Genomic DNA, 123,954 nt, shown 5'->3' on the forward strand with positions numbered 1-123,954 from the left:
GCATTGTCCTTTTCCTGCTCTTTTTATCGTGTGTTCAAAAATAAAAGTAAATCCCTTCTGCATCCACAACAGTGAATGCATCATTTCTGTGGAGTGCATTCCTTGGACTTTCTTCCTTTCAGCTCAGGTCTACAGATCAACAGCTGCTCATGACAGGACCCCACTTAGCACATGCTTAGCATATGGATAATTTAATTAAGCCATTAGAAAAATGCATCGTGGGACTAGAAAAACCAATAAAAAATGTATGCTGCAACGTATAGGGAAGCAACTGAATTGTATAAAGGATGATCACCAGCTGCACCTCGTGGCTGATCAGCTTTCTGTTCACACCAGGTAAAGAAATACGCATAACAAATCCAGTGTCAGGCTGAAGTGAGGAAGGCAGAGAGAATTTGGTCCTAGAAAGAGGTGGCTTTAGAGCAGGCTCCAGCTCAGCTGCCCATGTCCATGGGTCACTAGCACTCGCTGTCACCAGTGGCTGATAGGAGAGTCAGCATTGGAAGGGGCATTCTACACTTGAGATGATGAAAGGAGGCTCCTTCCCCTCCTCAGCTGGTACCTGGCAGCCAGGTATGCATTTCCATTGACTCTGAGAAGACAAACTAAACCACCTAAAAGTTGGAGCTCTGGGAAGAGACAGACCATGAAATGTGTGGAGAGTTTGTCCTCTGCCAAGCTGCAGCCAGGCCAAGCAGTCACCAAGCTGGAGCTGCCCTGCTGGCACAAGGAATGCAAATCTCATTATAAAACGCGGCCATTGGGTCAGCATCTGCACGGGGCATTTAGAAAGGGCTGCCTGATGGTGTGCAACCTGCTGGTGGGTGCAGGAGTGCAGGGGCATTGCTCCAGCGTGCCCTGGGAAGCACTGCAGAAGTCCCTGTGCCTGTAGAGATCTGAGCAACCGTTTCCAGCAGCTCAGTCCAGCTTTGGGCCTGGGAGGCTTCATCCCATTCATGTCATGCTCCATTTGAGCAAGGAAACTAATGGGTCTCTTGGCGGAATTTATTGGCTTGGGTGAAGCCTTATGTCTATGTTGAGGGGATGGGGAGCCGGAGTTTTTCATGAAACGCTGCTGTATTGCCCGTCTTAAGGTGCACAGGCTGCATTAAGCTGCTTCCCATTAAGCTGCTTCCCCTATGATTGCTTTGGCCTGGCTGCAGTTGCATGGCGCGGCATGGCCACAGCTCACCAGCTGCCACGTCTGAGTCTGCTGCCTTGCCAAGAGGGCTGCAGCTGCATGTCCCATCTCTGCAGCAGTGCCCACAGGTTCATTGAATTTTGAACAGTCAGACAAACTTAGGCAGCCATGGTCCTTATAGCTGTGGTCCTTGTTGTTGCAGGGAAAAGACGTAGCATATGAATTGGGTGAATCCACAGCTGTGATGTTACTGAAAGATCAGCTCAATGAACTTTCTAAGACTTGTTTTGAAGTTTAGAAAGCAGGCATTCTTTATTACGGTGGTGCTGGGAGCATGGCCAATGGGCAGTATCTCCTCCTAAGGTGTTCACCTTGTCCCAAATACATGTCCTTTATATTCTGTATAATCATACATATGCATTACATTTCCCTGAAACCCCATACATATTTGATTATTTCCCAGAGTTCATTTACATTAGTCCCTCCTTCTTGTACACATGCATAGTTTTCTTCTTATTTGAGTCAAAGGGCTGCTTTTGTGACCACCGAGATGTTGTTGGCTTCTGAACAGTTTATAACCCGGTCATCTTGGTCCTTTTACGATGTTCTGGGCAAAATCTGCTAGGTTTCCATGAGATTCAGTCAGCTCTTTTCTTTCATCCTAGATGTTCCTTTCAAGCTGGTTCATAAATCTTATCCATATAATACTATATAATATCCATATAATACCAGGTCTTCTCAATCACAATTTAATAATTATACTGATACAAGGACTTATCGATTGCAATTTAATAATTATACTAAGGTTATACATATACTGAGGTTATACATTAAACTTTTGGTATTACTTCTATCAGTGAGACAAAAAAACCCCAAACCACAAACATATTACATTGAAAAGCTTGTGATTTTAAGTCAATCTGTTCCTCGGGGGGATCAGGGCCAGTGGTATAAATACAGCTAAATGAAGTCTACCTGTCCTGATTCTGGTCTGTGCAGCATCTACCCCATTTTTCACTGTGTGACCTAAAAGTCCAAGCGGGAGATTTTCCCCAGCCATTAGCACTGGCTGCCTCTCTGGACAACTGCATGTTGCCCTGTTAACGGCACCCCTGCCTTCTCCCAGCCATTGCTCACACAACAGCTTCCTGTGGTTTATACCCATCCTTTTTTTTTTTAACTCTTTCCCAGCCTTTCCTCTCTTGCTCATCCTTCTCAACAGCTCTGTCACACCAGCATTATCTGTCTTCCCATTTTGCTTGATTAGAAACCAGTTTGGTTAGGTTGCATGAAGGGTGTTATACAAAGAAGAGCCACACAGGTAGGTCTTTCCTTCTCCTGGAGCCCACCCACATACCACCCCCAGCACCCAGCTTCCAGGCCTACGCGCAGCTGGGCGTCCGTCAGCTGCTCACAGCCACATTTCCTCAGTTGAAGTGGGGCTACTTTCTGGCAATGTTGGAGCTGATTAAAACTCTTCACAAGATCAGCAGATTAACTGAGACAACAGAAACATTGATCAGCAGGAACCAGCACATCATGAATATTCAGGAGGCCCTGAAGTAAAATTTTAATTTTGTTGTCTTTAATAAACAACACCCCCTCTTTCATGATGCCTGGAAGTGTCTCATTCATGACTAGTGAGCTAGCAGCTTTCCCTCCAGCCTCCTTGCACAGCAGTCTATTCACTAGCGTGCTCAGGAAATACACTGAAAATACTCAAAAAGAGCAGCAGAGATTTGTCATCATGCACTGATTACCTGTCCCAAGAGAAAGCAATAAGCTAACCTTGATGGAAGAAAGACATTTTTTTACAGTGAGAACAGCCATTCACTGGAATAACCTTCCCAAGGATGTAGTAGGAGCCCCATCACTGGAGGTTTTTGAGATGGGCCAGCCCATAGATAACAGTGCTAGATAACAGGGTCCCTTTCCCAAAAAAGTTTGGACCAAATGATCTTTCAAGGTCTCTTCCAACCTGGGATGTCCTATGACTCTGTAATAAAAGTGAATGTGAGCTCCTGAAAATATAAATCAGGTGATCACGCTCCTCAGATTTTTGTTTCTCTGTCGGCTTGACCAAGTGTACCTCTGAACCCACTGCAGCCTGGAGAAGCAGGCAAGGGCAACCTCAGAGTCACCTTGGCCACAGTGTCACTTTTTCCCAGGCGGCAGCAGCAGCCAGGACTTTGCAGGAGCTGAGAGTTCTTGCAGCACACTGGCACCCTCAGGCCCACGCAGGGCAGCTCCAGCCACAGAGACAGGGGCAACATCTCCAAGACTGAACTCCTCTCCCCTTATCATGAGATTAGATACAGGTAGTTTGGCGTATTTCTGTATATAAAGATATCTAATTGGATTCATTATATCAGCCTTTGCATACATTAGCATCACCAGTGACACAGAGCGGAGTTATCATTATGTAAGTGTCCCCGTTTGGAAGGGGCCGTCAGTCAGCCACCTACGGCGCTGGCAGGAGGCATTTTGTTGGCGGAGGAGCTACTGCAACCTGCTCTCCATGCCATTTGCTTGACAAACAGTATTGTATCAGCCAGGAGACTTAGCTACCTGTCACCACGATGACATATATCTGGTATGCCATTAAAAGGGAAATCTCACTAAATTTGTATGTGTGCAAATTAAAATGTATTGTTACAGCAACTTCTTAACCTGAATAAATTCTGAGCAAAGTGAGTATAAATTTTCCATTAGTTTTTTTGTCCCATTATATAAATCATAGCGAAAGCTGAGCCCAGCCATATATGACTTTAACCAGAAGCACATGCTGAAGCAAAATTTCTTATGTCATCAGTTATTCACAACTTTTTGTAATCTGTAGAAAATGATAAGCTCTGTAGCACATTCAATGAATAGTTGGTGTATTCTGACTTAGAAGACTTTCCATAGAATCATAGGATTGTTTAGTTGGAAAAGACCTTTAAGATCATTGAGTCCAACCACTAACCTAGCACTGCCAAGCCCACCACTAAACCGTGCCCCTAAACACCACATCTACATGTCTTTCAAATACCTCCAGGGACGGTGACTGAACCACTTTCCTGGGCAGCCCATTCCAATGCTGGATAAACAGTTTGGTGAAGAAATTTTTCCTAACATCCAATCTAAACCTCCCCTGGCACAGCTTGAGGCCATTTCCTCTGGTCCTATCCCTTGTTACCTGGGAGAAGAGACCAACACCCACCTGCCTACAGCCTCCTGTCAGGGAGTTGCAGAGAGCGATAATGTCCCCCCTGATCCCCCTGTTTTCCAGGCTAAACCACCCCAGTTCCCTCAGCCGCTCCTCATCAGACTTGTGCTCCAGACCCCTCACCAGCTCCGTTCCCCTTCTCTGGACACACTCCAGCACCTCAATGTCTGCCTTGTGAGGGGCTTGATGGGACTGGAGTAAATACTTGGATTTCTAAAGTATTTTAACACATTTTTTTTCTGTTTTTCTTTCATTGGGAAACAAACATACAGGACGACACTGAGGAACCTGATGTTAATCTCAGCCCCTGACAATGACATCATTCCCTCTGTGTGCCCATATGAGGTCAATTCTGTTGATGGAAGAACAAATGGAAAATTTGTGAAACAGAAATTGTAATTCCTTTTTGATACAGAATTTGCCCGGAATGTTTTACAAACAAGACATATTAAATTTAAATTTATTTTTATTTTTGCAAGTAATACTTTGTATTTAGCATGCAAATGCATGCCTCATGAAAAAAACAATGTTATCAGCCTGGGGGGTGCACTCTTTTAGCACACAAGTGTCCTAACAAAGGGGACTGAAGATCACAGATAAGGAGCAAAACCTGAGTCATTAATGCCTGTGTGGATAATACAGCTAATGAAAATAACAGAGCAGCGTTTCAACCTGCAGAAGTCAGGGCTTTGCAGAGAGGCATCTTTCTGCTACACCAGAGGACCTTGCTGATGATTAGAGTCCCATGGTCCTAGAGAGACTGATCAGTGACAGCCATGTAAACTGGGTGCTGATGGGTCCTTCTGAGAAGCTGGGGATAAGTATATTTGTGACAATCTCTGTGATAAGTGCAAAGAGGCCCCTATTTTCAACCTCATTATGGATAAAACTGGTGATAGGGAAATAATGGGAAAGGTGGTGAGATACTGTCAAACACCTGTCAAGGCAAAAGCCAAATGTCATTTCCTAGACAATGCTGCTGTATTAAACAGGCACTGTAACAGAGTGCATTATGCAAAGGAGGCACAAGATAGACAGCTTGGCAGCAGTTCAGTTGCTTTGGACAGGCAGATCACTACCAGTTTTTCTGAAGGAGAAGTATTTTGCTAATTGATAGGAAATGCCAATAAAGAAACCTATGAACCACAGACCGAACTCAACACTTCGATTGAAGAGATCTACCAGTTACACTGAAATGCAAGATGACACTATGTTTTTTTCTAGAAGTTTGGACCAAGGGTATTTTCTTCTTTCTGGAGATATATGAGGTTTAAAGAGAGGAGACATAGTGATGTTCTCACATTCCCATTTAGGACACCTCTTCTGACGAGCCTGGTTTGGTACATAACTAGCCATTTCCCAACAGTGGATTGCACATCTGTGTACCATATAATGTGATCAACATGCTCTCTGGAGACTTCTTCATTACCACAGAAAAGGATCAACAACACCGTCAAGTTTGGAAAGAATATAAGAAACCACATTAAAACCTGAGAGGAAGTGCTTCAGAGGACAAAATGCAGCTGCCAAAGTGACTTTGACAATGATATACTTCAAAATGTGTTCCGGTCTCTACCATGCGCACAAACAGAGAGGACCACACTTTTGCAGAGTGAGAATATCTCCCGCCAGACATTTAGAGTCTGGTGCAAAGCTCTCAAACAGAGCCAGATCATTCATCAGGGGAAACACTGAGCTCCATCTATTTGCCAAAAAAATATAAATAAATCTGTCAGACATCATTAGAAAAATACAAGGGGGTTTATTAGTCACAACTTGTTAAAAATAAATAGCTTTTAAAAACAAAGCCACGATTTGGAGAGCATAGAGCTAGCACTTTAGAAACAAACTGTTCTGCCCTTTGCTCTCCTTGAAGAAAGGTGGATGGCAGCTCCCCGCCGCACAGCATCCCCACAGCCCCCGCTCCGGAGAACATGGTGTTGCAGAGATAAAGAAGCTGTTAGAGCAGCCGCTTCACTCCCAGATAAGGATGACTAATAACTCACTCAGCAGGCCCCTCTTTTTTGGAAGTGCCATTCTTAAAGGCTTACAATTAGTCAAGAGCTGACTGAGGAAGATAATGCTTCCCAGGGAGTGGTAACCAGCTGAGAAAGCTGGTGGCCCAAGATGAATCAATTAATCCTCGTCAGCCCATCCTGAGAGCAGTAGATCGGTGGAGGTCACCAGGGCTCTGCATGAAACCTCACTTCTACCGAAGTGTGAACCACCGTGCACCAGTACCGCAGGCATTTTTAGAGGATGGGTCCCCACCCACCTACCTGCGTAAAATCCTGGCATTACTAACTCGCCTGCAAGAGAGACCACCGAGCTTGCTGAGCCCTAATGTGTGATTGTTTTGATCGATGCCGCAGTCACATTTTCACTAAAAGCTGAACCTGTATTGCATGGGGCTTAACCGGAGGAACACCGGCTGTCAGCAGCCAGAGCCAGCATGCCCTTGGCAGAAGGGAGGGCAAAAGCATCTTCATCCCTTGGCCAGCTAGGGTGAGCCTGGTGCTAAAGAGAGGCAGCATCTCAGCTGCTGGGCACTGATGCTTTGCCAAATGTGTGCCACAGACAGCGACACAGATTTCCAAGGCCCTGGTGCCTCCAGCTGGTGTTCCCCTGTGCTGCTGCTAATGCATGTAACAGAGGAGGTTCAAGCGCCTGGAGAAGTGTCAGCAGCAAAGGCCAGGGCTGGGGATGCCTGTCAGCAGCAAAGCAGCGCTTTTCCTTTCACTGCAGAGAGCTTTCGCTGCAAGCAATTCCACAGGGAAGTGATGCCAAAATCTAAAGGCACAGAAGCAAAGAGGGTTTGCGCAAGCATAAGGCAGCGTCGGATGTGTCTGATAAAGAAAGCAAGATGGTACGGCTGCAGGCATGCTGCTGAGGGGCCTCAGCATTCCCGCGGCACTGATCCTGGCACAGTCACTGCCGAACGAGAAGAGACAGGAGCAAGCACACCATTCCCCGTGTGTCAGCAAAGGGAAGCAATAGTCAGACTAAACCCTGCAGACTTCAGTCAGCAACCGCGGCTTGCACCGAGAATTTCGGGCTGCCGGTAGGGGTTGTGTAGATGTTTACATATAGCATTTCAAATCAGTTCCTGTGACTCATCATAATACAAATATTTTCCTCACTGAATGTAGACATATGAAGATTACCTGCGGAACTGCAGCCACATTTAACTACTGCCGTGTTGTACATATCAATAATTAAATAGTAACCATTCTGAAGATCATAAGACTAAAATTATGATGCTGTGAGAAAAGGATGTTTTCCTATAGTAACTCTGATAATATCTTAAAAAAACATCTTGTGAGACTGCGTGTTTTCCATAATCTATCTAGCTGTTCCTCAGCTTTTGAGTGAAAGCAATATAAAGGATTAAACCAGCTGTAATTTAAAAAATTCAATTAAGATAAAAAACCCTCATGAAACAGCACTTTCATCCTGTATGTACATGCTCTCTCCTGATATACCCAGCCACATTTGCCACCCAAAAAGATTGATTTGCCAGCCCTACAAAGGCAATAGCACAAGAAGAAGCAGCAGAGCCTGTCTGCCCTTTGCTTCATTGGGAAAACTGAATGCTGCCTTCTACCTTTCAGCTACCAGTGTGCCTGCACTGCAGAAAACCAGCCTGGCTTTCCAGCACACAGGTTATTTTTAAAAGGACTGGGATGAAGAAATATAAATTTTAAGCCAAGCAAGTAGTCTATGCTGTTTATTAAAAAGATAATAGGCCACCCCACAAATGATAGCTACACTTATGGCTCTAATACTGCTTGTTTTACAGGACAGAAAGAGGATCAGAGAATGGTCCTGAAACACAAGACTGGGCAGACCACCATTTCAGGTCAGATTAGGTAGCTACATTATGATCTGTATGAAATGAGACGGTAATACCACCCCGCTTTTGGAGGCAGTAGATACTCCCATTAGAAGAGTCATCGTCAAAGCTATCGTCTTTCTTACCGAAGGTAGACAACTCGGTCCCAGGCCTCCGCCTGTTCCCAGAAACGATCCTTCTGTGCAGCATACGGACAGGCAGGGATGAGGATGCCCAGGCTCCACTCTCTGGCTGCTGTCCCTCTGCCACTCAGCAGACGGGAACAGGCTTTTGCCTTCGTGGGGTCTCAGGGCAGTGCTTCTACCCAGGCTGCAGCTCCTGTAGGTGGAAGAGCTTTACCAGCACATGTAAGCCATTACAGCCATGTTGGTAATACTCCTCCAGACATAGGCTTATTCCAGGTCAAGGTCTTTTTTCTTAACTTTACCACTGTGGATTAGAAATAAAAAAATGTCCTGTTATTCCAGAGGCGGCATTTCCCATGGGGATTTATAGCTGTGCATCCATACTGGTTTACATGTACTAGAATAAATATATTGGTGACTGCTGAATATCCCTAAGCTGTTTGGAGGAAAGGGGAGAGAAAGGGTAAGAGGGAGAAGGAGAGGAGGCAAAGGGCTGGTCTGTTTAACTGCTCTCCAAACTAAGAAATCTTAGAACTATATCTTTAAGGTTTTCAGGGGATGCAGACATCCCTTTCACATGTGCTTTATCAATTCCAGGAAAGCTGATGAGACTCTCTTTCTGAGAAAGCAGGTGGCTCTGCTCCATCCAGCTCTTTGAAATCACCTAATGAGATCATTTCATCCAGGAGACAACTGAAGAGCCCACACAGCACAGCAGCCGCTGAACGGCAGATGAGAGTGAAGGGCATTCAAGGTTTCAAAACCACATCCTCCCTCATCTCAACATGATTGAATCAGTGATGAGATGGCATCTGCAACAGCCCTTGTCAGCTATGCAGACAGAGTGACCAGTCCATAGGTCAGCGATCGGCAGGTGAAATGGAGAGCACCCCAGTCCCGGGGAGAAAGTAATGGATCTTCTTTTCCAGTGACGTCTGCTCTGTGACTGATAAAAAATTTCTCTGCTGAGTTTTTCAGGTGATAAATTCAGGTTAGTTTAAGGCAGGAAATCTGGAAAATGCTTATGGTGTTGCCAGCTGTGAGTGCATGGCAGGGACCCTGGCAATGCTCCTCCTGTCCAACAGGAGCAACCTGAGCAATTGCTGTGCCATAGAAGTGTAAAAGCCAAGTGAAGACCTCACACTTAATTATCTTAAAGTTCACATAATGTCATACAGCAAATGTCACCCCTGTAGTGTCAGGAGATCTGTTCTTTCAGCCACTGATTTTTTTATGCCCTTAAAGAAACAGCCTGTCTGTCTCTTCCGTGTGGCAGGATTTCTCCAGTACATCTCCCTGGCTCATGGGAAGCTGGCTGGAGTTCAAACCCTTCTCCTAGTTCATCACTTCCAACTCAGAAAGGAGCAAGTGCCATTGCTGGTAAAACAAACTCAAAATTCAGGTGCTGGATTTACAGCCCTTCCCTGGGGTCAGTCTTTGGCCAGGCAGGAGGGAGGGGAAATGTCCCCCACTGTTATGCCTTAGTAGGTAACTTAGGCCATAAGCAGTGCTCTTGGCATAGCCCTCTTTTCTCTCCTCAGCTCTATAGCTTTGGTGTTTGGAGAGCTGATTTCTGTCCTCAGCTACCACTTTTCCTAGCTGCCCACAGCTGATCATCCAGGGCATGGAGGAGCTTGAGGTGGGAAGTGTGTCCTTGAGGCACCACCGAGTATCCTCAAAGCATGAAATCATCCTGGGTTCAATGGAAGCAGCTTAATACAGGAGCTGTTTCCCAGTGAGCTACAAAACACCAAGATAACACAAATACCAACTGTCTAAGCCAGAGTTTAGGTTGCTGTTCTGCAGTGGGATACTAATTTACTTGTGTTTGATGAGGCTAATGCTTTTCCTTCTTACAAAGATACTGTAGGATTTACACCCAGCTGAGGATAAGCAAGTTTAGAAATGCTGTGCATTTGAAAACGTGTTGTGAGGGTGGGGGGCAGAGAGGGAAGCTCTCCTTGAAGGCAGAGGAGAACAGAGACCTAGAGCAGACAGCCAGGTCGCCAAGTCCCGTCTCCTGCTGTCACACACCCCAGACTGTGCCAACCCCTCCAGATGCCAGCCACTTTTCTTTAGCAAAACAGCAAAGCATTTGCCCTGTGAATACCTTGGAGGGCTTATTGCAAAACCTCAGTGTCTAGGGGGTAGAAACTTTCTGACTTAAGCATACTCTGTGTCCTCTCTGAATGCTGGTTTGTGGGCTGATACCGTCCTTTCAATAGGTGCATCTCTTCTTTCCCGATGTTTCCCCTTAGAGGTACCGGCAGGCAGGGACGTTGGGGTTTGCTGGGCTTGTTCTGCAGCCACACAGGACTCTGACAGCTCCTAGGCAGGCCGGACACGTCTCTGAGATCACTGACAGAGCTCTGCAAGAAGCCCATGCAGTCATCCCTCAAATGGCAGAGCATCCTTGCTCTCCAGTACATGCCAATGGGACAGTCTCCTGGGTGTCCCTGATGAAGTTGCCCTCATGTAAAAGGGGAGAGAGCAGGAGCCAGAAGAAGGTCCAGACAGGGCATGTGAGCCTGCACAGTGGCTGAGGCAGCCTTTCCTGCTGCCCATCACTAAACTTAATGGTGAGAAATGAGTGAGTTTTCTAGTATTCCTTCTTGTTGCCATTGTAATCTACAAAATGTGTCATGTTTAAAAGAGGTTCATACAAATATTCAGTTAACATGCTTTAAACATCACTGTATATTGTCCCAGTATGAAGAAATGATGTCAGGGCTCTGTTTCGGTCAGGCTTTTCCCTTGTGGGACACCTTCTGCTGTTCATTTGGGTCCTATGTGGAATCCATCCCAATTACAACTACACTGCAGAGCATAGTGACTATTCCTTCCCCTTCGAGAACAGCACCTGAGCCATCTTTAAAGGGATGCAGCAACTCCATTCTGTAACCATCCCCATGAGCCCAGGGGGAGGATCCTGTGGCATCAGGCGGGTGCAAACCGGGTAGGGCAGCCTCGCTGGGGAGGCACCAAGGGTTGGCACAAGTTTTTGTTGTTCCTGTTCTGCAAAGCTCTCCAAAGGCTCAAGGACATTCTTTAAATTCCTTTCTTCTAGCCTGTTGTTTGATAGCCCATAAATAGCTCCTTTTCAAACACAATGCTGAAAGCCCTGAGTAATGAGCCAAGAGTGAAAATGTTCAGTATTTAAGCACTTTATTGTATTTGTGGAGGCCAAAAGCTTCAGTGCTCTGCTCAGCTTTAAATAGTAATAAAAAAAAAAACCCCACCCCATAGTCAATAAATGCTATCTTGCTCCCCAGATACCCATAAAACAGGGCTGTTTTCCTTCAGTTGTCACAAATATACATAAGAGCACAAAAGGTTGTGAAAATAGCAAGGGTGAGCAGCTCTGCATGCTTTCACGAAGTCAGTTTGGAGATCATGGCCAGGGTTTTCATATTCAGATACCTAAATATAGAGCTGTGCATACTCACCATGGCTGAATTGCCAGGAGCCTTTATGTTCAGAGCTGGAACATGATCAACAGTTTCTAAAAAATTCTCTGTGATGTCTAATTTTGGGTACCAAAAAGCAAATCTATTCCAGAACACAAGTTACTTATGGAAATATTGAGGTTTATTTTCTTTCATGTGTCATGGGATTAGTTTGTTCTATGACTGTGAAGGCAAGACCAGGGAGCAGCAACCTGAGCTTCCTTAGTATAAATATCATATTACTTAATAAATGTCATACCAATACCTGCCAATAATGACCTGGTTATCCCATCTTGTTCATTCAGCACCTCCTCACAGCAACATGAAGTGAATTTGCTGGCTTTAAGGCAAAGCAGTGCTTTTGGAGAAAGCACTTTCCAAAGAGCAAGAAAAATGTTTTGCCTTCCTAAAGACTTTTCACCTGTGCCAGCACGTGTTGTGTTAACTGCCCCGTTCAGCACAAGTCCTGCACCATCACTGGGGCGCACTTCTGCTGTACATGCAGGCACCATGAAGTGTTCTTGAACCCCGTGCCACTGGTTAGCATTATTAGGAGTAACTTGATGTCATTAGATGATAATCCATGGATTATAACAGAGTAAAATATCTGTTATCAACTCGCCTCTGTAACACAATTAACATTTCACATTAAATGGCCCTTAGTATCAGGGATGTTTATTAGCCCCTAACCCAGCCTCACTCCACCTGGGAGTATTCCTTTTAAATTATATGACCTGTGTGATTAGTTTCAGCACATTCTAAATTGCCGCAGTAGACGAGGGTCTCCAGGACAAACACCCTCCCCTTCCCTGTTTCGCTGCCAAAGACCTCTGCATCCCATCCACCCTGGCACAGACTAAGAGACTGAAGACATATTGCACTCATTTTGGTGATAGCTGCTATAAATGTTAAGTGGACTGTGAGGCTGGGAGTATTCTGCAGAAAGCAGCCATGATAATAAGTCATGGTAACAGTATTAGAAATGCCTCACGGTTTGTCAGGTAATGTATCTTTGCAGAGGCAAAACGCATGAGGAACAGAAATCCCACCTCCAGTCTGGTCACTCTCATGTAACTTACTGGCGGGAGGTGGTTGAAGGTGCAGGTAGGTCTCCTTGTGATCGTTGGCTCCCTGTCCCTGGACATGGTACTAACCTCTGCAGTCCACCGAAACACAGCCCAGGAATTCGGAGGTGGGACGCTCCCATGGCCACTTTGCAGAAAAAATGCCGTCTGTCTGCCCTGCTCAGGGTGCTGCCTTCATTCCTGCTGCCCAGCGGGGAAGAAACTTGTACCTCCCCGAGGTCTCCGCTCCCGCTTGCCCCAGCAGTGCTGTGTGGTCATGGATGGACACACAGAGGAGCTTGGGCTTCTGCTGGCCCGGCTCTTTCTTCTGGTTCTCCCCTAATAAAATGACTCGTTAGTTTAAGATGAAGCTGTCTTTCAAATTTTCTTCCAGTTTTGGGAATTCGAAGATTTGCTTTTCAACTTGATCCGTAACTCTCACAGTTTGATCAGTTAGTTACTCAAACAAATGCAAGACCAAATATTTTGACATTTTTCTTCCTTCTGTAGGTTGTAGATCCAACTTTTCCCAAACTTTTTGCTATTTTTGTCTAATTATTCACTCACACATCATTCAGGAAACAAAAATGGTCAGGAGCTGTGGAAGATGTGGCCCCTAAAGATTGGAGGAAGACCTCAGCTGGCACAAATGGCATTTCTCCAGCGGGGCAGTGGAGTGCTGCAGCTGTAGAGCAGCCAAGCAGCCAAGCCTTGTGGTGCCTATACCACGGGGACCTGACCACAGGGACCTGGCACGGTGTGTACCACAGTGCCCAGGCTGGAGAGGGAGGCAGTGGAGGCATCCCCAACCATGGGAATCCAGGGTTGAGACAAACCCAGGCTCACCCTGCCTTGAAAGAATGCCAAGAACTACTCCTAACATAGAAAAATGGGTGCACCTTAATCACTTCGCAACATTATGCCTATAAACATGAGAAAACCGTGGGTCCCTCTATAAGCAAGAGGACAGACAAGCTCCATACAGACTGCTCGATGCTTCCATGTTGCTGAACTGCGTCACTCAGGAGATGGTCTTTGGCTGCAGTGATAGGATCTGTGAAGTAGCTCATCACAGTTTCACACATTCCTAAGTAATTCCTATAAGAGTGGTTTTGGTTTAGCATGTGTAACTACTTCTGCATCCTGTTCCCAAACTGTATCTGGTGATACCCAAACCTAAAAGCCAAATAGGGATTCAGATTGATTTCTAGAATGATATTAAGGAGTCAGAGATAAAAGAGATATTTTCCCTTCTTTTGGGGTAAAATCTAATATAAAAAAGTCTCAGCTTCAGAAGTCAGATTGCTCTAGTAGAGCAGTCAGAAGCAGATCAGGTTCACAGACATAAAGCCTCAGCTGTATCGAAAGGAGAAAGTGGTGCTGGCAACTATTTGATTATCAGTTCGGGAAAGGGAATCCCCTCCAGGCCAATGTGGAAATGATGGGTGAAGAGAGAGTATCTTTGCCGTGATGATATTAATAGCTCATTTGCAAATTTTTACCCGAATCTATTCACTTCAAAAGCTCAGCTTGGGGACTGAGAGAGATATTTTTCAACAAAACATTAGTCTCAATTAACTAAATGTAACTAAGATAAATGAGGAAGCAGATAAAACTGGTAAGGCCATTAAATCCATAAAGGGAAGATGCTGAAACTTGTAAGGCACCTGAATACAGTCCTGCGAGTATTCCAAGGCAGGGTCAGAAAGGGATAACACAGCCCTCCCAGGCCAGAGATGCTGAGCGGCCAGACGATATTGACACAGACAGTCAAATAATAGCACAGCCCACAGCAAACACTGTGCACTAAGGTGGGAAAGAATTTTAATAAGCAATTTCAGTCTCATACATGCTATGAAAAAAGGACTTGGCATCATTCCCAATGACAGTGCCCTCCAGATTAGAGACTAAGTCACAGCATCCTCAAGGGAGGGTGAAAAGAGACAGTAATAGAGTTTCTTTCTTTCTGTCTTTGATCCTGATCTACTAATATTAACATGTGTTGCATAAGAGCTATGCTGGAGCAAAAAGAGCCAGCTGAAGAATAAAAAAGAATAGAATAGAATAGAATAGAATAGTATAGAACAGAACAGAATAGAATAGAATAGAACAGAACAGAACAGAATAGAATAGAATAGAATAGAATAGAATAGAATAGAATAGAATAGAATAGAATAGAATAGAATAGAATAGAATAGAATAGAATAGAATAGAATAGAATAGAATAGAATAGAATAGAATAGAATAGAATAGAATAGAATAGAATAGAATAGCATAGAATAGAATAGAAAAGTAGAATAGAAAAGAAAAGAACAGGACAGAACAGAACAGAACAGCACAGAACAACAACGTTAACTGATTTTAAGGCATTAATCCAGTTTTACAAACACCTATAGCAGGCCATGCACTCTTAAGTACACAGCAATTTATTTAACCAACAGCACCCCTTTAAAAGACTGTTGTATGATGTCTTCAGAAGGACCAACTCCCAGTTCCCTCAGACAAGGCAGATGTACAAAAGCAAGCAATATCTTATGGGATGACAGGTTCTGCCTTCTAAAACACCATGGAGGAGCCGGCACGTAGGCAAAAGGAACAAAACACCTTCAGGCATCAGGGGGCATCAAAAAGCTCAGCTGTCTTCTGCAAAATATCTGCAATTTGTTATTAGCCCAGGGTAAATGAGTCAGATGCTTCCCCCAGGAGCCATTACACCCAGCCGGGCTGGGGGCGGAGGACTGGCAGATGGCTGCTGGGGATGCCTTTCTGTCCGGAAAACTGGGAATGAAAAGATCATGCCCCCGAGCGCAGCTGATCTCTTAGTGACAGGTTCATGGCTGCTCTGTCCCCCAGCCCAGCGTGCCGTGGGAGCTCTCCCACCCCGGGCGGTGTCAGCACCAGAGCTGGCTTTGCTCCCCCAAGCAGAACGCAGGCTACTGCGGCGCCTCCATGGCCTTGATCCCGCTCTGGGCTACAAAAGATGAGAAGCCAGCAAAACTCCTGAAAAAGCCTCCTCACAACATGTAAGGCTGAAAGAGCAACATGCACATTATTTCCCCAGCTCTGCACCACAATGTGCCATGTGAGCCCTCCAGGAAAGCAGCATTTTCAGTTTTCCAAGCGATTGTGCTGCCACACCATTGTGGGCTCGGCCCCCTCCCGAGAGCAATTCCCCGCCAAGCTGTGCTCCAGGGAAGGCCAGCTCGCTTCATCTGCCACTGACACGGCTCGTGGACACAAGGGATCCTCTCACCGCCGGGCCGTTCACTTCCATTTGATCTTGCTCATTATTTCTCACCAGCTTTTTATAAATCAGTGTCCTGCAAGAAAGCCCAAAATTGAGCATAATGGAGACGTAGGCATGTGCGGTGCTTATATACAGATAAAGAAATGCCTGTTACAGCGCGGGTGGCTCTGGTGACGCCAAACGCGCCACCTCGCTGCTGTTCGTGTGGCTCCAAACACAGGTGCTCGGCCACCCCGAGCCCATGCACGCAGCCAGGTCCACCCTGAGTGTCACCTGGGCATCGGACAGACACGTTCATCCTTTCCAACTTTCCTATCAAAATTATCAGGAACTGGAACACTTGAAAGCAACTAAATGTTTGAAAGGAAAGATATGCAAACTCTTTGTTCCCTCACGAACTTGTGAGTAGCGACATTTTTCTGCCTGTTTGGAGAAGTTATCATTATTTTTGAAAACATAAGGTAAATCTTTTACAGAAAAGGCTTTAAACTGTTGGGTTTTTTCCTTTTCTTTTTTCCCTAGATAGAGCCAAAAACCTTCAGTGTTTTCTAGATCAGTGGCTTCCCTCAGTTGTTTGTGGTTTTTTTTTAAATCAAAAAGGTACAATTTTGCCTTGGTAGATTATTTCTATTATTTATTTGTGCTTTTTCTGTAAACAAGACTGACTGCTTAATGGAAAGTCGTCCTCTGTGTTTCTCAAATAAGAAAGTAGCTGCTGTCCCAGAGGCAGCAATAATTGCCTGAATGGCAATGAATAATTGCTTGGTAACAGCCAGTGCAGGGCTTTGCTTTTCACCGTGAACCTATTCCCTGCGCAGAGACTAATTAGTTACTGCCAAAAGCGAAAGGGAGACTCGCAGAGCTGCTCGGCTGCTCTCGTTCCCAGTAATTTGTGAGGTGTTTCCTTATGCCTCCCAGTCTCAGACCAGCCATGGCCTAACTCCAAACCCCTCCTTAGCATGTCTGGCCATCAGCTCTGTACCCTTCCTCTGCGATAGGATTTGAAACCTCACTGCATTTTTCCTGTCCCTGGAGCAAAATAAAATGCACAACCTTCAGCTCACGAGGATGAGCTCTTCCAGCTGGGCATGGGGCTTTGGTTAATCAGCGAGTGGTGGGGCTGCATTGCTGGGAAGGCACCAGACCATCACTTTGATCACTGGATTTCCAGTGAAATATAAAGGAGAAGTGGATGGGACAAACAGACATGCGGCTTCGCTGTCTCCTCTGTGGGCCCCCCATGGCTATCCTCACTCAGGTCTGTCATGCCAGGTTGCTTTGCCTTTGGAGCTTTAGGAAATCAAGAGTTTAGAGCTAATCTCTCTCTGCTGGGTTCTAATGCAACGTTCTCTGGGAGGCACGAAGACCCAGCTTATAGGGCTACATAGGTACATGTATGCTCAGAGTAGGTATTAGGAGGAAATGTCAGGAGTGAATTATCTATGATGACGTAATTAAATACTATATTATAAAGCATATCTAGAGAGAAGCTGAGCTAAGGCTCCCTTGGAAGTTATGACTTAGTTATTTCCTAGTAGCTGAATGTTTGACCTTGGAATTGTAGCGTTTCTCTACCCAAGTTTTCACATGTCGTACTAGTAGGTAACTTCAGTAGCTTCAGACACAGACTTGACAAGTATCTCCAGTGACCACGTCCCATGTTGTCTTTCAGCTTCATTACACATGGCAAGCGTGAGGGAGATGGAAAGAGTGAATGAGAATTTTAATTGCTTTGGAAAGCATGATGTTCTGCTCATGTTCAAATTTATACGGAGTCACTTGTTGGGGTAGCTCTTTTAGCCTGTGTGAAACAATAATGAAAGAGTTAAGCAGGAATGTCGTGGGTAATTATTTTAAAATTAATACATATATAATTAATTCCCAGTCTGCATTTTGCAATAATCCAGTCTTGCTCCCACTGAACTCTGTGGCAGTTTTGTCATTCACTTGAAATAAAACAGGTTGCAGAGCTATCATAAAGTGAAATCCAGCACTTCAATAAACCCTTTATTCTGATGTTCCAGGGTCTTCTTCAAAGATGCGTAGTAATATTACTCCCATTATACAGATATAGATGCTAACATTACAGAGTCAGCCAGATGGTCAGGTGATGGACAAGAAAATAATAATTCATAGCCTGCTTAAACAAATGAGTTTCAATGAAATTACAGATTCTATTTCCAATGGACGAATTATAATTTTTATTATTCACAAGGGAAGTTCAGCTTGTTCTTGCAACCCATTTTAAAATGCCGTTTGGAAACTGTATTCCAAATGTTTATTCCAAAATAAAATAGCTTTAAACTGAAAGAGCGTAGACTTAGCTTAGGTATTAAGAAAAAAATTCTTCACTGTGTGGGTGGTGAGGCACTGGAACAGGTTCCCCGGAGAAGCTGTAAATGCCCCGTCCCTGGAAGCATCCAAGGCCAGGCAGGATGGGGCTTTGAGCAACCTGGTCTAGTGGAAGGTGTCCCTGCCCATGGCAGGGGGGTTGGAACTAGATGATCTTTAAGGTTCCTTCCCCACCCAAGCCATTCTATGACTCTATGTTTCTGTGAAATTATTACCTTATCTATTAACTGTTAAGATACCTGTTATAGCCTTCCCTAAACACCCAGATTATCCCAGGGGCTCTCAGCGTTGCAGGTAAGACCACTCACTGCGGGGAAGGACAGTGGCACCAGGCAGCTGCAGTACCACAGCAAGGGGAAAGGGCAAAGGGGGCCGGGATGTGGTGGAGCAGCTGGCACTGGCTGTGCTGGGAAGCAGGACGCAGCCCCGCGCTCACCCTGGGCACGATACCCACCCACTCCCCACAGCAGGGCAGTCAGCGATGCTCTGGGGAGGGCAGTTCCACAGCAACGGTCACTACAGGCAGCACATGGCCTCTCCTAGACCTCAAAGTCGGGCTTGGCATCTGAAGATTTGTGAAAGCATTTGATGAATTAGGATCGAATTTTCCCATTTTTTTATTAACGTGCCTGGCAAACACAGAAAGTGCATTCACAGCTGCATTGTCCAACACACCCTCTGTGCTACTGTTTGTCGGGTCTTTTTCCCATCGGGGCATCCATACCAGCAGTTTTGGTTTAGGCATCTTGCCAGCCCTCTAACACACTCCTGTTCCCCTTGGACAGGCTGTATAAAGCAATAGGCATTTGGTTTACATCATTATTCTGGGTCCTGGTTCCCAGTTGAACACTGTTCAGACTTCTTGTGGTATAAAGGCACCCAGGTCCCTCCCAAGAGCAAGATGCAGATTTCTGGTAGTGACTCCACACTCGGGACAGCTGACTGTCTCACAGCGATGAGATATTTCCCCTCTGTCTGATAACACAAAGTGTTTCTGTTGGAAATTATGTATTAAAAGACTTGGCAAACTGAAAATTAGCAGTGATTTTATTTTTTTTAATTATAAAAGCAACCAGCATTTCCAAAAATACTCTTCTCATTTATGTATCAATCACAAGGCAGAAACTGCTCTTGAATTATCATTGCTTGTAGGAAACTGCCTTAACTTTACAGATACCAGAACAAAGTGTTTATTTTTGTTATCATGAAAGAAAAACTCATACATCCTTCAGTCTGCCTATATTTCAAAGCCCATCTGAAGCAGAGCAGCAGGTGTAGCAGTTTCTCGCAGTCAGTTGAAAATACTGATGATTAATTGCATATATGCCCCCAGATCTCTGCCCCTCCTCCAAAAGCCAATCCCTTGGACTCGGCTGCACACAAACAGGGCTGCACAGCACCACCTGCTCTCCCTGTGCTACATAATATGCTCTCCAAGCCCGGGTGCAGCTGGAAATTTAGTGAATCCAAGTTCAGGGGAGGCAACTAAGGACAGTGGGGTATAATAGAGTGGGCTGCAGAAAAGAATAATTTATTTTCCAGTTTCTAGACTGCTGCAAGTCTCTCTCCAAAATGTGCCTTTTGTCTGTTGAGCAAATGCCCCAAAGTAAATGCTATTGTACACTCTGCAACAACGTTTCTGGGGTTAGCTTACACCAAACAGACTGATTTGCTTAGAGGAGCTTGGGCAGCAGCACCTGCTCCAGAGCAGGAGCTCACAGTGCGACTGGGAAGCTTTTCCTGCTGAGCACCTTCATATCTTTCTGCTGTGCAAAGTCCCAGTTCTCCAGGTTCTTGTGTGATTTAATCAAAGTCAGCAACATAAGTTCGAGGGATACTTTTCCCTGCCTTTTGTCAGTATCCGGTTCACACTTAGTAGCTTTGGAGACCTCTTTACCAACATCACGTGTCATCACTACTTTACAGTTAACATCCATGGGGGTTTTGTTATACGGCTGCAGATGGAAAATCATCCGAGAACAAAGTTTATAGGCCAAATTGAGGTCATATCTCTCTCTGTAATAAACACCCTTCCAACAAGAATGCCTGATTTCTTCCCAGATAAAAATGCTCCTTTTTAGAGCTACCTTTTGTTTCCTGCTTTTTGCCCAATTATCAACTTAATGAGCCAACTTTTCACTTATTCCATTACCCCGCATCACAGACATTGCACTGATCTGAAATTTTGCCAAATGCTCTAAAAAGCTATTGCACTCCCCCTGTACACCATAACATTAATATCTTCAAACCATTCCACTACATTGAGCTATGACCTTGTTCCTAACAATACAATCACTTTCCCATCTTATGCTCCTGCCTCTTGGTTGGTTTTCCATCACTTGTTTATTCCTCTCTTTAGTTAAGAATATGTTGAAGGAATTTCTTAACTACTTCAGGTATCAATCCAAATCTCTAATTCCCCTGAATGCTTTTGTTTGCCAGCCTTTAAGGTTTTTCTTTAAATATCAGTTGGCAGATAGCAAGTATTGTTCATACATTTGAAGTTACAGCTGAAATCCACACAATGTTATTATATATCATCATAATGGTCTGATTGAAACTAGTGAATCACATGTCACTTTCACTATATGCCGAAATGGATACTAAACTAAGCAAAATCAGAGGTAAATCCCATTTCAAACCTGCTCCTCAGAACTGACATCAGTTAGGGGCAGCTAAATTGCCAACCACTTTGCGTTTGCATCTTCATTTAAAAAAACAAACAAACAAACAAAAAAACACCAAAAAACCCAAACCCCAAACCCCCCATCCCACCCCACCCCAAATTAAAATGGATGGAACCAATGTATACTCGCGGTCCAGCTTAAATTATCCAGGTATTCCGTTTTAGTCCAATGCCCTTTTGCTTGCTTAATCGCCTGGTTTGATAAGTGAGATGAAGAGACTGGCAACAAGAAACACAGTGCTGGCAGGAATGAACCTGGTATGAAAGACGTGCAGAGACAGGGAGACACGGCATCTCCAGTCAGGTGTGAGGAGCTGCAGAGCACATGCCAGATGGCACACAAATTTCTTCCATGTCTGAAAACCAACACAAGTTCAATAAAGCTTTGCTGTATCTGAATGCCACCTATTTACATGCATAGTACATCCAAACATGAAGCCTATAAAAGCTACTAGACCCGCCCAAACTAAGACTATTTCTTTGATCAGAGGGGTCTGAGGGCAGCTGAGCATCTACTTCTGCCATGTCTGAAATGTGGTGTGCTTCTGGAAACGGCTGCTGGCTTTGGCTGTGGCAGCAAGGGGGGACCTATGCCAGCAGCGCAGGTGGCTGCTGTGATTGGAAAACAAAGTTATTTTCATCTGTGTGCTTGCGTAAGCAATAGTGCAACGTCTCTTTTACCCTTAGTCCCTGCCCCGACCCTGGATACCCACATCAGGTCTGGGAATGTTGTTCTTGTTCCTCCAGCCCTGATGCTAAGCTGGGCACCTGTGTGGGTGGCCAGAGGGCTGGCTGGTCCCTGCAGCGCTCCAGGGCCACCACACCATGCTGGTGTGGACATTGGGGTCAAGAGCAGCGAAAGCACAGTACCACATGCCAAGTCTGCCTCGAGGGTCATATGTTTCAAGTGATTTCACCAAGGGAAATGACAACAAAGTGGTTAAGGGTATCAAAAGGCACTTTTGACCAGAGGCTGATAGAGAAGCATCACTCGGACAGGTCAGGAGGGACCTGACAAGAGGAGATAAGGATCGGTGCAGAAAAAGCATAGAAAAGGGAGAGGGGGAAAGAAGAGAAAATCATGAGGTGGTTTCTGTTGCTTTTTATTGGTGTTGTAGACATCGTATTTCCTATGGGAAGTATTTCAGTCATGTCAAAATACTCCAGTAAATCAGCGTAAGTCCGCACAGTTGCAGAGATGCCATCTTCTAAGTGTCTGCTTTCCCCCCCAGGTTCTATAGAATCCGTGTTAGTATTTTGTCCCCAGTCCCTGAGACACTCTAACCAGCTCAGCACTTCAAGTTCTGCCTGTTTTCACTTTTATTACCTTGCACGGTTTCAGTTTACATACTCGCACAGCTCAGCGACAGTGACAGTGCACCAAGGTCAGGCAACAATGCTGCACAAAACCAGCCAAGGGTCAACGGCAGCTGCAGACCTGGGCCTGAGCCTGACTGCGCGGCTCAGGAAGGTCGTGTGGTCCCTCTGCCACACCTCACACACACTGCACAGCAGGGACAACTGCACGGGCCACATCCCACCTGGACCTGCTGAGGCGGCAGACTGGTACCCACGGGGGTGCACATCTCTTTCCACAGATGATCTGAGATGCATCAGCCAAGCTGACTTTCAGAGTGATCCTACGAGCATGGTATTCTGTGCATACAATAAACTGAAATACATATACAATCGATATGCATACACTTCATATATACATGGGCATATGCATAAACTCTCACATTTTCTGTCTCTCAAAACACACAGTAAACTGAGTAGGATATCCGGGGAACCTTCATAATCAGGAAGAAGTCATACAGCTTCAGTTAAATAGACTGTTAAAGTATAAAAGCTCATCCCATGTTAAACACAATTTTTGAGATTTTAAAATTTTAAATGCTTTCTTCTTCCTTTAGCTCAAATATTGCCAGACAAAAGTAGAACTACCCCCTGAAGCTCCAAAAAAGTTGTTTCCCTGGTATCTAGCCTCTCACTGCAGCAGGAATTTAAAGAAATCTGTCAAGAAAACCACAGCTCTACTTTTATAGTAAGATTTTAAGGCTAGAGGTGGCCTGTTTTAGTCATGTTTAAAAGAATTGTTTAAGGGGTCAGAATTCCAATCTTGGGCATTAATTCACAGGCACTCAGCAGAATTGTGTCCAGTTTCTGACTATTCACTGGATCTGATTTTTCCCGCTGTTTCTCCCCTTTTTACTTTCTACATATTGAAGTCTGCTTCTAAGAATAGCTCTTCATTTTTGTGTCATTCATTTGTGAATTTGGGGAGGAGGAAGGCAGGAAACACTCCCCACCACCCAACCCCCCCCCCCCCCCCCCCCATTCCTCTCCATTGAAAATTGTAGCACACCTACACTTTTTCTCCCCTGCAGAATTCATGGCAATTTGTAAAATCCTGCTGTCTGACAGTTGTCAGAAGTAGAGTTAATGACAACACAGTTCACAGACCTTAAGTATGAACATTTCAAATGGTACCTGATTCCAGAAGGGAAATAAAACTCTTGACTTGCAGTCCAAGCATCAGCCTGAAAGGAACTTAACTACATTGACCACAAAATGCTTACTAAAAGATTATTTTTTTTAATTTTATGATTCCAGTATTTTGAGTTGTAATATAGAGTTAAATTTACTGTACAAAGACTGATTTGAAATTCTCCTCTGAAAAGGATTAGAAGATTTTAAAATATTGTTATGCTAAAATGACTTCATGATAACAGGTGATGGTGAAGAATTTGAGTGCATTACACAGACATCTGCTTCGCAAACCAAAAAAAATTACCAAGGTGGTCTCAATGACACTCCAAATGTGGCTTATTTCTTCTGTCTACCCTGTAAAAACAGATCTACGAACGACATCATCACTAATAACATCTATTGCAGCTGTTAAAACAAAAGAAAAAAAGGAAAGGCAAAGGAAATACAGCACATACAGAGCACAATTTAGGAACGCAGGACTGTGTAGTTGTTTCTGGGGAATTTGAGACAACTGCGTAACAAAATTGCTTTCATAAGCTGATCAAAAAACTTCTTAAATTAAAGTGACAGAAACTCATTGGGGGAAAGTCAAGGGACATCAGAGGTTAAAGAGACCAATTTTTGCCTTTGTGGTCCTTATCCACACAGCCACAGTAGCCATATGGCACAGCAACTTGTCAGCTTCTCAGCTGCACCTTTAAGCTGTTCCATTTATATGTAATATGATTTATGAAGCAGATCACGGAATTAATATAAGGAACAAAATCTCTTCACTAAAGGAGATGATACTTCTTCTGCCCCTGAACTAACCGAACAGCCACCACTGTGGGAGGTGGCAGACCCACTCTTCACCCCACAGACTTAGAACAACAGTGAGCTAAGTGATCACAGAAGGCAAATCTTATTTTGGATGGATTAAAAAAAAAAAAAAAAGTTTATATTTCTTCATTTCCCCCACCAGCTGTCAGCTGTGCCTTGCGGAAATGAGTAACAATTTGGATATTGGGTGCTACAGAGATCTTAGTAGTTTGTGAAATAGTTTTCATCTACCTTTTATACTGACTATACAGCATTGGAAAGTTCACTTTGTACTTGGTATCTTCTGGCTCAGTTTCACCACTCTGCATTTTGAAAAGGGACTGACTGTGTATTAGGTTGGACTTCTCTTTAGTAAAGCAACTCTAGTGTCAGGCAAAAGTAACACAGAGGCTAGCTATGTCTGTTTGATATTCAGATGCCTTTGAGTAGGAAAAGACCTGTACTTACACCTACCACTTTTTCACAGTGATATGAATGAGCAAGAAAGTAAGAGCTTTGCCATCAGTGACCCAGGAGCACAAGGAACAGAGATGTTGGCAATTCAACTGCTGTACACTTCCTGGAATCTGGACTTAAATGCTAATTTTAACAGTTTGAAAATGTAACATCTTTTTGCTTTTTGTAAAGGAAGTGAGGACTGTTTTTCTGTTTCCAGTAATCACCAGTGCATTTTCAGCACCCAACATAAATTCAGAGAATCTGGTGTATTGTTTTGACCACAGATAAAGTAAAATTATACAATTTGGAAGTATATTAAAGTATCTGATAATTTGCTATAATGTGTATTTCAAGATTTCTGAGATTGAGGAAATGAAAGGGATAGAGTGAAAGAGATTGCTACTAAATTTGGGAAGAAAATCCCCATCTTGCATAATGACCCTTTGTATCCCACCTATTTAAAAACCTCATGGAAGCGCTTTATAAATCTAACTTCTTTCCAGTAGGCAAACCTGGTCATCTGTTGAAGGTAAACCAACTAATTGTCTTTGGAATACAAGTATTCCAGAAAAATGTTTCATCAAAAAATATAATCCAGAGTGATAAATCATTTAGAACAATAAAATCACTTGCATGAACAAACACAGCTTCTGCCAGTAATTGTGCTTGCTTGCCCTAGGCATAAGTTTGTTACATCTGGGAAGTGATAATACTCATGGTTACAGTTCCCAGTATCACATTTCCCTTTCCCAGTTCACACTTGCCCATAGCTATGCTTATACAGTAGCAGTTTATACATAAAATGCAATTCCAAACATTTATAATCCACCTCTTGCAAGCAATAAATTGCATCAAATTAGCCCCTGATGTGCTTTGTACTAGCAAAGAAATTTGCAGATTTGTCATGAAGTGTCATGTCAGCAGTCAGTATGGCCATTTTTTTCTGACAGTGTTACCTGCAAGTGCTTGTTTATATGAACTTACAGTGGCTGAGAGACCCTGAGGCAAAAGGACAAATTCAGTGACATTCATTTCCCCTGTTTCTGGATGCTGGAGTACATATCCGTCTGATTTGACATCATGAGATGTCCCAGAAGCAACATCTGCAATGGCTGAGACCACTGGTTTCTATTGGTGATGTCTATCACACCCTACTCGTCATGGCATGTTGGGGAACCCTGAACCCTGCCTCTGCCTTGACTAACCTGTTTCACTTGTCTAGCTGTCTATGTTTCTACTTACAAACTATCCTTCACAATAAGCCCTCTCCACATGCCAGCCATCAGCCCTTGAGAGCAGAGTGTTTCTTTCCTCACCACATTTTGTTTTCATTTTTTTACACCTCCTCTGTGGGAAGGCTTCTTGTTCTTCTCAATGGAATCCTGTCCACATCTACTTACTTAGTGCTATGTCTAATTACTACAAAGAAAACTCAGTATGCAACTTAACTTGAAAGGTAACAGCAACAAATCATTTACTTCCCCATCCACATTTCATAATTATTGTGAGTAACTTTCTTTGTACTGCCATTTCCACATCCTTGAAACAGTCATCTCCACTTCAACAAATTTCTTTAAAATTTGCAGCAAGTAGATGTTCAAGCCTTCAAATTCTACTGATAGTCAACACAAGGTACTATTAACTCAGTAGGTTTGCCTCTGCACTCCTGGTGCCAGATCCAACCAGCAGGTAGATTCTACCAACCTGATTATTCTGAAAGTGGTTTTTGACTGACAATTGTTTTCAGCAAACAAAAATTCATATTCTGTTTTGGATAGCCACCTTTGAGAAATGATGGAGGTATAACAGCACAGGAGGAAAAAGAACATCTGCTTAATGTCAAAGTACTACCTGCTCACTCAGCAAAGATTGTCATTAGTGTCAGCAGCGGATGCAGCCACTACTCTGTCCTCTCAGCTGTGTCAAATGACAGGAACCAAAACCAGAAGGCTGAGGCATCAGCGGGAGGTGGCACATGGAGCAAAAGGATTAGCAGGAAATGTACACATGCACTAGAAAAGATGCCATGAAGTTTTGCTACCACAAAACAACAAAACAAAACAAAAGAACATTAGTTATCATAATCCTTTCTGTTGACTTGAAATAGATTTGAAAACAATTCCACAATTTACATTGGATTCCAGTTTGAGCATAAACTTATGGTAATGTCTTTTTTTCCAAACCAAAATGCAACTAGTGCAACTAGCTAGAATGGAAATATAAATCATTACTTAGCTCAGGTCTGATCTTAGAGAGTCAGCAAAAATAAGCAAAGTAAGACCTGGACCTTAACCATGGGGGGGAAAAAAGCAAGTATGATATACATGTCTCTGTTACATAAAATCCAGTGCACTTGTATTAGTTTAGTAGGTTGGACCATGCTCCCTCCATGCTTGTATTTAAGGAGAAAGAATAACAATGTATTTGAATGTAGCACGCAAAGATTACAAGAAACTGGAAAAGATACAAAGCCTGAAATAAAGCAGGGCTGCCTGTGGGCTCTGTTAGCAACCTGGATGACAGGCATTTGAAAATATGTATCTTGGTCATTTTTACATTAATCTATGAAAAATTTGCCCCTGCACAGCAAGACATATTATTTATACTGCTTTTTGCTGCGAATGCCGTTATCTGCTCTTCTTTATTCCAAAACTCACTAAAACCCCCACATGCTGTATCGCATTCAAAACCCCAAACACTTGGGTTTTGCGTATAAACCATTGTATTATTTGTGCTCTTGATTTAAATTTTAAATAACTGTGGTTTATTTTAGATTCTTATACTAAAGCAAAATTAACACAAGATTTACAGTTGAAAAGTCTCCAGCAGCATATAATACCATGAATTAATGTGGTGTTTCACCGACCAGGAACCATCACATATTTCTGGGTACTCCACATACCAATGATTATAAACCTAATTATCATTAAGGTTTCTTACCGAAATTTCTGTCACTTACATTTCATAAAAATGAAAATATAAAAAGCTCATATAACATCATAAATGCTTATGACAGCCTTTCATTTAGAGCCCTTCAAAAACGGCAAGAAATTACCATGTCTAGCAAACTTCTGTTAGGAATGCCATCTTGTGGTTAAAAGCTGTATACAACGACGATTCTAGGTAATTTTAACTAAATTTTTACTTGCAGAATAACGTTTTTGCAGAAATGAGCTATTCATGTATGACCTTTTGGAACTGTGCAGTATTCTTTTATTAACCATTCTGTATAGAAATGACTGTCAATATGGCTTTCCTGTCCTCATCTGTATACAATGCTAATTAATTATGCAGGGACCAGTAGTTTCATTATGAGATGAGATGCATTTATTAGCATTTTAAATAGAACCAGACTGCCACATGTACTTAGTAAAATAGTCCACTAAATGCCTACTCTATTTAGGTATAATTTAGTGAATTAGTCTGAAATGTATAGGAAATACATTTTTTCTCCAGATACCTTTCTAGAGCAGAACCCTATAAGCACACTTTACCTTCTCTAAGCTTTACAGAGCGTCTTTGGTTGGTATATAAAAGGTCGAGTCTAACTATAAAAAGGAAACATTGGATTTTTCTATTTGTCTTATATAGATGTTATTACGAGCTGAAAATTAATTGAAAATGGCCACTGGATCGCAACTTGCTCATGAAAGCAGACAGAAATGCCAGGTAAACAAGAATGGAAAAAAGGGGTCCAAAAGCATCTAATAAACCTTAAAAGATCTCTAACTTTTAAAAGCTTGGGAAAATAAACAATAATTAGCTACACTGAATAAAGCTCACATTTGCATAGGCACTTTCCTCCTGTGTATGTTCATCTCATTTTCATAATGAAAGTATATACTATTGCCCAAACCATCACAACACATATTGTAGAATGAAATTTAAAACTGATGAGCCATATCCTAATAGCCATGAGTGAAGTCACGGTGTGCATTAGTAGTCCATTCGCAATTCTCTAGAGACAGAAAAAACCAAGGCTAACCATATCCAGTAGCCTACTTAGTGCACAACTTGTTCTGTGTACTGGTAACACTACAGCAGACTGAAATGAGTTCACAAGCTCTAGCACTCAAACTTCTCTGTGAAACACTGCTCATACTTGCCTTAGTATGCGATTATTCCTGGGGCAGCCAAATTGCACTGCCTTGATTATTTAGTTTGACCCCTTGTGTAACATGAATCTGACTTGCCCGAATTAGTCCTCTTTCTATCACATCACATCTCTTCAGGAAACCATCTAACAGGTCCAGACTAGAGAAACCTTTACCATTCTGTTACGTGCCTTTATTGCTTCTTGTAACATGTCCAGCTTCTGCTTAAAATCGCTGGATCACTCTTTCTCTGCTAGATGGAACAACATTATTTTATTATCAAATTTTTGCTCCAAACATGATTCTTCTAGGCTAATTCTCATTAAACAAAATATATTCTGCTTATTGAGACTCTCACGCCACTGCTTCTTTTTAATCCTTTTATTACCCTCATTAGTCTTTTCTGTCCAGTTTTCCAGCGCTACTGGAAATTGTGAGTACTGGAGCTGGACATAGCATACTTACAAAAGATTACACCTAAGTCAAATATAGACAGCAATATTGCTTCCCTTGCTTCCCGTTTCTAAACCTGAGGATCTCACTGGTCCTTTTGGCCATGTTCTCGGGCATACTGAATATCCATACTCAGATGAGCATGTACATCTTCCCAGCATTTCCTACAGCAAATTGTTCTACTTGGTAAAGTAGAGGTCCTCAGACCTCTGCTCCTCGAAACACAGGTCTACTTTAGGCTACAGTAAAATGAAGATTGCTTATAGCTCCCAACTAAGTCATTAATCTTAAACAGAATAAGTGGGTCCTTAAGCTTTGTAGCATCCATAGATTTGAGCAGTCATTATTTTATTCCCTTCTCTGTTCTTAACAAACCCATGGTTAAGAGCCAAATCCTGTGTGAGCTCACGTAACAAATCTGTCCAGTCACAGCTGTCCCTCCAGGATTTACATTCTGAGATCTTTCAGGTTTTGACTCAATTAGTGTCATGATGAATTTTAAAGCTAGGGGTGATACACTGCATGTTTCTATAGCAATAACATATTTAAAATAAAATATTTGAAAATCTAAGGGTATTCCAAATACCAGTAATGAAATACCTAAATAAAATGCTAGAGCAATAATTCCTGTGCTATGTAACTGATTTTGTGGAGGTTTTATTTAAAAATGCGTCCCCATCATCTTGCACAGGAAAAACACTGTGACTTCTCTGCTTGGTTAAATTTTCTAAGAAATTGTACTTAAGCAAGTAAATCAGGTGTTTTCTTAATTCTGCTGAACAATTTCCCTGTTAAACATTTTATTTCCTCTGCTGTCAACAAAGTAGCCAGAGACCATCTTAAACAGTTACCAAGGAATAGTCTTCTCAGGTAAAAGGCACAAAGAGTTTACAACTACCTCCATGCCGAGAGCCCTTCAAAAGTTTTACTTAAGTTGGAGCGCAAGACCAAGGTTGTGTCTTTTAGAATGTTTCATTCTGAAAAACTTTTGAAGCAACAGCTTCCCAGTTCTGATAAGCATGCTAAGCATATTTATGATACTGTGAAAAAACACAGTAACATTTAAATCCTCCTCAAGCTGCTAATATATATTCATAATTAACTGCTTGTTCACGTTAATTCACTGAAATTACTTACTCCTTTCTTATTGCTGCTTCAACCATTCAAGTAATTTTTAAGCCTGTGATCCTAAAGTCATATTCCAAGTGAACCAAAGCTGCTCCACAACTGTTAACAATCAGCTCATTCCTCCACTGAACTAAGCATGAACAAGAAAGATTAAACTGTCAGATTTCCGTATTAATTCCTCACAATACACAGACTTCCCCTGCAGCACCAAACAAGTCTGTGGTGCAATATAAACAGAATGTTTAGCCATTTGCTATTTTTGATGTGGGTTTACTTTTTTGTAAGGTACTTTCCTCCCAGGATAATGCAAATTATCTCACTAATATGTCAGTCTCAACAAAGGGAATTACTAGATTGTTTACTATGCACCTAACTTCCAAGTAAACACAGGACTCAACAAGTCTTTCAAGATTTAAGAATATAAAATTCTGAAACCACTTCTTTTAGTAGATTTTCTTAATATCACACTGATATTATGAACATACTTGCAAATAAAGTGCTATAGAGTGGATCCTGCAGTATTTATTTAAAGAAAATACAGTGGATACAAGTGACTAATACATACTTCAGGCACGCCAAACATGATATACTTGATAACAATGTGTGTTCTTGATGTGCTTGAAGAACAGAGTTGACCTCTTGAAAAAGAAGAACCTTCCCTTTAGAGTTGTTACTGCTAAAATATTCCATCACCTCAAAAACATAAATTGCAATTCTTTCTAAATTGTAAGATACTAAGAAAACAAAATTATCTTCTGAAGTTATCCTTATCTGCTCTATTCAGCCTTTAACTCAAACCACTGTCACCTTGAGAAGCAGGACTCTGACTAAAGGCAAGTAATGAGCAGCTGTAAGCAAAACAAAGTATTTTTCATACAAACAGTCTTATAATAAAAAGTGTAAACATAGGCATTACATTTGTCCTTACATTTGTTATTTTTGTCCTTAAGGTTTTTCATGTAATATCAGTGTTCAGCAAAGATTTACCTATACAGAAGAATAAAAGCTTAACTAAAGCTATGCTATTACTCCAGGTCAACAAAGCTAGTAGAAATGTGTATATATGCATGTTCACACTCTCTGCAGACCTGGCTTATGTTGATTTAGATTGCAACATCCTATCTTTAGACAAATAGGGGCAAACTGCATATACACCAAGCCTAAAACGCTTAAAGAATCCTGCTAACCATCACCATGCTGATTTGCTTTTGTGTATCACTAGCCTATCACTTTTACCTTAAGAAGTTAATATAAAACATTGCATGACAACAGCATGCCTGATGTCTGCAAAAGACAAAAAAAATGGCACTTGTGTCCACTCTTATTCAGTAATGTCTTTTGAACCTTTCATAACACTGACAGTAGTGAAAAAAAGTACAGTAACAGTAGCAGAATATTGAACCACAGTATTTTGCTGACTGACATTCAGAAAAGCTGGGCTGAGAAAGCAGGATTGCTTCCCTCACTATCCTACGCTCCTGCAGCCAGCTATACTGAGTATGCTGGAAACTTGGAAACTTTTTCTCTTGCATTCTTCCAGGCCCTGCAGGACAAGGCAAACCAGAAGACTGTACATTACAGCTACCACAACATAGCATCAGCACCAGACCACAGATACTGTGTACATCCAGGATCGCAACACTACTGCAGCGTTTTAAGGTGCCCGTTACCAGAATCCACAAGCAAATGTGGTGCACAAAAATAGTTCAATGAAGTTATAAGAAGTCCAAAAATTAACTTATGATTTTTAAAAACTAGTAAATACTGTATTGTAAAAGCCTTTAGACATTCTAAGAAATGTACTAATACCCTATGTGCTCTTTAACCCCTGCCTTTATACACCTTAAGTCCACATTTAAAGCCTGTAATTGCTCATTTCCTTATTCATCAGCTGTTACAATGGCTCATGTGCTATGCAAATAGCAACTAGAAATTTTACTAATACTTTCCCCTTCAAGCCAAGCTTGAGTTACTGCCATGAACTTTGAAATATTGATTGTTTGAGTCATGCCAAAATAAATCCTCGGTTTAGTTCTGTTTTATCTAATAATGAGCTAACTCAAGGCAGAATGTTGGCTTCTAGACTAATCTTGTTTAGAATCTCAGCTTTTCTCTTTTAGGTACCTTCTATGAAAACAAGCTCTTCTTTGTGGACATTTCTGGAAAGTATCATAGCAGTGCACAACAAATGGCCCTATGAGATGTAATGGCATTGAGCCCCATGGAACCAGGTACTGCAGGATTTCCACAGAGATCTTATGCTGAAATCACCTCCTGTTCCGGTAACTCAGGCAGTCTGGTTTGTTTGGGGGTTTTGTTTCGGTTTGGTTACTTTAAGGATATAGAATTTTGGTTTTGTACTGAGCACACCCAGAGAAAGCATTATTTTTTTTCCACGTGGAACTACTGTTAAGAATCAGTCTGAAACATACAGAAATACATGGTGGATGTGCACTTATCACCCACACAAGCAATGCTGCTTTTTTGGCAGTATGCTATATTGTCCTTACAGAACTCTGATTATTTTTTTAATTCCGTATTTATGGTCTTTCTCATGCTGTGTCTGGAAAATGATTAAAATTCCTCTGCCCTATGAGGAGAACCTGAATGAGACTCCGGGCCTTATCACCCTGCAGAACAAAATGGCACCTCATCACAATTTTCCAGTACTTAAATGGTGGCTTCTAGAGGATGGAGGTGCTCTCTTCACAAGTAGCCACACAGAGATGACAAGAGAAAACAGCTATCAGTTGCACCAGGAGAAGTTTCATCTTGATATAAAGAAATTTTTCACAACGAGAACACTCCATCACTGGAACAACCTCCCCAGGGATGTGATAAGAGTCCCCATCGCTGGAAGTTTTTAAGATGTGACTGGGCAGGGTGCTAGCTCATCTCATCTAGGCTCCCTTTCCCATGAAAGATTGGGCCAGATTGATGTTTTCAGGTCCCTTCCAACCTGGGCTGTTCTGTGATTCTGTGAAAATAAAAAATTATTTTCCAAAGTTACTGCAGAAATAGTGAACAAGGACCTAGCACAGAAAAGAACTAGAAAGGTCCTAAAAAGGCATCCAAGAATGGCGGAATCTAGAAAGTTACTGTGTCACACCTTTACTACCACCTACATTAAATTTTATTGTATAATGTATTCACTGTGGCAAATGCACATCATGCTTGGGTCTTTTTATCTTACACTGGAAGAAATGACAAGTCTTTAAAACAGTTTGCTAGATGACATCTTCTTAACCCTAATGTGGCAAAAAGTACAAGCAGACACACAAAGGAAGCTGGCAGATATGGCAACAGTTCAAAGCCCCAAATGAGTCCTGGTATCTAGATGTCGCTTCTCAAAGAGGCAAAAAATGTTATCAATTACCATCTCTCTTGCCAACACCTTCCCTATTTGAATCTTGGTGGGAAACACAACCTCCCATAGTTGTATGTCCTCACACCTGATGACTCTTAGCTCTTTACCTCTAACTGCATGCCATTCAAAACTTGCCAATACATCATTTTACCATTTCTCTTAGCATGAAATGTAGTTATATTTTACGTCCTTGCCAAATACCATCTACAGTTAGCAGAATATGTTTGTCCATAACCACATGATCTCCTAGGACAAACTGCTCTATTGTTTTTTTAATGCTAAAACCCAATAAGGAGCCTGTCATTAGCAAAACCAGATTGCTAACGTAGATTTATTTTAGGTTACACAATTAATACCTCTGATGCTATCACATTTTCCACACACTAGAATTCATTCTTCGCTTTCCTTGATGGGATGCCAAGTACTTTGGGAAGCTTCTTTCTTACACTAAGTCAAGCGAAGTATGAATAGAATAGAATGTCAAGAAGATTTAAGAAAAATATGAAAACAGAAGTTATTAGAACAAGAAAGCTGTATGACCTCAAAGATAAAACTTACATTCTAAAAACTTAGAATACAAGAAATAAATGTAAATAAATGGTGAAGTCTGGTTCTTATTTAAGGAGACTGCTGCTACTACTAGCAAATTCTTCTATAGCATTAAAAAAGGATTCTAAAGTTGAAAGTTCCAATAGAAAAGATCCAGGAAAGAGACTACAACACACCGGAGGAAGAGTCACATCTGAAAAAATATTAAAAATATTAAACAAAGGATTCTATTTTATACAGGAAAATATCTGGGAGAAAAAGTGTAAAAACCAAAATTACCAGATTTTTTTACATAAATGCTGGCCTCACAATACATATACGATATGTATAACATAGACGATAACATACTACCAGATTGGATGGTTCAAGGATTAACAATACAAGTATACTTCAATCTTTGTAGTGAAATCAACCCTCATTAGTAATATACGAACATCATTACAGTACCTTATCATGTTCCAGTGTCCTAAGTGAAGTGAGTTCAAGTTTAACTAATCACCCACTGACCAAATGATCACATCATTCTTGCAACAAAACCAGAGCTGTTAGTTTCAGAAAGGTCGGTCATACTTCATTATCTTCCTCCTTCCATGGAGAACGCTTCAGGCTTGTGAAGGAGACAGCACTGCCAAAGAAAGCCAGCAGTACTGGCATCTCTGCTACATATGACCCGCAAAAAAGTATTCCAGTTTTTTATAAATTCTCAATTCACAACCTTTCACCACTACTAGAAATCTCACATGTGTTACTTACAAATACTGTTGAAAACTTGACAACAGAGTATAAAACTGCAGACGTTATGCTGTGGACTGGACACAGGCCAGATGAATCATGGCTTTATTAAAACATGCAGCTTGTTAAGAACGTATCACAATTGACACAGTGGACATCTGATCAGTTGCTCAGAAAACTTTCATAAATCGATTCTGAATTAAGGTTTCTATACAGGACATTAGCATACTCATATCAGCAGCACAGACCTGGTGTTCCTCACTTCCCTTCTTTTTCAAGGTCTCTAACAGGCCCCAGTGGACTGGAGGCAGAGGGCTGTAAGAACTCAGCAAGTAAAGCTGACTTAAGGGATTCTGGTTTATTTCTGCAATCCTCAAGGCCCTCAAGATAGCAGGTGCAAACTTAGAATAATGAGCCGTAGATGAAATAATAATTGGACAAGTTCTATCTTGTAATCGATCTGCAACTACTTTAGCAACAGCTGTGTGTGTATCCAAAATATATCCTGTAGTACTGTATACAGAGTGAATGGCAGCCAGACAGTCCTCCTCAGAGCACCACCCAGCCACCAAGTCTCGCTGAAGCTTTTCAAGTAGATCTTTCCGTAGCTGGAAGTGGCCCTTATTTTCCAGCTGGTTATATAATTGTGTCACCAGTTGTCCATCCTCATTAGCAATCAGGTGCAAGTATCGCTCGAGATTGGAGGACTTCAAAATATCTACTGCTGGTGAAAATGTGGGAATTAATTTTCTTCCCCTCAAATCATAAACACCTGTTCTTATGAAGTCAGTCAAAACATTGTTTTCATTGGAAGCACAAATACATTTTCTAATAGGAATTCCCATCATTTTAGCATACAAAGCCGCTAGTATGTTGCCAAAGTTTCCTGTAGGAATGCAAACATCTACAGGGCTTCCAAAAGGAGTAATACCCTGATGAACAAGATCAAGGTATGCAGAAGCATGATAAACTATCTGAGGAAGCAGTCGTGCCCAGTTTATGGAGTTTGCTGCAGCTAAAGCTGTTCCATATTCTACCGTAAGAAAGCCAGTATAATCAGAATTAGTAAAGATTTGCTTTATAGCTGTCTGGCAAAAATCAAAATCAGATTTGACACCTATTGACCAAGCATTTTCTTTCTGACAGCCAATCATCTGTGATTTTTGAATTGGGCTTACTCCATCCTCAGGAAAAAAATTAATCACAGCAATTCTCTGTTTGTCAGTGTCATGGAGGCGACTAAAGCCATCTAGGACAGCACTCCCTGTGTCACCCGAAGTAGCTACCAGAACCAAGTAATTGCAGCTTCTGGGAATGCAGTATGCAAATATATGTGGCACCATCTGTAATGCAAAATCTTTAAATGATGCTGTTGGGCCATGAAATAACTCAAGGAGAAACTGATTGCCTGCCAGATGTCTAACTGGAGCAATTTTAGAACAAGTAAAGTTTTCTCCATAAGCAGTTCCAATAATTTCTGCCAGCTTAGAAGCAGGAACATCAGCAGGATGTATGCATCTTTCTAGTATCACCTGGGCTCTTTCAATGTAAGTTGCTTCTATTAGGCCTTGCCATTCTCCAGCAGTGAATCTGGGAAGTCCTCTCTCAGGAACAAAGAGTCCTCCGTCAGGGGCTAAGCCCTGAATAACAACATCACTGAAATAATTATGAGAGTCTTTTTCCATACTTCTTCCAGACCTACTAGATCTAGTTGAAATGAAAGTTTCCAGTTCCGAGTTTTGGTATCTCTTCACGGCATCAAGTACTTTTTCTGCTACAATCTCTGCTGCAATATCCCCTCCACAAAGAACACGGATGTCATACCACTTTTTGTAGAACTGCTTCCTAAACTGAAGTATGTCCTTGAGAGAAATACCAGGAGACTGGCCCACAATGCGATCCACTTTCATCGATTTCAGCCTGCTCATAATGACTGCTGTGGGCACATCCAGATACACAACTATCCCATTTTTTTTCATATGCTGCATGCCAGCAGCATGCATTGGATTGGACCCAGTAAGGGAAATGACACTTCCAGATGCTGAAAATGTCAACAGGACTTTTCCTTCCTCCTCTAAAAATTGCTCATTACCAACATCCTGCAGTTTTTCCGACACACTCATATTCCAGGTTGTTTCAAGGACATCGTCATCTATGTCTATGACAGGGCAGTCTAGCTTCTGACCTACTATTCTCCCAGTCGTTGTTTTCCCAGCACCCGGAAGTCCCATCAGGATAATATTTTTGTTTCCAACAAGAGAATGGCTTGAGAACCATGACTTCCATATCTGTGCAAATGCAACAGGTCTTGAAAGCATCAGTTTTAAACACATGCCAGAAAGACTGTTTTGGGTTAAAAGCCTTAAAGGCTGACATTGAACAACGTGAAACATCTTCTGCTGTGTTGTTTTGTTTGGGTTTTTTACCCAAGCCAACTTGGCAATCCACCCAACTGCTTCAAAGAGAAAAAAACAGTAATTAGTCCTTCAGCAAACATCTAGGAAAAAAACCTAAAAATTATGAAATTCAGAACAAGAATTCAAACATAAATCCAGTTATGACTTCATGAGAGCCAAGGAGGTATTTTTCAGAGTAAGACTCATTTTCCTCTCCTGCATAGTTCCAGCTCACTTCCACTGACAAATCTAACTTCAAACAGTCTACATCCCCAATGAGGACACCCAAGCCTAACACTACACATGCAAAACCAATTAGTTTTTCCTCTAGTAGACTTATTTTAAGTACACATTAACAAATAAGGAAGATTAACCTTCTTGTAATCAAAACCTTAAAAATATGCATGTCCCACCTCCCAAGATACCTTTGATTTCTTATACTTTCCTTCTGAATAAAACCCACTTAAATACACAGAAAACTCACAGACTTGTGCAAGAGCAAGGCAGGCTGGAAGAGCTGCATCCAGTTCTCTTCTGAAGGGGCGGCAAACCAAGCACACGATTTGTGAAGAACTCCTACAATGGAATTGTATTGAGTGTAGATTGTGTAAAGTGAGACAGAGAGAAAATACATCATGAAGACACTATAACCTCAAAAAAAATCCCTAGGAAAGTTGGATCTCCAGCAAAGATTAAGCAAGCAGCTCTCAACAAAGTGGGAAGGACTTTCAAAATCTCCGTAAAACTGGAGGGGGGGCCCAGGGACTAAACATAAATTTACACAGAAAATCCCTATAGATTCATTTCTCATTTTAGGTAGGCAAAGCAGCAGCACTTTGTTACTATTAATTTTTCATTCTTAATGACTAAAGATGCTTGAAGAAAAGCAATACTGAACTTCCGTTTATGAAATTAATAAAATTTTAGATTTAAAAATCCAACCCACTGCTTGCTCATCAACTCTAAAAAAATAATATATACAAAATAAAAACATGCTTTTGAAATATATATATATAAAAACACCATTTTTAAAAATTATTTTGGTTGCTACAGTATGCAATACAGAGAGATGGTTGACTAAGCTGCAAGTTCTTCTTTCTCCTGACACTGCAACACATAACCAAAATGGTTCTAATAACTACATTTTAAAGATTCAATCTAGCTGCTAGCACCCCAGCATTTGCTTTGCAATGTTTATTAAAATACTTTTACCAGTGAAAAAAATTTTAATGAGAAAGTGTTTCCCACATTAACCAAGACAGACTAAACAGAACAATTAAAGGAATTCACTATAAACTAAGTTTCCAAATCCTTCAATTGTTCAGTGTCTTTTCTCCAGTCCAATGGCCTTTTATCACTGTGAAGAGCAGAAGGTGGCCTGGAATTGCAGTAGAAGGCAACCAGTGGGAACTGCAACATCTTCCAAAGACCCGCTCATGATTAATCCATGTTTACAGTTGTTACAACCATCCTTTAAAGACCCTGCTGTTCTCCATCAGAGTGCATTATATCAAATGACTACAGAGATATAGGTCACAAACTTAAAAAAAAGCCAGAGAAGCTCGAGTTTTGTCAGAGCAAACCACAAAACTGAAGACTCTCTACTTCCAGATGCTCCTTGCTCTAGACTATAAAATCATAGAACCATTTAGGTTGGAAAAGACCTCTGAGATCATCAAGTCCAACTGTTAACCCAGGACTGCCAAGTCAATCACCAAACCATGTCCCCATGTCCCTAAGCACCACATTATGTGTTTTTTACATACCTGCAGGGATGGTGATTCTACCACCTCCCTGGGCAGCCTGGTCCAATGCTTCACCACCCTTTCAGTGATTTTTTTTTTTTTCCTAATATCCAGTCTAAACCTCCCCTGGCACAACTTGAAGCAGTTTCCTCTTGTCCTGTCACTAGACATCTTGGAAAAGACACTGACCTCCACCTGCCTACAACCTCCTTTTAGGTAGCTGTAGAGAGCAGTAAGATTCCCCCTCCCAGTCTCCTCTTGTTAAGACTAAACAACCCCAGTGCTCTGTGTTCCTCAATCTTTTACACTCTTACTTTCTTTACCAAACTATGAGCATACATTACAAAGTCAAAGCACTTCTAATAATTTAAATCTTTGCATTTGCTCACTTCTGTGTGGAGAGATGAGCTTGCAGACAGTTAAGTGTCATGAGTTTGCACCCAGTGCTGTCATGCATGTGCTGTAATTATAAGGCACAGATCTGAGGAAAGATGGGCATATCATACCGTACATTTTTTTCTCAATCCTGTAAAGTATAAGGGAATCATCCTGTGTAGATGCAATACAAGTTTTTCCTAATTGTTTTTTTTGTAAATAACTATCTGTGAATAGTAGCTGTAATGTTCAGTATCATTATAAAGCTGTACTGCAATAGTAACGTACTCCAGCTCTGTTTGCATTTATTCATCACTACAGGGCCAGAAAGAGATCTTAGTGTTAAAATTCCAGATGTAAGAAAGTTATATTCAAGTTTACAAAAAAACTAGAGACAACATTTTAGCTATTTTATTTCTTGAATGTAAGAATAACTTCAAGTTATTTGTGAGCAAAGGGAGTACAAACCATGCCCAGTATAGCGGTCTGCCTGCCGTGTCTAGATGCATTACAGATTCACTTTGAGGTGCAGTCACGTGGTATGTATACAGCTGCTGTATGTAACATCTGGATTGCTTTATGACTCTAGGCCATAGGTATTGTTTGAAATCAACTTAGTCAATCAGGTGAAAAAATTTGCAGGGAATTCCTTTATTCAGCTATTCAGTTCAACCCACTTCAGTGTAATCCAATTTTGTACCCACATAAAGTACATGTACACAGAAGCTTGCAGCCATTGAATGCAACCTGTTTCTTTGAAATAATTCTTTGTTCAATTAGCAAAACCTTACGGTAAGAACAGCTCGAATTAAGACTTTATGGCTAGTACAGTTTAGCAGTCTAGTTAGAATGCCAAACCATTCAACTTTAGATATAAATCCCATGCCAAAAAGGTGGAGGGGGTTTTGAAGCAGAGCTTACACCCATGCCTCCAAAGAAATATTGACAATACACCTTGACCCCTCACTTTGATGTTGAGAGCACCTGTGTATTATTAGGAATCACCCACAATTTTAACAACTATTACTGATGACAACAGTTCTAGTGAAAACTGGGCCTTGTTACCAGTACAGACACAAAGTTTGCAACAATATAAAATACAGTTGAAATTCAGCAACCAAACAACACAGAGGCTGCTTGGAGCTGTCAAAGACCTCAAAGTAGGTCAAGACTGATAGCTTAAACATTTCAAAATTGCTAACCCAGGACAACTTCCACTTGACTTTTCTCAGAGCTTTTACATGGAGAAAAAAAATAATCCCAAAGCAAACCACTCAGCTTCAGCCTTCTCGTGACCATCCCGCAGACCAAGATCCTGCAAAGGTTCCCGCCTCACCACCGCGCTCCGGCCTCACCGTTTCGACGCCCCGAAGGTGTCAAGGCGCGGGCGGGAGGAGGGGGCCGGCCGGACCGCGCCGCGCTGAAGAACCGCGACCGCGCAGAGCCGGGTTAGCCGCCGCCGCTCGGCCAGAGCAGCCCAGGGCTCCGCCTCCCCTCGGGACCGGCGGCGGCCCGGCCCTGCCCCGGCGGAGCGGAGCGGCGCGCCGCGGCCCGGCCCGGCCCGGCCCCTCGCCCTCAAGCGCCCTCAGCGCCGCGCGCGCACGTACCGGCGCGGGCAGTGACAGCTGCCGCAGGTGACGCGCGCCCCCTCCCCCCGCCACCGCGCACGCTCAGTCACCTGCCCTCCCCGCCCCCTCACGACTCCGCCCGCAGTCACGACGCACGCGCAGCCGAGCTGCCCGGCGCGCCCGGATGGCGTACGGTGCTGGGCCTTGCTCGGGGGCAGGACGCCTGCGCTGCTGCTGCCGCTGCTGCTACGGCTGCTGCTGCTACGGCTGCGGCGGCTGCTCCTGGCCCCAGCTCGGCCGGCGGCTGTCTGCCGCCGCGGGGAGGCGGAAGCGTGGTGGCGCAGGTTCCGCCCCCTCATGGCGCTGTTACTTAGCAACGGGTTTCCCTAGTAACCGCGGCGACAACGGCGCGGCGGCCTGAGGGGGCGGGCGGGCGCCGTTTGCCGCAGTCGGCCGAGGCGAGTGAGCGGCGGCGGGAGCTGTGAAGAGGGAGGAAACTCGAGGCCCCCTGAGCGAGCCCCGAGCCCCCTGAGCGAGGCCGGCGCTGCCCTCGGGTGCGGGCCCCTCGGCTGGAGGATGGCAACGCAGCGTGCCCAGGAGAGCATCTATAACCTCCTGCCCCCCCTGGAGGAGAAGTCTGGCAAACCGCCCAGGTATGTCGGTGTGACAGTGCTACTTGCAGACACGGTGACTGGTTCTGGCAAGGCAATATATCCTATGGGTAACAGGTATCAAAGAAAAAAAAGTCTAGTTGTTGCGCCTCCAAATGAGTCACTAGCCAACACCGGCTCCATGAGCTGATGATTCAGTTTGGTATCTTCAATGCCATCATCTTCATTGACAAAGAATTTACAAAGCATTCTTTCCCCACAGAAGAATTACATGGCATCTTTACAGTTTGCACCTACAACAAATTTTCAGTGAGCAGATGAAAACTTGGGGTATTCTTAAAATTTTTCTCAGTGCCGCACTTCCATTCTTTTCATGTGTCAGGTGCGTCTTCTGACATCATTTCTTTTGCTTCTCTTTCTCACCCCCTACCTACAAAACAAAAATAGCCTTTTGCCCCCTGGCATGAATTCCTTTTGAGAGTTTTTGTAAAATTCCTATTTGATAACTATGCAAACATATGTGTTTTTTTCAAATCCTTATTACTTTATATGAAAGAAAGCTGTTAGTTGGCATTTTCAGTGAAAGGTTAATGTCGATCATAACTCAATAGCTTTAAATGAGTAGAAGTACCAGTGACACTCATCAGAATGGTTACTCCTTTTCAGACAAAAGGCTTCAGACTTGTGAGATTCCTAGTTCTGAACCTTTTCCATGTAAAAACAGATCATAGTTGTGGGGTTTTTTTCCAGTGTGAACGAAATATTTCTGAAAGGCACAGGAAAGTGAAATGACTGTATAGCAAAACACACAGCACACTAAATCCATTCCTGTCCTAACACCTTTCAAGAATTTAGATACTCCACGACCATCAAGTTCAGTTTAGGCAAGGGATTCCTTAGGTTGGATACAATCTGACTACATCCCCTTCTGATCTCATTGACTTGTGTTGTCACCCCACTTCCTTCTTTGGTTCACAATGTGCCAGATACTCTGCTGGTAACAACAGTGTTGAACCTCGCTAACAGCATGCTCTGACCAGTTTTAACTGGTGCATACAGTATCTAGGGTCCGGCCCCCCAAATGAAATAATATATATTTCACTCTTAACTGACCAGGTTCTACTCGTGAAACCATGGCAAGCATCATTTTCCCTAACTTTGATGTCCCAAGATGACACCTAAGGAACAGTAACTGTCTTCTTACAAATGTGTTGTCTTTTTCCCCTTGCCAAATGATGAGTGAATTAAGATTTTAAGTCCCCTATACCTGTGTTTTCTCCCTTACAACCTTCTTTAACTCTATGATACTGGTGTATGACAGCATTTAGCCACCTTTGTGGCCTGAAGAGTCACTTGAAAAGATACGACTGCCACATCTCTTTGTCCAAAGGAATGCCCACAGCTGTCTTCAAAAGATGTCTTCACGTTATGACAACATGTAATAAACTCAATACCTTCTCATTCCGAGTCTTTGTGAACTGTACTAGGTCAAACTCCTTATAAAGTATAATAATTTTTACCTTTCTCTACTGCGTAGCTACAATGCCACTCCCAGCAAATGGTGAGGAATACAATTATTTATGAATGTGGTGGGTTTGTTCCTATGTCTATAGTTGTTTGCCATGAATTTAACAGAAAAAATAAGTAATACCTCATTCCTTATAATAAGAGGTATTTCTGGAATTGTATATAATCTTAGGTACATAATTCTCTTTCAGATTTTGGAGATCAACTCTCCAGAAGACAAAATAACTCCACGTTTTTAATGAAGTCCTCTTACATGTTCTGATGTTATGATCAAGTACAAATACACGCATTAGACATTTGCAGCTCACATAAAAAAGCTTTTATCAGTGTTGCTGCTATGAATCCCTTTCACTGGCCCAGCATTACATTACTTTCATACTATTTCAGTATTTCCATAAAATAGGTTGTGTTATATGTAATGGTTTTTGTTCTTTATTTCCTTAGCTAAAAACATGGAATAGTGTTTTCATAACACATTTTTTTTTCTGTGAAGGAATAGTGTAACTGTTCATCAGCTTTTGTCTATCATAAATTAATATAACATGTCTCTTAAAGATAGACAGATTTTAAAAGGTACAATGAAGGAGCCTTAGTTTCAGGAGTGGGGAGTTCTGGTCCCTCAGGAAAACAACTGTGACAGCTGAGGTCTTCAGATAGGGGCGAGGTGCCGGTAATCAGCTAATGATCAGCATTTGGCTTCTTTTGGAGAAAATGTTTTCATTCTTATGATTAAAGCAGAACTTACAGTGCCATAAGCAATGTTACACCAAAACAGCAGTGTGTGCATACCATGTGCATACAGGTTTTCACGTCTGAGCCCTTACTGATTTTCATATTAGCCGTTTCAGTTTGTGCCAAAACAACCGATTACAGTAGTTCAGATCTGTGTAATACAAGAAATACATGGTTTGCTGTGCTATTTTGGAGCAGCCACCCATCTCATGTCTTATAATGGTCTGTAACAGATGGTTCAACAGGAACATTTGAGACAATACGGTGGACAGTCATAAGATAAACTGATGATCAAGGACATTATGTCCAACTCTCAACTACATTTGACATGTTTTCTGAAGCATGAGGTTTTACATACCTCTAAAACATGTTTCATCTCACAGAATGAAGCCATGAATGTTTTCATTATCAATACAGACCTCACATTTTTTGAAGCCAACTGAGCTTTTCCTTAGATGTGTTTGATTGCTGGGTAAGGCCCTACAATGTTCTGCAGCTGCAGCTCCTGAAATGGCCAACATAAATTGGCATTTGCATCTTTCTCATACTACAAACTTTAAAATATAGAAGAAAATCTATCAAAGTAGGTTCATGATTACTGTTTTCCTGTAGATGCATAACAGCTGCATATTTTGGATGCATTTTTGAACAAAACAGCAACATCAGAAAAAACTTTTCAAAATGGTGTTAGTTAAGAAATAAAGGCCAAGGTGTGTGATGCACAAACTCATAAAAATTACGAATTCATGCAAGCAATACTCAAAGCAGCTTATTTCCAAAATTTAGGGTTTTTTTCTGTTTCAAAATGTCTGTGTTCAGCATTTATATGAACAGTGCACACAGGAACCATTTCACAAAGAATGATAATGCAGACCTTGGAGACACAAGAGAAGAAGGAAGAAGCAGTTAACTTCAGAATCACAAAAAACATTTGTCAGTGCAGTGCTGGGCTTACATTAGCATGGAGGTTATATTAATGATGGCCTTTTTTGGGGAGAGAGTACAAAACAAATTAGCTTAGGGTTTTGGCATGAACTACTGCAAAAATGTATATTTGGAGAAGTATTTTTAATAATTTTCTGACCTTTAACTTCTTGATGGCTATTTTTTTATGTCTAAGGTATATATCCAAATTTAGACCATCCGTGAAACTTGAAGCAGAGAAAAATAAAGCTCAGTGGAAAACTATGGGACCAGCAAAAGTTGCACTGCCATCTCCAAAAAATTTTCTGCAGAAACATTCAAAAGAACCCAAGCTACCAGAAAGTAAGTGTAGACGTTAAATATATGAAATGTAATGCATTTTTAAATTTTAAAATTTGTAATATTAATGTTGAAAGTAACAGTTAGTTATGGAGGATTGAATTTTTAAAAAAGTTTAGATCAGTTTTGTATGCTGGGTCAGTTTCCATTGTTCCTTTTATAGTATCTGTGATATCAGAATTCCTTCTCTATTTTACAAAAATGTTTCCTGTTTGTGCAAAATACTGAAACAAGCAACAAGGAGATTATATATTATATATGTAGAAATTACCATAAGTATTTACTGTCATGTGGTACAAAAGTAGCTGAAATATAAAGAAAAAAAAACATCTCTTTTGGGTACAACTATTCAGATGTTGAAGATGTGTTGATGGTACATTCTATCCTGTTGACATTTCAATTTGTAATTACATAGTTAGGTATGTACATCATTCTTTTCTGCAACTGATCATTAACATTAAATAATATGAATGTGGGTATTAAAAGTGGACTAATTGCTTTAATGCTTGAAGAGATATGGGAAAAGTAAGTGTGCCTTTCATGATGTTGTAAGCAACATACAGCTTTTACTCTCTTCAGCACTTACTGTCGGCTCTTCATCCCGTACCATTAAATTGGCTGGTGGTATTCAAAACATAGACATTTTTGGAGACCTGAATGTCACAGAAATAAAATTGGAGTGTTCTGTTGCAAAATGCATCCTATCTTTGGGTGCAAACCACAGTTCTGTGTTTAAGAAGTTGACAGTTCGAATGTTTAGCTTCATGGCCAGTTCTGCAAGCGTAGAGTGAACTTCTTAGCGCTGCTGGAGTTCTAAGTACATTGCTGCCAGAATTTATAATTGAGTTATAACATTTCAACTTGAAATTGGTTTTAGTTTGGAGAAATAGAAGAGCTTAACATACAGTATATTAAAAAAAAAAAAAAAAAGGCTGTCTAAGAGAATGTAGAAGTCCAGCACCCAAATTTGCATGGCACATGCAAATGGCTTTAGCACAGGAGGCTTTAGAGTCTTGACGTCTCAGGCAACATGCCTTATTAGAACCTTACGGTAAACTTTGGTTCCAGAGGTCCTGTAGGCATCCTGGGTTGTTTTTGAACAAAGCCTTCACTTTTTGAGGAGATCTGAAGTGTTCGGTATACTGGAATGTAATACTTCATGACATCTGAGCATGAATGCTTCCAGGCTCAAGACCTTGTTAATTTACCACACTAGCATTTTAAATGGGCATAGGAAAGAAGGTTGATTCACCAATAGTTTGGAGCAGTCTGTAAGACCCCTTTTAAGTACTTGTATTATAAAATTAATGTTATCTACTTTAAAGTTGCTATATATTGAGGTAAGCACTCTGACTCATTTTTCTCAGACAAGCAGCTCACTATTTCTATTTTAACATGTTGATTCAGGGCTTCATAATAGCAATATGTGCCTTGGTGTTTGCATTTGGAATCAGTGTACCAGAGCCTCAATATTACTATGACACATCATAGTTTTGATCCAGACCAGTAATTTCATTGCCACGATTACATCCTAACAGATCTTGAGAAGGAACTGTATCATTAACTCAAAGTTCTTGTATCTTTGTTGGATGGAATTTCATACCTACCTCAGAGAAGTTACAGGCTTAATCATTTCTTTTAAAGCACGGCGCTTTCATCCTTTGGAATTTAACCAGTTATAAGCTGTCTAAATGGGATTATGGCATTGTGATTGTGGTATCTGTGCTGCCTTATTAGTTAAAACACAGATTGTAAGGACAGAACAAAAAGACTGAATTTTGTTTCCCCTGAAGTCTGGGATAGTGTTATTCTTTTGGAGTCTGGTTATTCACCACTTCTTTACAAAAGGTGTGTTTCCTAACTGAAGCTTGTATTATTACTGGACTCTGGCATTCATTTTAACCAAGCTCAGTTGCTGGCTCCAGAAGAAATGGGGGCTCCCAAAACAGCAAGTGAATGTGTACCAGTGTACTGCAGATAAGGGTGAGCTAGTGCTCACTGAGAAGCTTCAGATAAATTGTTTCCAAACACATTCAAAGAGAAACAGAGATTTAGTCTGTGTGTCCAATGGTACTGTTATGGCAAACAATCAGGTTGTGAAAACACCACCCAGGAAAGTATTGGTTCATGGGGTCAGCATCAGGAAACCAGCTGTTACAGGAATGAGCTCTGTCACTTGTAATGTTGCACTTATTTTCTGCCAAAGAACATGAACTCAGACAACCTGAATCAAGTTATCTCTGATAATGACTATGAGTCAGAGTTATATCTAGTGAGAAATATGGTGGGAAATGAATTGTCATTCGTCACTCACCTGAAGTGAGACTACTCAGGAGACTACTGACTTTCTGTTGGTGCCTTGGAGAAAGGATTACACTAAAGGAAGAGTTTATATCTTCTCTGGAGAAAGGATTGTGAGAAGTTGTTTATGACTGTTAAGGAGCAGCAAGAACAGGGCTTTTCCCTAAGGGGAGGTGGCCCAGAAATTGAGGGCAACCACAATGCAGGCTGGGCAATGATCTCACCAACAGAGTGCAGTCCCTCCACACCAAAGGCAGGCAAGCAGAGTGGGGTGGTGACAAAAATGAGTCCTGTCAATGGCCTGGTGACCATCAGGTAAGATGGGGTAACAGGCCGGGTCCATCCACTGATCCCACATAGCTGTTCAGGAACAGGACTAGGGGCAGGCATGGCAGAGACAGCTTGGCCAGACACTGACAGCACATGGCTGGCCTGAAATGTGGTCCTGAGCCCAAGGGTGTAGGGTGGATGCCCCAGATAAAACTGGGCAGGGCCATTATTAATGCCTAAGGGCCCTGGCCATGAGCATCTCTAGTAAGAGTAGTTTTAATCACATTTGAAAAAAGTCCTGTACTCTTGCAGTTAAGAAGAAATGAGTGGCATGTTATAAGGAAAACCCATCTAGTATTTCCTAGGTTATGAAACTTCTGTTTTGCCAAACAAGCACACTCATTTTCATCACAGTATATTCCCAGTCATTTCTTTCATTGTCAATACAGTTGGTTTCTGCTTTTATGTAATTTTGTACGTATTTTTTCCCTTTTGAAAAATGTAATAACATTAAATTGCAAAACTCTTCATGGTTATTGCTAAGAATATTTACATGCTCAATTCACAGGAAAAAAAGAAGAGGATAGTAAGAAATTGCCTGCATTATCAGTGCCACGGAGGACAGATCACCCCGTTATGGGAATTCACAGTAAAAAGAATTTTATAAATGCAAACGCAGTTGCTGCTATCACGGGGTTGCCTAAAAAGCCTCAACCTATTTATGTTGATAAAAGACAGGGAGATAAATACCTGCTTGAAACTTCGGGACTTGTTCCAAAATATATTAAAAAAAAGGTAAGTTTTATTAAATTATAGTGGAAATGCTAGTAGCAGTGCCTATTTTAGGTTCTCTATTGCATTCTCCTATGAAATGTTTATGATTCTTTTTGAGATGTTTACATACCAGTGCTGTTTGTGGTAGACCTCTGAAATTCATCAAGGAGAAATCACTGGCACTACAGTTGTGCCTTGCCTTTGCTCTGTATTCGCTTGCTTATGCTGTCAGCAAAAAATTGGCAGAATGATGCTGCTAAAGCAATAGCATATGTGTTGCATTGGGAACCCAGGGAATATCTAATGAGGAGACAAATGGAGTTCTGTGATGAATGAATGCTGGCTCTTTAGAAAGATAGGCAGGGAAGAAGAGGAGGTGTCGCCCTTTGGGTGAAGGAGCTGTTCAAATATATGGAGCTCCGCTATGGAATTGGTGACAGCCTGCTTGAGCTTGTGGGTCAGGATCAGAGGAAAGGCCAGTAAGTGTCAAAAGTATGGTTTTTATGGGCCATCTCTTGAAGCAACTTGAGGAAATCTTCAGATCATGGTGCAGCTTCTTATGGAAGACTTCACCTTCCTTGGTATCTGCTGAAAGGACAAGACAGTGGGATGAAAGCAGTCCAGAAAGGTTCCTGGAGCATGTCACCAACAGCTTCTTAACAAAGATGGTGGATGGGGCAACCAGTGGTCATGCTCTTCTGGTTCTGCTACTTACAAAGGAGAAAGAACTGGTGAGAGGTGTGATAATCCATAGTAGACTTGGTTGCACAGGCCATGAAGTAGTTCAAGATCCTCTCCTCCTCAGGGAGGCAGGTGGTAGTGTACAGACCCTGTACTTCAGAAGAGCAAACATCAGGTTATTCAGGGAACTAGTAGGTAGGAACCCAAGGGAGATATCTCTGAAAAGCAAAGGAGCTTGAGCGTGCCTTTAAGGACAACATCCTGAACCACAAGAACAGTCTATTCCACTACTCAGGAAAACAAGACGTATCAGGAGTCTGGCTTACTAAACCAGGTAACTCACAAAAGAGCATTATGTGGAGAGAGACACAATATATGGCACAACTTGTGAGGGAGAAGATGCAAAAAAAAGGAACCTGCAGCCCTTGCACAATACCTTTGCATGGCTACACGTATATGTAAAAAACAATGCTAGTCATAGTGCTACCCAACGCTACAAGATTTGTGAATCATTTGCACTTGATAGAAAGAAGGTAAGCTCCAGCACCTTTTGGCAGAGCTAGATAGGCTTCATTTTACAAAGGATAAGGCAAAATAGATGTGTTCCCGTAAGTACATCTGAGATATGCAGAAATTATTTTTCCTCCCAGAAACACAATTCTGCCACGTCCAGTATGGGACAGTTTATGATTCCTAAGTAGTAAATTTTCATGTATGTATTAACACTACATACTGTCTTCTGTGGCATGCAATGTTCAGCAAAAATCAGGATACAGGAAAACTTTTCAGAGAAAGTATCTAAGGAATATGTTTCAGAACGTAGAATCTTGACACCATATAAAAAACATACAATAGCTTGCTGTCATTAACAGGTTTCAAACTCCTCACTGAACCATCAGTTCTTATAAATAAGAAACAACTTCTTCACCCTTATAGAATTATGGTGTTACACCGAAATGTGTGATACAGAGAAATGAAGAAATGAAGAGAGCTCAGAAAGAATATGAGGCCAGTATCTTGGAGCATCTCAAGAAAAAAGCCATGAAACAGCTATCTGATGAAGAAAAGACAAGTATTCTGCAGGTATGTATTTTGATCTAGTGTGATTAGTAACATACAAAAGATTAAATAAGGCAGTGTAAGTCCATATAAATAATAAAAGTAGATACTTTAGGCGAGGCAGGTGAGGTAGCTACTTTTTCACTAGATGGAGCTGTAGAACAATTGTAAACCGAACTGAAGGGAGCTGATCTAGCTACTGCTTTAGTCCAGGTTTGCAAGTATTTCGATTCTGTTAAGATTCCTATCCCGCTTAATGACTTCGAATTTCAGTGAAACTTCAGATCAATGCAGAAAATTACCTATATGGGTTTAGTGACAGTTCTGACACTTTTCTTGTGAATCATGGAAAAATACAAATGGCTGGTTTTTTTCTCCCGATGCATAACATCGACGCTTATTGGCAGTTTCTGTCTTCACACTGTGGCTTTACTGACTAAAGCATAAGCTCATGCTTTAAAGTGTGGCAAAACCAGAAAACAGAATTAAATCTCAATATATTCACAGAATGATGACTGGAAAAATTGTATTTTGTTAAGCTGTTTTGGATATTGTCTTTCATACAGTTTTCATACATTTTTTATTGCACAAGATTTTCTAAAAAGAAATAATACCATAAAGAAGTAGAGCAAAAAAGAAATATTTTAAAAGTATATCATATCCTTGCACTGGAATTTCTCATGACCACATTTTAGCCAAATTTCCTATGAAAGTGAGGCTTACATTACTGTGATAACTGTTTATCAGGCTGTCCCTTAATAACTTGATCTTAGCAGCCACATGAAACAAATTAGCAGATGGATGGACATCTCCAAGATGCTCAATTCCCACAAAAAAAAAAAAAAAAAAGCCAGCAGAATATCTAGAGAGAAAACATGGTGTCTAACCTACTTGCAGTGATTAACTGGTTAATTGGCAAGATCCAAATAGCTAGCACAAGGTTGTCTCTTGCTTATGCAGCAAGCAGTAGAAGCTAGGAAGGAGTATGGGAGAGAGATGAGGGTATTGCATTGACAGAAATATAAAGAATGTAACAGAAAGGGTGAAGATTAAGATGATTTTTATGGTGGGAAAGGCATGGGACAAGCTGATGGTTCAGCAAGTTAACTATGCAGCAAAAATACATGTGCAAAAAGGCATGTGAGTTCAGCTGCTCACAGTTCTGCATTTAGTTTGATTAAAATTACATTGTATATTTTTAAAATAGAGTGCACTGAAATATTTTTTAATTTGCAAGTTTTAGATTGTTTTTATTAAGTCAGTATTTTCTTTGAATTTTTTTTTTTTTAAACAAAAAAAACGTTGCTCTTTCATGGGCCAGATTACTTATACAGTTATATTGTCAGGAGGAATTAGTGTCCCCAGGGTATGTGGCTTCTACCCAGTGCTCAGCTGTAGACATATGGGAATTCTTGTCTTTTAAAATAATTGACATTGCTAGTGAACACATGTGCACAATCTGCTTTGAAAGAATATGTGGCAATAGATGTCTGAGAACAAAATCAAGCCTCATGAACTTACAAAAATAAAGGGAAATAATTTGTGCCAACATTTTTTGAACTCTCCGTTATGCTTACTTTGGTTGGGATTTTATGAGAATAAAAGAGAATGTTGATAAATGCAGTACATATTTCTCACTGATCCAGTATGTATTCTTTATACAGAGTTAGATAGTCAGTTTGTGATCTAGCCTATAGCAATATTGGTCAGCATATTGCTGTTAGAGGAGCTGTGAGGGAGATTTTTATGGAGAGAGTCATGATCTGCTTTTGATTTCTCCACTCTGTAGGGATAGAGTAAATTGTGATCAATGCCTGTTGTAATGTGTTTTAAAATTCACTGTTTTCAGTGATTTCCAAACTAGTTTTTACTAATGTACACAAAGAATTATTTAAAAGAAGCAGTGAATGACTCTTCTAGGAAAGCTTTGGAAATACGGTATTTATTTTCATGACTATATATTTGTAAACTATACCTGATGCCTGGTAGACTAGGAGCTTTATTTAAGTACTTTGTAGCCTTGGATTGCGAAGACAAGTAGCATTACAAGACAATAAATAAATAGCCATGTTGCTCCAAGTTTCACATGTTGAGGTAGGGTTTTTCAATTTATGTAGATGTTTTTATATGAAGATTGTTGGAGTAGCCTTCATGGACAACTCTTAGGTGCTTAATATGAATAAACAAAAAGAATGAATTGCTATGCAATAAATACGCTGCTTTGAGTCAGTAAAATATTAGTTCACATTAAAAAGTATTTTTTTCTTAATCAGTATTGGCAGTGAGAGGTCTTTTTTTTTCCTGTTAAATCAATTCATACAGCGGACAAAGTCAGACAAGTTTTTGAGCACAGGAGTCCTTGAGTTCTGAAACAGAAGCAACAATCTTCAAAGCTAAATATGTATTAAGAATAATTTCTCTAAATTTAACTTCAGTATGTTAATCAATTAGCCAATTCGATAGAAAAGGTGCTCAGCAATACTGGAGAAGGGCATGAAGTTGGAGATCGCAATGTGCCACAAAATCAGTGTGTCAGCTGAATTTGGTTTTAGTTATGGAGGAGAGTTGAAAACTAGTTGTCAAGGGAGTAACTTCAGGTTTTGGTTTTTGAAGATACTTTGTAATCTCCTGTAAGGAAACAGAACTGAAAGCCAAAAACATTTTGGAGAAGTGTTATCTCACTGATAGCTATATTGTATTCTTTACTGATTGCTGTATGTGTTCCTTGTAGCAGGTGTGATTATTAAGTTCACTTACACAGTTTTCATGAGGACATTTGATGCACTGAATAAACTCTACTAAATCCTCATATATGCATGTACAGGATGTGTAGATTTTGATTATCCTCGTGAAGAAAGTAAGAGCAATTGTTGCAGTAATTCTGAGGATGTAAAGCCAAGTTTTAAATTTAATTTTTCTACCACAGACTGATTCCATTCAGCATATATTGGTGGACAAAAGTTTGTCTCTGTGATGTTGGTACTCATAACAGGTTTATAAGTACATTTTAGATGATTGCTTGGGATTTTTTTAGGCAGGGTTTTAGTCCTGGGCTTTTATATATGGAAGATACAGTTCATTTTATCTAGTAAGGTAATTCTTTGCATAGCAGCATTCAAGAGAGGTAGCAGTTACTGAAATTATTGTTGATAGGGTCAGTGACAGCTAGTTTTTTTAGTCCAAATGATAAATAAGTTGCCTGTAAATGTTATTGTAAACGTAGATTAGGAAGGGAATATAATTACTGAGGATTTTTTCAAAGTAGTTCACAGAGATGAAAATATTGGGGGATCACTTTGGTGTCTATGGTCTGAGCAAAGTCTCAGTTACAGAAAATGAAGCTGGTGGTGACATAAAGTGAAACAGCTGCTGAATTTTGGCTGGAGTTCCAACTATTGGTACTCTTGTGATTACTTAAGGTAGGCAACACCACTGTGCGTGATGTAGTGATATCTGTGGTAGCTAGGCTGCCATGTTGCTGTTTATGGGGAATGGTTTCTGTAGTGCAGTTTCTAAGACTATTCCTGTTACATTTTGGAGAAAAGAAGGCATTTAAGTGGTATGAGTTTTGAGGCAGCTTTAATGAATCCTAGTAGTCCCTCAGTGAGCATACTGGCATTAGATACAATGGAGCAATCAAAGTTGCCTACCTATAGAGCACTGAAAGCATAGAAAATCTCTTACACTAAGGAACAGTCACTCTTCATTTACCTTGTGGAGTTTTTCTTGAAGATACTGAGGACTGGAAATTAAGTGTACAGGCTTCCCTGAGTTCCCGGTAGGCTGCAGAGTTTACTGTTAGTCACACTGACGTACTTTTTTTCAGTTTAGCATTTTTGTAGCTTGTCCTTCATAAGCTAGTTTAATTATTGTTTTGTTGCCTCTTAAAGATACTCATTTTTTCTCTCCAAGGCAGAGTTTTTTCAAGACTATTCTTTATATTGCATCATAATGAGTCAAAATTATTTGTTGCAACTGGTTTGACTTTTAAGTAATTATTTGGTCCAATTAAGGTGATTAAACATTATCCATATAATTGTCTATTATTGTAACATTGCAGTGACACCAAACGCAGTATTAACAAAAACCCCTAAGTAGTTCATGTGCTTATTATTCTTAATGAATTAAGTTTTCCTCATATATTTTCTTTTCATGCAATGGTACTAGGGGCTGAAAAAGAACTGGGAGGAAGCGTATCGTGAATTTCAGAGTCTTCCAATAAAAGTAGACACCATACGCCAGAAGTTATATAAAGAAAAGCTGGAATCACAGATGAAACAACTGGAGCATGACATAGAAGTAATTGAGAAGCACAAATTTATCTACGTTGCAAAGGAGTAAGGACTGTTTTTCAGCTATTGCCTCTTTCCTCCTTTTTTTTTCTCTACTGCTACATCTCCAAGAAGTGCCCCCCCCTAAATTCTCAGAAGAAATTGACAAGGCCAACTATTCAGAAGAACATATTTAAGTAATACAATCATATAGCTTCTTAGAAAAGTTGTTACATATAGCTGTCATTGTATAAGTCACATAATGTTTTGAAATAAATTTCTGAATTAAACTTTGAATATAAAAACATTAATTTATTATTCTTTGTAATTTTTATTAACTACTGAGACTTCTATAAACGTCATACAAAAAGCATAAAAAAAACTGCTTCATATGTTTGGATCATTTCTTTCCATGCAAAGCCAAAACAAAGTGAAACAATTGGGTACTGAAGACAGCGTGGTAAATAGAACTTCAGGGTGGGTTGGCTTCTGGACTAGTTATTAAAGAGCTGTTGTGCTTAAAAGCTTGAGTGATTGTATTTCTAAACAGCTTGGCTTGTGCATAACATTTTGTGTACTCATTTTTCATTACCAAAACCAGTTTTTACAGTGGAAGCCCATAGTAATACAGACTTCACGCAATACAAATACCACATGTAGCTTGCTGTGTGTGTTTATGTATAATTAATTATGTAATACTATAGTAAATCTACAACTGAAGTAGAAAAATGTGTTTTGATTGCCATTATGTGTATGATATTAGCATGAAAGCAATATATTAACATGCAAGTCAGGACCTAGGCAGAAATTATATTCAGTAGACTATATTGCAATCATTTGCATAAAAAGAAAAAATGTTTTTCTTTCTTACTGCTTAACCTTTGCTTTAGATCACAGCTTTTTCTGTATGGTATCAGTCATTACCACCAGCAGCTGTTGTGACATCACAGTATCTGACATCAGCAGAGGATGAAGTAAAACAGTTCAAATGAACCATTAAAAACCAAATTTTCACGTACATTAAACTTCTTTCATAAATTTGTCAGGGAATGTCTTTGAAGACTTCACAGTGGTTCTAGGCTATATTTCTTGTGCATCTTAAATTTGTCTGTGACCTGCACTAGGAAAGCGTGGGTGAGCAGGAATGTGTATTTTGTTCTTTGTAACTTACTGTTCAGCAGTCATGTTTATTTTTGAAAGATACAAGCCAGAAGAAAGCTGTGGTTTTGTAAAATATGTATTTCATTTACTGTTTACTTAAAAGAATTACTTATACTGTATATTTTAACAAAACCACACCAATTATAAGCACTTAATAACACATCACGTTATCTCCTAGTGAAGTACAAGATGCCTTTTTTAAGAAATGCAATATAATCAAACATGGCTGTTTCCTGTGGCTTAAAATAAAAAACTAGATTTGACTCCAGAACAGCATGCATTCCCACTGCCTCACTCTCAGCTTTTAGTTCCCCAAAGACCATTTGTCTGAGTTAGGTTGAGGATCTGTTCTTCCATTTATCATCAGTGCTAACTTTATGGAAATGTAAAGTAGGTGATGGCCTATCCCAAAATTTGGGGCAAGCAGCTAGGCCATGCTTGGACACATTAATCATTCACCAGCAATAATGACTGGTTTTTCAAAATTGTCAGACGGCTCTTAGTATATTATTGGGAAGTTAGGAAGTGAATGGGAAGGCATGAAAAAAGTATTCCTGCTTAGCAGGAGAGGGAGAGACTAAAGCCACCGTGCTTCTGTAGCTGAGTGGGCTCTCACTAGCATCTTTCACAGTACTGTGGGGTTTTTTTGCATAAACCTCACATAGCGCTTTGCAGGTAGCTCTGCTGCCACACGAGATGTTCCCCTCTCGATACACGTGAATAGCTTCTGTCACCCTGTGGAGATATTACAGTTCCTTCCATCTATTTTGATGTGTATTCCATGCAAACTACCAACAATTCTGATTATGGAAAATCATAATGATACTATTGAAAACACACAGAGAAGGGTAACATTCTTACCCTTTAACTCTCTCTGGGAACTTTGACAAAGTAGATTCACAGAATCCAAAGCATGTAACTGTATTTGTATGTTCATGAAACGCCAATAATTGAAGGCGTAATGTTCACGAATCAACTAATATGTACCATCAGTATAACTAAAGCAAAAAGGTGAGTAAACACAATTGTTCTGATAGAATTGTTCCTTCATAAAAGGTTTTAAATATTAACAGAAATAAGTCTGTCCATAGGCTTAAAAGTAGCATTACTAGTTGAAACATTCTGAGAATTCACTATTCAATTACTGGTAGTCAATGAAATGATGAGAAAGAAAATCATCAAAATGCTTTTAGTACTTCGTAATTATTAAACTGGAATTTATAAATGGTCTATATTAAATTGGATAACCACCAAAAAACACATGCTAAACAGGGTATGAATACTCTATTCATCAATAAGTTATGTTGCCACAAACTGGAAATATTTCCTGTTGGAAGTTGTGCATGACAAAACTGTGTATCTATTTTTTAAAAATAGCAACATGAAATTATGATAAATATCTCACTGGCTGTTCTTCAAAATGAAACTATTTATATCCAGGAAGGAAGGGATCAGATATGGCATCATCACAAACACAGGGAGTTCCTGATTGTATGGCTCCGACAGAGCTGCCTCGAGCAAGCATCAGATCTGACAGGAGCATATGGGCTCCATGTGGCTGGTTTCAAAGCGCGGTGGTTTCTTGGGTTCTGCATGCGTTCCTGGGGACTAAGTCTGAGAGAATTCCTCAAAATCTTCCTTGCAGAGGGGCAACCTCATTCCCTTCACAATATAGTAAGGGCAAAATTCTGTGGGTGAAATAATACGGGAGAAATTCCTCACTGTTTTCATTTTCTTTAGTCTCTGTATTATTGCAGGAGGGCATGTTCCGGCCCTTTGTATGTTTTTGTGAAAAACTGGCAGCACGAATGGCTGTTGTGATTGCTCTGCCACAAAACTAAAACCTAGTCCTTTCACTGGCAGACATTTCAGAGAACAACATATCTAACATTTTCAGTCCTAATGAAGGCAGACATCTTTCAGAAAGAAAATTTCACATACATGCAGATTAATGAGAGTCCTAGATAAATGCTAGTGTAGTCAATGCTTTCATCCTTGGCTTTATGATGCTTGTAATATTAATAATATAATTACAGGAGAGACAGGTGGCAAAACCTATTATTAAGGTTGCCTGACATTTCCCATAGTCAAGGAAGCTAGCTGCTGAGCCCTGCAGCCAATTGGGATCGTCCATCCCAGTAACTAGAAGCATATTGAGCCTGACCAAGCTGAGGAGGACAAGCCATTTCTCCTCCCATGAGTGGACATCTGAGGTAGTGATGTGTATTTGACTGCTGAATGCCTAGACTGTTTGGTTTGTGTTTTTTTTTCATTTTGTCTCGATCTTGCTCCAGTTCCTTTCTGTTATGTAATGTTATGTAAATAAAATGTGAGTAAATTCAAGGTTTCCATCCTCCAGACTAAGCAGTGGCATTATGGTAGGAATCCAAGGTGAGATGAGTTTCTTGTTTGTGTTTTTTTCTTTGCTGTTTAAAGGATGCTGAAGTAAATGTGACTTCCATTTCACCAAGTTATAAAAAACATATTTAATTTCTTTTTATAGACTGCACCTCCAACAAATGGTTGCAGACAAGCAGGCATAGGCATGTTGTAGACTACGTTCATGTCAGCTGGTCTTGTTGGTGCTGCTATGAGGATGAACTTTTGTTCAGTCACAGTACTAGCCTGTGCAGTTAATCTGTTGTTCCATGCCTGCCTCCACACTGACTCCACAGCATGGAGAAGTTCACACAAACACGCAAACACTGGAATAACTTTGTCTTCAAATCCTTCCTCAAATGTTCTTTGTAATGGCGCCCACCAAAACTTTAACAACTGCTGAGCTGCTGGTGAGCTGAGATTAGGGCTTATCTCACTGACCTGTGTGGTTTACTTGAACTCCCCTGCCACTGTAGCCAGTTGTTTCTTGTTTTAGGCTTAGATTGTAAATTATCTGTTGTGTGGATCATCTTTTTTCTCTATTTGCTTAGCATCTGACACAATAGAATTTTTGTCTGTAAGTACAGCTCCTATGTGCTTATAATAATAAAGATGTTCACCTGGGGATGATTTAAGACCATGCAATAAAGGGAATGGATTCAAGTTGTTTACTAAAAGGATCTGTTTTCCAAGAACCCTCATTTCATTTGTTTCAGCAACTGGAAAGTAGGAGTTGAAGGAAGAGAAATGAGATTTAAAGCACTTACTCCCTGGAGCAATATGATTTATTCATGTCTTTGTCATATAATGTTTTTGAAATGCAATGATAAAGTATTTAAACCTGGCTTTTTCACTGGTAGTCATTAATACTGCATTTCTCATTTTTGGGGTTCTTGATTTCTGCAATTTGAGCCCATATGTCTGAAATACAGGACTTTTGTGCCTAAAGTTAGAAGCTATGCTTTGAATCTAGACAGGGCTATATAATAGTTTGAAAGCTATTGTCTCAAACTGGTCACTCAAAATTAATGAAATTAATGTTTCATTTACTCTCACTAGGTGAGAGACCCCATATGGAAAATTCAGGTGACTCAGTATTCTAATTCCCAGAGCTGCTGTAAAGATAGACAAGTACCTCTAGAACTGTTCCCACATTGCTTTGAGAGCTGTATTAAAGCTGAGGAAGCACTATAATAATGCTCTCTTCAAAGCAAAAAAATTCAGTAGCGTTCAACATATGGCCCCAAGCACTGCACAGTGAAGAAATGACCACGTTTTGCTGTTTGCTTAGGAGGAACGGTCTGTCTTTTACACAAACAATAACATTAGCAAATGGTCTAAATCCAGCATTCCAGCACCCTTAGGGAGCGGGTCATTCTGTGTAGCAACGAAGCTCAGGGGCTGGCTGGCCAGAGGCACGTAGTGTGTCTGCGCTACAGAACTTGCTGGACCAGATTCTGCTTTTCAATACACGTTTGTTACTGCACTGTTTGTTCTAGGCAAGCTGTGAAGTATACAAAATTACATCAAAGATTACTGCGCTATTTGGGAGGTGGGGTGGGGGGAAGTCCTCAAACTGTTGTTTACTTGGTTAAAAACCCTCAGAATTCTTTTGTTTTGCAGATTTTCCCAAATTTACTGTAGATTATTAGAAGAAAAAAAGAGGGATGAAGCCAAGTGAACAACCTCCTTTAAAAAGGAAAGAAACTCTTAACAGTTGAATTCATTACATTGGGTGTGACCCACTATGTATTTACAATTCCCTGACTAGTTTTCATGGCCATGCATGACGATTTTGTCATAGGATATGATGTGAACAGCATTCCTGAAAATAATGCTTTATCATTTAAATGTCATTACTTCTCAATAGCTGGTTAGGAGGTGTATTTACATAGTATTATGAGGGAAATAAAGTTTATTCTAGTATTAAAGGACAAGAGGAAACTTTGTTTGCATTTATTTCAGGTATAAAGAACTCCATATTAATAACATGAACCTGAAAAGCAGGAAGAGTATCTTCAGGAGCCAGGAAATTGGAAAGTGAAGTTTGCGCTGCTCAAGTCTGGCACACTGAGATTAATAACAAACAAAAATGCAGTTTTGTATTAAAGATGTTTATCACGGACCAAATAAGTCAAAGCCCAGAATTCTGTGAAGCAGTGTCTAACACTGATTTAAAGGTCATAAAAAATTTAAAAAAAATGGCTAACATCTTGAACAACAGCTTTTAGCCCTTTGCTTGATATCAAAGTTACTGTAGGTAATTTTCAAAGTCTAAGTCAGTCTCATAGACTCAGCACAGGTTAACTGTGATAGCTAAATGCTCTGAACTTCCCTTGTGGATCTTAGATGCTGCAATTGCTTTAAAGAAATGGAACATTCCAGTTCCTCAAGGCGCTAATTCTGCTGAAATTGAAGTTTGACGGAAGCTAGATTCCAGCTTGCAGTGCCACTCCATCACCTGGTGTAGTACAGTAGTTGCAAAGGGGGAGTATAGCATCTATACTATTGTACATTGCACGATGCTGTGTAACCCTGCCTAACTGGACAGCATTTCCTATGGTCTCCCTAGGTTCTTGAATGTGGGGGAATGGTTTGAGATACTGCTTCATGTTCTCCCAGATGTCTGTAACACTGTCTTTCAAGTATGTTTTGCTGCACTCAGGGTCTTCAGCACCCACCCTATGGGCTGGGTAACTGCCTCAGGTAATGCAAAAGTTCTCAAAATTCTGGAATATATTAAAACTGGATACGAAAGCAACCTAGAATGGCTTTCAGCATGTCCTAAAGTACTACATATGCTAGACTTCTGTGTTTAATATTCTCTTCAGTGGCCATTTTACCCAAAAATGTCTTTCTGTGTACAACTGGCGGGGCTGCTTACCTTGTAACCACCAAGAAATGCAGGTTTATGCTTGATAAGATTGCTTACAGTTCTGCTGTTCACGTAACAGCTGCAGCAACAGGCAGAACCAGAATAGGTGCTCTTACTTCATCCCCTAATTGGCAAGCTTTTACCTAGGTAAGCTACACCTCCTAAAATATTCTGGATTTTCATGCTTTTCATGTCTATTTTTGACATTATCATATTAAACTGAATTGTCAATTGTTTGTTATAACTTCTTGGGAGAAGAATACATAATCGAGTTGCAAAGGCTAACAGGTAACTCCATGATGTTGGTCTTGGACTGCTTTCTTGGTATATTCCTGCCCCCAACCTTCTATTTTTAATATTTCTTTACATTAAGAGTTGTGAAAGGGTGGAATTTTTATATTCTGCTTTTATCAGTAACAGGGTAAGAGAGGAAAAGATGTGTAACTGAAATTATAAAATTTGTTGGGTAAAGGCATAAGATATAAATGCATTCACAAGGGATTTGCATCTAAGCCTTAACTCTGCGTTGTTTCTGTGTGTGTTGCTTCTTCCATCTGCTCCTTTATGTCTCTTGGCTATGTGTCCAGACCTACTTGTTAGTATGATCTACCCTATTTTCTTTGTTCTTTCCCCCTTTGATCATTTCCCATGGTTGTGTATCTAGAAGTGTTTATTCTTTTCCTCCTATTTTTAGTTTATAAACAAACAGCTAAACAAATACAAACATTCTTCAGAATGCTTACGGACTTTTTCACAGTTAAGGCCCTAATACCATGTTTCAAATAATCATATTTTGGCCCTAATTAAAAAAAGTTTTTGAAAATCTACTGTAAATTCATTCATTCTGCACCAGTTCATACTATAAAGAAAACATGTAAACATTCAGTAAGTACATATACCATCACAGCAAAATCCTTAGCAGCCTCATTTCCTTCATGTGCAATAAAGCACATTAATTCTGGTTTCTATTAATTCTGTGAGTTTACAGAACCATGAATTTGTCTCATTTGCACCAAACTAAAAAAAAAAAAAAGTATTACATTTTATGCTAATGAAAAAATCTTACATGGAGAAGAGCAATTTTGTGGATTGGACCAGTGGTTACTGATAGCAGCACCACCCTTCAAACTGTACCCCACTTAAATTTATCTAGTTTTTCATTTCCATGTTTATTGTTATTAGCAGGACAGGATACTTCATTACACTTCTTAAGTGATTTTTGTAAAAATGCTGGAAGAGAAGAATACCAAAAGTAAGACTACAAAATGCCATTGTCCAACCTTGACGGGAAGAACAAACATTTCCTGCCTAAATTCTTCAGTACAATCCCAGAGGAATTTATGTTTTAGTATCTTGTTCACGTTAATCCTTTTCAAATCGTTAAGCTTCTGTCTGTGGTGTGGTTAGGACAATCTCCAGTGCTATGAGATGCAGTGGTCAGACAGTGGACTCTGCCAGACAGTGGTCTGATAAAGAATGTTGTCTAAAAAGACAACTCTGTAATAGCGACCAAACTAGTCCAAAAGGTAGAAGAAAACATTACTCAAACAGCAGTGGCAAAATTAATCTGAGTTTCTAGTTGTAATCTAAATAGCTTCAGAATTATTAGAGCCCAGTTCTGTGATGTTTATGCAACAGCAGCTTTATCTGTAATGTGGTGATAACTGAAAAAGATTGCATTAGCTTTAGGGCAAATGTGGGCTTTAGAAGGGGTTCTTGCCCACCTCTAAGCAAGAAGAATCCTCAAATTTTGAAAAGCGATTGTGAGTACAGATCAGTAGCATTTAATCCCAAAGTTTAGATGAAAAAATTGATGACTTTCTTTCTCAATAGTTGTACAAAATGTTGACATGCAATTGAAATGCAAATGTATTTAGGGATTTTGGCCATTATGAAAATTTATGTATTTTACAAAAATATTTTTATTGACTTTATGTAGGTGTGTACAAGTCTGTATATGCTGTTTATCAAATTCACCACTTTTAATTAAGTTTTATTTTAAAGCACCGTGAGCAGGAACGATTTTTTTCCAGCATACATATACATATGTATAGATACAGTCTTCATATACACGATATACCATATCACTTCTGAGGCACACATATTCTGGAGTCGTACTTTGTAAACCTGGTCTTCTGTCCTTTCAGACATGTTGTCAACTGTAGCAATAATTCTAAGAGTAGCTCCTTAATTTACCAAAAAAGCAAACAGATCTGGCTTCATATAACAAAGCATTTATCACAAGATAATTTTCAGTTGCTTCAGTACTTAACCAGACTTTAATTGGTGATTCATTTATAGAAGCTCTCCTAACACCAGATTCCTGAGCTATTATTTGCCCTATCAGTTCTAATGTAAGTGCGCTAACAGGATGCACCTAAAAACCAGCCTGTGTTGGAGACCAAACTCCTACTGTAGACACACCCATAGTGTTCTCTGGATTCACTTGTTGTAACTTGTGACCTACGTCTCAATGACAGCACGAGCAACACGGCAGCGGGCTGAAGGTGCGGGAAGACATGGCTTGCTCCAGCATGTGCACAGCGGCGGGGTGCAAGGCACACCAGTGCAGAAGTCAGCAAGGATGGAAAGCAAGATTAATGAACTACTGGAAGTTTGCTTCCTCGCACCCTGTTTTCTCTCTAGAGTATAAGCAACAAGCTATCAAAATGTCAGTCTAAACCACAACAGCCTAACCTTACCCACGAGTTCATCCAGCCCAGGCTCCTTACCCAGCTCTGCCCAGCGCTCCCCACCACCCCGCCGGCCCGTCCCCGCGCGCGGGTCCCCTCAGGCCCCGCCGGCGCCCACCTGGTGCCGCCCCGCACCCTCTGCACCGACACGGGGGACCCGCTGCACCGATACGTGGCACCGACGCGGGGCACCCGCCCGCAGGCACCGCTGCACCGTGCCCGGCCCAGCGCGTCCCGCACACCCGGCCCGCGACTCCGCAGACAGCTCAGGCAACGCCAACAGCCCGCGCTGCCTCGCCTCTTCAGAGACCTTTGCCAATCAAGCCTATCGCATCGCGGCGGAAGGAAAGCTGACGAGGGTCTGTTTAGTGAGCCGCGACCGCCGGCGGGCACAACGCGGGTTCGGTGCCCCAGGGAGGCGGGGGGACCGGCCCCAAACACCGGGGTGCAGCCCGCCCCGGGCACCCCGCAGCCCGCCCAGCCGCCGCCGCGGCCCCAGCCCCGCTCCCCTGTCCCGCCCCGCCCCGCCCCGCCGCGGCCCCTCGGGCGGGCGCGCAGGAAGATGGCCGGGCAAGGCGGCAGCGGCGCGGCGGCGCGGAGCGGCGGAGGCCGCGGCGTTGTGGTAAATGCAAAGCGCGGCCCGGCCCGCCCCGGCCGGTCGCCCCCCGCGGTGCGCGCCCCCCGCGTTCCCGCCGCTCCTTCCCGCCCTCCGCCGCCATGCGCTGCCGCAGACCCTGCGCCGCCCCCGCCGTCGTGGCTCCCCCACCGCCGTCGCTCCTCCGGCGCTTTGTGTTTGACCCCCCGCGCCGGCCCGGCCCTTCCCTGCTGGGCCGCGGCCCCGCTCCGCTCCTTGCCTTGCCCCTCCGCCCGGTCCCCGCCGGCCCCTGTCCGTCCCCTCAACGTCCTTCCCAGCCGCCGAGCCGCCCTGCGAGGGTCCCCGCTTGCTCCGCGCCCTCCTCGCCCCGCTGTCCGCCCCGCTCTTGCGTTACCTCACGCCGCAGCGGGCCTCTCCAGCCCTGCGGGGCCGCCGGAGGGGGCCGGTGCCTGGCCCGGGCTGCGGCGGGAGGGTGGCTGTTGGGCTCCCCGGCTGGGAGGCAGGCAGGCCGGCCGGCTCCCGGGGCTTCGCCGACCTTTCGGCCTCTGCCGTCCCGAGTTATGCCGAGCGGCGGCTTGTGGCTGTGCGTGTCACCAGGTTGCTTGAGCAACTGAGACGAGGTTCCCCAGGGATCCCCAGGGATCCCCAGGTGTCTGGCTCCCACCGCAGTGCTCACAGGGCCCTGAGGATCCCTGGGCGCTGTCAGGCTGCGCCTTTGCTTCTGTGGTGGGACGATGCCCGAACTTGTGCAGTGCGTTTTGAGGACCAGTGTGGCTGAATAAATTATGCAAAAAATGAACGAGTATGTTCCGTGTTCTGAGGGACAAATCATACTCTCCTGTGAAGCAAATACCCTCACTGCCACCACCTTAGGCATGCTCTTACTTTATTGTGACATTGGGATTTTAATAGAGTTGAAGAACGCCTGCCCAGGTTGTGGCGCAGGGCGGGGGGCTCTCTGCAGGCAGCAGGTACACCCTGACCCCACCAGCATCCCCTCAGTCCCCCTTCCAGAGAAACCCATTGCTGGCTGTTTCAGCTTTGTCTGAAACCACCGTGCATCTCCTGACACTTGTTTAATAATCGGCGTTTTTGAAGTGGGTGACTGTGTTTGGTGCCAGAGCAATGTGAGGATATTGTAAAGGAGGTGAATGCTCGTAACCATATTCTGCTATGCTGATTTCATTTCTTCTGCTCGCTACACACTAATGTGTTCATGCATTCCACAAAGAAAATAACCAAAAGTAAGGCCAATGCTGTGTGATCTAAGTTTACAAAAGCTGGACTTTGCTTGATGCTTGCACCCTTACTTTATACCAAAGCAGAATCCAGATCGTTGTTGCTTTGGTGAGTACTGTGCTCAAAGCTCACATGTACCCACTTCGCCAGACAACAAAACTAGCAATGTTCATCCAGAGGTGTTGCAACTGAATGTCTCCAGCTTCTCTTATACTTCAAGGGAATAGCTTTCAGGTATTGCCATGTATTGTTATTCCTTTTTGTGTACATTCACATCAACTTTTTAAAGATCTGCTGAAGAATTTCTACTGGGCTGCTTTAACATGCCAAGCTTGAACTTAAAAAATAGCTCTTTGTTTCACAGTAGGACTTTTATTACACACTTGTGTACCAATATATTTAGCATATTTATTTATTTATCCAGCTGAATACTGTCTTTTTATCGAAACAATCACAAATACTTCTGTCATATTTTCAAAGGCTAAAGGCAGAAGTAAAGAGAAGTTGCATTTAATTTGGGGAGGATATTACTTGATGCTTAGCTATTAAACTGAGGGTAATTGCACTTGTTTTTAAATTCACAAGCAGAATACTCCGAAAAATTTACAGTTACTTAAAGATTGTTGTATAGCATAATGCTGTGAATAGCTTTAGGATAAATGAGAATTTCTAAGCCTTGTTGTTGGGAAGTGCCTGTTTAAAAGAAGAATATGAAATAGGCTGTTTATATTTGAAAAATAATTATTTAGAAAGTACATGTGAATTTAATCTTATTTGTCAAATGCCAGTGAGCACTTGTAAATGAGAACTTCTGTAGTATTGCCAAGTGATGCAGTTTATGTTATTTCACTGAAGAGAAGCAGGATAGATAGGAGAATCAAAATTTCATCCTGATCATGTTTCATAAATGGCTTACCTAAGTAAAAGCTATTGGTTTGGATGAATTCTGAAGCAGATTCCATCCATTTAGTTTGATTTTCTGCATCACACTAAAACCACGCAATTTGCATGAGTTTTATAGGAGAAAGCATAAATAAACAATACTGACAAGGGTTCTTGGTAGGTATTTATAGTACTCATGCAGTTTAAACCACTATCTGAATTTATTTCATTTTATGTTAAAATGTTTTTGAACAAAACCATTTCAGACAGTTCATTGCTACAAAACATTTAAGAAGTGTCAGCCACCCCTCTGTGCTGAAAATGAAGACAGGAAAATAGGCTTCCCAGGCCTTCTGCAGCCGTGTTTCCGGAGCAAGACTTGCCTCTGATTAAAAAACTCAGCAACAAGTCTCCTGTTTCTATGGAAATGAGGAACATAACTAAGTAATTTTTTCTTTTGTGTAGTTTCAAGGCTTGTGCAAGTCAGGCGGGAAACTTTTCATTGATTCCAGTGATCTCCGCATCATGTTATTTATGGACAAATGTTCAGCACTAGTTACCAACAAGTAGCTTTTCCTGACACAGGAATTGTTGGGCAGAGTTAAGAACACACAACAGTCGAGGTGTCTGTAGCTGTCAACGAATATGCAAAAAAAACCCAACCAAACAAACTTCATGAGGCAGAACACTGTTTCAGTACAGCGTGAGGCAGGGCTATGCCTAAGTTAAAGAAAACTAGATGTGGAGGAACAGCTCAACATCAAATATGTTGTGTTAGCCTAGATATTTTTGAGGCATGGTTTGTTGCTCTACTACATGAAATTGTAAGCAGAGGTTAATTTCAGTGATGGTCCATTAAAGGCTATATTTAGCAGAAATGTCGTTAAGATGTGCACTTCACAAAGGCAGGTTTCTTGCCATTTATCCTTCTGCTCAAGGTTCATGTGGCCAAGCTGTAGAAAGAAGAAAGACAATATGTGACCTGAGGAACATGACTGTAAAGAAAACTTATTAGGTGTCGCTTTTTATCCTGAACCAATATTGAAGCAAAGCTTTGTAATGATTCCAAGATACGTTGTGAACCTGCAGGTCTTGTCTTTCATAAGGAATTGTGAAAATTGTTGGTTTGGAGTTTGTTTAGTTCTTGTGCTGATGACTTTTCATCTTCATACCTTTCTGAAGTCTTTATAAGTTGGCTGATTTTTGCCCTGCTCAATCTCTAATGCCATCATATACTGTGGGATCTCCTAATTGTTGTATTCTAATACTATGAAACTAACATAATTAAACCTGTAAAATATGTTTGCTGTAAATGTATCAACTTACAGGCTAGCTGATAGTGAGGTGAGATGTAAGCATTTTGTAAACTTACCCAAACTAAGAACCTCACCTGTGGCAGGAAGTACAGTCTTCCACTGATTTGTACAGATGCTATCCATGAACCACATAGTTTATTATCCCTATGTGCTGTTTCATCTGTAGAATAATTATTTATTTATGTGCAACTTCAAAATACCTCTAAACAAAAAATGTACAATTTTAATGTACAATTTTATGGCTTCTAATCCCACTGTCTGTCTCCCATTGGAAAATCTCTTCTAGCTGATAATCCTACATCTGCATAATGAGTTTGAAAGTAGTAAGAAACTTAGACTTGCCACTAGTTTACTATTAAATATTTACTCTTTCTATCTAGTTGTTTGTAATTTCAGGTGAAATTTCCCACGTTCGGTGGGGGGAAAAAATGTAGCATTTAATTTCTGAGATATACTGAGAAGTAAAGTAATTAGTAGGAAAAGTGAAATAGTAAGTTGTAACTGGAAGAGAGCATGTCATATAATTAATTCAGCCAATAGAGTGTACTAGAACACTGATTTTATATCCGTTATGTATTGTCAAACACCATGAAGTATTCTTAACACTGCTATTTGATATTCAGATTTCAGACAATTGGCCTGGATACAGTCTGGATTTGTTCACTTATCCTCAGCACTACTATGGAGATCTGGAATATGTGCTCATACCTCATGGCATTATTGTTGACAGGTATGTGTAGTTTGAATGTTACTAGATAAATTCTTTGGTCACTAGTATTACTCTTTTTTATAAAGCCTGTCATCCACAGACAGTGTGTGTATAACATTTGTCCTAAAATATTATATTAGAAATTATATAAATATTTTTATTTATTTAATTTGAAAAGTAAAAAAATGCTTGAAGGTTGGGAAATGCTAGACTTGAAGTTGCCTTTGCAACTGCCTGTCTGATTTCTTTCACCTCGTTTCTGATTTGGGCGTTGAATGAGATAATGGTCCCACAAAAAGGAGAGTGTGATCATATAGTGAAATTGGTATTGGAATGTAAACTACAAGAGAGTTGAACTGAAAGTGAAAAGACAAGTACAAAACTTTGTATATAGTTATACTTGAATATCCCACTTGCCCTATGTCATGTGGGTTTGATATAAAAAGGAGAAAAAACTACATTCAGTTATGTGCAACTTTCACACTTCCTAGTACAAATCATTAATGCCCGTTAACCTAATAGTTCCTGGCTACACCATTGACTTCTGCCATTCGGCACAACCAAATAGCGTGTCGTGGACTGTTGGGTCCAGATGCTAGATTTGGAGGGTGGCAGTGGGAAAGCTTGATCATCCCTCATTCCTTACCCTGTAGTAGTTCTCATGTGCTCTCAGTGTAGGCATTCAATGCTGCTTTGGTATTTGTGGTAGCGCAACTCAGTGTTCATGCTTGGTTACTATTTTGACGTGCTGTTAAAAATCTTATTAAAAAGCTACAAAATAGAAATCATAATTTTCAATGTATTTATTGGGAATATCTGCATGGAATTTCATGGGATATTTTCAGCCTTCAGCTTTCTACCTACCACATTTAAACAGCTGGTTGCAAGTACTGAAATTGTTGGAACTCCTGGAAAGATTGTAAATATCCATCACTATGACACCTGTATTTGCTTTTTAAACACAAGCTTTCTTTCATTGCATTTTCAGTTATCATTGTGTTGAATTTTTCATCTCTTTTGGTTAGAGTCAATTTACTTTTAATTCTTCTTTTTTAAATAAGTATGTTACAACTTCAGTTCTCATAGAATTCAACATAAATTTGTTTGAAGTAAGCATTGAACTGTAGTGTTGTTTTTGTACTCCACTAGAATGAACTCCACTGTTTTTCCTTAAACTTCAACTGAAAAGGCTGATTCTCTTCTAATGGAAAAAGAATTTAGAACTGAATATATTGTGATCACACAAAATTTTCATGTAGGAAGAATGCTCAGCACTTAAGAAAATTCTTGTCGCTTGGTAGCAATAAACATAGATTAAAAAACTGGTATGTTTTTATTTAGAAATTTAAATTAGTACATTTTTGTCTATGCTGGAGTTCATACTCTTTTAAAATAGAAAGTGGTCTTTGGAATTTTTGGAAATTTCAGCTCCTCAAACAATCTGAGGAAGACTATAAAAAAAAATTAAAATCACCAGAGAAGTGTTTCTTCATAATGAGAGGTCTTCCCCATTATTCTCAGACTTGATAAAATATGATAAAAGACTATTTTCCTAGTCTTCAGAAAAGTAAGAGAAAGTCTTTTACTTCTTCATTCTTACATCAGTAAAAGGGATAATGTATTTGAGGTCAAACAAGATGATCACATCATACAATCTATTTTTCAAATCTAAAAAATATTAATTACTGCTGTGTGGAATTTACTTGAACATTACAAGTACAAAGATGTGAAAATGAAGCACAAGCTTTTGCTCATAACTAATATATTATCTTCAGTTTTAGAGCTTATTCTTCTCTGGTACATGCATGTGTAGATTTCATTAAAGTTCAGTGTATTTATGTAGTGGCAAATGGATTCTCATATTGCAGTGGGTAGAGGAAATAAAACCCCAACAAATGTAATCATGAAAGAGGTGAGATAAATTACAGGTTTATTTAAAATTGCATCCTGGCAGGAGATCGACTCTCATTGAAACTACTGATCTAATTCAGAGAGAATTAGAATCAAAGAACTTTCCAGCATAAGTGTTTACAGAAAATAATGCACTGAGCTGTTTTTCTTCAAAACATGAAATGACATTGTTCAGTATTCTGATGATATCTGCTTTAAATCTAGAAATTACCTGGTACCCTTTTTTAGGTCTAGAAATGCCATCTACCTTGTTCTTTAGAAAGCAAAGCTACTTAAGATAAGCATTCATGTTTATTATTTTTATCTTGAAAATTTATGTACTATTGCATGGTGGAAATTTACGTTTTTTGGTTTCAATCATCTGCCACATTGTGGTTGAAATGCAGAATTGTTGTAGAGAAGACAGATATGGGAACCCTGCAGTTCTGGTTCCATTGGAGTATAACCGTGATTATTCTCATGTGTGTGACCTTGGAACAAGTCACTGAGCTCTTTGCACTCTTTTGCTGTATGAAGTAGTGATAATGTGTACCTTTTATAAAATTTTGATCAATGGTATATTTCTTTATAGTATTTGTGTATATTTTTATTAAATTGTAGGGGTAGCATCTTCCAAAGCCTATCAGTATGAAATATTTCTAACAGTTCTCTTGCCTACCTTTCACTTAATTTATTGTTCTTGCATAGTAACTAACATAACAAATTAGGGGATTGTACAGGAATATTTTATGTTGATTTTTCCTGTGAGGTAAAATGGAAGGATAAGTTACATTCTTTGCTCCAAAGTCTCTGAAATGCTTATGAATTCAACATACTCTGAGATGTGTTACTCCCTTTTCTGTAACGGGAATTTATGCATTTAAGGTTAACCAGTTTGATTCACATGCTTTGCATCTTGCATCCATCACTCTATATCTGCCTACTGTGAACTTGATCCAAACCCAGTCAAGTCAAAATACTTAAACAGGCCGTTAGTCAAGCTGTATACTCACCATAGAGTTTCTTTGTAACCACATGGAAAGCACACCATGAACATAGAGAATCTGCATCTAACGTTATTTTATCCTTAATTTTTTTGCCCCAGGACAGAACGATTGGCCAAAGATATTATGCAAGACATTGGAGACAATGATATTGTGGTTCTCTGTGTCCTCAAAGGTGGCTACAAGTTCTGTGCTGACCTTGTGGAGCACATTAAAAATCTCAGCAGAAATTCAGAAAGGTTCATCTCCATGAAAGTCGATTTTGTTAGACTGAAAAGTTACCACGTAAGTCAACAACTTGTGTAGATTCTGGTCGTATGTTCATAATAAATAGTGTACTTCTGTATGTGGGAAATTTATCACACACATACCACACACACCCAAATTATAAGAAAAATATAAGAAAAAAAAAGTATGAAAAATATTTTTGTTTGAAAATCCTGTGAGATTTTCTTTCAAAATATTTGCTCATGTCCCTTTATACTTCATGTATGTTATGAATGAGGATATGGAGCATCCTCAAGCTGTATTTTTTTATTTAGTCTGTCTTCATTTTTGGACAGAATATTATTCAAATTTCCATCATGTAAAATGTCAGCATGTTGTTTGTTCTCAAAATCCTCAACAGTTCTGTCAAGTTAATTTCATGTTACTTCATTTTCCACCCCCACTCTCACATGGTTTGGCAGAACTGCAAGATGATACGTCTATGTCTTATTCTGAATTTTTAATGCTAAGTAAATGAAATGCTTTCATCTTCATAGCATGTAGTTTACATAGTGGCAAAATATACCATAAGATGATGATAGTGTTTTATAAGAAAATTAAATAACCCATTAAACCAAATCCTGTTATCTGCAGAGGAAACTATGCAATAATTACTTGTTTCAGTGAGGCAATGATAGTGAGATGACCAGCCTTTTTTAGACTGTGTGATTACAATTTCTATTTGCATAAGCTATACATTTGTATTCCACCTTGTAGTGCACACTGCATGATGAGGGAATGTTTCTACAAGTAAGTTGTCCTAGAAATGTCTGAGGAAGTACACTAAGTAAATGGAACAATAATACAGTTTTTCTCAGAGCACAAATGCAGCTTGCTGAGTCCAGTAGTTCTCACAATAGCTACGTCCTTTCCACAGACACAGGTTGGTTGGTCGGCATTTTGCTCTGGCTCCAGTGACCATAAACTTTTCATAACTTTCACAAATCCCGTCTGTATTTTTTCCATCATGGAAGAAAAATGTATGAGAGCCTTTTGTAGCCATTTGGTCAGGAGTCCTGGGACTTCTCTTTCAAGGATTAGTCAGGTCTATGAAGGGCATGTGCAATACTAATATTATACAATTTCTAGCTATTTAGCAGTATTACAGAACTAATTAATAAAATAAAATACAAAGTTTGTCTCAAAGGCACATGTAAATTACACTCATTTTTTTTGGTGTAGTAATGTTAGCACTTCAATAATACTGCTTGGCAAATAGTGGAATTATTTAAATTGTTTTTTATTTTGAACCTAGCATATAGGTAATGCACATGCTTTTCCTGTTGTATTAATCTCCTATCCAGTATGAAGATACCCTGGTTCTAAAATGTATTTCCTTGGTGACAAGTCAACTCTTATTAGCCATACTAAGCTATAACGGATGAGTCGCAGGGGATGTATACCACAAAAGTGTGGAAATCTTCATATTGTTGATTAGGAAATAAAATAAAAGGGTGTAATATCAAGCTGAAACTACAACACCAGTTTTGTTATGCAAGGATGCAATGATGAAGACTATCAAGCTGAAACTACACCACCAGTTTTGTTATGCAAGGGTGCAATGATGAAGACTAAGTCCTTAGATGATCCTAGCATTTAATGGCTGTGCATATTCTGGATCTTAGCCTCATGTTCTAGCAGGAGGGTAGCACCTTCCCTAGAACTAACGCTTACATCTAGTTTTCAGAAAATAAATCCATTTTTTCTTACAAGTGCTTCCAAACAGGTATCATGTAGTTAGAGCTGGAAACTGTGCTTGATTTAGTGCTTGGAACAGTGCTTCATATCTGCCTGATCTTGAGGAGCTGAATGACACTGTAGTATAAATTTGAAATTACATTAATATTTGTGGATTCATTCAATGAGATATGCATAAATGTAATGCTGACTGAAGTACCAGTACCACTACCTGCTGTCCTTTGTGTTTTGAGTGATTGTTGTGTCCCGTCCAATTGCAGGTTTTAGAGCGTGTACCCTTGTCAACATAGCCATAGTCAGAACACTTGAGGAACTCTCTATTACTAGTTTGAGTGACTCTATCCCAGCCTTATATGAGACTCCCAGATCTTTCCCCAGATCAGTTTGTTCTGTAATAACATACCTCTTACAGTTTTACATTTTAATCAGAGGCAAATAATTACAGTTTATAGAGGTAAGACTCTACATAAGGTCTTGGAGTATCACCAGTTCCACTCCTTTGCTTCCCTTTGTCTTTTCTGTTCCACATTCTATAAGACTTATTACTGCTCTCTCTTTTTATCCCTTTTTCATTTTATAGACACTCTTCTTCTCACATTATTTATCCTGCTTCTTTTTACTTAATGTTCTCTGTTTCTCTCCTAAAGGGAGTCCTGCTGCTCTCAATATACTTCCTTCAGATATGTCTCCCTTCCCCCCCTCCAGCTGTTTAAATCCAACAACTAATTTCAGCTCAAACTCATGGGATTTGAATTGTGTCATTCCAACTTCAATACTGAAAGGTTAGTCAATTTTTAGAGGTTGTAATTTAAATTAGGATATCTTGGTTTAATCGGGTAGCAAAAATGGGCTGTAATTTTGACCCAAAGTCAGGTCTTGGCATCAGTGAAAGTATATCTTAACTGCAAAGTATCAGTGGAAAATGTTGTACTATGATGTCTGGCATACAAACATGATTACAGGAGAAGGACATGACCAACAAATATGGCCATGCAAATATGGCCAGCTTTACATGGCTCTTTGTTTTGCAAACCTGTCATCATCTTCCAGAATTTAGACAATTAGTATGTTAAGATCTGCTTTCCTGTTAAGTAGCTGAAAGTTGGGCATGTAAATTCTTTTTTAGACTTATTCATACAAGTACATTTAGATTCTTTGGATATTAATGAGTGGCTGCTTGTACTTCCATGGTTAGGATGGTTTTATCTGGTTTGCAAAGTATTGACATATGTGCCTAAGCTTGGACATTTTTATGAGAAACTTTCCTGTGTTTTACAAGTGGTGTCTTGTTCCATTATCTTGAAAGATTACTGAATTTAGTATATATACAGGTAATGTGGGAAAATACAATTTGATTATTATTTTTAGAGGCAACAAAGTGGAATCCAACTAAGGAAACCATAGCCTAAAAAGAATAAATATGGTTACATTGTTTATGTTCTACAGACATCAGTATTAGTTCTTAGACCTTTAACAGAATTCCTGCAACTGAAACTGGAGGTAAAGCCTTGTCTGAAAGCATATTTTTATTTACTTTAGAAATTGAACTGTATTTTTCCATTTCTTTAGTTTTTTTATCACTAGAATGCTAAAATGGTACATTAGAGGAAGTTAAGGAGTTTACATGTGTGGGTAGAAACTTACAGGCTCAGGTGTAGATCAATAAAGAAAAAATTAGGTGCACTTAATTGTAAACAAAGTTTTGTATCTGTAAATTGAGAAATAGAAAATTCACGAAGAAGCACTTGGTAATCTTCTAACTCAGATTTTTAAGGCTTCCTAATCAGTAACAATTATATTAAAAATAATTGTGAAATGGAAAAGAATCATGACTGGAAGATGAAGTTTTCCTCCCTAGAAATAAGATTTTTGGAGAATCTTGTTTCTTTTAGACTTACAGGTGATAAGATATACTTGTTCTCATTTTAATTTTATATATTTAAATGAGCTCAAAATAAGGGGATTATTTAAGTGGGGATTTCATTAGAGGCTGTATGGTGACTTTATAAGCTTCTAGCACAGCAGGAAAATTAAAAGAAAGCACTGAGGTGAGAGTTAGAAATAAACAGATATGGAAGTATCATGTAGACTTAAGGGTAAGAGTCAGGAAGTAGATGGAGAGGAAAATAAAATCTGGTGATGAAAATTTGAGTGAGAAGTAGCAGTTCTGAGTTTTAAGAGGCAGAGAAGAGAAAACACATACTTTCTTGAATGAACTCAAGAATAGTGAGGCAGTAAGTATAGTGGGTAGACCAGGAAGCACTATAATAGTCTTCGTGAAATATGATGCAGGTATGGAAAGCTGAGTGCCGAGTTTAGGGGAAATGTATTCTGGAAACACTGTCGTAAGAACTGATAGAATTTGGCAGCTTCTTATATATTAAGTTTTAAGACACTGGATTTTAATACAACATGTTAGGAACATTGGAATTGACTGCAGAGATTTTTTAGTTTAAAACTGGGTGAATAAAATTTAATATATTCAATTTTCACCATACTAATTTTTTTCCTGAGTGCTTCTCTACAGGGGACCAGAGTTCTGAAGTTGAAAAGAGGTGAGAGTTTCAGATTGATAGAATTCAAAACTATTTTCAGAAACATGGTAGGTTGAAGTCAAGGATGTAAAGTAATGGAGGAAGAAGTTTGGCTTGGGAATGTCATCTAAGGAGAGTATGACACCAGCAAGAGAGGTAAGAAACATGGATCCAGACATTCTTTAATATGTTTGTGATATTGATAACTTTAGCAGATTAAAGAACTAATTAGGAAAAATACAGAAGGAAGTACCACAGAGGAACCAGGAGGGTGTTTTACTAGGGTGTTTACAAATTAATGGATAGGACTAGACATGACTGAATGTTTGAGGATGAACCAAAAGTGAGAGTGAACAAAGGAATAGAAGGATGTGGATGTCATGAAGAAAAGAGTTGAGTGGGATATGTTTTAGTAAAAAAACATAGTGTGAGAACCATTAGTAAAATACTGTAGCGTGAGAACCATTAGTAAAAAACCACAGCAGAAGAGTAGAGAGTTCACAAACAATAATCAGATCTTTTTGTTCAGCGTGGAAGAGATGATTTAGGGCAGGCTGATAAAGGTAAAGGTTGAAGTAGAGCTTGAGACAGAAGAGGATGTTCTGGCTCATCAGGTCTAATCCCCTACTAATAGATGCAATAATACCACCTACTCCTGTTTGGTAGGTATGCCAAATGTGATCTTTAAAGCAAAGCTCAATTTTGACATGGAATTGGAAAAACTTAAGTGGCGGTTTAGAGGAAGTGTGCAGAGTCTGTAGAATTTCTTGAGAAGTTCTCAGCAGCCTGTCAGTAGAAGAGACAGTAAATGCATGTGAATTAAGAATTCTTTAGTGGACAGGTGATGAAAGCTAATAATTGAAAGAATCAGGCTAAGTCATTGTTGAAACTAATGGTGGGGGCTGATGGAAGAGAGGAAAAACACCACATACTTTTATTAGGCAGACCGGTGTGCTTTCTACATGCATTGCTACCTGTTCTTGTGAAACGTTTAGTATTCCCATATCCTTATCTATAGGTATCTATTTAATTCTCTTAATTACTATATTTTGCAATGTAAGAATGATAGTAAACCTCAGGTTTTGGGGAAGGACAAGTGAACTTGGTGGCATAACTTTTTTTCACTGAAACTCATGCAGAGCTAAACTGAGAGTGAGACTGATACTTTTGCTTAAGGCTTTTGTGATTTCTTTGGTTATTCCTGTGTGGACTAAAGTGACAGAAAATCAGTCATCTCTGTTATTTTGAAATAATGCTGTTATAATAAACCCTGTTATTTTGAATAACTTTGAGACCCCACCCAGAGTACTGCATCCAGCTTTAGAGTCCTCAGCACAGGAAAGGCATGGACCAGTTGGAGGGGGTCCAGAGGAGGGCCACAAAAATGATCTGAGGGATGGAACACCTCTTCTATGATGAAAGGCTGAGAGAGTTGGGGTTGTTCAGACTGGAAAAGAGAAGCCTTCAGGGAGACCTTATTGTGGTCTTTCAGTACTTAAAGGGAACTTATAAGAAAGATAGGGACAGACTTTGTAGTAGGGCCTGTTGTGATAGAACAAGAGGTAACAGTTTTAAACTAAAAAAGGCTAGATTCAGACTAGATATAAGGAAGAAATTTTTCATGATCAGGGTGATGAAACACTGGAACAGGTTACACAGAGAGGTTCTAGATGCCCCTCGAAACATTGAAGGTGAATGAGCAACCTTATCTAGTTGAAGATGTTCCTGTTCATTGCAGAGGGCTTGGACTAGATGACCTTTAAAGACCTAATCTATTCTATAATTCTATGAAATTGTGGAATGCACTTCTGAAAGAGGATAGTAATTAATTGTTGATATTCAGATTATACATCATAGTTGTTAATTCCATCTTGAGCACAGATTGTTACAGAATACTGGTCTGTTTTCCATATAGTATCTGAATTGCAGATTCTAGAAGTGCATTGTTTTCTTCTGATGTCAAGAAGACATTGCTGAAAATCATCCTGAAAAATATGAATGAACTTCAAAGGAGTATTGTGTGCTAGTCACTTGGAGGAAACTTACAGAGTATTATGTGGATTGGGCCATTTCATGTGATTCTTTAAAATGAATACATTATTTATGGTTTCCAGAACATAACTAATAGAAAAGTGACCTCTGAATTGTAATCCATGCGCAAGGGTTGCATTGAAGTCTGTTCACAAACAAATCCATTTACATGGTCTGTTTCCTCTTCAGCCTCCGGTTGTTTGAAAATATATTTACAAATGTTGGTTATTAATCTTGGCATAAACAGGACCATCAGTGCTGCAAAATTCTGAAAATAGGCAACAAAACAAGCATTGTTTAGTAGAAATCTGAATGTTTTTGCTATATGAAGCCACCTCAGTAGATAGTTTTGCTAAATCTTTCTACTATAAGAGTAAGGAAACAGAGGAATTTTATAATGAGTAAGTTTAAAGACAGTTGGTAAATGTTCTAAAATAATTTATTTTTCTGCTGTGTAGCTTTACTTTTCATACACCATTACTAAATACTTACATCTTAAAAAACCCAACAACATGAGGCATCAGACTATAATCAGAGTAGAGAACAGTGTAAAATGTACATTCCTGCTTTGCATGATAACCTATTCTTATTCAGTGTAATTTTACTATATGGAACTTGTTTTTTTAAGATCAGAATGAACTTTACATCTGAAAACACTATGTTATAATCCTGACCCTAAAAAGCAAGTAGCTTCATAATGTTTTTATTCATTTAACACCACAAAAGAAACAACTAAGTATATTGCTTGCATTTAATGATTCATATCTGTACGCAGACTCTACACCAGTGTTAGAATGATTGTTTACCTCCATGCCTGTGTGTCATGAAAGCACAACTTAGGATCTCCTGAGAAAAGTGCATGTCCTGAGATGAAAGAGAATCCACATTAGCTTTTGTACTTACAGGTTTTGTCTTGGGCGGGTTGTGAGTTCCCTTTATTTTGCTTCATGCATACAGTTTAGATGATGACCATGTCATTTTCTTGATGCTGAGTAGCCATAGAAGAATTACAACTTGGAGCCTCCCTGGTAGAATGAATTCCTATCAACTTCAAAGCCAAATTCTGCATTAATTTCACAGGATTGAACTCCAGATTATCTGCAAATTAGCAATTTGACATGCAAATAAATATCTTCAGTGTAGACAAAATGTGGTTTATTTAATTTAGAGAGAAGTTGTGCCTACACCAGACATTCAAAGACTAAAATATACTCGTTTTGCCTTTTTCAGATGCATGCCTTGCAGTTAGCACTGTAGACAGTGAACACCTGTACAGAGAATTTTGCAGCATGATATACTTTTAGAAGCTAATGGGCAATGAAAATATGACATTAATTTAGTCCACAAAAGCTACCAGTGTCAAGAATATGGACCTTAAAGTTGTTGCTGTTCTGATAAATGTGTTTTAGTGATTGTAGATGGTGCTGCCAAATAGATGTCTTATGGGCAAGCTAAAGATCAGAGATTTGGGATTACAAATCTACTCCTAGAATTGCCAGATTTTTATCTTGGTCTCCTTTTCCATGTCTATGAATGGATAAAATGGCATTTGCATCCTAAAGTAGTACTATCTTTTTGAGTGAAAGCTCTGTGAAATGCTCAAACTTGCTAAAATGAGCGAGTAAAAGGTCCTTTATAGTTCCAAGCCAAAGGTACTCCCAAGTCTTAGACAGGCACTGATGCGCTCTCTGTATCGCTCTCTCTGTATCGCTGATGGTTCAGTTATTTCCTGAAACTTAGGAAGACCTGAGATGGTTAAGAAGTTGAAGAACAGTGGAAACAGATCATACTTTGTGTGGATAGAAAGTTTGGAGATGCTACAATTCACAGTCCTAATTGTGTCCAAATGTTCATTTTTCCAAGTGTTAAGGCTTGCTTTAAAATAGAATAGTTTTCATAAAAGAAACAAAATCCACTTCTACGTGCAGTAGTGTCTTACCACAAAATGTCAGCCTCAGAGACACTAAAGCTTTTCAGACAAATAGCTGAAAATGTGTTAGTAGCAGAAGTTGTCCCAAAAGCTTATTCTTGCAACTAGCTGATGAATTTTTTTAAGCAATTTACAAAAATGTTATGAGAAGGATGGCAGTTTCTTGGTTAAATTGTGGCTGGTGGTTTATTAGAGTAACAGCATGAGTCAGGCAACTTTGAGAATAAACTCTCCTGCCAGATTCATCTTTACATCAGGTACAGACAGTGGTTTGGTGTGAAAACTAAAACACTGGAAATGGGTCTCTTTTCTGATTGCATCTGCTCTGGCTGGAACAATGACAAGTTTCCAGTTCATTTCTCAGCAACTGCAGTGCCCTCCTGCCAGTCACACTTGCCAGCTCAGCTGCTCCTGAGCACTTCTAACCTGTCTCAGCCCAGATGAGACCAGTTACAGGAGACTTTCTATTGGAACCACTTCAACTTGCTGGATTCATTTTTACTGACCCAGATGTGCACGTGCCGCTTAGCCTGCCAGTAGCCCTTTGCCAGAGGGGGAGTTACAAACAGCTGGGGACAGCTTGTGGGCAGTAACTTCTGTAGTCAGCACAGCTATTGCTTGAAAAAGATGTCTGCCCATAATCAAGGGACCCTCATTTGCACACGCTTGGTGTGCAAGCCTCAGACTCCCCTCTTCTTTATCTGAGGGGTGCTCCTCAGAGGTATCAGAGGGAGCATGGATATTTCAACTGTAATTATTTTTGTGAACCAACCTACTTTTCATAGTGTTCTAAGGCAAACTGAAGAAGGCTGTACTATGTGTAATAAAATGTGACCTGAAAATTCAGTGTCATGAAACTTCTCAGGTCTGAAGGCAGATGCTCTCCTTTCTAGGTATCTACAGCTTCCACTGAACTCTGACAGCAGAGTTGTGAGATTTGAGAGCTTAAGTTCATCACTTGCTCAAGGCTGTCTTGAGTATAAGGAGGAAGTGTTTCTGGTTTAAGTTATTTAATTAAAACTTACAGTATTTTCCTGTTGGACACTGCTTAGGGGCTTGGAGGGTTACTAATAATACAAGTAGGTGTTAATTTGTGGGCATAGTTCAGGAAAGGTCGTAATAAGTCTAGCATATAGTCAGTTTATCAAGTTTATCTGTAATGTAAAACTTAGTCATAGAGGGATGATCTCTGTAACTGTATGCATCAGATAACACACCTACACACCACTTAAATATGTTAGCACCATCTGAATTCTTAGTGATTTTTTTAAAGTATGAGCAAGTGTTTCAGTGACTCACATATGAAAGATTTGGGGGAACCAAACAGCTCGGTGGAGGGAGAACTGAGTAGGAAGCGGCCTGATTGCCATGGGGACAGAACAAGAACAGATGTGGCAGCGAAGGCAGAGTGGTACTGAGCTGTGCTATAGCTTTCCAGCAATATAAAAATATTGTTTTAAGACATTTATGGGGCTTATTAAAGCAAGTAACTAATTGCCTTCTCAAGATACTTTTCATTTTTATCTATTGTTTCCTGCTTAGGTATTATCTTCCCTTATACTAATCTGTGATTTTCAGCTGTGGAATTCTTTTTACTAACCAAAAAAAAAATCTACAGTTTTCCTGTATTGTCGGTTGGTACTCTGTTCTTCTGGACTTCCGATCTAATGCGAACTCCACAAGAGGTATTTTCTAATCTCTCTGGAGAAAGTTGTCTCCCCAAGGGTCACATTTTTCTAACAAGCTGTAATGTTTTCTTTTGAAAAATGTTTTCCAATTTGCAATAAATGTTTTAGATTACAGTATGTTACAGGGGATACAGCTACTATGTACAAATGGAGTTTTAGATCTGAAGTTCTTTTTTCTGAAGTTTTTAAATATTTTTTGTGGTGAGCTTAATTCTTTGGTATTTTTAAGCAATCCAGGTTTCTGGAACATCTTTAACATTTGAGACCAGGGATGTTTTTAAAGTTGGTCAGTTTTAGAACAGATTCAGATCATCAAGGGATTTCATTAAAAGCATTCAAGAGGTTGCCTTTTCAAAGAATGAGATTCTGAAGTTCCCCTGGATACAGCATTTGTTGTAAAGCAGTGGTTTGTTACGAAGCCTAAAAAATTGAAGTTTAATCTTAGTGAAATGTTTTCTCTCATATTCTGCCAAAATACAGCAAACAACTACTAAATTATGACATTTGCAGCAATACTACATGTCATCATTAGGAGAAACCGTAGTCTGTATTTTCAGCCTGCCTCACAGATTTTTACAGTGCCAGGGAGATAGGCTCTTACGCATAAGAAAGGTCCAGAACATAATGGTTGCTAATCCTGTTGTACAAATAAGATCTGACAAGTTTGAAAGTACCATGACATGTTTATGCATTGGAAGAATATCACCTTGATTACTTATTTGAATGCTAATAATACCATTTAGTTTGGGGGGGTTTATATGGAGATCTGAAATTGGGCAAAATTAATCAAAAGAAGCTGGAGGGTTCTAATTTTCCCAAGGAATTCTATGATTCTCTTTTTACTGGCATCTCTTAAATGCTGTTTCTGAAGACAGATCATAGCATGAGCAATGTTCATGCAGTGCCACACCCCAGGGGTGCTGTAAGGCATAAAACAAAAAGGTTTCTTTAAAGGAATATAGCAATAACAAGAAGTACTCTATTACTGCAGTACTTACCTGTATGACAAATACAAAATTCTTTTCCCTTCTCATTTGATAGAAGTTAGAATATTTAAATAGAGAAGGGATACTATAAAATAACCTTGCAAGAAAACTCACAAAGGATATGTGCATTGTGGAAAGTTTCCAAGTTGTCATTAGCCAAGGGACTAAACATGGTGGTGTGAAAGAGAGCACTACTGAGTTGTGAGAGTCAGTGATACAGTAGACTTCACATTGCTGGGAGACACTAAGCATTTGATGGTTTTATCAGTCTCATCTTTTGTGAATTTGCTTACACCTATATATCTGTTTTCTCAGCCTGTGACTATTTGACAAATTTGGAGATTCTTCTCCTACCTTCCTTTCATCACCAAATCCTAGGCACTGCTGATAGTCAGGGTCAGAAGGTCAGTACTTCGTGCTTAGTCTAGAGAAAGCTGTTTTCGCTTGTGCTTGCAGAACCCCCCAAGGGACAGGGTTTTTAGTATGGAGCTACAAATTCACTTTATAATTTTTCATAGTGTTCATTTACTTTTGTACATTACTTTACAACACAATTTAAAAAAGAAGGTAAGGTGGTGCATATGGATCTAGTAGTGTCCCAACTGGCATGCTGATACCCTGTGAGAACATTAATGCTGGGAAACATGACATCTGGTTCTGCTGTTGTGGTGTGTATGCATTTAAGTAACAGGAGGAAGATTTTCCCTATACACTTTAGCTTACAGTGATCTTCTGAGAGCTGAGGAAGGAAAGAAGCCCATCTATTCCAAGAGTTAGGGCTTGGAATTTTATCACATTATTATACATGATTATCAAAAAAAGTGGACACCCTTAGTAATGTGTCCTGGCAGTCCAAAAAGAATACCTGAATAGGATTACAGCAGTTCTGGAAAATATGCTTCCTAAATTGTTCTTTTGTTGTAAGTTTTACATTTTATTTGCCTCCCATCTCTGGAGAGTATGTGGTCTGAACCTCACCTCACACAACTGAACAGCCTTATGAAATTGCTAGTGCCTTTTCTCGTCCTGGAACATATGCAGATTTTATTTCTATGTTTTAAATATTATTTTACAGAATAAAAAGAAGTTACAGTACAAAGAAACTTCAGACTATACTCTCTAAAAACTGACCTAATTTTTTAGGATATATTGTGTTTCAGATTTATATATGATTCAAAACATTTGGTATTGCATGTTCTTGATTTCAGTTCTTGCTGATCTTTTAAGTATACAGGTGATGTTTGTGCCATATGGTTATGTGTGGTGCTGCAATCTTACTGCCTCATCCTTAAACAAAATAACTCATCAAACCAATACTTAGAAAATATGTAAAACTCAATTGCTAAACCAGAAAGGAAAATATGAAATAATTTATTGTCTATAAGCCTTATTAGCGAAGTCAGCTGTTCTGAATTCTGGTGCAATTTACAACAGTTTGGCCCTTTTCCTGTAGAGTTACTTCATGTTCATGCCAATAAAGCTGAAATCCTATCTCTGTTTAGAGATTTTAAAGAAAGCTACCCACAATAAAACTACAGGGGTAGATCATGTGTGCAGTCATGTTTTTTTATTTGAAAATATTTGAGATATCTTATTCTGTATATCTACAGAACTTAGTAATATGTGGAAGTACAGTGTTGAGCACATGCTTCCAGCAAAATAAAGGAGTGTAAAGAATTTACAGCTTTTAATATTTGCCCTTAGCAAATAGGTTCTTAGTTGCAGGTATAATCTGTATTAACCTGTGTTAACTGCATTAACATTGCTTGAGAGTTCACCTTTGTTGATGTCTGAGAATACACCCAAGAGATCAATTCCAAATCCCTTGACTGGGAAAAGAAAAGCTTCAATGGCAGTTTATACTTTATTAGATACCAGAGAATCTCCATGGAAGCAGTTCTTAGAGGGGATGAATTTTCTAGTATCTATTTCAAGATACCTTACCTTCTTTGGATTAAATACAGAGAAGGCATACAGGAGTCCTGGTACACAAGAAATTACTGAATGTATGAACAGATGATTGTATTATTAGGTTTAATAACTGCCTGTTGCTTTGAGAGTTGCTTAAGCGGAGTGTTCTGCCTTGCTTTTACAGCAGGGAAGAAACATACACAGGTGTTACCACAGGTCAGATGATAAGGAGTACCTTGCTGTCAGTAAGTTTATTGTTTGTCTTTCTCTGTCCAAAGCCAACTTCCTCATTGCAGAACTCTGGCTTTCCCTGGAACTGGATAGGCTAGCCTGAATTTGAGGCACTTCCAAACCTGCGAGATGGAGCTTTTAGTAAAGAACAAGGAAGAAAAAGAATAAAAAATAAGTGAAATCTTCAAATTATATTGTAGATCTTTGGTAGATATACCTACACCAGTTTAAAGTTTATTATCACAGGTTATCCTGGCAATAGCAATGGGTGCAGTATGGTCAGTGGTGTGGTTACCAAGCAGCTCAGGAAGGCAGCTTTAAAGCTAACAGATACACAAAACCATCAGTGCTTCAGTGCAAATGTACCTTTACTGTCCCTGCAGGGTATGTGATGTGGATGTTCGCCAGTTTACTGTATTTGATATCCAGTTGGTTCAGCACTGTTGGCTTGCTTTGCAAGGTATTCAAAGCACCTCTTACAAATATATCAGTGACCTGGCACTTGATTATTTTGAATGTGGGTGTGCCCTGGAGCTTGCAGTCTTCCCTTTGGTGTACATTCGATTCTGGGAAAGGGAAGGCATGCTTTCCAGTCTTTACTGGGAAGCGATCCGTATCATTCCACTCATTTGCAAGTCTCCAGCTTAACAGTACTTACTAGTTGTCCTCTGAGTGTTGCTACTTAAGCTTGGACTGTACTTCTAATTGCCTGCCATGAGAACCATGACAGTCTGTGTTCTGACCTACACCCTTGAGGTCCTTTATTCTTAGCTGTTCTCTAGAAAAGAAACCCAAAAGAAACCCAAAATGGTATCGGTTCAAGTGTATGTTGCTTGTAAGTACAGCATTTTGATGTGTTACCACTCCACCGATGTTCTTACTGCTGCTGATCTACTGAGGATAATTTCATAGCCTGTACTTTATATATCGGTTTGACTTTACCTAGTAGTCAGAATAGGTTAACAGATGATGTAGATGCCATACTGACACTTCCTTGACCAGCATATTCATATATTGAAGTACTTCTCAGAAGGTAGGCTGCAAAACAATGAAGCTTCGCATTAGGGTGTCAGCATCCAAACTGGCACATCAAAATTTTCACTTTAATTATTATGTTCATGATGGAGATGGTAGAGCATGGTCATGTAGCAAAAGGTATCATAATTATTGAACAGTATATAATTTCAAAGAAGAAGTCTTTATAACTGCAGATACATGTATCTAAATTCTGCCAACACCTGCAATTAATTTCTGCAATACTATTTTTTAAGTACAGCAATCTTGGTTATGTTATGAATCAATTTGCTGCAGCTAAGGCACATAGAAGTAATAATTTTCGGTTTCAAAGCTATGTGAGAGACATTGCTTCTGCAGTTTCATTTTTTGAAGATATTAACTGAAAAGTAATTTATTTTCATATTTGCTCTGTTTTCATCTGAGCATCATGGTTTTTCTTAACTGAAAAAATATCTGTAATATGTGTTAATTTGTATGCCAGAGTATATAGTTCTGCTTGGGTTTTCTGTCATTTCAATTTCTGTTGCAGCAGTGTATTGTAGCCATGTCTCTGAAAACACATATCCATTTCATAAGTCAGTTGCGTCCATGTGATGTTTCAAAGTCTCAGATTTTCTTTACTGTATGAGCTAGCAAAAATTTTGTTCAAATCCTCATAATTCATTAACTTGGAAAATGTCTTCTCCCCTTTGGCTTTAATGCCATCCACCTTGTTCCCTCAGTGCCTTTCAAAATGTAGCTGTTCAGATCACCTTCAAAGTTACTGTTAGTGTAGCCTATCCCAGCTGCTATCCTTCCTCCAGTATCGAATGCAAGTTATGGTTTTGTTGAGGTTCTTTGAGACTTTATTCTTGATCATGATGAACTTCACACACATGAAATCCAATTGTTTTCATTATTCAGTGGGTAAACCCTACAGGTAAATTTATATTTCTGCTCCAAGAAATTTAGAGTGTAGAGCCCTATTAATCATCCAGTGTAATGTCTTTATAAAAAAAATCCACAAAAACTTGTTGCCAATATTTTTTTCATTATGTAAGTGGGAAGACATATTAGATTGCTTGTATCTTTTGAAATCTCTTCTTAAATATATTTCACCTGGATGAAAATTAAACCTTTGAGTAAATGTGCAAGCTAATTATCCTGGAGTGGTACCAAGGAGAATTGTGTTAAATGTTTGTGTGAGACAGAGCCTGCGCGGATAGTTCAGGGTGTTACTAATGGAAAATAGTCAAGATCATTGCTTCTTACACGCCTGTGGTAAATGTGACTGAAAGTAATCTCTTTCTGAGTGCTCAGTGAGGCTTTGAGGAAGAAAATATTTATCTCATTTCTAAAGCTGGGAGTCATCTCACCTAAATTCAGATTTCTCACAGTTAGAAGTCTAGGTGTAAGTTACTTGCTGTAGATTTCTGATGTGGTGAAACAGACGATTTGTATGATCTATCTTGTTTTCTCAATTGATTATGAAGGGAGCCCAGGATGTATAGATTTAGATGTCTAAACTTCCAGATACCTGAATTAGGAGCAGAGTAATCCTGTCTTTAATGAAGACATTTCAAGATCATGGGTCACCCTATGAGAACCTAAGCAGAATAGATCACATGCTGTTAATGACAATCTTAAAAGAAAATAAAAAGATAAGGCCAAAGTGAATGTGGAGACTGAACTCTGCTCTGCTTTAGTGGACGTGTCACACCAAACCTATTGGTAAAGCAGTGCTTGACTCATGCTTTTCAGACTCTGCCAGCTGTGGGTATAAGTCAGAAACCTTGCAGGCAATAATTCTGTCCTAGCCATTTCACTGAGCTTTAAGAAAGGGCAAGGGAAGCCTTAGAGATGCTTTATATTGACAAGAAGCTCTGTGCTCTGTGGTTGATGAGAAGTTCAACATGAGCCAAGCAATCTGTGCTTGCAGCCCAGAAGGCCAACCATATCCTGAGCTATACCAAATGAAGCATGACCAGCAGGTCAAGGGAGGTGATTCTCCCCCTCTCCTCCACTCTCATGAGACCCTACCTGGAGTACTGCATTCAGCTCTGGGCCCCCCAACGTAAGAAGGACATGGACCTGTTGGAACAAGTCCAGAGGAGGCCACAAAGATGATCAGGGGGCTGGAGCACCTCTCACGTGAAGACAGGCTGGGAGATTTGGGGTTGTTCAGTCTGGAGAAGAGAAGGCTCTGGGGAGACCTTATAGGAGCCTTCCAGTACCTAAAGGGGCCTGCAAGAAAGCTGGAGAGGGACTTTTTACAGGGGCCTGTAGTGACAGGACAAGGAGGAATGGCTTTTAACTGAAAGAGGGTAGATGTAGATTAGCTATAAGGAAGAAGTTCTTCACTGTGAGGGAGGTGAGACCCTGAAAGAGGTTGCCCAGAGAAGCTGTGGATGCCCCATCCCTGGAAGCATCCAAGGCCAGGCAGGATGGGGCTTTGAGCAACCTGGTCTGGTGGAAGGTGTCCCTGCCCATGGCAGGGGGGTTGGAACTAGATGATCTTTCAGCTTCCTTCCAACCCAAACCATTCTATGATTCTCTGACTCTGTATTCAATGGCTTGAGGTTCCAAGGGGCAACTGAAAGTGTTCATCTGTCAATCACTTCTTTTTGGTCAAAACCTTCCTGGAAAACACAGTTGTAGGAGGCGGGATGATGGTGTGAAGTAAGGGAGCTGTCCTCATAGAAGTCCTCAGGTTGGCAGATCTTTTGTATCACCCAGGTGGCAGAAAGCAAATTAGAATAGGCCTCATTGGTCACATCCTTGTTTGTTAAGAGTTTCCCCTGTGAATTTTGAGAGAAAAAAGGTAATCGTGTTTTTTTCAAAGAAATTCCATATGAACTCTGCAGACTATAGTAACTAGATATGTGATAATGACCTGGTGTCCATTTTCTGTGATTTAGTTATGCATTTAAACTGTTATGTTAAAGCTACTTTTTTGCCATGATTAAAGAATTTTTGTTTCACTGAGCCCAGTATTAATGCACTCCAGATTCTGTTTCTTTGGAATAGTAACAGATGTTCACAGTTTGGTGCAATTTTCAGATGAGCAATGCTGTTTGTAATAAATTTTCCTGAGACCACCCAACTCATTTCACTTGTAACTTGAACTATGTCCAAGTGTTGATCTCAGGAGATGTAAAAGAGTTGTAATAATTTTGTGCCCCACCCAGTTCAAAAGACATGACTTAGTATAGATGGAATTTAAATATCTATACATCCATTGAACATAGAAAGTCAGTTTTACCTTGCATGCTGTGAAAAATGGAGGTGGAAATGGTAACATTCTTGCTTTCATTCATCAAGTATTCATAGGATCTGAAGATGTATATTGACAAGGTATGAAAGAAATAAAATTACAAACCGAAGATGAACAGGTGAAAAAGCACAACACAGCAAGTAAAACCAAAGAAACTGAGATTTATTCTGGAAAATGCAGATTTATTAAACCCAGAAAAAAATCAGAAATGCAATATTAAATATAGCTTGGGATGAGGTGTAGGCGTGCAACACAGTGTGTCATGTCTTGTTAGAAACAGCTGCAGTAAATTTTGTGCTGCGTTAATCAAAAACGTGATTTTGATATGTCTCTATCTGGGACATTATATTCAGTGTCAAGCGTTTAACAGCAAAAATTATATTGATAGGGTTTAGGGGTGCTAGGAAGCAAGTATTGAGGAACTTTGGGTGATGGAAAGTGAACCTTTAATTCATGTCTCTGCATTTATAAGAAGTCCTAGAGACTCAATCATACCAGTTTTGTCAAGGTATGGAACAACTCCCAAACGGAAAAAAAAGTCCTGAATGACTTGAGACCATGAAAATTAAACAAACAGTTCTGAATTGACAGTAATTGGTACTGAATGAAACAGATTTTATTTCTTTCCTGACATTTATTGTACTTTACACTTAACATTTAGTGCAGTGTTATTTTGAGATTATAAACTGAGAACTCAGGAAAAAGCATTGAGAGGTTCCTATGGCAACCATAGCGTGCACGTTATCTAAATGAACATTATGATTATGGTAATGTGACATCGTGGTGTTGAGTCCTGCCATTTGGCAGGTATGTATTTTACAATATGAGTTAATTGATGAGTGTAGAGATAGTTATAATGGCATTAAAATCAGTGATACGGATTTTTTTTTGCAAGGGAGTTACTCTACTGTGTGATGCAAGTAATTTCTTTGTATTTCTTGAAAGCACCTTGGCTGGAGGGCTCTGAGCTGGATTTTTCTACATGGTTTTTAGGCACAGTGAATACTTAGCCCTGTCCTCTGACAGTGATCGTTCCCCAGTCAGAACACAAGGATTTTCATAATTGTGTGCAGTTGTGTCACAACAGCCAATGTATGAATATGCAGATTGACAGATGCTGTGATCCCGCAGCACTCAGTGGCTTTTGTGTTTGCTTAACTGCTTGCCAACAATGAAGATGCTATTTCAGCATCTTCCTTTCAGCTGGAGCCAGAAATACCAAATGCAAAGGAAACAGTGCTGCTGTGAAAACTGCTGGAAAAGATTTTTTCTTTAGTTAAAAATAAATAAATTCATTGCACCTCACCTTTTTTTTTACCCTGTCTTTTTCACTGGCAACTAAGGACAAACTGCCTCTTCAGTAATTCTTGTGTGTTGGTTGTTAATGAAATTCCAGACTTTCTCATTTGGAAATGAAAAAATATTTTGTCAGTGCCTTGGTTACACATGCCATGGTAAATACTAGAAACTGTGTGCTTTTCATAGTCTTATAATAGTCTTGACCTGAATATGTCCCTGATTTTTGAAGTGACCTGTCTTGCTGTACAACAAAAGGCTTTTCATTTTAAGCCTGAACTCAAAATCTTCTTTATCTCTACTTTTTATTTAGTTTTAAAATTATCTTTTGAGGAAATCAGTTGCTTGCTTTGCTGGTAGGGTTTTCTTCTTTTTTTCTTTCTGCTTTTCTTCACAAAAATAAGAGAAATACTGGAACTTCTTTTGGAAAACATATGGGATGTAACCTTTATTCCTGCTCTAGCTGTGTTTCCCAGGAAATGAATCAGGGCAGCATGGAAAGGATCTAAAGCTCCTTGATCCAGCGCAGAAAAAGTAAAGGCAAAGTAAAAACTGTCATTTAAAGCAATGACTGCTAAGGACCTCTTACAAAGCTGTGGTGTGAGAGTTTTTTGAGAATTGGAGTCTGAGTAAAAAGGGAGCCTTTTGGTGGGTCTGCACTATGCAAACCTGGATAAATTGTCATCTGGGGAATTCTGCAACCTTTACTTACAGTTACTCAGGAAGGCTGTGTTAATTTAGAGAGTCCATTCCCATGGGGACCACAAATAGTTCCTGGGGTTGTCAAATTTCTTGTGATCAAGCGGCTGCAAAGGTTCCTTGAGAGTCCCTGGACTTCTGCCACCTGGGCTGTGAGCGTGGGCAGATGCAGCTTCCATCTGCACGGGCGTGCAGCTGTAACCGTGCTGCATGGCAGGCATGTGCGTGCTACCTCTGCTGGTGCTGCTTTTTGAGGGGAAGAACAGCTATAAACCCCTTAGCCCAGTATATCCTCACCTAACTTACAAGTCCTGCCGTGCCATTATTTATCCATCAGAGCACTTGATTTATGAAATCAAAGCCAAGTATTCAAGCACTGCATTTTTGTCAGTTGTTTGTAATAATAAAGCTTCTTGATGTTACTAGTAAACTGCAGTGTCACATTGTGGTACTACAGCTATTATTAAAATTGAAGTAACACTGTCTTCCTGTGGGTAGGGAGGTTAGATTAGCACACTCACCAATTTGCACACATTAACTATACTTAGTTTTGGTCTTCCATTCTCTGGAAAGTTCATGTAGCCTTGCCATGACTATATTTTTTAATTTGCTACCTTCTTTAAGGCCTCTATTGTCTTCCCTTAAAAACAGGGCTTCCCTGTGTCTCCCTTATGTGATCTTGACTTTGCGTGCTGCTGACAGTGAATTTGAACTAGAGCTGGTTGAGAATTTTCCATCAGAATGAATTTCAACAAGAAATGCCTGTAAAACAAATTTATCGAATCAAGAACTTTTACTGTTTGTTTTTTTTTTAAAAACACCTTTTCTAATTGGATAATCAAATACTGTTCTGTTGCATTAGTATGACCTGATTGGCAGTATTTAATATTACAAAATTGACCTCAAGGATTTTTATCTTTGAGTTAGTTGATAAGGCAAAAAAAAAAAAAACCCTCTTGAAACTGTATAGAACACTGAAACTATTCTTGGCAACAGTTGATAATTTTGCAAAACTTTTTTCCCTGGAAAAAAATATTGAGTGAATTTCTTCAAAAATAGCCCAGTTCTCTGTGTGAGTGACAGATGTAAGCACATTTTGTCTGTGTTTCTAAAGACTGTTCCAAAAAAAGAATGTGGTTACAGGTGTTTGGTCAAGTGTTGGGATGTTCCCATCCTCCCTTTGTGAAAGGGACAAATACATTACTCAATGCTTATCATATTAAGAAATAGCAAGCAAGGGAACATTATTTATTTTAAAAAGAAAGGTGTGACTTTTTCTAGTTCAGTAAAACCTGGAGCCTGACGTTAGCTTAAGTACAAGCAGGAGATGATAGAAGCCACAGGAACAAGTGAGAGTGTGGTTTTGTCAAACACCAATACTAATGAGCATTAAAAAATATTGGTAACCAAGACTGTGAAAGATCAGAAAAAATTAACATGTTTATACTTTTATTTTATACAGTTATGTCCAATTTCAAAGTTTGGTCTTTCTTCTTTCAGAATGATCAGTCTATGCAAGATATGCAGATAATGGGAGGAGATGATCTTTCAAAGCTGACTGGGAAGGTTTGTTAATTTTAAATTTAAGAAACACTAAAAACACTTGAGAAAAGCTGTGTAATTTTGCACATGGACTGTCAGATACTAATAGTGGAATCAAAGAAATTTATTATTAAATTGCTGTAATGCCATTGCTCTCAGTTTGCAGCTGCCCAGAAAGGTTGGAATGTAGCTCCTCGGTCCCAGTGTAGGGATTTCCCAATAGTTACACATGTACCATCAGTGAGATCGTGGGCAAAATTGCTTCTTCTGAGCTTATGTCTTGGAGCCTTGTTTTTTCTGCCTTCAATGGGTGCATGCAAGTAAACTGCACATAGGGTATCCCTGTTGAATTCAGCATATGAGGAGTTTAATACAATTTTGCAGACTGCACAGAGTTTGGTTGTGGAACCTTTGACTCAGCTAATCAGGCTGGCTGTATGACTGAATTTGCTTTGCACTGTGCTTGAACGTTGTGGTAATGAGAGAGGGTTTGAGTCAGTGAAAAGGCTATTTTCATCTAGCCATGGCAGTACAAAGCAGTACTTTGAAGAAGAAGGAAGGCTGATTTCATTAGGCAAATGGTCTATGTGGAAAACAGTCAAAAATTGATTCTTTACTTACACATCAAGGCAACATAGTACGTAGCCTGTTATTTGTACTATATGTGCAGTTACTCTTCTATTAGCTAGCACTAAACAGTATCAGTTTCTTCAGAGCACTCAAATGTTGCACTAGCAAACTTCCTTGTTTTGTTGTACTATTGCACACAAGAAAAAGAAGAGAAAAACAACTTTAATTAGTTCCTTAATACTAAATAGGTTTTGATCCAACTAGAACTTATATGAAAAAAATGCTGTAATACTCAGAATATTTTAGTGATACATATGTCATCAATTTGCACTTCTAAATACTCCTGCTGGGTGTTTCCAGATTATCACTAAAGTGTTATTCATCTTCTTGGGAAATACTAATTCATTTGCTACTTTCTAATATTCACACACTGGAGCTACCTGTTTTTCTATGATTTTGCATATGTTTCTCTACCTCACGGGCAGAACTAGCAGTGCACCTCTTCATCTTACCTAACATTTCTCTTTCCCAGATAGCCCAAACACTTTCTCAGCTTCCAGGCCCAGCTCCCCTTCCTTATCTTCTAATCCCAAGTTTTCTTGATGAATGGTTTCAGTTATTAATATATTTTCCAGACATGATCTTTCTAGTATATTTGAATTCACTGAGGCAAAACACTGTTTTCCTTCGCAGTACTTTTGTGTATGTGTGTGCGTCCTGATGTGTATGAGGGAGAAGGAAAACTTCACCCCAAGTATTTCTGTTCTTTCCAAAAAAGGAGTAAATTGTTCTCTGACACTGAAATACCCAGTGACCTTTTTCTCCTTGGCACGACCCTCCCGTTGCCACGTATGGAACAGGACATATAATTTGGCTGTTGGAAGGCTAGCGGATACTTGAGGAAAAAACTGAAGAGCGATACAGTTTAAGATTGCTGGTGAGGAGACTGGGATTTTGGGTAGGCAAGAAGGGGCTGGTTTGGGACCGAAGGTAGTTGCTGGTCAGGAAGGGAGCCCAGTGCTGGAAGCTGGGTGTGCAGAGGCTGCAGCAGAGCAGGAAGGGAGGGCTGGGACTGCCCAGGGAACAGACATGCTGAAAGGGCATCTTCAGTGGTTGGTTGTATGTATGGTTTTCTGTGACAGAGATGATGTGTGAATAATTAATAGCATATTCACTATAACAGGTGAGAATGGGGTTTCCTTAAGACTTATTTTACTGATCAAAAAGATGGGATGCGAAGCTTGAGCTGAAATGTTCTTACTTACACATCTAAAGTTGGATATATGAAGGAGTGGTGTTATGTCCATGGATGCCAGCTCCTCCATCTGTTGTTGACTTAAGCAATTAGTGCAAGTATTCAGCACATTTTACTAATCAGCCATTTGTGGACTGATTCAGAGCCTCCTACGGTCAATGTAAATCTTTCCTTGAAGTGTTTTTTAGTACCTTAGTTTAGCTGCTGGCTTTTAAAACTGCTGGCTTTAGTAACCATTCTAAGTCACTGAGTGCATTAGTGGAAGACTTACTGATAGAATTCAAATTCCTGCTTTTGAGCAAGTTGGGTGCTTCTTCTGCCTGCTTGGAGTACTTATTAAGAAAATATTGTAATTGTATTGAAAAATTAATATGCCAGGTTAAGTCCCATTAACTTAATGATCATGGAAGTGTTTTCAAAAGTGCCAGCATGGGTTCGAAATGTAAGTTCCCTGAAGTTTCTGTAAAGTTTAAAAGCATCAATAATATAAACAGTTTTGAAACCCGGAGACAAAGGATTCTGAGATTTTGATCTTAAAGTGCTCTTCATTAAGTAATAATACCTGGAATGTCAGCTAGCCTATAATCTTAGTGAACAAATAAAGCATTTCCATGTATTACTTATTATTGGAAAAAAAGATTACTGAGTATGTTCATGAACATGCTGTTCTGTAACAATATTTTTTTCTGAGAAAGCTTAAAGAAAGGAAAAAAAATTAAAAGCTAATTAAAAAGAGGCTGTTAAGGCTAATAGCTCTTCAGAAGGAAGAATATCTGCTCTGTACTTCTCTACAATATGCTTTTGTTCATAAAAATATTACAATCCTGGAAAAAATTTATAATGACCCAAACCATGAAAAAGAGAAATATTCTGAGAGAGAAGTTAGCATACAGACCCAAACTGTTGCTTGAAGAAAATCATGCACAATTTGAAATTCTTCTTCTTTGAAGAAGGCCATAGAGGCAAGAATAAAGATTTCCATGACATGAACCATGAATAAACGTGCTTAAAGAATGAGTCTTGATATAGCATAAGATTCTAATGCTTTGTAACTATTCATTTCTATGCAGAAAAATATAATTTCAAAATCTCCAATGACAAAAGTGGTGAACATAAAATTTCTCCCTAGCTGATTTCATAGTTAAGTAGCTGCTTAGTTTTCAATTGCTTTAAAGCTGAAATGATCATTGGGTAAAAATTATCATTCATGTTTGTAAAGAGGAATTAATTTTGCAAATGGGGAGATAGTGAATAACTATCCAGAAAACTGGAGGCACTGTTTCAAAGCAAGATGGCTATAAAAATTCACGCAGTGAGGTGAAAGAACAAATAATATAGCCCTGTTTAGGGTTAATACTGTAATCATACTGTATAATACTGTAAAAAATTTTAACACATTTTAAAATATTCGTGGCATTTAAACAAAGTAAATTTTAAAACATCGAGAAACTTCAGTACATTCAGCTGTACCAGAGTTGTAAGTTATCGCTGCCATTTACGTCTTACACTTGTATGTGTCTATGTTTTGTCCCAGGAACTTTGCAGCTAGTTACATAGTCCAAAGTCTCTACTGAGCGGAATCATTCTGTATATCACTCTATATGTAACATGTCCTGTAACCTTTCAAAAAAGCTCCTATACCACTTTACCTTGTCTCTTTGCAAATAAGACCAGTTAGACAATATCATAAACTTAAGTTTTTATCATTTTGCAATTACTTATTACAATTGCATAATGTAATTGATGTCAAAATGAGATCCATATATTCTTGGCATTATCACTATTTCTACATAACATAGAATGTGAACAAAATAATTTTCATTTGTTGGCTTAAGAAGAACTAATTAAAGTAGTTATGTACTTAGTATGATACAATTATTGAGCAGTGAATTTCTGATATTACATCTATCTGTAATATGGGTCAATGTTTATGTTCTTTATGAAGGGCTGTTTCCCTTGTTCATATTGAGTACATCTTGTTGACAAACAATGATTTTGGCATTTTCAGAAAAGTGTAGAAGGTGATAAATAGCGATCAAGAACAAAAGAAAATGAACGTCTTGTATTCTTTCCGCACTTCATTCTGCTAGTTTGAGCACTCCCATCACTACTCTAATATTCTTCTAAAATGACTTATCAGCTCATATCAGAAAGAGATTTCATTCAGAGGAAGATATCTACCATGCAGCACTCCTCACTTCCGTCTGGCAGGATTTGTACTATAAAATCTCCAAACTTCCTTTATGTGTCTCATCTAAATTGATTTTAGATCTACCACTGTCTACCATTTTCTTGCCCCACTTGTCATATGGGAAGATGTTCCAGGAACATAATGCAATCTCACTTTCTTTTCTTATGCCTCTCATTTCTTCTCTTAATTTACTAAACCATTTTCTCTGCATGCCATAGGTTCTAACAACAGTTCTGAGAGCTGTCTCTCTATCATTCTTCAAAATACATTAACATTTCAGTATTTGATAGCTGTATAACACAAGGTTTTATTCTCTAGATTTAAAATACATACTATAGTCTCCACAATTTCAAGTTTGTGTCTGAGAATTCTCTTGGTTCAATACTTATTTTTTCTTTATCTTTCAGTATGCACTGCCTTGACTAATGTGTTTTCTCTCCCTGTATGCATTCCTTTCTGGAATAATGCCCATAAATTTGCAGAAAAAATAATTTTTTTTCTTTAGACTATCATGTACATGAGAGACTATTTATATGACAGTAAAGGTATACAAAAGCCACTATACACTTTTTCAATAGTCATGTCCCCCACTCATCTCTACATCTTACTGCCTTCCTATCAGATGTGCAGCCTTGCTTTTTTCGTCTTTTCAAATGTTGATTTTATGTGTCTTGACACATTCCACATGTTCAGTATCTTAACTGCCATCTTTAGTCACTTTTGGTTTTCCTTTTTTTCTCATTTAGATTTTATACCGTCTACTCTTCTGACAGTTGCCATCCTTAACTGCTTTTTCCACAGAAAAAAGCAGTTATGTTTTTTTTTTTCTTCCCCAAAGTCAATCACCTTTCTTTGCTTCTTAGGTAATCTGTTCTATTGTTCACCATTATTTTCTTTTGTTGTTGTTGTTCTGAGGAAGCAAAGTACAAAAAAAAACTTCCTAGCCTTCCTATCCCATTTTTCACATGGGCTTTGCTCACCCACTGTCTACTTGCTTCTATATCATACGTGTCCATAACTTTTGGTTTCACCTGTGTCCAGAAAATCCTCTTCCAATTCCAGATGATCAGAATATTACACTTTTTTCTTCAGGTAAGAGATTGGAGACAGTGATCCATTCCTGCATTACCTTTAGATTGAGTATGGTAATTTTCTCTACTTCTTATGCACAACAGAAGCATGCTGTAAAGATGGCTGCAAGCAGAACATGTGCATGTACAGCATTCAGCACAATGCTCTCTAAGAACAAAACGTCAGTGAGAGCATATCATCATGCCCTCCGTCATGTCCTCCGCTCTGTTAACTCTTGGAGATACTGAACTAGTTTTACAGAGTTTTAAGTAGCTGGTGTCTGTATAATACAGACTGTTAATGCACTGCCCAGGTTGCTCCCATCAACAGCTGACACTGACCAAACTGAGTGTCTAAAAAACCAATGTTTTTGAGATGTCTGTCCTTTCAGGAATGCCATAAGATACGGATCAGCCCAGCACAAAAGGTTAAAATCGGACATTCGTGACCTTTTAAAGAACCCTGTAGAAACCTCCCATTTAGATGTCTAATTTCACAAGTCTTTCATATTATTTTCTAACATCTTGATGAAGTCTTAATATATGTGGATTTCATTCCTGTGCATACCATAAAATGATTTCACTTCTAACAGCAGTCCTTGTCGCTTCCTTTGGACCTTTTCACTGAAACTCGGTGCGTTATTGTTTAACCTTTGTTTGCTGATGATTCTTCAAGCCTTATGGCACTGCTTCTTCAAGCCTAACAAGTTGTCATAAAATGTCTTGTTTAAACAGTAGAACCTGAGTTTCCCCAAATACAATGCTAAGAAAGCAAGTACTGCATGTGTGGTGAGTAAGCTGATAACCCGTTAACAATTCAGTTTGAAGAATCACATTATCGATTTATGTATTTCTGATGCTATGGAGTACAAATGAAAATGAAGGTGTCTTTAGAAATAATCTAACTGAAAATGCAGACTTCTGAATGGAAATTGAACTAAAGGGAATGAAAATACTCTATTTTGTAGCCTTCTACCTCCACCCACCCCCCCAAAAAAAAAAAAGAAAAAAAGAGAAAGAAAAAGAAATAGAGATAGGTAAAAAGGGGATGTGTCTTTTTTTTTTTTTTTGTACTTTTGTATTTTTTGTGATTACGCCTTCATCTGTAGAACCAGATGTATAAAAGAACTCACCTTTTCCAGCAACTTTGTATTCATGCATACTTTATAAACTGGTGTAGTAATATGTTATATGTATCGCCAAGTAATTTAAGAATAATTCTGTCCAAGAAGGAGAGAAGAAGGAACACAGGACACTGATGGGGACTCAAAAATGAAAGTATTTCCATCGTTCCCAATTTCCATGTATTTTCTCCACTTGTAAGACCACCATTACCACTATAATAAATAGGATGAAGGCTTGTCTAGGCTTGTGTCAGGTCTTCAGCACCAGACAACTGGTATTTTGTTAGGGAAAGGATATATGAAACACAGAAAGAACAGAGACTTCCAAAATCCAGTTTATATCTGAACTATCTTTTTGAATACATCTAGTACTAGAAATGTTATCCATGTCTGTATCATCTCTTTGTAACTCCAATCACACCTGTAGTCCAACAAGATCCTATAGCCAGGAGTTTCTAATTTAAGTAGCATGTGCAGAAGTTCTGTCTTTCAAACTTGCTACCTGCTTACCTGTAATGAGCTGTACAAGACAGGTAAATCTGCCTTTTTTAATTCCTTCCTTAAAAAATTCTGCAAATCTTGCCACGTTAATTTTTTTTTCTTACTACATTTATTTGTTGTGATCACAAACATTTTTTTTCAGAGGTTCCTATATTTTAAGGTCCAAAAGCACCATTATTTTCTTGTCTGAACTTCTGGGTAATTAGATTGAAGGGTCCCAAATGATAATTTCTTCACTGTGTGTACAGCAGAAGAGGTAGCTTTTGAGCTACCAACTATTTTGATTTAGAAAAGCTTCCATACTTCAGACACATTTTACTAACACTCAACTGTCATCACTACTAAAATGGTGAACCTAATTTTCCCTTCTGAATTTGGATAGCTTTTTCCTTTCACTGTTGCCTTTTTTAATACCTTTGTCTGCGAGATTGAGCAGCTTGCCGTTATCAAATTTATATTGCCATATGGTTGCATATTTGCCTATCATCCAGTCATTACTTAAGCTTTTTTTACATAAACTAATACTAATTGGGAGCTGCTGTAAAGTACTAGCATACCATAGGATGTAAATGAGACAAGGTTTGAAGGTAGAATTAATAACAGGAAATTAATACTAGGCAGATGATATAGTTGGAAGAAACAAAATTTCAAGCATGTAGATCCTTCTGTAGGTCTGAACAGAATCAGCAAGCTTCAAGCTAAGTACAGCTTTGTAGAAATTCCTAGTTTTAACCTAATGTGGTAATCAGTTTTGGAGAAAACAGTGAGTGCCCTACATGATTGCCTGCCCTATGACCAAAGGGGCAAATAAAAGTGTTAAGAATTCCTCTGAGCTGAAATAAGAGAGCAAATTATCAGCTGTGGAACACTGATTAATAAGTTGGAGGTCAGCTGCAGTGGAAGATTGTAATGTGCTGTAAAGCCAGTATTTTATTGAGTCCATGATTTCTAGTGCATACAGCGGTTCTGAATTTTTGTTCCCAGGCTCAACTGTTGAAGGTATTTTGTGGTCTCTTTGAGGTTGTGGGCTGAAAGGTCAGAGTTCTTTTGTGAAAAATGTTCTCCCACTGGGAACTGGCCTGTTAATTAAATAAAAGCTATTACTTCCTGCCACAAACGTTACTACACTGTAAGGTGTTTTTTCCAGGTCTCAAATCATTATTCTTTTCCCAGTATTGAGTTCTTTCAGGGTATTTTTAAACAGCTTTTTTAAAAAATGTATGTTATGGCTTTTATGATGAAACATTTAAGGAGAAGATACCTTCTTTGTTTACCTACTCAATTTTCTTGCTATATGTGCAAGGGCTGTGTTTGTCCTCTTAGCTGTAGTATTGCATTAAGTATGGTTGTTTATTTAATTACTTAAGAAGAGTTTCTGCTTTCCAGGAAATAATCTCCCTGTCTAAATTTGCAAATTAGCATTTTACCTTGTTAAAATGTTATGGTTTATGTTAAATCAAAGGTAGCCTTTCCCTCAAATTCTTATTCAGTGCTAATTTCGAAGCACTTCTGTTTTGTAGCAATTTTTCTTTGAAATCAGTCTTCTGAATGGAACGTAAAATCAAAATCTAGAGAAATTGTTATTCTTTTCCAGGGAGGTGAAAAATATTTTCCATAACACTTACTACTGTCAGGCAGGAGGCATGCGTGATCTGATTACTTTGCTTGGTTTTCTTAGCTGACGTTGTTCCATTTATTACTGACCCGTGGGAAGGTAAACAATAGAAATGTATTGACTCAGTGCCAGAGTATTTTTCAGCTTATTACGAGTCAAGATTTTTCTTACATGTATTATAACAACAACCTACTTTCTTGCTGTGTGTAAGCTCATGTGGCTTTGAAAATCAGTAAACTACAGATGTTCAATTTTTTGCAGGTTTTCAGTCCATTATTAAAAAATTTACACAGATACATGGAAATTTATTATATAAGTGAAAATGTGTCTCTCTAACGTGGGAGACAAAGTCCCATGGAATGCAGGGGTTAGAAATTATTTCTTCTTCATTTTACACAGTACTAATATTGTCAAAAACCTGCTTTTTCAAGATGTCCCAAGACATGCGGCTATGAACCATTTCTACTACTGTCTAAAAAAGAATATGAGAGCACAGATTTTATTTTTGTGTAGATTCAGTTCACACCACTAATACTATTTCTGCTCAGTGCAAATGTCCATGTGCAGTCACAAAGTCTATCCATCTAATCAAGGATAACCTAATCTATTTCAACCAGTTTTAGTTACACATCACTACTGACTAGACTTGGATACTGTATATCAAAGCACTTCTTGGCTGCTCATGGATGCTATGCCATCTCTTTTCTGGAACCCTTCTATCAGTAGCCTGCTTCAACAGGAGAAAGTAGGGGATAGACAATAATACAGTCAGTTTCCCAGCACATCATCTCATTTTGTAGGTGACAGTTTCTGGTACCAGAGGATGGCAAACCATTTTAAATACCTTCAGCCATAAGCAAAAGTTAAACATGACGACTTCAGCCTAATCAAAGCAGGGATTAATGTATCTCTCAACGATCAGGATGCCCGTTTATTTATATATACCAAATGTTTTCATATCTATATATTTTATAGTGGCTTTTCCACTACAAAGTCCTTACATACAGAAAATCTTCATCGATGTTTTGGAAATAATGAGCCTGTGCATAATACAAAACAGAATCTGTTTCCTGACCTAGACAACTGCCTGATTAAAGGGACTTTCAAAGGACCAAACTTCCCAGTGTATATATTTGCAACTGTTGGACTCCTTGACTCTGAGGAGAAGAGGCAAATATAAAAGAGTGTTGGTCAGACAATTTCAGGGCCTACTGATATTCTTCCTTCTCAAGTTAGTCAATAAACATGAGATCTTAAACTTCAGCTGAAGTCACGCGCAGGTGACTATCACTCTTGTGGCCAGACAAACCCTTCAGGCATGTCTGGATCCATGTTAAATCTTCTTTCCTTCATGTGAGTCATTTGTGATAAGGAAATGTAGACAAGATTAAGTTTCTATTAGACAGATGTATGACTGGCTGGAAAGCTGTTCTCAAAAAACAGTTAATTATGCTTCACTGTCAGACTGGATACATTAAAGCATGTTCTCCAGGGACTATATAATATTTAATTCATGATTGAAAAGATAGAATTAGCATTTAATGCTAGTGAGACTACCTGGAGAAATACTACAAGATAGTACTGTGACCTTAAAAAATTATTTTAAGAATTTGGTTCACAGAATGACATGTAATGACAATAAAAATGAATACTAACTTCTGTGTTTATATAGAAGTAATCTTTTGCATAAACGCAAGTGAGTTCTGAACTAGAGATGATAGGTGGATCACAAGTTGCACATGAGACAACAGCGTACCTTTATAAAAAGCGTAACTGTTGTACTGGAATATATAGGAAGGACGATTATTTGTAAAGCATACAAAGTGGTTCTTTTGTTCTTCTTGCCACTGGAAAAGGCTTCTCTCTGGTTTGAGGCACTACAGCTAGAGAAGGATTCTGACCAACTGGACAGGTTCCAGAGGAGAGCAAAAGGATGATCAGAAATTGAGAAAATATAACTTAAGAGAAAATGTTGAATAAATAGGGGCTGTTTAATCTGAAGAAAAGGAAACTGAGGAAATACAGCTATCTTCAAATATAAAAAAGTTAAAAAGAGAAGAAAATAAAGCTTTTTCCGTGTCCACTGCAAAACAAGTTCAGATCAAATAGCAACAGAAGTTTTCTGATTGTATTTTTGCTCTTAGATAATGAGGCACTGAGACATTGCCCAGGGAAGTTCTGAAGTACTCATCAGGTTCAAGAACAGGTAAATCAGGTATCACAAGGGATAGTTTTAGGTTGATTCTTCAGGCCAACAGAACAGTCTTGATGACATTTCATGGTCTCCTCAGCCCTATTTTCTATAAATGTCTTGTGATTTTTTTCTCACAGCTAGTAAGGTCTGCTCTTCCCTGTTGGTTTAATCCTGATTCCCTGGCCAGGGAGGCTGCTGCCTCTCATTCTGTCTAATTTTATGATTTCCACTTGTGAATAAGCAAGAGAATCCCTATTGCTGCTCTTTACAGGATAGCTGAAGCAGCTGTGGTAGCAAGGAAACATATTCATCTACCAACAAAACATCTCAGGACTACGCTTTTCTCTCAATCAGTCACAGCCCTTTGTGCACTAATAGGCCTTAGTGGCCATGACCTGTGTCACCTGGGGCCTCTACTCACACCTGTGGGCACAGGAACCTCAGTTCAGCTCAGCCCTGGGCTTTTAGTCCATGCTTGAGCTATGCTGTATGGGTACTGAACTTCAGCTCAGATACAGCCATGCCTGTACGTTACTATAGAAGTTAATCTATACCCTAACTCACAGACTGACTTCCCAGTTAACCTTGGACCTGTCTCATTGCTGTGGACCTGCCTGAAGACCAGGAGGCTGTATCTGATCATGATTACTCTCACTGGACCTGATCCCAACCTGTGGATTGACATGTCAGCTTGACCTCAGATCTGCGTGGTCACCATGAACTCACCTGATGCTTTGCACCCTTGGTTGGACAAGACTTGGGTCTGCCCGCTCGCCTCGCTGGGGCACTGCGGGGCTGGGCCCTGGCTGGCAAGGCCCCTGCTCTGCCAGCTGTGTCACTGCACTCCACACATGGCTACCTTCCACTCGGGGAGCCACCAGCCTTTGCTGCACCCTGACACAGTCTGCTAATGCAGGACTTTGCAGCCCTCTGCCATGTCAGTTTGGGTATGTCCCATCTTATGCCATAGCTGCTGGGTAGGTCTTGTCACTAGAAGATCTTTGCTTTTCCTTTGGGAAGAAAGTCTGTGTCAACGGTATGAAGAGCAGCAGGAGATGCAGAAAGCTGGCAGAATGGGCCAGGATGTCAGGCTGATGTCAGGTCAGCCTCTCTTGCCAGGTGCCACTCGCAGTCATCCTGTACTGATTGCACATATGAAAAGAGTTCGTCTCCGTCTTCAGTTCTGCTGAGGTTCTTTCCTTGTCAACTCTTCTGCTCTCTCCCTATATCATATATACATATATGTGTGTATGTATATGTACACATATAAATATTTACGTGTACCACCAGCTGTGCAAGTTCCCTGAGGGATAGTTAAACCATTACTCCTGCACATAATCTTCAGATGCCCACTGACTGAATCAAGTGATTTGCTTATGCCTCAGACCCAGGTGTCCTGGGCTAGACTTTGGAAGTGTTTTTCCTAGTTATGACTTCATCCAGGAAGCCAGATGAGAGCCAAACCCTTTTTGGATTCAAATGGCTTCCTTCAAGAAAATGTGTCCCTGCACACCTGTCATAAGCTTCTCCTGAATGTGGTTTTAACTTCTTCATCTTATCTAGAGGACTGACATACTTCCATTCTTTCTCAAAGGAAGAAAATTCTAGAGACAGGACATCTGTGGACTTCTGTTGTTAAGAGGCCTTTGACTTTTTACCTCCACAGGACTAGGTCTTTCAGATCCAGAGTTGTTTGTGTCAGCAGCTGAGAGGTTGAAAGTCAGGAGTGCCAAGCAGGATAACCACCAGTGAAACCTGTTATGAAAACACCAAAAAGGAGCCACCCTCCAAGATTAACACACATTCCACTGGAGCTCAGTCTAAATTAGTGGCTTTCTTGAGCGATATCTCCATTGCTGACATCTGCTGAGCTACCACCGGGAGTTCCCTCCACACCTTTACCAAGTGTTTTGCCATTTCAGAAGCATCCAGGTATAATACAGTGTGTGGTAACATGTTTCTGCAGCAGTTGGTGCGTGAAGCATGCTGTGTCTTCCTACCAATCACTGTAATTGTTAGGAGGAACTGCAGTATGAATATAAATACGGATAATCTATATTAATAATTTCTGTTTTGAAGATTTTTTTTAAATGTACATATAATTTAATGAAACTGTCAAAGGTGTGTTGTTCATGAACATACTCCCTTCACACACTCCTCTGTGGTGTTTGAGTCGTTCTCAGAACTCTGTCTTGGGATTCTGTGTTGGAAAAGGAAATCAGACAGTCCCCACATTATGTGTGTAGAAAGCGAAGAAGCCTGATAGAAAGGAAGTGGAATGTAAGCTAGTCTGGTGAATACTGCATGGATATAAAACTGTCTTAAGGTTTTGTGGCATGTACAATGTGCACATGCGTGTAAGACCTATACATAGATAGATACAGGTATTTGTGAAATGGCTTTCCTTGTGCAATTGCAGGTTTCACCTCAGAAAGTAGATCTTAATCCAAGGTTGTAAGAGTCCATCCCTTTGAACATGCATATGATAATGCCCACTAATAAATACATTTTTATTTCTTCCAATAGGGAGATTACTTCTTATTACTGCTTTTAATAGAAGAGCAGAAGTCACCTTAGATATTATGATTCCTGGAACAGCGATGAACCATTTCAGCAAAAAGATCAGCCTGTAAGGCTTGACATCAGCCTGTAAGGCTGGACCGCTCCCCTTCTCTTCAAGTAATACTACTGATCTCAGCAGCAGGATTTGAAGAGAAAGAGGGTGCTTCACAGTATGAGAATGAGTGATACAACTCGGCCTGTAACCCTTCACTGTGAGATTTCTGGGGGGTGGAAGTGCGTTTATTTCAGAGTAAGAATATTACTGCTGTAGTCTCATATTAACATTGGAAATAGTATTGTAGTGAACTGTAGGGTACACTAGTACACAGCTAGACGCACTGGAATGAAGCGAAGCTCATCCCATTTGGATTTCTTCCATCTAATTTTATTTTCTGAAGCTACATCCATTCTTGCGCAAAGAAGATAATCTAGACAGAGCTGAATGAAGTCGTAGCCCCTGCCTGCAGGGCTTGCTCTTATGGCTGGCTCTTTTTCAGGGCACAGAAATGAAACAGGAAACCCCTTGTGTCCTACCGTGTTGTACATATGTGCAGGGACCTATCTATCTTCATTTTGCCTTTTCAAACATTTGTTTCTTTAAGTCTGTGAATATTGTGTAATTGTATTCCTTTTTTTTGTTTGTTTCTTTCAGAACGTTCTAATCGTGGAGGTAAGCTGGGTGCTTATATCATATTGTACTTGGCTAAAGTCACATAGTCAAGTCAGTGTGTTTGATTTCTAAAACCTGTCTGTGTTTACACTTCTTTAGCTGGGAAGCGGTGAAGAGGGAGAGGGGTCGATTTGCTTAATGACTTCTCAGTGTTTTTGCAATTGTATGACAGACCAAACTAGATTGCTGCTGCTCTAATTGGTACTCTCCTGTGATACCCAGGAGTCTTTGTTTCTGTGTAATTTGATTTGGCTTTTTTCTATGGTTTCATCAACGCCTGTTCTGCAAGTTGTTCTTTTCCTTGGAGGACAATGGATCAACTGCAGTGATGTCCTGCACTTCTCAGTTGCGTGACTTTGAAATAGTAGCGTAGCCCTGCACATGCTTTACAACTTCAGGGTTGTTCACACACTGGTTGAGAATGTCAGTCATTCTGTCAAGTCCCATGGCTCCTGCTCCTCAGCACTGCATCCTGCAGTGTCCCCTGGGGAGGGCCCATCACAGATATGTTACTGATGTAAATCAGCAGTAGAGGAAAAGAATGTGTTTCCTCACTGGTGCTGCAAATTCTCTCTTAATTAACGTATGTGATCCTCTTAAAATGTTGGAAAAGCAATTGGGAAGGTTAGAGAGCACCTCAGGATCTGACTGGCATTTCAGGCCCGGACTGCTGGTGTGGGAAATAAGCTGGACAGTGTAATGAAGGAAATGCATAAATGTTGGAATGTCTTTTCTTAGCAAAGGAGGGGAAAAAAGTCATCAGCCTCAGAGATGGCTGGTTACCTGAATAGCTGCTAGGAGCTCCGTATTTGCTAATGCTAACTGCTGTAACAGAAATGAAAAATGTCCGCAGCAAATTTTGTTAATGCTTTTAGATAGCTGAGGGGCAGAGACAAGGTGTTGCTAATACAAAATCCACACCCACAGAGTTCGGCATCAACAGCTGCTCTCCATCTCATGGTCAGTTTTGTAGCCAGCTATCTACTGATATTCAGGTCAGGTTGGGTACAGCAGCCCTAGAGAATTCTCATTTGTACTGGACTAATAAAACACAAGTAGGGCAGATTTGGCCCCCACATGGAGAGATGTTGACATAATGTAGTCTTGAGCAGAATACGAAAAGTCTGATCCCTGCATCCTTGCAGTGCCCAGTAAGGCATCTCCGGTCCCGTGTTACATCCCAAGTACTGAAAACACAAATATTTTCAAGAGGAAGTGGACAGTCCTTTAACTGGTGATTTTATGAGTAGAAATTATGACCTTTTTTTGATGTGGCTCACAATACGCTGGGAAAAATACAGAATTTCCACAGAATAAGAAGGTGGAACTGCTCAGTCATTGTCCACATTTCCTGTTTTCAGCTTTCCTTTGTTTCTTACCTATTCTGTTTTTCATGTTTTGTGAGGATATTGTTGGAACTGGAAGGACTATGAAGGTTCTGCTTAATAATATAGAAAAATACAAGCCAAAAATGATTAAAGTGGCAAGGTGAGTAAAACCGTCGCAAAACTTAGTAATGAATTAGTTTAGCCCAACATACTTTCTAGTGGAGGTTCCCATTCCAAGATCCTGCTTTAATTTGATGCTGCAGTATCGCATGGGGAGCTCTGCGGAGGAGCTGCCTGAGTCACTAACAGGGGGGCGGAGGAAAGGGTAGGAAATGCTTTTGTATTGTTCTGCAGTGGCAATGACCCTTCAGCCATTTCAAGCCTGGCACTGATGGACTTTGAAGGGGAACACACCCATCTTTTCCCTGCCATCAGGACAGTGTCAGGAGGAGAGGCAGAATGAGAATGGTGATTCACATAGCTCGGAAGTTTTTTTTGATAAAGGGAATAGTTTTAATGCCTGTTACTCAGATAAATATCTAGGGTTACATGAGTTTTATTTTGTTTTTAATTACAGTTTGTTGGTGAAAAGAACGTCTCAGCCTGATGGGTACAGACCAGATTGTAAGTGTTGTTGTGAAGATCAGTACATGACAGTACAAAAGTTTACCACTACTCTACCATTTGCATATCATTCTATGGACTGCTAGAAGCATTGTAAAATACCAGTTGTCAATGGGACTATGGGATGCAATGGGAGGATTTGTGTAATTGTGGTTTAGTTTAGAAAGCCTAGCCTCCTTATAGTCTGATGTTTTCTGCAGAGTACTAACTTTATAGGGAAGTTATGAAAGGGTTTAATTTTATCCATGAAAGGTGTTTTTATCTTCTGTCTCTGGCAAACTATATAGCGGAGAAAGTCCATTTCTTCCTTTTCCTTCCTCAGTGCATCTCTTTGGAGGAGCTGCAGGATTCCATCTGAACATGAAAGGTGTTTTATTGTGACCCAGTTATTCACAAGGTTTACACTTTTATAATAAAATAACACTTTTTGTTATTTTTTGAGAAGTGTTATTGTTTAAAGGGTAAACAATGATATTACAATGAAATCCCACCCCCAAAAAGCAAAAGTTAAATTGGGCTTTTTAAACTTCCTCCTGCTGCTCTTTGTTTGTGTCACACCAGCATCTCTTCTCTCTGAGTTACTGGTATATCTACTTACTGTGCTGTGATGAAGCCATAAATGGAGCTATACCGAGCTGTTGCCATTTTAGACTTATTAGAATAAATGATGTAATAACAGGTATATGTGGCTAAATACTGAAAAGCATCGGAACTGTCTAGAAGAGATTGACTTATGTTGACTACTGAAGAAGGCTCTGGTCAGCTGAGCTGGGGAGGAGGGTAGGACAGTAGGTAGGTGAGTACGGGGAGGCAGCATGAAGGGTCTTGATTTGGGATGTGGGAGAGACGGAAACTTTATGAAGCAAAATTTGCTCAGTGTTGGGCATGGCCCTGTGGTTTAAGCCAAATCTGAACTGTGATTGAAACACTTTGTTGTACAACTTCTTATACAGTGGTATTTTTAACATATAGAAGTTAATCCAATAGATAAAAATGTATGACTGGATTCAGTAATGTTAAACATATAAAAAAATACAGTAAAATTACTTTGTGAAAGGTAGCTTAATATTTTTATGCAGTACCTTGTAAAATGAAAGGTTTTGTCCTTGTTTATTCATAGTGTGATGGATTTTATAAAACATCAGAGATCTCTCTTGTAAATCACTGGCAGTGATATCCTCACCCAAATTTATGATTCCAAAGTGTCTGTTACCCACAATTTTTAACAATTGAGTAAATACATTACTTGTATATGTGTAAAATTTTGTATGCTGACCTATTTTTGTGTCCCTAAGGTTGTGTTTTTCTCTAGTTACTTAGTGAAAAATTTGGAAAGGGTCTAACTTGATTTACGTAGTGCTGATACTGTGCAGACCTTCACACTCAAAAAGATACATACCTATACTTAACTTCCAGTGTGTGAGTTGTATGATTCAGCTACACTGCATGCATTTGCTTTGTTAAGCTTGTGCATGAGTCTTCACAAGGTTGGGGCTTTGCTTTAATTTAAGAAACATTTGACATGTTTTGGTAGCATAATATGCAAAATAGCTTTTGCTGTTCGCAGAAGAAAATATATAAATCCCTCAAAGTTACTTCTGAATTATAATATTACTTTTTTTTTTTTGTCATTAGCGTGATACTGGACAGTTGTCATCATACACATGTACCAATAGAGCTTCCAAACATAGGCAGAATTTTTCAGCTCTGATTTTGGCTTCCTTCTGCAGTGTGCCTGTTGTGCCAGTGATAACTGTCCAGAACTCTCCTACTCTCCACTGACTGTTCACATCCCTGTCACAAATGGTCTATGAGCAGGAACTGCTTATAGGGCTACCGCTGACCTTGACTTCTGAGTCAAAAGTAACATAACCAAAACTGACTGCATATATCTGTACTCTGTTTGTCAGAGAACAAACACATGAATTTAAGGGCTATATAACTGCCACTGATCTTGTGTTGATAGTGTTTCTTGTTTGTCTCAATACAGACTATGGATTTGAAATTCCAGATTTATTTGTGGTGGGTTATGCCTTAGACTACAACGAGCACTTCAGAGATCTAAATGTAAGTTTCCTAAAAAAAAAAAAAAAAAGTTAAAAAATTGCTGTTGTACTTTTCCAGGGTGTCTTAAATACCCCATAATTTGCCTCCTCCCTGGGGCCTTAATGTCATTGCTGGGACCCTTTCAGTGAGTGTAGTCCCTGAAAAACCTCAAATAATCCAAAGGAGTCACTACTCAGTGCTGTGAACAGTTCTTCATCTCTTCCCCTGTCGTACCTCTGCTACACTTCCATCTTCTGTGAGCCTAGGACTTCACAGGTCCACCATTCCCGGTATGTGCAGACACAGCAGTAAAAAACGAAACACAGCTACAGTTCAGACAGGTTTGGACTTTTACTGCTATGTTGCCTGCCCCTTTTCACAGAAGGATAATGATTGATAAAAGCCCTGAGTCTTGCCTTTGCTTCCTGTGGTACTCCCAGGGGCAGACCTGAAAGCTGAGAATTGCAAGCGGGAGAACTTACTGTAGCTAGAAAGTGAAATCGGAATTCAATTCCAGGTCTTTGGAAAGGAAGGGGTAATTACAAGGTCACTAGATTGGTCAAGCAAAATTATTTCTGAACAATTCATTAATAATGTAATCAAATATGCTGTTGCAATCAGTGTTCAATTTTTTTTCAGCACATATGTGTTATCAATGATCATGGCAAAGCAAAATACAGAGTCTGAAGCAGTAACATCCTCACCTGAAGATCTGAAAGCTCAGTGAAGCAGAAGGTTGACTACACTCCCTTAAGCATCTCCCAGAAGAACAGTTGACTGACCTGTGTTTCTTTCAACTCAATATAAGGCGTTTACTCTAGAGATACTGATTAATATTTACAGAACTGAGAACTCTTACCTAAAATGTGAAGTAGGGGGCTTTTAAAGTTATTACCTTTTTAAAGTATTAAATTTACCACATGATACCTTTTGACTAATAATTTGTTTGCCTCAAGTCTCATTGTGCATGCATCTTTTCTTCACTCAGTCCATCTTCCTACCCACTACAATTCATGTACTTCACTGTGTTACATAAGATCATTCAAAAGTGCCGTTTTGTGTGTGAAGATTATTTTACAGAATTTTAATGACTTAAGTATCCCTGTAGTCCTGCTCAGATACACTGCTGCAAAACTGAAAGTATTATTTTGATACAATTCCACAATTAAAAAATTTCAGCTGAAATTGTATGTTGTATGATAGTACATTTCTAGCAGTTCATTACTGCCTCTTCCAAACAGAAGTTTTAACTCTCAGAATGTGCCAAGTTAGAATGCTGGTGCGAAATGAGCCTTTGCAAGACACCGTGCATCTTGAAATTGGAAGATGTCATTCATGTTTTTGGTATGTCATGTAGCCATAGAACTAACCTGTTCAATGTGCTGAATTTTAGTCATGACAGAACAATGCCAGGCAGGTTTCAATTTCTGCATGGTATCCTATGGGACACAAACAAATAAAAAAATAACATGGTGCTCTCCTGTGCATATATTCTTAATTAAACCTCATTAAGCACAAAAGTTTAATGCTAGTCAGACAATTATTCAGGTATGATTTGGTTTTTGTAGCATGTCTAATTTGAGACTCTGTAACCTTGCATTGTCTTCTAAGAATACAGAGCTGGCCATGTTGGAGAAGACTTGTATAAAAAAAGAAAAAAAAATAGAGGGAAACAGAAAACCATAGGAATGGTTTTGACATAGGAATACCGTAGACTCTAGATTCCTTCCTTCCCTTATACATCATGTTTGAAGCAGTTTGATAATTTACATGCTGTAATAAGTGAGAAAAATTTAATTCTGTACTGTACGTAGCTGTTCTCAACAACTTCCTGAGAGAAGCCAATGCAAAGAAGGTGTCTGTGTATCAGTAGCTTTGCTCTGAACTGTAAGTGGCAGATTGTTTTTAGCTTCAGGTTCCTTTAATAAAGAAACATTAAAAACACCTGTTACATTGCACAGTTGTTTATTTTTCTGCTTCAGCATGTTTCACACATGTTTAAAAGCTTTTCAAAAATATGCATTTAACTGGTAACCTAAACACACCTTGTGTTGTGTATTCTGTGGCTCATAAGCTATTGTTATTTGGATAAAATCCATGATGATAATGGAATAAAGATCAAAGAATTATTGTGATTGCAAGAGAAATGCTTTAGCTTTCTCTTCTTTACTGTTTTAACCTATATTTTTAAAGAGTTCTGTGGAAAAGCTTTCCCTCTTAGGATAACTTTCTTGTGTTTCAGAAAAGAAGACACACCCATACAGCCCCTGGAAGAAGCTAGTGAAAAGAGTTTGATCTCTTTTCCTTTTATGAGAGTGCTGAAGTTTTTCTTAATGCTCCTGATTTCTAAGGATTTAGTAGTATTGGCACATTGCGTAGGCAGACGTGCTTAGGCTTAGGCTTAGTCCAGGAAATCCATTAGGTTATTTCCTTTTTTTCCCCTCTCTTCTTAAAAAGTCACAATCCAGTTTGCCTTGCCACAGTGATCAGCCTTCAGCAACAACAAAAATGCAGCAAGTGAATTAGTGTGGAACTAGTGTGAAAACATAAAGTACTGTGGATACACATAACTCAAACTGTGTTAAAGTTGTTTTGTTGAAAGATTCAGGTTATTAAAATCTACATACTTAATAGAAAAGACCAGATATATAATAAATATAAGAAGAACTGGGAAGTTTCTTCAAATTAACTTTATTTCCTCCTGCCATCATAATTTTAACATTGTGAAAAAGTACCATGCAGACTTCACCAGTGAATTTGCATGTGCAATTATACTGTGAATAGGAGTTTTTCTCTTCTAATGTCATATTTGAATTTTTTACCTTTATATATCTGAGCATATCCAGATGTCTCAGTTGCCATTCATGTTACTTTATGCTTGAAGCACTTCCATCTGAAAAATTATTTTTCAATTACTTTAATAACCATATTCCAAAATATAATTAACGTAACTGAGGGAAGAGGTAGTTATGCATATATGTCTGATTAATATTGGGTCTAGTTTCTTTGCTGTGCTCAGATAGTTTAAAAAAATCACACATTTTTTCTGTAGCTATCTCCTGGTTCAGCAATAGTGTTGATTCCATTCCTTTAACTAAAAGACCACTGAACATTTTTTCAGTTGCGGTTGCACCCTGTGACCCACAAAGCAATGTATTTTTTTAAAATCACTTCAGCAGTATCTGTTGCTGAAGAAGAGAGGATGTTCTTTATAACCCATTATTTTTCTGGACATCGTGTTTATGTATGTGGTGGGCATCCGTTTTTACCTCAGTTTTTCTTCTCATGCACTCTTAACACCAGCATCTTTTCCCTACCTGTTGATCACGAATTAACATGAGCATGGGCAGTAGTTTGATTTAAAGTTACATAAGCACTTAGCAGATGTCAGGGTTTAGACTTTATTCAGTTCATTCATGCTTGCAGCTGGTCCAATTCCAAAATACCTGAAAGTGATTTTCTGGAGAAGAAGCCAAAGTAGGAAGAATAATTCCTGCAGCTTGGTTAACTGAATATCATTTAGGAGTTCATGTTACAAACTATAGATATGGTTTGAATATCTAGTAGTTTCTGCTTAAAAAATAGAATTTAAATAGTCTACAATGTCTTTAATCAAAATACTTTTTTCAATTCAATGAGCTGCTGCATTCTGGTATTTATACAGTTGAACAAAATAGAAAATAGTGCCTGTTTTTTGGATTGCTTACCATTAATGTTGTATTTCCTGACCATATTATGTTAATCCTCAAAGTTTATTAATAAACTTCTATAATGTAAAATTCCAGCATTTCTCCCAAAACACAATATTAACTGTGTGTGATACTCAGCTGCAGGACAGTTTTTGATCCATGGAAGAGTCAAATCATCACAGTTTATACACAGTAAAATGCTTAACTTGGAGATGTACTTATGTCATGAGTCATTATTGCTTTGTGGTGAGAACAACATTTATTTCAGTAAAAATGTTGGCATTTTAAAATTTAAGATTTCTTTGTACTGAAGATAAAAGCCAAATCAGCTTCTTTGTATATGTTTGCATGTTGATTTTATCAGATAAAATAGCAGTGAAAACCCCTGTTGTAATCAAATTCGTTACACATGCAAACTGTAATTGATTCTGGCTATGCAGAAAACTTTGATTTTCAGTTTCAGTTAAAAATGAGAATCTCAAAACTCTGCAAGGTGGCATAGCAAGAGATAGAGGGATCTTTGCCCTTTTGTAAAACCACGACATTTGGGAATGTTTTCCCCTTCTTTTACCTTATTAAATGTTTTCCAAAAACTCTGATAGTCTAAGGGTCTGAAATGTATGCAATATCTAAGCGTACTGTGAAAGGTACCTTAAATTCTTTTTCTCCTTAGACTGGAGGAAGAAACTTACACCTCTCAGCTAACGAAGGTGTGTGTTACCTCAGTGCAGCCTTCCAAAAGTTAGCTCTGGCTGCGCTCACCAGAGAGCGAACTGGAAAGGATGAGCCAACCTCCCTCCCTCTGTGCTTATTCCAGCGGTCCTCATTTGAAACCTTGTAGATGAGAAGTGCAGTGTGTCAGGTACTTTACCCATCCTCCCCCCCCCTCTCTCTCTCTCTCTGGAGGGAAAATAAAAGCTTTTATGCTAATTTCATACATCTTTCACAATTATTCATTTAATGCTATATGCCTTCCTCTGGGAAGTCAGCCACAGACAGCTGTCCCGGTACGGCAACTAACAGTGTTTGCAACACCAGGGGAGGACTGCTGTATTTGCCAGGGATACTCAGAGCAGTGAGAACACCACAACAACACGTGGCCAGGTAGAAAAAATTGATCAGAAGCCATAAACTATACTGTGGGGTTATTTTGTGATGATAAAAGGATAATTCTTTGTTAAAAAACGAGCAATGTTCTGCAGTGACCAGAAATGATGCGAGAGCAAAGATAACCAGCACAGAGAAGGGAGTGCTCACATACTGAAGAGCTGTTACTTATTTTGCGGATAACACAGAGAACACCCATTATTTTTCAGAAGGGGAAAAGGAGACATCAGTTCCGAATGAGGCTCTGCTCGCCTCTTGAGGGTTGTCGGTGGTAGGACAGTTGTTTGTGCTGTTACGAAGCGCTGGCTGACACTACCTTCCTTTCTGTCGATAAAGTAGCACTTGGTTTCTTCATACTGTCCCATAAATACAGGCATATGCACAGCTGAGCTTTTCACTGTTGCCAGTCGTTGTTTTGGAACACAAAGGGGGTTCTGGATCTGCAGAAACTTAGACTCAATTAGTTAAATATTTGCTGTCATGCCTTGTTCCTTCTGCTGCTGCGTGGAGCAATGAACTACTGACAAACTACTGGAGTGTGCACTACAGCAATTTATCTGTAATGCTAAGAGAGAAAAAGGTTTGGATACCATTCAAAGGATGACCTTTAGTTTGTTTCAGGAGTGGCATGAAAGATTTCCCCTTTTTTTCCGTAGCAGAAAGAGACAAAAATGACTTGTTGTATTGTGATCTGGCAGTCTCTCTTAGATCTGCATGATTGGGCCTCATACTGGTAAGAAAATCTTGTTTCTAATCATGATGCAAATTTCATTACATTAAATCATTACTACACATGTTCCAAAATCCACTGGTCTTACTGTTAGTAAAGCTTTGTGCATTTGTCAGCAATGTTAAGTCATGAGGTTATACAAGGGACAACTCTATTGCTGGAAGATGATGTTATGCCTTCATAATATTGAATTTGCATAGAAAAACGTCAGAATTTAGCTAAGATGATTTGGAAGCAATGCTAGAAAAGAGTTATCTTGAAGCGCCTTTGCTCAGAAATTTTCCCTTTTCCTAAACTATTAGAAGTATTAAGCTCTTTTCTTCAGATCGCTTTTTTCCAGTTACACCCTATTTTTATGTTGTGTTCTATCCCAGCATCTTTTAACCAAATTCTTGCCAGTCCTGTAATTTTTAATGGCACTCACAAATGTTTGCTGTTTTCCAGGAAAGATAAGCCCTTGTTCTGAAAAATTCAAGGGCAGATTTTCAAAGGTGCTTAAGGATCCAAGAAAATCTTACAGGATTTCACCTGCTTGGGTGGGTGCCTAGCTGCATCCTTCAGTGATTATGTACCTTTGAAAATACAGTTCTTGTCTAATCTGGATAGAATGGGAAAATGTGCAATAATGTAACTTGGAATGAAAACAGGAGGGTGTCAGAATAAAAAGGAGAGGCAAATACAATTGTGTCGTTCTTTGGTGTGGGCATGAATATATCTGTCTTTCTGATTCATGCAAGTGTTGTTTAACTGATTTATTTGTTTGGGTTTTCATGAGAATTATTGTAGTAGTGTTTCTGCTTTCTCTTAGGAAATTTGGAATGATGTGAGAGTGCTCAAAATTTAGCTTTTGGAAGTAATAGCTCAGCATAAACACTAGCACAGGGAGACAAAAAGCAGACCAGATACAAAGGAGTATTTGACAGCAGCATGAGCAGCAGAAGACTCAAGGAGGGTAAAAAATGAAGTGTCATAAAAACTTTAACTGTAGAGTATTGATTGGAATGGATCCACCAGTGAGTGTACAGGAAGGATGTTAAAATCAGTTAAATATGACCTGCTGAATGAGTGCGGAGATGGCAAGTTTTCTGCTGAGAGCCAGTTTGGTCCTGGGCCCATTTGTGCCATATGGGAAAGAAAACCACAATAAACTGAAATTATCTTCCTCCAGAAGGCATTACACATAACAACTGATGCTATTCACGGCATTCAAGCCTCTAACTACAAATACCTGTGTGCTGGGCTGACCCTGGCTGGCTGCCAGGTGCCCACCCAAGCTGCTCTATCGCTGCCCTCCTCAGCTGGGCAGGGGAGAGAAAACACGATGAAAGGCTCACGGGTCGAGATAAGGACAGGGAGGGCACTCAGCAGTTACCTTCATGGGCAAAACAGACTCAACTTGGGGAAATAAGTTTAATTAATTACCATTCAAAACAGAAAAAAGCACCTTCCCCTCCCACCCACCCCCCTTCTTCACAGCCTTAACTTAATTCCTGATTTTCTCTACCTCTTCCCCCTGAGCGGTGCAGGGTAAGGGGAACGCGGGTCAGTTCATCTCACATTGTTTCTGCTGCTCCTTCCTCCTCAGACTCTTCTCTTGATCCAGTGTGGCATCCCTCCCACAGGAGACAGCCCTCCATGAACTTCTCTAGTGTGAGTCCTTCCCACATGCTGTTCTTCACTAACTGCTCCAGTGTGGGTCCCTCATGGGACACAAGTCCTGCCAGCAAACCTGCCCCAGCACGGGCTTCCCACGGGGTCACAGCCTCCTTCAGGCATCCCCCTGCTCTGGCATGGGGTCCTCCGTGGGCTGCAGGTGGGGACCTGCCCCACCATGAACCTCCCTGGCTGAGGGCACAGCTGCCTCACCGTGGGCTTCACCAGGGGCTGCCGGGGAATCTGCTCCGGCACCTGGAGCTGCTCCTGCCTCCTCCTGCGCTGACCTGGGGGGCTGCAGGGCTGCTGCTCTCACAGCCTCGCTCCTCTCTCCAGCTGCAGTTTTGTTGTGCAGGTTTTTCCTCCCCTTCTTAAGTATATTATCCCAGCAGCATTACCACCGTCGCTGATGGGCTCAGCCTTGGCCAGCAGTGGGTCCATCTCAGAGCCGGCTGGCATTGGCTCCACTAGACATGCGGGAAGTTTCTAGCAGCTTCTCACAGAAGCCACCTCTGTAGCCCACCTCCTCCCCCACCCCAAACCTTGCCATGCAAACCAAATACAACAACATTTAAGCTTCCAATATTATTTTGCCTAAGCTGTGTATGAAGCAGTCTCAGCGCTGTAAGGTTAATCTGAATCTCTCTGTGTCTTAAATTTAATCAGCTGTATGAGACACCTATATTACTCCATCTGAACAGATCTCAGTGTTGTTCCTAACAGTCTGTCTTATTTTCTGAGTTAGGTCTTTCCATCTCAGGCTTTACCCTACTCCTTAGATCTTTATTTCCATTTCTCCCAATTCCTTTTAGTCCACATTGGGCAGAAACCAATTTACAAGCTCAGGAGGTGCTGGGAGTGAGGTGAAGGATGATCTAAAGGCATGGCACAAACATCGGTGAGTTTGCAACCCTTAGAGAAAACACCCCATGAGCCACTGAGACACTCTGCTGGGTGGCAGTTACTGGTCTTCAATGGGAGATTTTAAGAAAAGTAGCGGATACTTAAAGGGGAAAAACACCTCTGGCTTATGTCCAAAAGCATCAGAGTGGAGAAGCTAACTGGCTTGTGAGGCACGGAGAGAGGACTCTGTGCCACCATCATTGCCCAGCGTGGCTGCGTTGGCTCCCACAGCTTCGGCAGCAGCAGCGGCTGGAGGAGGAATCCAGCCACTGAGGCGCAAATCAGCACAACAAATGTCCTGCCCTGCTGCAGTATTTCTAGTTCCAGTACTCAGACCAGCACAGAAGAGGGTTTATTCAGGTCAAATCTGGCACACAGTTGATTCTGTCAGGTCTCAGCCATATCTTGCAGCAGCCTAGCCAAAATATGCTTCAAAATATTTTGATATTTTCCTCACATGGGTCACTAGCTGAAGTCCAAAGCTAGCGAGTGTTTTCCTGATTATGTTCCATTTATTTATAGAAAAAGAGTCCAATATAAGAACACATTTCCTCTGCAGAAGGGAAAAAAGAAGTCAAGGCACGTCATGGCACTGCCCCAGGCTGATCTGAAGTCTTGGTTGGGCACAGATCTACCAGGGTTATTTTCCATCCTTAAACTGTGTTTAGCCTCTCTCAACCTCAGCAGTCTCTGAGACATGTAGATTATTTTATGCAGAAGGACAACAGCATGTTGTGAAGTCAAAAGAGGTTGTGAAAACTGTATGTAAAGCTACTCAAGCAGGAGCGCATGTTCTCTGAATAGCAAACTAATGCCGTAGTGTCCGAGCCCCGTTCCTACAGAGAAACACAGACCAACTGAACGCAACTGCACACACACACACACACACACCCCCCCAAGCCTTAGCAAGATTGGAGCCACAGTTTTTACTTAGTATAGGTGTACGCATGAAAATAGTATGTGTGGATGTTATTCCAGTCCTTTAGTATAATGGCGAAATTCCTAAAAATAGGAATGCCTGTACTATTGTTAGCTATGAGAATTAAAATTTTCGGTACAACATTCAATACGTTACTAAATACTATGGAAATGTGGTTGTGCAATTTGTGGAAAGGCTTATCCCATGTTCATCCACCAACATCCTCTGGGAGTCACAGCTCTTGAGGTAAATCTTCAGCACCTGAGAACACACTGTAGGCACGTCGTAGCTGTTCTCAGCTGTCATTTGGAAGACTTTCTGAAGTTCATGACAGAATAAAGTCCTATTTCTAGTAAGAAAAAAAAAGTTGAATATAAACTCTTTGCTTATGAATTGTAACAATCGGCACGGAGCACAGCTGCTTTTTTCTGCTCCGTAGTTCACCTGCTCGTAAATGCCAGCCCCTTCTTCCTTGAGGGTCCTCAAGGCCACACCTGGCCTGCCTAAAGCCGTAGCTTCATCCACCTCGTAACGCAGCCATCTTCCTGATAGAGCAGGCAGAACCTCTGCATCTTCTACTTTAATTTGCTAAGAGAAACCCTTCCTCAGCCGAAGCACTAAACTATGTAAAATTATTGTAATAATTGCAGGAGTGGCCACTAAGTACTCGGTATTAGCTAAGTCTATGGGGTAACAGACTTGGGTTCAAGTGGGACGGGGAGAGTGGTGTTCTGCCCTGCCGTTTCGGAAGGGCTGGGTTGGGAGGACGGGAAGGACTGTCCTACTCTCGGGTTTACACAGCGGTGTGAGCGCCTCGCTAGAGGCACAGCTCCCTCAGGGCTCGGGAGCTCCTGTGGCGGAGAAGAGACAGCAATGCGGCTACCAGCGTCAACTCCAGCGCTCTGCCGAGGTCTCCTGGTATTTTCCAGGCTCAGCTCTCAATGTTAGAACAGATGGGATCGCAGTTTAAAACTGTAAGGACGTAGGAGTTCGCTTTTCACTGAGAAAAAGAATCTGAATAAGAAATGTCATCAAGTTAACTGCTTTAAACATCCCTGCCCTTTTCCAGGGAGTTTGTGCTGCCCTCCCTGGCTGCCAGTGCTGCCTTTACTCAGTTTCTTTCCAGAACTAGTTTTTCTCACCCTCTGCTGGCTCTTGCTCGTGCCCCCAGACCGCTTCATAAATGTGTATCTTACAGTCAAAAAATACCATTCCTGACTTACCATTCCCTTGCCAGCCCGTGGCTCTAGTTGAAATAATTGGGTGGGTGGGAAGTTATTTTGAAAATCAAGGAAGTAGGTGATTTCCCTGTTTAGGTTTAAGTAAAATTATCGTACCAAGATACGTGAAGCCCTAAGGCAGCAGGGCCTGGCTAGTGTCCTCTGCTGCTGCTGAAAGGAGCTGCCGCTTTCACTCGTTCAGATGGTTTTGATGTGTGATGTACTGGGAGATACAGTGTCCCAGTAGATAGTACTGTATTTATCCATAACTTGATAGCTAACAGATAAAGAGCTGAAAACATATAAACAATTATTTAAGAATTTAGGGTTTGGAGGAGTTTCGGCTTTTTTCAAATTTTCCTCTGCTTCAACACACTTTGCAAAAGCCCTCTTCCAGCATATTTTCAAGAAGTCTTCTAATTAGTCATTCCAGGAAAACAAGCATTTATGATTTGATATTTGTCTATAGGTTCATCTAAGGTGAAAAATCCTGGGAAGTTGCCATCACTCTTCTGAGTTAATTCAACACAAAGTCATCATACCAAAAATTGCTCTAAATGTTAGCTTTAAAATATGCAATTAAGCATTCCTGTGTCACCACCTGCATTAATTGCTTTCTGAAAGACAAAAAGTAGTTCTTATTTATGTATAATATTCCTATAATAATAGTTGTTAGGAGAAATGTGGACATAGAAAAACAGCTGAAAATAAAATTCATTAATTTTATCCCTGTTTTTAATAAAGTCTCAGCTAAAAGGTATTTTTCTATTTCTCATATTCTCACTTATTTTCCAGAGCTCTAGCAGAACTTCTGTGTTCAACATGGTAAGTTAGTCACAGGATTCCTGCTTGACTCACTATCAAGCGTACTTCATTAGCTCTACTTTATTGGCCTCAGAAATTACCATTAAGGGAACTCTCACAAGTCGGGTTCTGACTAAGGATGTTCACTTTCCCTCCTTCCAAACAGTTTATTTCAAAGGTGCCACCCAGATTTCTCATCCAAATTAGTTTTCTTTTTGCCCTCCCTTGTGCTTTCTGCAGTGGGTCCACTCACCTTATTTCTTCTGATACATCTCGTGCGTGTTGACAGTGCATCGCAGTGCTCCCATTTAAACACTGAATTATTTCAGCAACTAGGAAATTGTTTTCTCTTGCTCCAGTGACATTTCATGGTGCAATAAGGCAGCCTTAAAGTGAGAACGACTGGCTTTAGAGGAACATCCTTCATCATTTAAGCCCTGCTGGCCACGACAATAGCATAAAATATATGCTGGGCCTCATCTTAGTTCCTGGCCCAGATTTTTGTGACAATGCCAGAGCTTGCCGATCTGCTTTTCTCAGTGCATTGCAATCGACAGTTACCTCAGCAACCTCAGTTTGCTTTCCCCAACTCTCTGAGCTGGGCAGGCTCCTGCACAAACCTCACATGGTGCCAAGATGCTGTAACCCCCACCTCGCTCCCACCCTCGGTACTCGTTTCACACACAGGCACAGCTTAATGTAGGATTACAGTCTGATGCCTCGTGCCTCTTCTATTTTTAATTATTTGCAACACCTGGAGAAACTTCTAGATGTCTTGATTCTGCTTTTAGTCTTCATCACCTGTTCACCAGCTCACTCCTCTTTGTCTCTAAAGATCCATCACTCTTTTCAAAAACAGGAACTTTTTTTTCCTGAAAAAGCCAGATTCTTGGCACATTATTCCAGCATTCCTTTGAACATCCAGTCAGCAAACAGTGCAAACACTCGCCTGCCTTCTCATTGTTTCCTGACCCTGATTTACGAGAGGTCAGTGTGATAGATGTTTAAACTAGCCACAGGCTCAGTTTATGCCAGGCCATTCCATCTGAGTTTTAATGCCATATTAATTGCAATTCCTTTACATTCTATGGCAATTAAAATCGAAAGCAACAGTTGTGTGCCTTCAGCACCTCCCACCCAAATACTGCATATTTTTCGAGGCCAGATTCTACCCCTCTCCTTCTTTGTGGATATCATCTTCCCTTCTATTATTCATGTTTTCAAATCACTGTTGAAAAACGTGGAGTTTATCTAATTGAGTGGACAGCCAAGTGCAGTGACATCCAAGAGCAGAGTGCTACTTTAGATAAGAGTGTTACAAGCTGGCCCTTTGCAGACATTTCTAAGCTGCTTTCACAACATAAATACACGATGTGGGCAAGCACAGTGTCTTAGATTTTCTGTTTTGAAAATTGAGAATTCACAGACCTGATTTTAGAGGCGCATATCGGCTCTACTTTCAAGCTATTGAGGAGTGTGCCACAACAAATGAAAACAAGGTACTGTGGGAGCCGTAGCATCAATGCTTCTTCATACCCAGCAGTGGCACTGCACATGGCAGTGTCCTATTTAGCAGCAGCATCTTGAGGGGACGCCCTTGTCACAGCAGCAGCCAGTTGCACTGGGGTCTAGCTACTCCACCCCTTGCCCAGTAGATAAACTGCTAGATCATATTCTGCTTGCTGCACCTTGGCCTCTTCCTAATACCGCCCCCGGTTCCCTCTTTGCATTTCTTTTACGGTCTCCCTTCATCTTTTGTTGTATTTTTAATTCTGCTTTGTCTTAATTTTGCTGGAACTAGCAGCCTTCTGCTGGGCTCCCAGACTCTGAAGGATCTGCTGTACTTCCTTTCTGGTCTCACAGGACTGCTGCTGAAGCTTCTGGCAGAATTCTTTCTTGTAGCTTTTTTTTCCCCCAGACTCTACTGAAATAGCTGTTTGACTTTCCAATAAGAGATGCTACATTACTTCCAGGAGCAGGTGGTTCTCATTTCAGAATTTTCAGACAAGAAACTGAAGCATGTGACATCTTGTGAATCACAGATTCTTGCTTTCTGTCCTGACATTTCTCTTATCTTTTTGAATTGAAGGCTGATCCTTAAAATGGATAACTAAGTGAAATTGCATACCGTGCCACTACAGCCCAGCCAAATAATATCTAGAAAAATGGCTTAGGTGGAGTCATTGCAAAATGAGGAATTAAAAAAGATAACTAAATTTTGGCCTATATAATATTTTTATATTTGTACTATTGCTTTCAAGATGAAATAAAAATTATGTTGCCTGACAACTCTAAGTCAGTGTTTAATCTTACGTCTTATCTATCAGCACACCCCCATATTTATTTTCTTTTTCAAAAAGTTCAACCAGAGATCCTATTTGCCATTTTGCTGCCTTTCTTCACTCCTGACGGAGGCTTGAAGTGCTGGCAACCCCAGCCGGCCACCAAGAGCTTCATGCTGTAGGAAGTCAAACTGAAAATGTACCGTCTTAAACCTTTCAGTCTGTCCAACAAGAAAAAATGCATAAGGAAAAAAAGCAAGAGATGATAGAGAAAATGATTTTTTTAAACATATATTACAAAAGATT

General features: G+C 39.9%; 3 protein-coding genes across 18 annotated transcripts; 2 read left to right on the forward strand and 1 right to left on the reverse strand.

The window, feature by feature from the left end:
• Window positions 1-9,980: 9,980 nt before the first annotated feature.
• On the reverse strand, window positions 9,981-65,565 carry THNSL1 (threonine synthase like 1). 15 transcript variants are annotated; one of them, XR_008731722.1, is made up of 4 exons: window positions 41,064-41,298; window positions 38,073-38,164; window positions 21,378-21,478; window positions 9,981-17,885 (listed from the first exon to the last, which is right to left on the reverse strand). XR_008731722.1 is itself a non-coding variant. In XM_055706980.1 (3 exons), exons 1-3 carry the CDS (start codon window positions 65,343-65,345, stop codon window positions 35,363-35,365), a joined length of 2,853 nt encoding a protein of 950 aa, XP_055562955.1. In that variant the 5' UTR covers window positions 65,346-65,565; the 3' UTR covers window positions 31,047-35,362. The 15 variants fall into 15 exon arrangements, 13 of the variants coding, with proteins under 13 accessions (XP_055562955.1, XP_055562964.1, XP_055562962.1 ...); XR_008731720.1 differs by lacking the exon at window positions 9,981-17,885 and having other exon boundaries at window positions 19,472-21,478; XM_055706980.1 differs by lacking the exons at window positions 9,981-17,885; window positions 21,378-21,478; window positions 41,064-41,298 and adding exons at window positions 31,047-37,644; window positions 64,863-65,565 and having other exon boundaries at window positions 38,077-38,164.
• On the forward strand, window positions 41,806-55,032 carry ENKUR (enkurin, TRPC channel interacting protein). The gene is made up of 5 exons (XM_005432090.4): window positions 41,806-41,929; window positions 45,267-45,412; window positions 48,549-48,775; window positions 50,372-50,518; window positions 54,662-55,032. Exons 1-5 carry the CDS (start codon window positions 41,853-41,855, stop codon window positions 54,833-54,835), a joined length of 771 nt encoding a protein of 256 aa, XP_005432147.1. The 5' UTR covers window positions 41,806-41,852; the 3' UTR covers window positions 54,836-55,032.
• PRTFDC1 (phosphoribosyl transferase domain containing 1) lies at window positions 63,135-112,285 on the forward strand. 2 transcript variants are annotated; one of them, XM_055706991.1, is made up of 9 exons: window positions 64,344-64,495; window positions 68,529-68,635; window positions 71,610-71,793; window positions 92,550-92,615; window positions 106,326-106,343; window positions 107,749-107,831; window positions 108,249-108,295; window positions 110,286-110,362; window positions 110,981-112,285. In XM_055706991.1, the coding sequence occupies exons 1-9, from the start codon at window positions 64,436-64,438 to the stop codon at window positions 111,026-111,028; spliced, it is 690 nt and encodes a 229-aa protein (XP_055562966.1). In that variant the 5' UTR covers window positions 64,344-64,435; the 3' UTR covers window positions 111,029-112,285. The 2 variants fall into 2 exon arrangements, with proteins under 2 accessions (XP_055562967.1, XP_055562966.1); XM_055706992.1 differs by lacking the exon at window positions 110,286-110,362 and having other exon boundaries at window positions 63,135-64,495.
• Window positions 112,286-123,954: the final 11,669 nt, after the last annotated feature.

This window comes from Falco cherrug, chromosome 4 (genome assembly GCF_023634085.1).
Source record: "Falco cherrug isolate bFalChe1 chromosome 4, bFalChe1.pri, whole genome shotgun sequence".
In the NCBI taxonomy this organism is placed as follows: Eukaryota; Metazoa; Chordata; class Aves; order Falconiformes; family Falconidae; genus Falco; species Falco cherrug.

Bases quoted from the DNA above. Each gene is read 5' to 3' on its own strand.
- PRTFDC1 (XM_055706991.1), top strand. From the start codon at position 64,436: ATGGCCGGGCAAGGCGGCAGCGGCGCGGCGGCGCGGAGCGGCGGAGGC. The intron at 64,496-68,528 runs GTAAATGCAAAG...TTTGATATTCAG, and splicing joins GCGGAGGCCGCGGCGTTGTG to ATTTCAGACAATTGGCCTGG. The intron at 71,794-92,549 runs GTAAGTCAACAA...TTCTTCTTTCAG, and splicing joins TTAGACTGAAAAGTTACCAC to AATGATCAGTCTATGCAAGA.
- THNSL1 (XM_055706980.1), bottom strand. From the start codon at position 65,345: ATGCCTAAGGTGGTGGCAGTGAGGGTATTTGCTTCACAGGAGAGTATG. The intron at 38,165-64,862 runs GTAACGCAAGAG...ATTCCATTGTAG, and splicing joins GAGGCCCGCTGCGGCGTGAG to GAGTTCTTCACAAATCGTGT. The intron at 37,645-38,076 runs GTCTGTGAGTTT...TCTTTGAAGCAG, and splicing joins CCTGCCTTGCTCTTGCACAA to TTGGGTGGATTGCCAAGTTG.
- ENKUR (XM_005432090.4), top strand. From the start codon at position 41,853: ATGGCAACGCAGCGTGCCCAGGAGAGCATCTATAACCTCCTGCCCCCC. The intron at 41,930-45,266 runs GTATGTCGGTGT...TTTATGTCTAAG, and splicing joins AAGTCTGGCAAACCGCCCAG to GTATATATCCAAATTTAGAC. The intron at 48,776-50,371 runs GTAAGTTTTATT...TCACCCTTATAG, and splicing joins CAAAATATATTAAAAAAAAG to AATTATGGTGTTACACCGAA.